Raw genomic sequence first — 144,179 nt, 5'->3', positions numbered from 1 at the left:
TGTGATTCATGGTAGATAATATTGTTATATTATAGTGATTTGTGAACGTCCACTAACATAGCACTCCTATGACTATTAGTGGTATTGTGGATACTGGATAGAGCACATTTATATAAACCAGTGAAGTCGCTTTGTTTTTAAGGCTTCGAGTGTACATCATCATTAAGTAGATAAATGTAATATTTGTGTTAAATTTGATTACGAAAATAAATAATTATAAAACAAAAAAAAAATGATTATGAGTAAAAATAACTAATTGTCTGTGGATGTGAAAATATTTTTCAATATACTTGTATAATATATAACTACATAATATGTAATTGCTTATTTATTTATTTATAAGTATTAAGATAAATTGAACTAGTTCTTAGTAAAATCATCGAATATATTATATTATTTTAAAAAGCTATTATGGGTATTAGTCAATACCAACGTATATTATGACATACGTATAGAATATGGGGTGAATGGTATCGTGGTATAAATAGCTTAAAATTAGGCTAAATATTTTAAAAATGTTATTGTATACAAAAAATAATATATTTAATGGTCAAACGTTTTTAATCTCAATATTAATATGATTTTTAAGTACAATAAATAAAAAAAAATTGATAAATGAAATATTCTTAATTGTTGTCTGAACATCTGATTTTTAAAATTTTCATCATTTTAACATTAAGGTGTAAAATAAAAAGGGTTTGTATTTTTTTTTATATATTTTTGAAAAGGAACTGTGCATTACATTTCCATGCCTTTTAATTTAACAATATCAGTTTTAATAATAAAAATAAAATGGTTAAAAAATTGGAAAATACAATATATCTGTTAGTACCTAAATTACTAAAATAGAGAAGTAAAGTGTTTTGAAAATTATATCGTTTCTAAAATATACTAAAATGAATACATAAAACACAATATTTAGTGAAAAATGAAAATATCTACAGTTATTCATTTTTAAATTAAACATAATTTTAAAAGTAATATAAATCGCTCTGCTTTAAAATACCTAATATAAAAAATATTATTTTTTTTTCAAGTATGGAATATTGCAATATAGAAGACATTATGCAATTTGTTACGTTCAAATTTAATTAATATTTTAAACAATTGAAATAGAAACTTTACTGTTGATAGAATATTAGTGTGAAAAATAATAAATCTGAAGAACAAAATATTCTATTGTAATTTTACAATTTAAATTGCGCTTTTTCGGTTTTTCATTAATTATTCATATTATAAGTATAAACATTTCAATTTTCTAATACATTTTTATCGGTTGTTTTGTTCATTATACATTGTTGTTCTGTAAGCATACATATTATATACACTACAAGGTAAAACAATAATAAACAAAAACATGTTAGGTTAGTGGATAGGACTCTGCCGTACATTATATGTCGAGTAAACTACTGTGAATCTGGAGGTACAGCGTCAGTAACGATGGTATCCGAACTCACGATTAGAGGTGATAAGTAGAATTTGTCCGTTAATTTCTTGATAACCGACGTGACGGTGCCATTTGTCTCGGTGTACGTACAACCATAGCAGAACAGACTCCTGTCGGTCCTCCGGAGACAACTCCACAAGATTTTCTGGACCACGTGATACGGTCGTGCGAGGTCCGAGTCTCCGTCATTCATTGGTCGCCGCCGCCATCAAGTCCACGACATTGCAAGGATCGCATTAGAAGTCCGCCGTAGTCGTACCGTCACCACCAGTCGGTCACGATTGTCTCGCGACCACAACCCTATGTCCAGAGCACTGCACTCGACCGTCCGGGATCGGTTGTGGTAACGTGAAAATGGATAATCGGTGACCATATCAGTTCAACTCTAACGAACGCCATAGATTCCTTTTTTCATCCTCCGGGGGTTTTTTTATTCATTCGTCCAGTCACAGTAATTTTTAAGTGGGTATTTTCGTTATTGTTTTTGGTTAATTTTTACATAGTTGTTCATTGTTATGAAATTTACTTTTGTTATATTTATTATGTTATAATATGAATATAATTTTTTGTGTACACAAAAAAAACTTTATTTTTCATTTAATCATTTAGGTATTATTCATATTGCATGTACCTACATATTTTATTGTTTGAGTTAAAATGGTTTATATACTGAACAAAAAACCTGAAGATCCATCGCTCTACTGTACAATACTTTTCGAGTGTAGTAACACAATTCCCCTATATATATATATTACTTATATTTAATTAGTAGCTATAATAATATATGTATATATTCATTCCATAATATAGTATAAAAAAAAGTTAAAGTTAATATAATATAATTATATAATATTAAATTGCTAGCCTACATCACCAAGTGATAATGTTTTTTTTTTTGAATACCTTTAAACATTTATTTTATTTTTAATATCATAAAAGGTCGATATTTTTTTCCTCAAATATCGCATTTATTATACTATTATAATAATTTATGTAACTCATAATTTAATAACATGTTTATAGAAAGTGTAAATATTTCAAAATAGCAAAAATATCTCCATATCTAGTAGGTATTAATAATAGATAATAACTTAAAATAAATAAAATTCATAGTTATATAATATACATAAAAGTTCTCACAAATAACGTTTTTAAATTATAACACAATAATAATGTCTTTATTTATCGTTTACAGAAGACATTTTGTTAAAACTTGAAATGTCTATAAAAATAATTTTGCATAGGTATGTATTTTTAATATTTTTATAGATGTATAAGAATAACATTTGTAGAATTTTGTACTACGTTTTAAAAATTTGACCTAACGAATATAATATATATATTTTTTTTTTTGACAACTATAAAAAAACAAACTAAAAAATTGACAATTTCTCATGCTTATATAAAAAAATATAGTGACTTAAACTGAAAAGTAAATAACTCCACATCATGATAAAATCGATAAATGCATTGATCTGCTCAGAATTTAAAATTTGAATAATTTAAATAAAAAATGAAATCCTTATTAATCATGGGCTTGAAGTGTTGGCCATCCTACTTCTACCAGTTCTTATATAAAATCAAAAATAATTATATATAAATTATATATATTATATTACAGTTAAAGTTTTGAATCATTTAGTTTATGAAATAATTAGATAATTTATAAAATAACTAAAACATGTATATAATGTATATAAATATAATTTATACTTAAATCAGTTATTTTATACATTCTCTAGCATCACTTCGTTAATGTGTTAAATTGTACAAAATACCATGTACAATATCTTTATTTTATTGTCTAGTATAATAATAAATCAGATAAGACTGACGTCCTTGTTGTTGACGACTAAAATGTCCATGTACGTTTATCGTGTTATTATAAGATTATCGTTATACATGAATTATTATCAAGATTGTCAATAAAATCGGTAAGGTTTAAAGTTTAGTAATAGTTGTACAGTCTCATGTGTTTACCATTAGTTTGTCTGTCTCAACATTAACATTTTAAGTAACTATTTATATATAGTTCACAGTGAATTAGAATAAATTAGATTTAAAGGATGAAAAGTTTTATATAAGTGTTAAAAATTGTTTATTTAAACAAATAGTGCAATTTTAACAAAAAAAAAAATATAATATGTAAGTTTTATGATATAGCTGTTAAAAAACAACGAAAATAACAAATAAATCTCCTAAAGATCATTAGTAAAAAAAAGAAAAGAACAATACGATATTGTAAAAATATACAGCATTAAATTTATTAAATTTACCTTACTCATAAGTAGTCAAAAATGAAAATGTAAAATTGTATATTATGATTTGAAGACATTTTTGACATGAAAATTATATTTCTATAGGACACGGTGGTACAGAGATCGCATGTGATGAAGCAATACTTGGATTTGTGTATACCTTACCGCAGCGGAAAAAAGGAAGCTATTACTGTAAAACCAATGGTGTTTAAAGATTTTAACAGCCGATGCCAAATTTATTTAATTGTTTTAACTAACTCGGAGCAAAGGATAAATCTGTTTTAGTTTATCAGAAATAATCTGACCAAATTGTATGTTTTAAGACATTTGAAATTTAAAAGATCTGAACAGATTGCGTATGTACTTTTGGATATTTTTTGTTTATTTGGTGCTTCCCGAGTAATCAAATCAGATATATCGACCAAGAATTTTGTTAGCTGTAGAAGTTGTTTCAAATGAAAGTATTAGGTACGTTAAGACCTGCGGTCACTGCAGATAACTATAGTCAGGGTATTTTTTTATGTTCACTTGTTCTAAAAAATGTGATACAAAGCGGTGTGTTTACAAAAAAAAGAGGTATTATATAACTTTAAATGTCATAATAGACTCGCGTGTACAAATAAATAATGTAATTTTAATTAATTCCGTTTAAAACAAATACAATATTTAAATATATTTTAAATTTAAAACATAATATAATATAATATAAAATATATTTTAAACGGATATCAAACTAAAATTGTATAGAATAACTAGATAATAAATATTATATGAAATAAGTAGTTAAAGTATAATACATTTTCAATATAGGTATTTAAATGTATTATTTCATAATTTTGCTAACATTTGTAGATGATTCATGAGCTACGTAGTTTTACATAAAATAACTGAATTCAAGACTTTAGTTGTAACGTATTAATAATAATTATTTTTTATGTTTTACTGTAATAATAAGAAACTAATTTAAACAATTCTTTACTTATAATTTTTCCGGATACTTTGAATGTATATTAGTTAGCTATATTTAATTTTGTATATATATATGTAACTTTTTCCGCCGTGTAGGAACTTACATATTGTGTCTATGTTAAAATAAGGAACCTAAAATATAAGTAGCGCAATTGGTATACTGACCTAAAGTACAAATATTGTTTTAGGCGCTCAACTGGTCTATGCCCAAAAAAAGTCCAATTTTAATTTTAAAAACATATTTGAATTCCTTATTCTATTTTATAGGTTTTGTAGGAAATGGATTTTCGATTTTTTGTATTGTTTAAATTATTATAGTAACAAAATAATTATATTTATATAAATTTTTTTTTCTAAATTCATCTTAATTTAGTGTTACTAAAAAAAAAAAATAATATCCATTTCCTACAAAATCTAGAAAAGTAAATAAGGATTCAATTATGTTTTCAGAATTAAAATCGGACTTTTTTTACTGCGTAAATTTTTCTTTTGCTTATTGGTCTAAATTCACGAAAAAACGACGAAAAAACGATCCGCTTTTAACAGCCTTAACTATATGTACTACATAGGCAGATCAGGAATAGTTAGGCATTTTATGTTTATTACTTCCTTACTTCCTACGATCACTGTGTAATGTATAAAACAATAAAGATTATTATGCTCTATAAATCACCGACGAACGTGGTCACTTTGTCATTCGTTGTTGTTATTTTTATTATTATTATTGCTTGATGCACAGATAGCTGCAACAGATTGTAGCCACACTTGGCAAAATCGCATTATTTTTAAGTACATTTTAAAGCAGTTGATATTAAATCGAATAGAAAAAAACATAAAAAAAAAGTTAATTTGAACGTTTTCAGTAGAAATGTTTAAAAGCACGGAGTTGTGGTGCAGAAGGTACACGTAGTGTAACACAATATATATATATAGGTATATAATGGTGTGTGTGTGTGCTCGTGTGTAAGTGTTTAAAATTCAAGAAGAATAAAGTATTAAAAGAGCAAAGTTAGTTGGGAGTTGTAAATGTTAAGAATACCTACAAAAGAGAAAAAAATAATAAAACGCCCGAAAATACCTACGACTTTGTATATTATATCCTATAACATAATTACCGGAACCGTTAAAGTAAGTTCAGTCTCGACATTTCAATTCTTAACTGATGGTGCCAAAATGTTTATTGGTCATTTTTAAATCATTACCAGGCATATTGTTTTAGTTTATAGTACTATATATTATATTATAATCTATAAAAGGTAAATATAAAATATAAACAACTATAGGAATGCAATATATTTTTAGAATTTTAAATTATGCCGTCTAAATGGGAAATTATTACCTTGTAATTTTTTAATTTTTTCTCAACGGTTTAGACTTTTAGTTTATATTCTGTGGTTATAGTTTGTACAAACTACAACATAGTATCATGGATAAAATTATTTTTTTATTATTAATAGTTTTTTATAGTATATAGTATTATAGTTATTAGGTATATCGTTTGATTTTCCATTGGTAGTTGGTAATTTGTTTAAACATAATAAAAATGTATTTGAAAAATAAAATAGGCGGTAAAGTGGCTACCACTCTGTTATATAGTAGATATTGAGTGGGTCTTTGTGATGGATGTGTTCAATTTAAATTCAATGTTAAGTATATCATTGTATACAAAAAGATTCTGTGTAGAGACAGATTATCATTTAGTACATTTTGTGTTATATTTTTTTTTGATATATTTTTTTTTTTAAATTAATTTATACTACTTAATTAACTACTTTAAATATTTAATTTAATTTTTATTAGTAATAGTGTAATACAGTAGATTTAATTATTTTTTTTACGAAAACATTGCATTTGAAAATATCATTATAATATGTTAAAAAAATGTGCGTAAAAGTTAGGTTATGCCCACACAAATAAAGTAGTTGGTTTCAGTATGAATTACTGAGATATATAGTTTGCATTTATAGTTATAAATATTGTGCATTTGATGCTGTTTTGTAGCTACAAAAACAATTTTAAATTTTTATGATTTTTACAAATTTTCTCAACATTTTATATAATTATAAAAATATACTGTGTTTAGGTATTTTAATTATTTTTACATATCTATAAGAACAACTGATGTGGATCTGGCATTAAATTTCCACTTGATGAAAATTGTTTTTGCTCTCTCTGCTTCTTAAGAAAAGTTATGGGCATTTTTTTGCTTTTGACCTCATGAAGTACCTACCAACCAGATTAAATTTTAATAACTCACAAATTTAAAAACCAAAGCCTTTTTGCAGTCTCAAAAGGTGATGACAAAAAAAAAACATTCCATTGTAAAATCATTCATCCCTCCACTCAAATTTAAAATTCCATGATTAGCAATGCGTTTATTCTGCATAATTGCTGTATTATAATCACAGAAAATAAGAGAACCGAGTAAATATATTAATATTAATACGATAATGGGGTGAACTCTATTGCCCTTTTGTTGCATCTATACAGTAGGATAATATTTAAGATTTTTGTTCTTTTATGTATTAAATTATAATGAAATAGTTTTGTAAAAACAAACACTAAAAGTAATTAAAACAAATGATTATAAATTAATTTTTTTTATCTATTTGTAAGTGTGGACGGTATGGTGATCATCTGTTGCAGTAATGGTGAAAACTCTCTTTATATTCCACAGTTCCATACTATGCTTTCAGAAAATACTATATTGCACTTGCTCATTGACAACAAACACATTCAGGCACAATGTGATTATGTCACGAGTATGCACAAAATACATTAATTGTATAGGTATTAAGTTAAAAGCATTATATTTTCGACTTTAAATACGAAATAATATTATACAATTAGTAGTACTATAAGCTGGTTTTCTGGTTAAATACGACGGGTTTAGGTTAGCCTTAGCAAAGACAGCCTACGTGAGTACGTGAGTATTACGAAATAGTAGACTAATAATGGAATTTTTCTCTAAGTACATCAAGAATTTAATCGAATTTAATATAATACACAAAGACATAACGTTGAATATAATATATTATTAATAAACTCACTATTAGAAACAAAAATGTAATTACTACAGGCACGTGTCAAAGTGAGTGTTTCCGGGTAAAATGTTTATAAGTTTCAATTTTCTTATTAAACGTTTCGATTTCGTTTATTTTAACTTCAGTTTTTTTTTCTGTAAAAGCTCAGACGTTTTGTTTTGACGTTGGATTTCTCAAACGAGAGTTTTATAAACACTAAAGTATGTCCAATCTCCAACGATTCTACAGCTTTAAAAATTGCGGAATTTTAATAAGACAAGCCAATACTTTGCATTCAAACTCATTGACGTTTAACACAAAACCAATAATACCTATTAAAAGTTGGTTAGGTTAGGTAATTGGGTATAATGTTTTATTGCTGAAATATGTCGGCCAACGTTAGGTTAGGACCAAATTATTGCGATTGTATATATTTTGTATATCAATTGTTTAGAAAGCTAGTAACGTAACACGAGAATAAGAGATAATGATAGGGAACACCATGAAGCCTTTAAGGTATATTATATTAAATATGATATTATTTAGTTTTTAATATCCTTATAAGGTATTCATGGGCGTACTATCATATTTTTTTTTCTCGCGAAGGAGAAGGAGTCATATTATTTTGTCTAGAATACACACGTACAAAAAGATCTTTAAATACAAAACAATATGCATATTATAATGAATAAATTAGAAAAAATATGAAAAAAAAAATGAAATGTATTGCGGAACAATCAAACCAAACAAAACGTCATCGCATACATTTTAAAATTTCCTGTATAAATATCTGCCTTTTTCGCTGTTTCTAAACTGATCGTCTCGTACCCATGGTGCACTATATAACCAAATATTATTAAAACCTGTGCAGTGGCCGCGAGATTAGGTCGTGATTCTGATCGCATACACGGTCGCATAACCACTCGTCGTATTGTTACGAGTGTTACGACGTATCTTTTTCACCGTGAAAACAAAAACGATGACGCGCGCCAATGTGAATATATATGATTTATTTTGTCGGAATATTCTATCCTTTTTTACGACGCAATATTATATCGTTTGTATGTATAATATAGATACGCAGGCACTCGTTCGATCGCCGTCGTGTACGTATCGCATCCGCATACATCGCGCGGGCTATGTCGTTTGATAAATCGTACCGAAAATGATGCTGGTACACGCACCTCCCCCCCAACACACACGCACACACACACACTGTTCACAACATAAGCTCACGGGACCGCAATTTGTTTGCCCGTACACGGTATACACGTCGGAAAATCTTTTTGTTTATTCGTTTTTCCCACACGCACACACACACACACATAATATATATACTCAGGCGCCGGTGCAAACACACTAATGTAATATCCCACACGCGCGGGTATTTGTCTACGCGAGATGCGGCGTCGGACCCGCATCGTTACGGCGTGTGTAATGCGCACAGATTTAACAAAATTAAGAGCCCGGCACGGTGATCATTCGTCTGCTCAAACACACACACACGTGACGTGTGTGCACGAGAGTCGTGTTGTAAGTATAGTCGCCGTGCGAGACAAACCTCGCGCAGCATCCGTACAAGCGCTCGCCGCCGTCTACAACCGTATAAAGCCGTCGTCGAATATTCGTAAACGTGCCGTTTTCGTGTGCATTATTATAAATCCGACGAACCGTGGGCCCACCACAAAAGACGCTCTGCCGCGTGAAAGGATTGCGGCGCACGCCTTTGCCAGATCCATACTGCTATGCTCAGATAATAATTGCGATCGCGCGAGCACACGACGTATTATAATATATAATATTGCGCGTATTTGCGTACGACTACCATTATACACGTGTATACATCACAATACGTAAATAGTGCGTTCGCTCGTTCACGCCCGACACCCCGTCCAAACTACACATCTCGCTGAAGTATGACAGTAATATCGTAATAAAAGAGATGAATAAAGTGTTGCGAAAGAGCGAACGCGATATATAAATCGCCACGACACCATAATACGATATCCGCTGCGGGTTGTAGACGACGAACGGTCGAGACGCATAGTGAGAGCGTGAGAGAGAACCTTTGAACCTAACCGAGAGTCGACCGTCGAAATGCACTGTTTTTGCCTTTGAAGGGCGGTGGACTGCCTGATGGACGAGGCTGTTGTCAGTCGTGGTACCTACGCTGCAGTGATCGTATATTTTGTGTTTGTTCTCGATTAGATCAGATTTCACACACCGGCATGAGATGGTCGTCTGAGTATTTTCAAAGTCTGCGGAGAAAACCAGAAAATACGCTTTTAAGTCACGTCGCTATTATATTTCATAAAGACCCGATCAGAATTATTATGCGTATTATACAGGTTCGTTTCTGACAAATAACATACAAAATAACATTATCTTTACAATATATTATAATATATTTTAATACATTATATCGCGTCTGTGCGGATATTGTAGTAATAACGTTTAATATTTAACACTATATAATAGGATGGCGTGTATACAAATATCGACGAGTTTATAAAGTTTATTGGTCGTCAATGTCACCGTAATCATATTAGGTGTATAATAATATAAGGTGCACGACACTGTACGTCCATTGGGAATATTGATAAAATTATAATATTTTAGCGAAAAGGGTCCATAAAGGTTAGCGTCGCCCACAGGTAAACCGGGATGACAATATATAATATCGGTTTATAATATTATTTTAGTACATTTAACAATCAGTACCTCTAAAAACCAATAATTTATTGGAATACCTATGTTTTAACTTTTAACTGGTTGGATGTACTATAACTAATACAATTTTCGTACACGCCTACTGTTAAGTCACAAATTAAATGACTAAACGTTAGTTTGGTTATATCTACTTGGAATATAGGTAATTAATCAAAAGTTAAATTTGATGTGCGGTGGTTGTGGTTCTGTAGTTAATGATTTCTATACACTTTTCTGATTAATTTAGAACGAATCAGTATATGTTACTTTTTGGTTAGTAATCTACGTTTTATTAATATTTTAAACATTGACATGCCATTATAATATTAAAGTACCTACCTAATCAAATATTGTTCGAGTACGTTTATACGGTTTGTATTTATACTAATAACCGAAACGCTTATTGTTTTATAAAATAATTTAATAGCCTTAAAACAACATTCAATAAAATGACTTTGTTTAATTTAAAGTGTTAAATATAATTATCAAGCTTTTGTTTATATAAAATACTAATAATCCATGTGTGAAAAAAAGTTTAATTTTCATGAAAATTTGGTCAATATAGATAGTTACATAGTACATGAATTTTATAATTGTTTATGATAATATGGCTAGAAAGAAGGTAAAATTTATCGTATTCATGTAAAATTAAAGGTATTTGTATCCGTAAACATTAATGCCAACAAAATAGGTGAAAGGTACAGACTCATTTGTAATAAATTAATAATATTAATTATGTTTTATCTATTAAAACACATACATAATGATAGCGCCGTATGATATATAGCGGAAATAAATTGCCTGATAAATGAGCGACATAGTCTTATGATTTTGAAACTATTTCCCTGTATTATGTTTATAATTTATATATAATTATATAAATATAGGTATATTATATTATATAAATTTATATATATTTATATATATAATATTTTACATGAAATGTACTCAAGAAAAAGTAAATTATACATGATATGTACCTAAATATTGTAAAATGTTTTGTAATACGCCTGTCACTTTATTTTATATTTTCCAATTATTCTTATTTTAAATAAAAGTTTCATTGAATTCTTAACCTAAGTGTTAAAAGTGTTAATATTATAACATATTATTATTTTCTATCTTACGAAATCTAACACGAGATTAGTGAGTTTATCTTTAACAAATTAATGCTGATTTTTCTTTTAATATAATGCAAATATAAGTCATATATAGGTCATATAAGTAAAAGTATAATAACATAATAGTATAGTCGTATAAGTGCAATAAATTTTTATATGGGTTCAAAGAAAGTTGCGGAAAAAGCAGGGTTTTATTAAAATAAAAACAAAAATACTCTGATAAATCTTTAGGGTCATTTTTAAAAGGTAAATTTTAAAAAAAAAGCTAGTATAAGTTAACCATAACTTAAACCTATATAATGTTTCATACATTACAATATAAGCATTAAACATAACTCACTACACATAAAATAATGGAAAATTATCGTAAAAAATGTATGGATAATGGATACATAATATATAATATATATATATATATTCGGTGAATAAACTAAACAACCAAACTACTGCTCTACAAAAAATGTTCTTATTGCCAACTGTTTATACGTTTGTCAATTTATTGTTAATTTTATAATGGTAAAAATATAAAATAATTTAATACTTTAAAATTATATACTCGTAATTTTTAAAAAAACATCAATGACATTTTATAATGTAGAAATAAGAAATTATTTAAAACTTCAAAAAAGTAAATAATTTCTAAAAACATCAATGGACGACAATCTAATTTTCAAACAAAAAGTCCAAGACCCCAATAAAGCAATAAGAGAGTTTATTTTGGAAGAAATAGCAATAAGTTAATTATAATCCTATTTACTTTTCCCTCGTTTAAATATAAAGCTATTTTAAAATTCGTTTTTCTAAATTAGATTGTACTTATTCTCATCAAAAGAGAAATTAAAAGTGATTTGTTTTTAAATTTAGTTAACTTTAAGTCAACTTAATTAAATTTAAATAACGGTGACTTTTTTTTACTTTTATTTGTAATATTAAAATATATTTATTTTTAAAAATTATCAACTATTGGATTTTAAATTAAAATTAAACTTACATAAGATACTATTATTAATTTCAATTCATGTATTATCAGTTTTTCTTTAATTTAATATTATAATGATTTTTAATCTAAGTAAAGATAAAAAAAAATATATTTTATGTAGTATACATATATCTATAATACGGCTATACATAAATTTTTATACTAGTTTTACAGTTTAGTATTATAAGTATTTTTTATTTGATTTTTAATATTTAATAGAAACCGATAAAAGTAGAGCGGCTACATCACGCCCATAATTTATAGTGATTTCATGTTAAATTAAATCACAATTATTTTCTTTTTTAGATTCTAAGCAGAGCGATGAATGTACTATTTGAATTTATCATGATGTGCTAACAACTTCCCAATTAAAAAAAAATAAAGTTAAAATTATTAGGATTAGCTACCGACATGATATTCAAATGTAAACAATTTAATTTAATCTTTTTCAAAAAATTATAACAATAGATTAAAATGTTCACCAAATATTTGAATTATCATTTACATTATGAAATATAATTTTCAAAGTTCTTACATTTTTTTTTTAGTTTTTTTAGGTATCAACATTTTGGTTTTTTGTACACAGTGATGTATAATGAATTAAAATTTAACACACCTATAATAATTATGACTCACTTGACACCTGATGAACAGAAGAGAGGTACTAACTATTACCTACCTTTTTATATTGTTACATTTTATTGTGTTTAAATTTCTTTTTTTTTTTACTTTTATTCTTTATTTTATAAAATATAATTTTAAAACACTTATTGTCAGACAAATAATAATTAAATTGGATATAAAAGGTGATGCATAACAATGATTTTACCAACAATAATATTAAATGTTTTATTTTTTGTTTAGTGTGATACATTAGTACAACGCACTGTCAATTATTAATAGATTTAGTATTCAAGTTTATGTAAGAAGTAAGAATGATTACTTATATTATTTGTTTACTTAATATTATTCATTCCCGAGAGGAAAGTTATTTATTTTGTGTAATTCTATCTGTGAATATAATTTTATTATTTATCCATCATTAATATTTTATGATTTATTTTGTATTTATTTATTATTTATTTTTCTTAGTTTACTGTGTTATTATTGTTGAATTTGTTTAGGCGTAACGCGTGAATTAAATGGTAATTTACACATAATAATAACGTAGTTTAGTTTGTATTACATCACGTAACATTTTTTTTAGAATTAATAGTAGAGTAAGAAGTAAGATATTATATGTATATGTATATTTTCAATAGTTAAAAGTATTGTAAATTTTAAACAAGTTTTGATCATAATCATTTTTATATTTTTTTTTATTAAATATGTATTTATGGTATTATGTAAATTGATTATTTATACAATAATCAATATTTATTATTTTTATAATCAAGCTTGGCATTACAAATAATTTATTTATCACGATATCATAATTATATCGACGTTTTTATAATAGGTAAATTCGACATTGGTATATTATATTAATCATTACCTAACGACACAACATAAATATTGATATCACACTTATAATATTATGATTTGATTGATATTAAAGTGTAATAATTTGCACTATACTCGTATACGATATTATATTTTATACTTATAACTAACAAAAAATCATTTCTTTTTGTTCAGGAAATTCAAAAACATATTTTCAATAATGATCATTAAAATTCCGTAAATCGTAAATTTTTGAAAATCGAGTTATGATTTTTTTTTTTTTTTTAAACTTTATACTACAATTTTTATTTCGATGATTATACAATAGTGAGTAACATTAAGGGAACAATATTAAATAGAAGTTATCAATAAAAAAAAAAAAGAGGAAAATAAAAGGTTAAATTAAAAAAAACCTGTATGGTTAAAAATATATAATATGATATTTTTTTGGATATTTTTTCGTGTAAAAACCGGATAGTGATAGGATGGTTAAAGATATGTTTCTATACCAAATACAAAGCAAGAAGGAGGGAGTATCTAGTGTTTAAGCCATAGATTCGTTTTGCAAATCTCAAGGTGGTGGATAAAGTCATAGCATGGAATTTTGAAATTCGGAGGACATCTGAGGGATGCCAAGGATTTTACTAGTTTGTCAGCGAATTCATTTCAAGTCATCATTTATCTTTGTACTTGATGAATTTTGAAATTTTTCATGAGAATTTCATAATGTTTTAATTGTCTTATAAATTTTATAGTAATGAATAATGTGCTAAGATTCACTAATAGAATAAAATGATTTATAGGTTTTTAATTGACATTAAAATAATGTTATTAATTTTATGACACAAAATGTTTAATACACTACGTTATTCGTCACAACTTCACAAATATTAAGAACACTTATGTTTTTCTTAAAGAAAAATCAGTTACTAGTACTTATATATTTTGTACTCGTATGTCCAGTTATTTAGTTACAATATATTATGTTTTACAAGGCGTGTCATGTAGGCAAAAACTTTTCTCGTAATACGCTAAATAAAATTATTTTTTTTATAGTTTTATAATTAGGTTAGTTTTGCAGATACGTGCATAATGTAATTTTCTTTAGGATATAGATTTATACTATTACAGGTATCTATATTAAAAAGTTATAGTAAGTTGTGATTTTTTTTTACTTTGATATATTATTATGACGAGTGTACTTGGTCATTGGGTGTAGGTTATTTAACGGTTGTGTTAATTTGAATTCAATTATAAATCATAAGATACGATGTCTGTCAAACAATGCTTATCAAAATGTATGGATAAAATAATAAAAAAATAAAAAATCTCAAATACCAATAAATATCTTAAAACTAAATCATGTACCTATAGAAAAAATAATCTACGTTTATTAATTTTCAATCCATACAACAAAAAACTAAGTCCATTTTTTTCGCATTTATCTAGTTTTACGTAAATATTATTTTAAAAATGAATGGGAATTTTCTACTTTTGATCTATATTTAATTATTCATTATAATTAATCATCTGAATAAAATGTTGTTTAATTGTTTCTCTTAATTATTATTTTTAATGAACGGTATTAATGGCGTACTAAATATTTTTACTATAACTGGTTGAACACAATTGTTTTACATATGTAACATAATAAATAAATATGATAAATAATATAATGGCTATGACATTTACATTATAGTATAATAATTATTTCAGAAAAAAAAACACAGCGTACGTTTTTAATATAACTGTAATAGTATAAAATATATACATCCTAAAGAAATTCACATTAAGCATATGAGATCTGCAAACTTTACTTATGACAATAAAATAATGAAAAATAATTTTATTTAGCGTATTGTGTGAAAAGTTTTTGCCTATATGACACGCCTTGTAAAACATTATATTGTGTAACTAAATAACCGGAAATAATACTAAAAAAAGGGTAGTCAAGTGGGTAACGCTATATGCTATACAGTATAGGTATAAAGTGGACCTCGGACACAGAGTAGGTCACTATAATCATTATAGTGTCCAGTATCATACGGGTCATTAAAACATAAACCACCTTTTTCACCATCCACTGGAAAATATATTCCAGGCTGACAAATCATCTTTGTTCAGAATCGTTATTCGTATACAATGATACCTACCATTGCATTCAAATTTAATTCTATGTCCGAGGTCCGCTCGATATCTACTGTACAGCAGAGCGTTATCCATTTTACCACACTTTTTTTTTTTTTTAAATTAATTTTTACTATATGAATAATAATAATTTTGTCATAGATGCAACTTAAATTGGTTTTCATACTTTTGAAAATATAAGTCTAAATCTGACTGTATTATAGTATTTTAGTTTATACTGGCCGCAAATATGTTTGGTTTTTATTCCTCTATTAGATCGCTATCAAAATTTGTTCAGACAATATTTATTTTATTGGTATACTCAATATTTGTACACAAATAACTTTATTTTTCGTTTATCCAATTTATATGGGAATTGGAAGTATACTAGTAATTTTCAATTTTTTCGTAACTATTATCATAGGCATAGTATGAGAATTTAGTGTTTTCAGTTTGAATTACAGCTTTTAGAATTATCTATTATAGTATATTATAATAGTATATGTATTATATAGAAATCGATAAATAGTTTTATATTTTTTGTCAAGTTCATGCTGATTTTCACCCATTTTTTTTTTTTTTTTTGACCATTTAAAAATTATACTAAGATAAATATAATTAAATGAAAAGTCATAACATCAATTTTAAATGTGTTACAATATATAATATTATATATATATATATTTGTTTTTTTTTCCAAAAATGTAACCTAGTTACACAATAAACAAAGTTATATTTATAATGGCAACAAAACATTATTTGCAATAAATATTTATTCTATTCCAGAACGTTGTAGAGGTAACACAATTTATTCTTGTTTGCTGCTTATATTGAATCTTATATAGAGAATATTATGTCACTTATTGAGAAATCGAAATCATTTCTGTACGTTCAGAATCGCCGGGAAAATGTAGGAAACGTCAAACAAATGGACCATCACATCATTGTGTCACTGAGTGTGCTGTTACATTCAAATCGTCATTGAATGTTAATTCCACGTAATCACCTACTATTTTTACTATTTTATATTTTGAACTAAGTAGTAAGACGATATACGGTTTAAAAACTTTTGAAATATTCATGTTTTCAATCGATTCAAATCTACACGTTGTTGAAAAATAACACACTTTTTGATCAATAATACTAAACAGAATCATATTTTTTTAAATAAATACTTTTAATATCCATTGTATAAATGTTCTCAGAATTCTCACAAACAATATTAAAACATCTCGAAGTGACCAGGATTTTGGAGAACGTATTGCCAAAATGCAAAACGTATCATCCAAATCCAAAACGCCTCGAGATTTTAAAATATTTGGGAACGGTCTGTTGAGTGTTATAGCAGAGGATTAAATAACAATAAATTGATAAAAATGTGTTTCGTTGTTAACAGATTTGAACGTTATAACACATAATACCTCACGACCGGTTACTACGAAAAAGCCGTGTATCTCAGCGGTAGCTATAGAAGATTGTCATCCAAGTCGAATCGCCAAAGACTGACATGGCAAATCTAGAGATGAAATCCTGTACATTACAATCAAAGAAATTGACATCTGTAGGCCAATCGTTCACTCAGAATATTAATCTACCGACGAACTAAAGTTAACTTGAACGTTAGTTCGACAGTGTACTATTAGATAACTATTGTCAGTGAACGATTTGCCCCACAAACGTTATATGAATATGGTCTTTCTTCCGAATGCATCTCACGGTATACTGTAAGATGAATATTCTGAGAGAACGATTTATCACACATATCACTGGTATGGCTTATTTCCTGTTTCGAATTCTGCTATATAAAATAAGTAAACCAATTTTAATATTTTATATTATAACCAATATATTATGTATTTTTTTGGATTACTACTTTTAATATTTCTAGAGTATTCTGTTTGTTATAACTTATTGATACAGCCAATTTTACATTTTATTGAACTAATGTTATCTATTCCGTGGTAGTGGTATATTTTACTGTAATATCGTCTATCACGATACTACACTGCCTTGGTAGATTTCTAAAAAATGAACTCACCAATAATTATTTCGACTCGGTCAGCTGGGAAACTGTAGTAGAAAAATGTATATTTTATCTAAATTTTTTGATAAAAAATACTTTTTAAATAGTTATTTGAAGAAGCAGCTCACCGGGAAAACTCGCGAATTCCCGGATTTCCGGTGGCCCAATTCACCGCTGCTCCTATCACAATTGAAAACTATTGTATTTAAATACATTATCAAAGTAAGAACTACTATTATAATTTTATAATTTAAGCTAGTCTTACATATTAAGATTACTAAAGCTACTACTAAAGTATACTAAAGTTATATAATTATAATAGTATGTTTAAATTATTTGTCTTTAGCGTTATATTTTAGCAATAATACCTCCAAAGTAGCGTACTGTAATTACCTTTCAAAAGTCAAGCACTTTTTGGATCGCTTCCATCAACAACAATGCGAGATGTTGAGTGGCTGCTATTATTATTGATTTTTACAGGAGTGTAACTGTCGGTGAACGAGATAATTTTTTATGATATTTTTTAACATAAAAATAAAATAAATATTGTTTAATTTATAATAGTTTACAAATATATTATCATTTCCAGGGATCATTTGGTGAATAATGCGGTATAAATACGTATTCACTTTTCATGACATGGAGTGTTCACTGCAGTTGAACACCATGTCTGGTTTCTTCTTCTTCTTATTATTATTATTTTGCGATCACTGTGCTGTTCTTGATAACGCTGCTATCACAATATTTTTTATTGACCATAGTTTTTAGATCCTCGTTTAGCATATAATTGCATTATCATTTTTATTTTTTATTTTTATATTATTGTATTTTTCTTAAAAAAACGCTTTCAGTGGAAGCAAATTTTCCAGAAGATTTTCTACGTGTATATGTGTCACTGAAAGTTTTTGTTTTTACATTTTTGTGATCAATGTCAATAACAGTTTATACACTTTAGTAAAAAATATCGACAAACAATCAAGTGTCACTAATGGGTCACAGTTAGTTTTATTAACTTTTCAAAAATTCAAGAATCTCTTATGTCAATGAATAGCTAAAACAAATAAAACAAATAATAATAATGAAAAATATAAAAAAAATAATAAAAAAATGTTATATTTTAAATTCTAACTTTAGGTACATGTAAGGTATTTTACTTGCAATCAAAAATGTTATCATGCATAATTTAAAAAAGTTGAACATTTCAAAATATACAGAATATAACTATTCTTCTTTTTCAATGTCTCCATTTCTCTTTTACGTATGCACCGTAAAAAGTCAAGTCTTGTTGGAACGAAGTTCCTTATCACTTTTTAGCGAGGGGGCCTAGCCGAGAATAATTGTAATGAGTTATGAAAAACCGTAAGATAAAGATCGATAACTAGTTATTAATTTTTAGTGTTTGCAAAGATCGTATGTCTAGTGTACCAAAAAGATTGGATATTAATTATTTTTACAATTTCCTGAATTAATATCTATTTGAAAAAATCATGAATTATATTTATATTGGTAACAGTTAACAAGTTAAGTTAATAATTATATTATGATAATATAAATACTTAATTATTATTATAATATTATTAAGCCATCAGAGAAAAACGTATAGCATAATAAGAAAATTATTATTAATGTGTGTTATTTTCATATAAAAAAAACTATGGAGACTGGATAGTGATGCGAGTGACAGTGATTTGAAACAAATACAGGTCAACAAAACGTAAGGAACATTTTTTTGTAATATACGAAAATAATAAAGAATAAATATTAGAACCTAGAAAAGAATATAAATAATATTTAATATAATATATTTTATTTTTTATTTTTCATTATTCTTCATTTGAAAATTAGAGAAGAATTATGATAAAGTTTCACTTATTTTGGCAGGAGACTTTAATATTACTTTTCAAAAACAAAAATCTGAAATATTAAAACAGTTTCTCTATGATAAATTTGGTTTACATATGAACCATTATAACCATATAACCCATCACAATCTACAACAAGACATAATACTATTATTTACGTTGTTTTTTCTAGATATTGCAAAATATCAAGTGACAATTGAACAAATCTTACTGTAGTTACTATAGACCTATAATTTCAATGATTTAATATGATTGAATGTTTTAAAAACAAGTAAATGAGAAATGAGAAATGAGAGCCTGTCACTTTAATGATTAATTATGCCAAACGCGCATAAGAAAGGGACTTCGTTCCAAACGCGTGTCCCGCGACACGTTCACTTTTTTTTATATATATATTGTTGGTCTTGGGCTATAACGTCTATCTAAATGTGCCTTGATCGTCCTAACGGACGTTTTCTGTTTATTTGGTAAATAACTAAAGCTTCTTTTATTACTTTTCCATACGCTGCACAATATAATAGTAGTAGTTTTTGACTTTTTTTCTTCTCATAAGTTTGCGACTATGCCTTAGGTATATAATATTGAACCGTAAAATATCTACGAACATGGTACTGTTGCCAGCCAAGCAATGTCGCAATCAGTCCATCGACGGCGAAGTCTGTCTATAATTTTCAAGAGGCATTTGCCGTCTACCAGGTTGTTTGTGTCGTTAAGTAATGGATCAATTCGTCTCCGATATTGTGAGTTTAGACGGAACCGGCAACCAAAGATCTCTGGCGCACACGTAGTAATTACCGCAGAGGCTGTACGTCTACTGTTTTGGATTTACTACACCGAAAACACCGTGAGTTGTAGGGTCGTTTTAGAATGGTCACCGACATTACGGCTGGCGTTCCGACAGGTCTTATTTTATATTTAATTAATTATGTATAAGGTTTTATTTTTTATCGTTTTGATAGCAGCCACGTTTATCACTGTTAGCTGTGTATTTTTTTATTTGGTAATAAATATTTTTCGATAAGTAACTATTACCGAAGTAGTGGCATAATGTCACGATTTATTTTACACGACTAGACAAACAGTTAGTTTATGTATACCAATAAAATGTATTGACTTGAATCTGATTTAGGTTTAAATAACTGCATATTATATTATCATTATAAACGATGGAAATTAAAGTAAAGTCTGAAGGTCAATATTATTCTAAATAGTGGTCAAGGTCATAAATAATCATTTACTATAGTCAGTATACGTACAATGTACATATTTAGATTATAATATATAATAACTGCACTATTATTATGAATCATAAACAAGCATGTATCTCCAATGATAGCGAAACAAAATTATTCTGTTAACCATATTCACTTATTTTTATAGTTAATACATTTTTACGCCGTCCTCAAAAGTCTTACGGGCATAATAATTTGTTTATCAGGATAAACTTGAGAACTTATACCTTGATAACTAAGATGAAAAATGTATAATGTGCTAGAAATAGAATCATAATAATTTGAATGTCTTAAGAATATAATATTGTCGAAGAAAAAGAAATGTATCGATATTTTATTATTATAGAATTATCAATTATTTTTTTTTTTCAATAAATGTTACAATATTTTTCATTGGGTCAAAAAGTTAAAAATATAATACAAGATTCTTTATTATTTAGTTGTTTATTTACCAATTGTAGAAATATCAAAACAAGTATTCACAATATTGTTTTATAAGTGTCAATTTTGACAAAACTTATCAAAATCATAAACATTTTCAAAAACTATTTGATTGTTAGAAATTCATTTTTTTTCTTGCAGAAAAATAAATTTACCGGGAAATAAACTAACCGGGAACATTACTTCTTTTTTAAATTATTTTTATTAAGTCTCGGAAACGATAACCATTTGTTTTTAAATCAAAAATACATAAATAACTTAATTTTAGATTTTTTTTTTTTTGTTTTAAAATATAAACTTCCTACATTAATTTATACATTTTTGTGATGTTGATTAAGATTATCAGTTGTTGTGTTATAACTTATTTATTAAAAAAAATAACAGTAGATGCCTACTTTGCACTTCCACCAAATTTTTATTGGCTGATTTCCTATACTACATAATACAATTTTTCAAAATATTTTGAGTATTTTTGCAAACATTGGAATTTTATTTTATTTTTTTTTTTTGGGGGGGGGGGATTTTTTTTTATCTATAAATTCAGATAAGAATATTTTCATTAAGCAAGAATGCTTGAAAATATAATACTAGGTTTGTCATAATTTTTTTTTTTAATATTATAACAATAAAAGATATATACATAGACATAATTAGTATTAATAAGTACCTAATTGAAATTAACGTTTTAAGAAAATCCATCAAAATCATAAAAAGATAAATTCATTTAATAACATATAGTTAAAATAATTTTAAATTATATAAATAATAACATAAGTTTATAAGATTTTTCATTAGTAATTCATACTAAGTATAGCGAAAAATTATAAAAATAAAAAGCGTAGCAAATATGTGAGATAATTTTGCGCTAGAGTGAAATTTACGGCTTAAGTCTATGTAATATTTCTGTAAATTGCATACGGTAAAATTGATGGTCTTTGATGAGATTTTCCCCTCACTTGGACTCGGACGATTACCTCGATGAAAAATGATAATGGACTGTGAACATAAGTGTACATTCTACTCATGATCATATTTTTACCGTTTAAAAAAATAATAAAATTTTTATGTTTAAATTTTTTACGGTTGTAGTATAAAGGTTTTATGTTTTGTTTTAATTACGGCTAAAATGTATAAATACAATTGTATTAATTTGTAGACTTAAATAGAATATATAATGCGTTGACAATAATTCATTAGATATAACTTAAGCTTAAACGTTTATGACTTAGCATATATTTTTCGCGTAAACAGAATTATACCAGAGCATCATACAAATTTGATTCATGAAATCTAGATTACAAATATGCAAACTTACTTTGGATATTTTACATTTTTAAGTATAATATAAATGCGTATATTTATTATTTTCAGATGAAATAGCATGTATTTTTAAACATTAAGTATAATATTAAATATTTTCCAAATAATTTAAATTATCATCGTTATTGTATTTATAAGTAAGACCTACAGGCAATTATAGTCATTTGGAGAATAGATTAACCAGCGGCGCTGTGAGTTTTACCTACAAGTGTGAAATTAAGATATTATAATACATTTAAATTTTGCTTATAAGTTGTTGGAACCGCAGAAAATTAGCAGTAGATATTTTTATTGCAATTCAATATTTAATTGTGTTTGTAATTGCAGTTCGCATGTGCTACGCTGCACTTAAACAATTTCTCTAATTCACATTATATTTTATGTATATATATATATACATATATATATATTATATATGCCTAACATAATATCAAATAATTCGTTAAGTCGTTTTGTGAAATAGTTTGGGGATTATATATTTAGTAAAATATTATTTTGCGAATTCTGTGAAGATAAATCATTTGCAACTAAACGTTTTTTAGTAACGCAGTAAATGAAAACTGCAAAGCATGATCATGCATTAAATCAAAGAAAAAGACGTGAAGGGTGTACAACTCAATCGTTATTAACTGAAAATATAAACAAGAAAAGTGATTTTAATTTCGAACTTACTGAAGCTTTACTTTTTGCTAATATTCCACTCTACAAGGTAATTAATAATCTTAGATTAAAAAAATTCTTAGAAAACTATACATCTAAAAATAAACCCAACGAATCGACTTCGAGGAAAAAATAATGTAGACTGTATTTTATCAACGAACTTTAACTAAAATACAAGCCGAGATCTTTAACCATAATATTCGGGTCTCAATCGATGAGAACGTGGATGTCAAAGGGCGCTATGTAACCAATGTTATTGTGAGCGTAGGTACTTGATTCTGAAGTACTTGGCAAAGTTATACTATAGTTAATTGTGAAAATCTAGAAAAAACAAACAGTAAAACAATAGCTCAAAATTTAAAAAAAAAAAAGATGAATTTAATTTTCCCTCAAGGAGTAGAATACAATAATGTTTTGTTGCTAAAAAAAAATAAAAAAAAATAGTTAAATAAAATAGTAAAATAATAAATAAAAAAAATATATATATAAAAAATAAAAAAATAAAATAAAAGTATAAAATATATATGCTATTATTAATAGTTTTAATAATATAACATTATAATAGTTAATGATGCTGCGACGTACATAGTTAAAGACTGGATCAGTGATTCAAATATTTTACCCAAAGATGGTTTATGTAACTTGACTCGCTCATGCTTTACACTCAGGAGTTGAGAAAATGTATGAGCATTTTGCGTTGGTTGACAAACTTATATTGTCTGTCATAAAAATCTTCCTTAAACGCCTAGCTGGAATACAAATATTTTAAGACTATATAAGCACTTTACTCATTTAAACATTAAAAACGTATAACTTTTAAATTGTTCATCAAAAATTCAATTTTTATAGAAGTACTCCAAATAATATTATACTTTTGACTAAGAAATACAATTTTTCATTAAGAAAGTAAAAAAGTTGTCAAAATATAGTTTTATTAGAAAGAAATTATTTTTAACGATTAAATATTATTTTAAAAATATTGAGATTTTTTTAAAATAATAATTGATAAATGTAGGTATCATAAAGTATATATTTTTTAATTAAAATTTTTTTTTGCTCTGATTATTTGTTAAGTTTTTTTTAATCTAATATTCTAAAAGTCGATTGTTAAAGGTCATATTATGTTAATTTACAAGATTCCGGTATTTTAAAAAAACTAAATAAAATACAGGTTCTGAGATAATTTTTTCAATGATATAATGTTTTATTTTTGTTATTAAAAAAAAAAAACAAACAATTTCATAATACATATAAATTATGTGCTTATACCTACTTTTTGAGACTACACAAAATACGGTATTCTACATTTTTATTTTAGAAAAGTGTATATTTTAGTAAGATTTAAATTAGAAAATTGTATTGCATGTATTAAACAAATAAGTATGAAAATGTTTAATATTGATATTAACTGAAGTTAACCTTAATACCTTAATTTTATATTATTATATATTACAGACTATACAATTAATCATAGGTTATTTTAACGTTAATAATAAAGATAAAATAATTTTGAATTGTATGCAGTTTTTACTGAAGCTCAAAAATCTGGCATGGTTATAACTTAGAAGTATTAAATTATAATATTTACATTTTTACAGACTACACCTTGCTCTTTGATTTTTAAAAAAAATTTCGTTTGTATAACGCATTTTTACGAAAATATATTAAAATTATAATTTTTTTTTTTTTTATAGATTTTCAAAACAAAGATAATTACTACCGTTTTTTGGGGATCTTAGATATTATGTATAATATGTTTCGTATTGCGATAGGTAATATTATACAAATAATGAAAATGGACATCTTACCGTTTACCTTCTTGTATGGAACATTGCTAAATTCCATTATATTATATCATAATAAAAAAATCACCAAAATATATTTGTTTAAAAATAACTATTTTATAAATGCAATTAGGTATTTATCAGTGAATCCATGTATCATACCTAATATTATTATGCATACATATATCCATTTAAGTTATACTATATACAATATCACAGGATTCAATTTTTTACAAATGGATAATTTATTTTTATGCTTTTTTTAATTTATAGTTTAAGATATTACAACTTACAAAGTTATTTGTCTTATTGTTTTCATCATGATGTATTAAATTAATTATAGTAAATTAAACTTGGCTTTTAAATTTTAATTATTATTAAATTGTGAAAAATTTGAATAAAAAATATGTACTTACTACTTGTTTTCAAATTTTAAAAACCACCAATCAAATGTCGAGGTTAAGTTGTAATATTTTGCAAAATACAGTATAATATTACCTAGTACTAGTACCCATACTCAGTTTCTAAGTATACATAATTTTAAATCGTTTAGTACTTGTTGATTAAACTGTTTTTAATAAAATAGTTTTTATTAAATTGGATTACATTTAGATTTTAACATTTTTTTTATTTTATTTTTTATTAAGCTATTGAATATTTTTTTATTGCTTCAATCATCTAGTAATTGTATTGATATTTATTATTACGTCAAATATATTGTATTGCACGAGTCTACGCACTCAGTAAATTAGTACCCAAAACTTGTGGTTTGGATGTTTTGTGACTATACTTCTAACATCTTTTTTTTTTAGTGTTTTTTTTTTCAATGCATTATTAGAATTATTCCCACCAACATAATAAAAACCTATAATTACGCATTCAATAATTGGTTTATTGTTTTTTTTTTTTATATCCAAAAATGTTCTAAGCTAAATATTTAAACTATATTTTTTAAATGGTGTTTAAATTAAAAAACAATAATTTATTAACATTTAATTATGATTTTGATTGTTAATTCATGAAAACATTTTTCGTTATACTATTTTTATATAATATATAAAATATACACCTTATTTTAAGTATATACCATTCATGTATTAAACAAGTTACACAAGATAAAATTCGTATTATATCTATAAAACATAATAATATATAATTACACATTTAAAATATATGTATAACACGTAGGTTAATACTAGATTAATATTAATTAATAGTTAGAGTTGTTACATAACACAGTATGAAATAATAAGTAGGTAACCTCTAATAATAACACAATTTGAATTTTACAAATATTTAAAAATATTTACATAATATTATTATTACTTATTCCTCGAAAAGAAATTTATTTATGTTCAATTAAAAAAATAAATGTCCATCAGAAGTTAATGTTTCAATTAAATTATTTAATGATTATCTAGTTAATTCTATAACTTATTATTAAGCTAACTTTTATTTCTAATATTGTTTTAAATAATTTGAATTATTATGATGCACTAACATTGAATATTAAACTAATAAGTATTAACATTCTAAGTGAGCTGGAATGAAGATTTCTTATAACCATGTATTATAATACACTTTTGGTTCAATAATTTTCAATGTTTATAAATCAAAATGTTGAAAGCAAAATGCTTAAAAATGCTAAGACCTCAAGGTTAATCATTTTACTTATTCAAATATTTTATACAACAATATACAGCATCAAAGTTAGCTGTTAAATAATAAAATAATATTATTATTTCATTGTTCTATATTATTCAATATATAACAATTTTTATAGCTTTTAAATTTCGATATTAAAGTGATACGAAAAATATTTATGTTTATAGATTATACACATCTTTTTCGATCAAATTAAATGTAACAGAAGAAAAAAAATCCCGATTGTCGATAAAATAGTTACCATTATTCAAGGACACCAAGATACTGTATTTTCCAGATGCAAAAATTCCACTTTTTTTTTACATTCTCCATACATTATCGGCAATGTAGATGCTCACGTAAACCTCCAATGTTTGAAGTATAGTTTATTTATAAACAGTCTGTAGTCGATATAAGTTATCTACAACCAAGAATTTTCGATTGGATTTATTTTAATGTTTAAAAAAAAAATATTGTGAATATATATATATTGATTTACGTTATCTTACCTATTATAATTTCTTGAAATTACCTACTTCAAAAATAAAATATAATCTTAAGAACAACAAAACAAAATATGATTGACGAAGAAATCCAATACGATGTAAAAGTGATAAATGCATTTAAGAGATATGGAGAACATAATGTTTTCAATGGTTTGAACATGAATGTGTCGTCAGGTTCTATGTAAGTTATTATTATTTGAATAATAATTATTAAATTAGTTTTGATTAATTTAATAGTTTATTAGATGCGTAATTATATCCAATAACTATGCTTAGGTATTATTATTTTAGATTTTGAGAGATGCTATGAATGTATTGATTGTATGTTGTTTTTTACTTGTCTGTTAACTCTTTTTGAAGCAATAAGAACACTTTTTTAAAAATGGTGGTGGTTTCTGGTAAAAAATGTTATCTAGTTAGTACTAAAAAGTTCAATGATTTATATATATTTGGAAAAAAATTGAATTTTTTTTTTTTGATGGGGGGGAGGGGGCGTCACTTAAAAACAAATAACTGCAGATCTTTTAAATATGCATTAAATGTTTATACTTTATATTATTGTTTTTTATTTGTTTTAAATTTAGAATTTCGATAAAACTCATGAAAATTGTGAAAATTAACAAATTATTTTGCAGTTAATACAGTAAAGTTATTTAGTATTTTTTTTTGTTTTTAAGCTAAATATATAAAAAAAAAAATTATCGGAAAGATAAATCAATTTTATGAGCATTTGAAATTAAAATGTATAGGAAATTGTATCTACCTGTAAAATAATTATTTTCCCTTCTTCACATCTGTTTATAAATTATATTATTATTTTCATTATACGATAACATTTTTAAAATATTTTAACTTTTTTTGAGCTATTTATAGGTTAGGTGATCAATTTTCAAATTTATTTTGTTTTTTTTAAATTGCTGTTAAAAATTTATTTATTGAGTCAACATTTTGAAAAATTTAATACAAGAACTCATTCAAGTTGCTCTTATACTTATAAAAATACATAGCTACAACTTTTTTTCAGGATTTTTGTCGAAGTTGTCAACATTTTTAACAATTTTGTAGTTAATGAAAACTTTTATTTTTATATCCAAGTTAACGTATCTAATATCTTCAATATTTTTAAATACCAATAATAATATTATATAGTTTTTTAAATTCGCAAAACTTTTTCGATCAACAATAATGAAAAAAATAAAATCAAAAATAGCATGTCTTGTGACTTTTGGTATTTTTTTTTTTTTAAATTGCTGTTAAAAATTTATTTATTGAGTCAACATTTTGAAAAATTTAATACAAGAACTCATTCAAGTTGCTCTTATACTTATAAAAATACATAGCTACAACTTTTTTTCAGGATTTTTGTCGAAGTTGTCAACATTTTTAACAATTTTGTAGTTAATGAAAACTTTTATTTTTATATCCAAGTTAACGTATCTAATATCTTCAATATTTTTAAATACCAATAATAATATTATATAGTTTTTTAAATTCGCAAAACTTTTTCGATCAACAATAATGAAAAAAATAAAATCAAAAATAGCATGTCTTGTGACTTTTGGTATTTTTTTTTTTATTATTATTTCAGGTAGATAAAATTACACGGAGCTTTATACTCAATTTTAAAATTTTAATATCAATAACTTCTAAAAAATATCACGATTTTTAATTTTTAATAATTTTTATTAGCATATTATAAAAAATAACTTAAGTTACAAAATATTAAATTTTAGAGGATTTTGACTAAATGAATTGAAAATATTAATTTTTTTAATCATAAATTTCTTTTACCCATAAATAAATTAAAAACAAAAAAAAATATTTTTAAATCTTTTTAATACATATAAGATCTTGATATAAATATTTAGTAAACATTTAAAGTATCTATATTTATTCGTTTTTAAATTATTCCTAATACAAAAATAAACAAAATAAAATAAAAACGATTTTATCGAAAAAATGTTATGTGTAAAAACACTAATGCACAAAATAAAATACCCAATCGATAATTGTCAGTAGAATTAGAGTATTCACTGCTTATCAACTCTTGAAGAGTAATTTATTTAAAGCTATTTTTACCTTGATCGGTATAATAGATTAATATTTTAACGCAAATAAACAGGTGTCGTAATCATTTGGTTTTATTAATACATTATAATATAAAATAACAAATCAAGTAGATACGCATTATATTTCATTGAAATTAAATTAATATGTTTGTTGGAAGAAAAAAACACTTATATATTTATTAAGTTAAGTTTAAGTCTAGAAAAATAAGTCTTGGAATGATGGAGTTGTTACTATAATTATATTAATTATATCGTAACCATATTAAACGATGAACCTAGATGCAAATTATTAAATTGTGTGATAATCATAACGAAATACAAATATTAATAATATAACTATCAACTAAGAAATACATATTCGTATTTCGATTTTTGAATTAACATTTTTTAGTTTAATAGTTTTAATCCAAAGGTAACTTTTTTAAAGTTTTCTATTCAATGGTTTTAGTAGAAATTTATTTTTAATTTACTAAAAATATCATCTAAAAATTAAACTTATATGTCTTGAAGAATATTCAAACATGTGCCAACTTTTACATGAATATTTATAATATTATGACTACTATTTATTGCTAAATATTCGTAGAAAAAAATAATGGAAAAATATTTTACCTTATTGATTAAACTTGTTATTTCATACACAAACGCAAACATTAGTAAAATTAAGATATTCTTGACATTTAACACGAGGTATAAATACTCAATATAAAATTATTATAGTGTGTTATTGAAGGAATTATAATAATCTCCATTATTTTTTTCAATTAGTTACATATTTTCTGAAACACATTCTTTTTTCAAAATGTTTTACTTTTATTATTGATTAAATTTTATTTATATTTTGTAAATCTGTTTGATAGTATTTAGTTGTATTTGATAAAAATGTATAAACACAACATTAGAGTACGATGATTAAAATTCAATGGAAAATAAAATTTAAGTTTCCATAAAAGTAATTCAGGTATATTCGATCAAATATTTTATATTTTAGACACTTGCAAATTTTAAAAACACACTAACAGGATCGTAATATTAAAATAGTTTTATTAACATATTATGTGCTGTAAAATTTTGAACACTAGGAGAACAAAATCAAAAGTAATATCTCCACCATGTTTTGAATCTGTATCCTCCGTCAGTTAGAAAAAAGGTTTCCCGTAATATCTACTCAAAGCCAAGACAGTAATATGAATAAAATATTATCTTTTGTATAGGTATTTAATAAAATAATTCCATCTACGATAAAAACGGGAGGTATATCTCAGCACGCTTATTTTCTTCGGGGCTCAGTTGTCCTTGAACATTATTACATTTGGAATTAAATTTTAACCATGAGTATTTGAGATAATAATTGAGGTAACCTCGAGATTTTGAATTGTTTACATTAAGTGATCTATAATCTTTTTATAATAACAACCTGTAATATATACACTATAGCACTATTCAACTATAGATTAATCGTTTATGTTTATTGAAATTCTAAAAAAATATATCGGACACTTTAGTTTTGTAGGTATATAAATACAAGTAAATTTGAATTCTGAGTGGAGCTGTTTTTTTTTTTTTTTGTTTGTTTGTTTGTTTGTTTATTCTTTCTGGTAGCAAAGGAAATCTAGTCAACATTTTTGGAGATCAAAATTAAAAATTTCAAGTAGGTAATTATCCAAATAATCAAGAAAAACAAAAAAAAAAAAAAAAATCGAAATGGGAATTTTTATTTAGCTCTTCTTAACCTAAGGCACTTGAAATTCACAGGACATTTTTATTATTATTTTCTACATATGGTATAATTGTACAGATATTTTGAATATTTTAAAATTATTTAGGTATAGACATTTAATATTTAGAATTTTTGATTTTTTTTCTATAAATATTGATGGAATTTATTTGTTATTAGACAGAACTTCAAAAACCTTATAAGTTAGCACAATAGCTATTGAAAAATATTAAAATATATAATCGTATTTTTTACAATGTTTGTCAATGTCGTGAAAATTTATAAATTAATTTTAAGTTAAAAATGTGTTGGTTGTTCAATTGGTATAATTATTACTACATTTTAATATTTTATACAACTAAACAATTTTCCTGATAATTAATTTATACTGGAGCCAAAAAATATAAGATATGAAAACATAATTTTTTAACACAATTTTAAGTTAAAATTTAGTCAAAATTAAACATCTAAACAAAGAATAATGATTTTAATTGTTCAAGTATTATTCAAAATTATTTTTTGCCGGGACTTAAATATTCTAGGTATAGTGTTTTATCTTTTGTACACAATAGTATTTCAAAAATATTTAGAAGGATTTTATGCTATTGCCTATAATTATTATACTACGTACCTATTCATACCATTCTACGGTAGGTCGGTATCGAATCAAGGTTGATAATAATAATATAATATGATTAAAATATATAGTACTGTAATCACTAAATAATATAAATACAATGTTAAAAAAAAATAATTTCACGAACAAGATCATTACCTACTAGTAAAATGAATAACTTTAATAGTAACATAGATATCATAAAATATACTTGGTAATATAAGCTGAAAGTCCGTTAGGTCACTCAGGATTATTTTTTGTACGCAACGTCTTATCATTGAATCAAATTAAAAATATATACTGCAGCGACTAACTTAATAACAAGGTACTGTACAGAAGAGCGGTCAACTACTTTCACCCTTTTTAATGTTTAATGAAATAGTAATAAAATTATTATTTTAATTTTTTTTTTTTTTTTTTAACAGCTATGGTCTTTTGGGCCCGAGTGGTTGTGGTAAATCGACACTTCTTCAATGTTTAATAGGAATAATGGAATTGGATTCAGGACGAATTGACTTAAAAGCAGAAAATTTAAAAGATGTTGGATATATGCCTCAAGTAAGTATTGAATTTTAAGCACTGATTTTTTATTGATTTTTTTACACTTATGATTTTGAAGAATTTATGTTTGGAAAGCACATTGACCATAAAAGAAACATTTGAATATTATGGAACAATTTATAACATGGATAAAAAGAACATCGATACTAAAATAGATGAGCTCGATACATTTCTACAGTTACCGAATTTGAATAGTTTGATTAAAGATATAAGGTACGATAATAATATACTCTATGCGGTATGTTTAAAACGCTTTTAATATAGCATTGGCGTATTTATGCTATTATGATATTTTTATTTTGTTATAAATATTGTTTAAAAAATAAAATAATCTTATCAAATATAATCTAGGAATCAAATTATTAAACTTGTCTTAATGTCAATGTTAAACTAGTTTTGGTTTTAATTGCTATGTAAATTCTTATAATTAGACGTTTTCAGTAATTTTATTGAAGTGGGATATAAAAATTAAGTTAACCATGATGTCAATAGCTCTCACAACCCCACAATAATAACATAATATAAAAAAAACTATATTAAATTGCAATAGCATGTTATTTAATATGATGAATTTATTTATTTAAATATATATTTATATAAAAGCATATTATAATAGCGCATTTATGTCGTTATTTTGGAAGTTTGCTATCTACAATATACATCCAGTTTAATCAGCTACATACCTTTGTTATTAATTAAAATAATAGCGATTTGAATAATCAATCCAAGGTCGAATGTAACACATTTTGTATTTTATATATTATGTTTAAAAATGAATTTCGTTAAAAAATAATTTGAATAATTAATATTAAATACCTGAATAATAATATAATAAATAATGTTTTATAAGTATAAGTCGTATCAAATCTTAATATGTTATTAATTTTTCCAAAATATGTAGGTATTAAAAAAATTTTAACAATTTAAAAAACTAGTTTTAATTATCGAGTAACTTAAAAAATAAATGATATGAAAAAAAAATAAAAGTACTGAATAAAAAAACAAACGACAAAATAAACAACTATCACTAAAATATTAGACCTCAGTTACCATAATATGTCATAATACCTATCCATAAACTGCAGTATTTACAGTGTTTGGAACAATCACTAAAAAGTGAACATTCACGTATGTTAAAAAAAAAAAACGCGTTCATCACACATTTGGTGTTATGGCGATAAGTGATAACCATGACAATGTAACATAATTTTTTATCAAGTAATATGTTCACAAATTTGATAATAGTTTATAATCTAGATATAGATCTAGAATCATACATTCGTGTTACAAGATTATAATCTAAATATCCAATATTATTAAGTATTATAGATAATATTCCTATATTTGTTTTTTTTATAAAACGAATGTTGAATGAACGAAAAATATCGTTCATGTTCATATAATAATTGAACTCTTTCAAATTTCCTTCGAAAGAACGAGTTCTTTCCTAACATTAAGTATAGTTATATCAAAAAGTATTACCTATCTTTTCTTATTTATTGGAAGGTTCTATATTATAAATTTAAACTATTTGGTGTTATAAAAAATGCTAAGTGGTCCATTCCATGGAATATCCATACTTATGATTTTAATGTTATTTGCTTACACTATTGTTTATGTTTGTTCAAGAAAAGTAGTTTTTGTGAATTGCATTGTTTATAATGTTTAGGTACAATATACTTAGAACTTATTTTATAGTTTTATTGATATTATTAAAATGTCATAATATTATGGTCATTTAGGTTCCTACTGTATTTTCCAGTTTAAATAATGTCCTTTCTTATAAATAATACTGTAGAATAGAAATTCGAATTAATTAAAAATTTTAATTTATAACCTCATGATTCCATACTTACCTGTTATATTGTTTTAATTATTACTTACTTCAATAAATATTAAAACTTAATATTTATGTATTGTTATTATAAAGCTTTTATTTTACGAAACTAAAGGGCATATAGTTTCAATTTTAGAGCAAAATAATCGTATTTGTATGTTGAACACCTTGAAAGTGATGATTTGCATAATATGAAAAAAAATTGATTTACTTACTATAGTTCGTTATTTTCACAATATCATAAATACAATACGGTATAATATTATTGTTATATGCTGATTTACCTGTTTAATTAAAAATAAATAAATAACTAATTAGGGTATGGCGGGACACCTAACTAGTAAATTATTTTTTAATAAATTAATAAGTGTGTTGCAGTAAGTTATATACTGAGTAATAATATACATAAAACAAGTTATGAACCAGTTAGTACAACTAGTATTTGTTTTTTTTTTTTGTGTATATTATATGTACATACATATTATTATAGTCACTTTTTGTTTGAGACAAGTAACATATTTTGTATAAAAGATCAAAAAAAAATCTATAACCACTGGGTTCTTATTGTATAAACAAAACAAATAATCATGAACCATATTATTTAATTATTCTAATGATATAAGATATAATGTAATTTGCTTAATTTTTTCATTTTTTCTAGTGGTGGCCAAAGTAGAAGAGTATCTCTTGGTGTTTGCCTATTGCATAATCCTAAGCTTATTATACTGGATGAGCCTACAGTTGGAATTGATCCTTTATTAAGACAAGAGTACCTAACTCATTGAACTACAAATAAGTCCAATTTAATATTAATATTTTAAAATATTTTATAGAATTTGGAATGGACTTACAACGATGGTTGAAAAACATCGGAAAACAATCATAATAACTACTCATTATATTGAAGAAGCCAACTTAGCTAATTGCGTAAGTCCATATTTTTGTAAATTATTTTATATTTATATACTTGCGAAGTTTCTAATATTCAATTTAAATTTGTAAATACCAAACCCATATTAAATAAGACTAGGTATAATTGTAAACAACAGTACAATTACTACAATCTAGTTTGAACATCAAAATATTAAAGACAACGTTTGGTTTATGTTGAAATATTTTTTGTTAACATGGGTTTTATCAAAATAATATTTTTATATGCACATTTTAAGATGGTTACATTTGACCTAATCATTTTACATGAAACAAGCTGAACCCGTGCACTTCGTCGCCATTAAAATGAAAACTCTATAATATGATTCGAATTTTGATTTATTTGTTATTTAATATTCAGTTTAACGGTGTTCAAAACTTAGGCATTTTCATTGACTATTTTGATTCTCAAAAAACTTGTGCAAGCACCACTTTAAAATGCAAATTTTGCAAAATGCTTTCTTATTGCACACTAAATTTGTGGTAGGCTTGTACGAATGTACCGGGTAAGTTGCAAGAATTGATCTATCATTGTTCACACTCCACGTTCATCAGTCAGTGAATTAGTCAAGTAATAATATTATAGTCATTCTACTTGACGTTGCCCGTGAGACTCTCTTATGATTATACGAGCAGTACATTATCAGGTAGGAAATTCACCCGGGGTGGATTTCGGACCCCACGAGATGTGTACGTAAGTTTATAATTTCTAAAATTTTTAACCCTCAAGTTTCAAAGTTATATATCATTTTTTTTTTATACGGTAGATAAAATACAATAATGTGCCATCTCGTGGTTTTTATATTGTTGCCTGTTGGTAAAACAATAAAACTTGGTATAACATGTTATTATGTTAGTCTATTGCTGTGATTTTGAGATTTACGGTGGACATTGACTTATTTCACTAATTCTTATTTTTATTTTTATGGTTTTGACAAAATATAACAACAGGTCAACAACTATTGTATGAAATTTTAACCAATAGTGACCTTACAATAAACAAAAGTATAGTTTATTCTCTAGCTGAACAGTGACGCCATTGTTGTTGTTTTTTTACATCCAGATTTCGTACTTTCCTGGTGGATTTTCCTAAAATTGTAGTACATAAGAATCTTCTCCTACGACCAACAGGAGCTAATCATCAGTGAAAAATGTTACGAAAACGGGGAAAATAAAATAATAATAATAAATTGTTACCATGGTTACCAAAAATAAAATAATAATGATAATAATAATCAGTACTTTTAGTTTATTTTTTTTTGTGCACTTAAGAGGCCATAACTCCGGAATCACTTATCGCACAGTGTACAAACTTCACAGAAACCATCTACATATCAATCTTAATATGCCCTGAAATTTATCGAAATTGGTTTGGTGGATCTTGAGTTATAAAGTTTATTCAAAATATACACTTATTTATGTATATATAGATACTTAACTTAATGCTATAGCAAATCATTCCACAATTAATATGTAGATATATATTTAATCAGCTAATAATATAATAGTTTGTTTAAAAATAGGATAGGTACACGGTACATTTTGTGATCTACGGTCGTCTCCGTGTAACAAATATATGATATAGTAAATTTTAGTTCAGAAGAAAAATTTATCTCTAGTATTTTTTACAATAAGTTAGTGAAATATTATATTATCCAACTGAAAATCAAAAACATTACCTATATAGGTATATGTGTTTGTTCGTTGATTTAATTTGTAGAGAGTGATGATCATTTTTATAAATATTTTAATATATTACATAATATTCATACCTTACATTTAAATTAAAATACCCAACACATAAGCACAAATTATTACGCTCAGATTATAAAGTTTGATTATAGATCAATTAACTTTAATATATTCAACGCTAACAACATAGAATTGTTTATTTCGTATAAAAAATTGGTATGTTTTATGTCTGTAAAATGGTATGAATATAAATGGCACTGTTTTACTAGTTGTTACCCACGTGCTCCGTGCACGTGGATAGTGGTTTGCAAATAATTGCGGAGCTATTTCTTTGTCTTATAGTTATTTTGATCATAAAATACTATAAAGTGTATGCATACACTTTGTACTTACCTATGCCTACGTAAAATAATAATAATTTAAGGTATTTATAAATTCTCATAAATATACTTATAGAGATAATAAAAACAATTTTTTTCTCACATTAATATCATTATTCTTACACCCGGAAAATATATTATATAATAATATCATTATGTCGTTAAATAATTAATAACAATAATAATGATTATTAAACAACACTTGGCATGACATTGGCAGCGAGCTATTGAATACTATACTACTTTGTATTATTATTGGATGCGTTTTAACTTTTAATGTATCTAAACTACTCGAGTCTCGAGATTAAGTACGTTACGTCAGTCGTAGTTAGAACGCAGTGATCTATACTTCAAACTATGCAGGACCGTTCAAAACACCGACACGTTTTCACATCTTATATACTAAGACAATAATAATTTATCGATACATCGTCGATTCTATGTACACATTCTGAGGTGGGTCGTGGGTAATTGCTTAACCGTAGGTACGTTTTAAACAATTATTTTAATAGGTATATTATAATACAAATTACATACCTATACGTCGAAATGTAAATTTTACAGGGGGAACACATAGATAATATGTTTCGTTTTCACTCCAAATAGTTTGTTTAGATAAAAATAATATATTTCTGTAAAAATCTGAAAATGTAAAAATATTGGTTATGTTCTCAAACAAAAGTGGTACTGAAACTTCCAGAAAACTGTCAGGTATAACAGTAAAAAATTTGGTGACGATACGTTGAAAGCTATAGATTTGTACACGTGATGAAAAAATCGGGGCTTGCTTTTATAGTGTAGATTAAAGTACACAATATATACATATGCCCAGTTATTCAAAATAATAATAAAACAGTTAGGTAGTTTAAAACAAATCTAAGTATGATTATAGGCTCTAAGAATAATTATAATTTACTAATCAGAAACTAAAATTGCAATATTTAGTTGCACTATATATATTATCTTATAGATTTTAGACAATAATGTATAATTAAATGATATTTAATAATAAAATAACTCTGAATTAGGTAATATTATTGCTCAATATGAACCATGAGGGATCAGTACTTCAGTAGTCTTTGTAAAAAATATTAACTAGATTGAATCGTATAACTACACTTAATCAGCTAAAATATAAATTACGACAGATAACAGTTAAACATATAATACAAATAGCTATGAAATTATAATTTAGTATAGCAGTGTGTCTTGAAATTATAGAAATGTGATAAATCCATAACACAAAGTATAACTTATATAACTTATATACCTAAATGATTAAAATAAAAAAAAACTTAGTTTTTTATTTATTTTTTTTTTTAATTACTGTTGTAGATTGGTTTAATGAGAAATGGAGTGCTGGTAGAAGAAGGATCTCCTCAAGAAATTATTTTTAAATATGAAGCAGATTCGTTAGAATCGGCTTTTTTAACGCTATGCTCTCATCAAGATTCGAATTTAGCACCAAAAGTATTTGATATAAATATTAATTATTTTTTTATAATTTATCAATTGTATGTATTTAATGAAAATCTTATTTTTTTTTGAATTTACATCGTATACAAATCGTCTATTTTTAAAGAGTTTGATGATGGCTAATACAAACTGTACGAACCATATACAAACTTTTACGTTATTACATACATCTTTCTGAAAAAGTTTTTGGTAACTAATTTGGATTTGTCAATGATTTTGACTTACATCGTATTTTTTAAATTTTTTACTTTAATAGTAGACATTTCAAAATTCAAAAGATACTTTAATTGTTTTATAATTTTAAATAATATTATTCAGGAAAAATTCGGATAAATTTGATGTAAAATAAAGTAAATAAGAAATTAAAATATAATATGTTTAACATTTTTATCAAACTATGAAATAACTTGCTAAAATTGACATAAAATCAGTATTTTTTATGTAAAATAAATTATCAGTTCTAATAATATATGAGAAGTCTCCTACGAGAAACTATTTATACATTTGTAAAAAAAAATACTATGTTCTATGGTTTTTATATTTATTAGTTAGCAAACAGCATGTATAAGTCAAAATTGCATACATTGAAAAGTATAAATATTAACGTTACTATTTCAAATTGTATGCAATTTAATCTTTTTTATTTTTACATTTTACATCAAACTGTTTAAAAAATAGTTATACAGCTTGTGTTGTTTAGATTCTTCCTAAAGATGTTAAAAAAACGCATAACATCGAATCAAACAATTTATTTAAAAATGGAAAAACCATAGATTCCATAAGAATTAAAGCTTTGCTGAAAAAGAATGTTCATGTATTATGTCGTGATTACTGGTAAACGTAATTTAAGTATAATTTAGTTTGAATGTAAATAGTATTGTAAATTTATATATTCAAATATTTTATAGGTTATTGTTTACCTTGATGGTTCTTCCATTCTTTCAAACATGCATTTTTTCTTCTGGCGTCGGTGTAAATTTTAAAGGAATGGAAATAGCAATACAAAATGATGAAATTAGTTTAAATGATTGCAAACACATTTCTAATTTCAATGGATGTATTTTTAATAATGATACAACTCAATTAATGAGTTGTATTGCTGTACAATATCTTACATCACTCGATTATACACTGGTAAGTAGAAAACAAGATATTAAATAGGAGTTAAATATTTTCTGCAACCTTTATAATAAGCTAATCTGGTTCTAGTGTTTAAATAAACAGGTTATTTTCTTGACGTTTAAGTAATAACCATAACTATGTTCTATTTGAAACATATTTAGACACATTGAATTGCTGGGTAGGTTTTTTAAGGATAAAATCCTAATATTTACTATATAATTATTTAGGTTGAAGTGAAAAATCGTCATGCTGGAGAAATTTTTGTGGACAATTACAAGTTTTTAGCATTTATACATTTTCCAAAGAGCTTTACACAAGAATTAACCAAATTTATTGACACTCCTAATGAATATGATACACAAGCGCTGTCTTATATGCACTTTGCCAAACATAGTATGTACTTTTATATACAATTTTTATATTTTTATTTTGCATTATAGTTTATTGTATTATTGGTTGTAAACATAACTTGTAAATTTAGATTTATTGTTTAAAAATCAAATAATTTTGGATGTAACAAATGCAATGCGCTCTTTGATATACAACACTTTGAATAGTTGCTCCAATAATCCAAAAGTAGCTGGTTTACCTATGGTAAGTCGATCATTAATTTAAAATTCAAAATATGCTTTTACCATAAAATATTTTGTATGATGCTTAGTTCGTGTCTAAAATGGCTACATTGTTTATTTATTAATATTAAAGCACAGTGTACGCCAAGTAGACATCTTAAAGTCATATTAAAAATAATATGTCTTGTTTAGTCTTTTTAATTTTATTTTTATTTACGTGATAATTAGTTTAAGTAAAATATATGATATAATTATTGTTTATATAATATTATATTATTTATATTCGTAAATCGTAATTGTATACAAAGAACGGCTTTGATACCGAATTTTATAATACTGTGACTTATTATTTCAAAGAATAATGACACATGTAACTTTGAAGCACATTTTTTACCAAAAATATAAACATACTTATATTTTATTTACTGGCAATTTTGCTTAACGAAATCATTGTAAGACCTATAGAGAGTAAGTACTCTCTAAAATTTAAATTAAAAATAAATATATAATTTTTGAATGACCAAGAGTCATAATAATCCATAATTGAATTTCAGAAAAATATTAATAATTAGGGTTAGGCATTTGATTTTGATTGAAACAAAACCATTACAGAATTATGGTGTTCTAACTATTTTATTTTGACATATATTTGCTAAAATGTATATATATATATAGTTATAGTATGTGCTTATATGTATTTACTTTTTTTTTGTGTCGCTTATATGTATTTTGTCAAAAGCTATTTGACAACCATAAAATAAAATAAATAATAGATTATTATTTTTTTTTAGGAATTCAATGCATTATATGGAAAAGAAGTGAAAGTTCACGTTCACAGTACAGCAGCAGTTTTTCTAGCAATGTAAATAAAACTAATATTATTGATTAATTTTATAATTTTCCATACTAAAAGACAATTATTTACTCATATAATATTTTACGTTAAATGAAATTTATGAATATTAGTAAACAATTATGTAGAAATCGATTTCCATATAATGTTTTCAAGAACATTTTTCTGAAATTTTACATGTTTTATGTTTTTATATATTTTATAAAAAAAAAAATGGCATGTAACTCTTTAAAAAATTATTAGATACTATCTGAAAACATTGAAGAAAACAACAAACATCTATAGTTATTGAGAGAACTAAAAATTGTTCTGGTTTATTTTTTAAACGTAATAACTTCTTTAATGAAGTGGTTCACAAAAAGTTCTACTCTGGTATCTTTATAACTCACTATTTAATGTTTATTGTTTTTAAATAAACTATAAATATAATTTTTATCATTCCTTAAAAATATTTTACTTGCTGAATATAAAATTTAACAATGGCATGTATATTGTATATATAAAAAAACATGTATAAAATATGTATATTATTGGTATTAATGCTATTTTTCCAGCCAATTTAAATAATAAACAGTTAAAAATGATCAGGCTTATAGTTATAAGTGTTGTTTATTAATTTGATACATATTTGATAGACAATTACCTAAATTAAATAAACATTAACGCAAGCTTTTAAAATTAAATTATGTGCATTATCTATATACTGATATGTAATATTTTTTATTATATATTATAATATTTTATTTTTTTATGTAATTAATTAAAGATTACAATTATACAAATACTTGTTATATATAAGTTCCATTTAAAAATTCCAAAAATAGTTAAAGATATAAATACATTTATGTACATTTAAAGTTATAATATTTATATATTTATCAGTTAATTTATATATATATTATATATTTTTTTTTAGGGGAGCATTTTATTTTAGTAGTATTTATTCAGTGAGCACTATGCTTTCAGAAAGAATGGATGGAATCTTAAGTCGATCGATGTTTGCAGGTAATTTAATAACATTTCAGCATCAAAAATAGTTACAATTTCAATTTTCAAACGAATTTTGTTTCAGGCGTTACAATATTGGAATTGCTTATTTCAATGTTTTGTATTTCGAATTTTTTAATTTTGATTCATTCGGGTATAGCTGTTATTATTGCATACGTATTTTTTTCGAATCCCATTCTCATATCCAGCGGTCTATTAATGTATGCTATGTTGATAATAATTATGTCATGGATAGGATTTCTATTTGGTAAGTGTAATATGTAATTAAACTATTTTTTTTTACAGATATTTATTAAGAATACAAATTGTATTATTAAATCTGTGAAAAAAATTTACAGTAGGCATTAATTTGGTAAAATATTACAAATACAAAAATACATATAACACATATTATATACTATCTAGATTTCCCCTAGTAATCGATCCATAATATGTAATCATAATTTTTAAAACATCTATAATTTAATATATTTTCTGGTCATTACTCATTAGAGAATGTTATATCAAGTTACGTTTACGTTTCCCATTTTAAAATACTTTTGCTTATTATTACTGGATTGGAATAATTTAACAACAAAAACTAACATTCAATAATATATACCGAAACCTTGATAACTCAAATCAATTGGGGGCGAAAAATGAATTCGAACTATCGAAAATTTGAGAGGTTCGAGTTATTGAGGTTTTACTATAGGTATATATTTATATATTTTTTTTTGCGGTAAATATAGGTTTACTTGCCGCTGGAATAACCCCAACTAAAGCTGGTGGCGTTCATATTATGAATGGATGGGCTCTATCTCAGATGTTATTATCGGGTAAGAATCAAATCTTGTTGTCATTACGAAGTAATAAAAAAATCTAAATAGTATTATTTCTACTACACATAGGTGGAGTATGGCCAATTGATGGACAGTTACCCTTATTAAGATCAGTATCTGAGTTACTTCCTATGAGGTTAGCCGGAAAGACAATGAACGACATAACATTGAAAGGTTGGACGTTGGGTCATCCATCGGTCATAAAGGGTACCTTGGCGACGTTTGGACATGCCATATTATTAATATTGGTTTTAATTGTTCTAAGTAAAATAAAAAAGAATATGTGGGTTATACACAAATAAGAGCTTTAGACTTCAGCAAATATTTGTCATATTTGTTCTTAAGGTATTCATTATTTACTATTACTTAAGTTACTTTCTAATTCATTTATTATTAGTATTAGCTAATAATTAATTCGTAAAAAGTTCCACAGTATACTGAATAAGATGTTGGAAGACAATAGTTGTGTGTGTGTGTGATTTAATCAGCTATTAAATCGACTCTTAAATTGTGTTACTTTTGTTATTTGTATATATAATTCAAGTATAATAAACGCAAACATGTTTAATTTTTTCAAATTGCAATATTATATTTGTTTGACATATTTAAATATCATCTTCGTTCTCAATACCAACTATAAAAACAGAATTCCCTGATAGTATCTATCTATGAATTTTATCTATCTATTTCATTTTCTTTCTCGTAATAAAATCAAATAAGTTGTGTTAATAGTTTTAAAATAAATTACTTATGTAAGTATATAGATATATCATAAAAAATACTTAGTAATGTAGCTTGCATTCGTTCAGAATCGGTTTTTAGTGCTCATGATTTATCAGTGAATTTAAATTTAGGCCAAACTTTACTATATTATTCACTTATTTATGAGATACAATAGACATGCAATATAAGTACTAATTGTACAGCATTATAAATTTAACGATTACTTACTTTTCTGTAATTTACTTTTTTTTATTCATTCGAAAAATATAATCAATAATTATTGTTTTTCTACGACTCTAGTTCTTAATAATACTTTTTGTAATGTTAAGTATTTTTGTTTTTAATTTGACAAAAAATAATTTGAAAACAAATACTTTAAAAATGCCATTATAAATTGAAATATTTTGACTAAACAAAAATTTTTTATAAAGTTCAGTTAATTTGAAATAAACAATAAGGTTTTATACTTAACAGTTGAGCATGGAAACATAACATAAAATCATTTGATTGATGGATTACGGACCTGCTTGTTCTAAAGATGTTTATATTTTTTGAATAGATGATTCTTACTAATAATTTATGTTAGTAACCAGTCGTTTATTCTACAATTTTAAAAATACAGAACATGAACACTATTGTTGTTTGTGTAATTGTGTTAATTTATTGTTTTATTAATTTACTAGGGACCGATGAAACTCAATCAAAGGGTTTTGAAAGCCACCTTCGGCGCCTTAGAGTTGGCCAAGTGAAAATTGGTTGGCTTGGTTGGTGAGGTTTGGGTGTAAATGTTGTGAACCGTACAATAAAATATATGAATAAATCGATAGCCACGTCTGAGAATATAGCAGTTATCATCCGGTGTAAAAGTGTATGCTTGGCATCCTTTTTTTTGTATGCAAAAATATAACTAAAATGGCAGTTGAGTGTCTAGCTATCAATCATGACATAATATAAATCGATAGTTGATACCAAGCTGGACAATCCAACGTTTACAAAAATCGTTTTGTAGTTACTCCTCGATTGTGGTCAGTTTAAAATACTATAGAAAAACAGCGGTGGATTGTATTTACGGGAGGCACAGGCAACAATTTTCTCATTTTCAGCTCCGAGTGAGAAACTAGAGAACTGCTTACGGTTTTATAATATACCTAACTAAGAATTCAACTTCTGGTAATAATATTATAAAATATAAGATGTTACACTGTTTCTATAGATAATAATAGAGAATTGTTACTACCGATCTCAAAATATTGAGTAGTGTCACAATAAACTTTTGAAGTGTCTTAGTTACTCTAAACTATCTATTTAATATCATACTGTAAATTGTCTCTTTTGATAGATTCTATTATATTTCATATTATTAAATAGTGGTGGTCTTGTGGTTATGCTAACTAGGAGATTGAATTGTAATTCAAATGGGCTGTCTTTTGAAGGCTTTTAAATCCGTTTATATATATAGGTATATTAAACCTTTAGACTTAGTTAAATGGTAATAATGAAATATTAATAACGATAGTAGTACAATAATTATAAAAATTACTTATATTTTTAAATCTATTAAAGTAGTTAATATTGTATTATATGTACATAATTTAATTTATTTCTCAATTGGCAATAAATTATTACTTAAGAGTTATTTTTAGAAATTGTAATTCAATTGATAGAGTTTATTTTGAATGTACTGTGTACTCGAATTTGTGACAATCTAGTTTTTAGTAATTATTGTCTATAGTCGTTGCGCCGGCTCTACTACTAGAGTGTATGTATCCATAATTTTCTCAATATAAATGTGTACATTATTCTCATTATTAATTTCAATAATACCATTATCATAACTATTTTTTTCGTGTAGTAACTGCACTTGTAGTTAATTTCTTGAAAAAAATAAAACCATTGATTATAAAATACCATACTATTTATAACCAATGATAAAACTTAACATATCCAAAAATAATTATATACTATTATTAATTATTGTATTATCATTATAAGACGTAATTGCGGCTTCGTCATCATCTCGTTTCGCTTGCAAAATACATCTGAAAATAAAACTTCGTTTCACTGATTGTTTTTGAAGTGTCTACGTACGCAATAAACGGCGACCCGAAGATTTTTTTCCCATTTTATTTTTTGAACATGAACCAAATAGTGTTATTGTTATAATACATCCTCTCCACGATCCTCCGTTTACCACCGTCAATCCGATATTATTTTTCAATAAAAATACCGTCGGTGGTATTATATTCTCTTTGTGTTCTTTTTATTATTATTTTTTTTTTTTGGCTTTCCCTAAGTAGGAGTATACAATCTCTCAAGAAAAACGATACGACGAGGAGAGTGTGTGGAAAAAAAGTTGTAAGAACAACGCTTTTATACGATTTTATAGCCATAAATGTCGGCGGGGGTAGAGAAACAACCGGTGTGCCGTGCCAAGATAGGAGGTCGCGTGTCGTGCTCGGTTCGCTGACAACTAAGCGTTTATATAGCTTTCGGATACTCGTTTGCGATACGGCCAGGGGAAAACAAAAATAACAAATATCTGGACGGCCTAATGGTTAACTTGGCAATGATATCCGTCTTCCGTTGTTTTCGAATGAAGAAAAAAATATATTACAAAATGTGTATAAATACTCACAGGTACAATATATATATATATGTATTATACTTACAAAGGTACGTGGCATTTTTTTTTCTTTTAATTCGCTTTCCGATGGCTCTCAGTCGTGATCGCATACAAAGGTTTACACGCCACGGTGGCGGATGAGAGTCGTTGGAAACATTTCACGCAAGGATCCACAAACGACGAGATAAGTATTACATCTCGATACATCGAGTTGAACGTTTCTTAAAAAAAAAAGAAAGAAAAAGCTCGCAAATATCACACGATCTGCGATAAAAGGTATAGTATTATATTACAAGTATGCGCATTAGACAAATAATTCGAAGTCAATGTAAAAATAAATTGTTCCGCTTCGACTTGTTACAGAAATTATTATAATAAATATTACAATAAGTATTGAAACTATATTATTAATATCGTTATTAGATATCATGCGGCAGTTATAATGTACATTATTATTGTACATTATTTATACATATGATGCATTTATGTAGCTTCAGCTTGAACCATATCTTGAAGACAACTTATACATTTGCTTAAACGTTTCATGTACGTTTTTCTTTTTCCTATGAATTACTATTATTACCCGCATCATAATTATATTCATTTAAAAAATCGATTTAATCGTACTGTGTATATTATCATGGATACGGGGCTTATAGAAACATTAATCAAAATGAAATGCTAAAAAGAACTATACAATTTAGTAATAATCTAGAATCGTTTTAAAATTAAATTGTATTGTAAAAAAGAAAGACACAAAATTCAATTCTAACTAAACAGTAATAACTTTGTTGCTCATGAAAATATAATGTCAATTATTTCAAATGATCGAAACGATGCTAATGAAACAGAGGCTATTATATTTAAACCTCTTATCAACTGTAATATACTAATCCGACTCTGTACAAAATATATCTATGAGATTGGATGGTGTATCGAAACGTACATTTTGTAATGATATTATATTTAAACGTTATTAGTAGCCATCATAGTAGGTATTACATTAGGTACTGGTTTTATTTTTGATAAAATGATAAATATTATAATATAAAAAAATATAATATGTTCGTAAATAATATTAAGTGGTTTTTATAATAATTATCTCTCGTACTTAAATTTACTGACGAAAAAATAAGTAAATTATTATTCAGTTTGTATTGAAAAAATATACAATTACTGCAATTATTATTAAAGATATATATTAATTATTGATTTTAAGCTTTTCATTCTACTAATCTATTAACGCGTATTTGAAGTAGGCTAAGTAATACTATAATATTTGTGATTTAGTTTTTGTAAAAATTAATTCGACATACCGTATCATCAAAATAAAAATTAACTATTAGGCTAACACTGCTAATACCGCTTGGAGACGACTATCCGTATATAACAAGATATATTCGTTAGATCCGTAGGAAGAAAATCTGGCTTCGTGGAGTTAGCCGCCCGATGTGAAAATGTTTACTCCAAATTTTATCAAAAATTGTAGGTCATTTGTAAGTTTGTGTAAAAGCAAATTGGAAATTTATGAGTTCAGCCGTTTTTAATTATACACAAAAGTTTAAATCACGAATAACTTCTGCGAAACGTGGCCACCGTTTCATCTTTTCAAAGTTTTCGACTGTGCCAAATTGTCCTGCGCTACTCGTAAGTATTTCGTAATACGCACGAATTTAAAATTTGTAAGTCAGAGTTCAAAAATCTATATAATAAATCACACACCGGCGTATCCATAATCCATAGGTAGATGTTATACCTCGTATTATGATTACCTATAACTGCTATAATAACTATTACAATATTTTAAGGACTGGACGGGATTTCGTGTATACAAATACGGTTTCGTTTCGGGCGCAATGCATCCGGTTTACAAGCGTGGTTCACAAACAACGTACGGCTTATATCCGCTGCAATAGTTTCGCGTACATAATAATAATGATGATGATGATGATGATGATGATAATAATAATACAAACAACGAAAACACACCACTCCCGTGTAATAGTTTAGTGTACGGTAGGTAAGTACAACGTTTTAAACGCGTAATAACAATATAATGTACCCAAACGACCGAGTGTATTATATACTAAATATACCCGACCGCAGCCGTCTGCTATATCCACCGCTCGCCAGTTCGTCCTTACGTGGTCGTATAATAATAATGATAATAATGATAGTAATGATAATGATGATAATAATAATAATATACAATAAAAACGCAGCGGCGGCGATGGTCGCGGATTTCATCGATTTTTACTGTGGAGAACTCATTGCGCGCGTATTTTCGTATAATTACACCGCTCCTGTTTGTTATAATTAAACTCTCCGCTCACGGACTTGAATAAAATTTTGAACGCCGATTTGTATCATTATACTGCGCCCGCGGTTTAATCAATCTTAATAGTTACGCCGCGAGACGTGTTTACATTAATTGTATTATGTTGAATTATATCATTATCGACGAAGACGTTAGATCAGAAAAAAAAATGTTACACATTTAAAATAAAAATACATCCTCCTCCGTCTATTATAATAATAGCGACTTGGCCGTTGTTTTGGTCATCCGGGTAAATCATAGTATCGCTTAACAGTCATTTTCTGCTTTGCGATACAAATTAATAGTTTAAAATACTTTTTATTCATTATAATTATTATTTTTTTTTTTCGAAAACATGTATTAATGACAAAAAAAAAAAACAATAACAGTCTCATAATCTTCTCGATACATCACGATCGCAGAGACGGGAGATACAGTACACGGAGCTGAGGCACTATCAATAATATTGGTATAAGTAAATAATAAAATAGGTATCACAAACCCTATAGATTTTTTCGTTGTGATTGAAAACCTTCATATGAAAACATAATATAACATACGTACACGGATAAACGAATGCGTAGAAAATCAATAAAATCAATAGTTTAAATCAAATAACTAAATATATAAGTGTAACTTTGAAGTTAAGCTCTGTATGCGTTGTTTCTTTTCTTTATTCTTTGAATAACACTGTATCATGTTCGCGCTCGCGTATAAAGAGTTTATCCCTTTGAACTTTACTTGGAAACGAAATAATATTAAAAAAAAAAAAAACAAAACAAAAAGCAAACAAAACTGAATGTTCAACACGATAACGAAATCTGCAACCAACGCGTAAAATATTTGTGTTTTCTGAAAATTTCTGATCGCATTATTCATATCTGGACTATCGCTTAGGGCGTTCAGGTCGTTTGGCGTGCGGTCAACTTTTTATCCATCATATTTTGTATTCTATGGTATAATCGACGGTGTTCTACAGTTTTATTAGAATGCATTTAATAAAAATAAATTGAAATGTATATAGTTATCGATGCATCTCTAGACTATTAATTATTATTGTGTTATAGATAAAAAATAACTCGGCAACTACAGTTTCGAATACACTGAAAAGATTAACCTTATAATTTTTTTTTTTCGATAGAAGTGAGGGTGGTTAAATCACAAATTTTGAATAGGTAAAACCCTAATTGACTAATTGTACGATTCAAATGTCTACACTGCGGAGTCGTGTGTATTAAATTTTCCAACGAACAGTAGAATGTAAATGGGTGTTTAAAAGACAACGTTCTGTAATTAAAAAAAAAAAAAAGAAAAAGAAAAATCGTTAATAAAGTAATTTAATTTTTAACGGTTTCCTTCCGACGAAACAAAAGTCATTATACTATATACTGCGAATAATAATAATCGTAAACATGCCGCGCCGTTGCGACTCGTGACACTATACAACACCGCCGCAGCCAATGAGTGCTGCTAATGATTTACGACAGATGCTTGCTTTGTTCACGAAACACGCCTAACCTGTCTCGGCGACTAAAGCGTAAAAGCGCCAGCACAGAAACATATTATACTTTAACTACAAGATATAGCTGGATAATCCGACATTTTCAGAATTCGAGTGATATGAAACATTTTTATTTTTTTGTGACTCGGTTGAAAAACTTCGCGAGTCTTGAAATGTTACCGTAATTTTATAAAAGCATTCGATGGTTTCCACGAAAATCTAGAAAATAACGCCTTCGAAAATATTGAATTAAAAAAAAAAAAAAAAAAAGTAAGTAAATAAACGAAAATCACAGTTTTTTGACAAATATCCATCGCCCTACGATTTCTACGGACTCGACGATTTATCAACGTAATAGTCACTCACGAACCTGTATTATTATTTAAGTGGCACGACCGACCCAAACTACGATGCCATCAGCCCTTATTATTTTCCATCGGTTTCCAACGTTTCAAAAGCTTTTGTGCATTATTTTTTTTTCGGCCCAACTGACCGAAATTCTATTCCAACACGTGTCCTTGCAGATGTATTTTTTCTGTCTAGGACATCTGAGAGAACCACAACTGCGTGGTATTCATTAACTGAAAACTTCTTCTTCTTCTTCAGTAGGTACGATTTTACTTAAGGCATTATAGGTTCATATATTTATTGATTTAATTTTCTCGAAAAAATCATTGTGGCATCTACTAGAACACGTATAATTTATACATCTTCACTTCCCCATCTAGAAATGGTGAACTGTTTTTATGCAAAAGTCAAGTTTTATGCCATAACAATACATATTGCTGCAAACAAAAACATTCCACAATGCAGTCCATGTTGAGCGTTACCTACGTATAAATGCGCAACATTCTGCTGTGGCGTTATGTGTATGTTTATTTGATGAGTTAAAAGCTTTGGTTGTTCTACAAAATGTTCATTTTAAATATATTCAAGAATATAATATTTCAAGTATAAAAACTGGATAAGTATTTCTACTGTATAGTAGATTTCGAATAACTTCTATGTTTCGCTTAATGTGTCTGGCTATATGAAGAATGATTTAGTTGATTTAACACTTAAGAAAAACACAATAAACACAAATATTTTCTACCACTGAATTGGTCATTCTTACATAGCTGTTATAATATTATTGTAGGTATTAAAAAAAATTGCATATTATTTCTCTTTTATTTTATTTTGCTTTATTCGCATTAAAACAAATAAATAAATACACGTATGCATAATTAATAAACCTTGTGACGAAAATGTTTATAATTACCTTAGTAAAAATGGATTTACATCAAGTGGTTGTTGAATTTTAGCATTAAACAATCTGAAATTAAAATTTAACATTTATAGCTATCTTTATTAAATTTCAGAGGTATAAAAAGATCTATGAAATATTATATTTATTATTTAAATTTAGATTTAACAATTAGCTTACATTTTAAACCTCTCTTTTTATGAATTAAAAGATAAACATATATATTATGTAATAATAATAATGTTACAAAGTATTATTTTACCATAATAATAATCAATAATCATTAGTTTGTTTATTAAAACTAAAATCAAACATAACTTAACAGTTAACATAATGTATTTACAATAATATATTGATACGTAGGTACGTCATAAACTCTTGGTTGTATGTATATAAACTTAAACGATCTGCAGTTGATGTCTGACACTCCGGTTCAAGTATAATTTCAATTTATAATTGTTAATTCATAATATGATTAAAAACTAGATAATAAGTAACAATATACACCATCATAGCTTACTACGTTGTATTTTTTTTTTTTTTTTTTAATACATAATAATATATTTATATACATTGATTAAATATACTAAATTAATATATTAATAATATTTTATATTATTAATTTTATTTATTATTTTATTTAGTATATTTAATCAATGGCATATAGTATATAATATTATATTGAACTTCTTGATTTATAACTCACAGGGCTAGACCGAGCTATAGACCGAGGGCTAGCAACGATAGACCAAAAGTATTTGAAAAAGACTTATTACGCGACTAAACTTTCCAATAAATTATATAATTCTGAAACTATACTCAACAATCCACACATTTATGCACTATTATTTAATATAATTTAAACAACATTAATTAATAATTCTAAATTATTTACAACGAAAGTTTATTTATAAGTTAAAATAATATTTTATTGAGTCATAATTCTTACACGGCATCATAAAAATATGTTACCTATGTTAACTATTATGTTATTGTATTACGTATTTGTTATTTATAAGTTGTATTACATAAAATTCGACTTTCAGATTCATAAAACTCCGGTTAATGTATTGGTTATTTAATGATGAATGTTTTTGTCTACCAATAATAATTTTATTAACATTTTTTTTTATACTTGAAACTTAAATATGTTATGGGTATACCTAAGATTACTCATAAGTCATAAGTATTCATTTCTAAAATTTAAAACCACATACATCTTTTATAAAATATTGACGAAAATTGGGATCAAATCATTTAATAATCAAACAAATTATTATGTATAATATCGTTTTTAACCATTTTATTTTAACTCAAAAAAATTTTGTACATAGATAAATGTATATAATTGATTTATTTTAATAAAATTTAATTACTTATGAAAATGTTTTAAATTTCTTAATACTGTGCAATCAAAATATTTTCAAAAGCGTTAATAATTTTAAAAATTATAAAAATTACTGTAAATTACTAATTGTAAATTGTAATATAAAACATTTAAGATAGCATTTGAAAATATATAGACTGATATACCACCATCGCTCTGATCTATATTTAATATACAATAATGAATCGTTGAACACAATTTTAGCATGCTCAATAACAAGGTACACATAACATATACTATATGCTACTAAACAATAACAAACACTGGCGTATTACACACGAAAATATGGTCTAATACACTCTTATAGGCTTTTTTGTGAAAATAATTTTCTATACATGTAAAAACAAAAATATGAAAATATTTTTAACCAACAAACTGTTTTTAAATTACAAATTAAATATCTAAAAAATACGTCATTAGGAAATTGTTGATATTTGTCGTAAATTGATTAAGTTTACAAACGTTACAAGTGATTATTGTAAGACATGAAAACCATTTTCAATTCTTCACTTTGGATCCAATTGTATAATACCTATTTGTATAATAATATTATGTTTATTCATACAGCGGTATAAAATAAATTAGTAGTTACAATAATTATTCATGGCTATGAACATCTATAATAACTATTTATAGGTATTTCGAATTCGATCGTTTATCCATTTGTTAGAGTGAGATTTCAAATTGATATTCTCCTTGCCTTTATATTAAGTTAAATTATATAATTTGCGATATAAATTCAATATTCATAATAACTTATTGGATTCTCATATAATAAATCGAAATGGAATATTCATAGTTTCATACATACTTATACCTAGTTGGAAGCTTAACATTTATAAAGGAAATATAATTATCCGGAAAGATATAAAATTTCCCTATTAATAAGAGGCTTCTGTAGTTTGAAAGCTTTCAGTTTAATAGAGACTTTGCCATATACAATACAATAATATTATTGTCATTCATTTTAATATATTTTTATCAATTTACTTATTGAAAACTTATTTTAATTACATTTTGTTTATAGCATGTTTCTTTAATTGAAAATCTTGGACGTAGAAAATACAATTTTCATTTTAAAAATTAATAGGACAAATACATTTTAAATTAATATTATACCATGGAATATATGGTTTTTTTTATGCAAAAAAAAATAATCTTTTATGATATCTAAAATTGTCAATTTTAGATTTAATTCAATGTTAATTTATAACTTTGTAATTAATACAAGAAACTCTTACTGGTGTTTGATCATCGTCTTCAATAAAATTACTAAAATAATTTTCATTTTTTTTTTTAACTATTTAGTTATGTTCCAATCAGTCTACTTCATTTTAGATTCTGAGCGGAGCGATGAATATATTGATTTTATAATGTTGTGTTTTTTTTTTATGTCTGTGTACACGAGAACATGTCGAAATAATGCTTCGATTTTCAACTTCAATAGCTTTTCTGATTCGAAAATGAATCTACTTAGTGCATTGGGGAGGTCATTTCTAGAAATTTTCCAATAGTTTTCAAAACCACAAGGAAAAACCAAAAAAAATATGGAAAAACGGGAATTTTTACGTAAAACCAGTTTTCGACCAAATCGATTTTTTTATATGGTTGTAATTCATTGTAAATACTTGAAATTTTCATCAAATGTTTATGTTAGTGTTATATACATACTGTTAAATTTTTAAAAAATTTTGACTTTTTTTGAGTTATTTATAGACCACTGAAATTTTCGATTTTCATGAGAATTTTTTTTGAAGTGTCGATAAAAAAATTTTGGATAGCCGAAAAATTTTGATAATTTAATACAAGGTTCTTTAGGAATTTTTCTTATTGAAATTAAAAAAAATTAAAAATCGTTAGTCACAATTTTTTTTTATAAGCGTTTATATTTCAAATTTTTACAAAATCTGTCAAAAACGCGAAAATTTTCAAGTAATTTTGAAATTGAAAAATCATAAAATTGTTTGTGTTAATAACTTAGGATTAAAAATACAACATTAAGTTTTCCATAAGTTTTTATCAAGTAGTTATAGAGAAAACTCGAAGCATCATTATAGGAAAAATTTTAAGTATATTTAAATTTTAAATTTTTACAAAATAGCGTAACGATAATGATTTATCTTCAAATGATTTTAAATATTTGTTATTATTCAAAAAGTATAAAAGTATAAGTCGTAGATACTTGAAAATTTTACCAGTTATGTAGATTGGCATTTTCTTTACATGATTTAATTTTAAAAATATTTCGACATTTTTTTAGTTATTTATAGACAACTGAAATTTTCAATTTTTCTGAAAATTTTTTTTTGAAGTGTTGATAAAAATTTTCTGGCCCAATCAAAATACTTGAAAATTTAATACAAAGTTCCTCATAAGTTATTCTTATAGTGATTAAAAATTTTTAAGAATACATAGGCACAATTTTTTTTTATTAGCATTTGAAGTTAAAATATTGATAACAATTCGTCAAAACCATGAATATTTGCAAATTATTTTGTAGGTATAATTCATAAAAATGTTTGTAGAAGTAGCTAAGAGTTGAAAATTCAATACAAAATTTTCCATAAGTTTAGCTTATAATAATTTTAAAAGAACTTAAATTCTGGTGTATTCAGGGCATTAAAACATAAACCACCTTTTTCACCAACCATTCGAAATGATATCCTAGGCTGATAAATCATCTTCGTTCAAAATCGTTTTTCGTATACAATGATACCTATCATTGGATCAAATTTAACACCCCTATAATATATAATAAAATATATAATAATGATCCATACGGCACCCAATGTACAGCAGAACGGTACCCATTTACCCGATTTTTTATAATTATAAGTTTTCAGAAATACAGGAAAAAAAAACAAAATAAACATCTACTTTGTCTGCCATGCACATTTTATCCTAACAACCAACCATGGTAAGTAATAACAAAAACAAAACATTTCGGTTCTAGACAGATGCACCATGCACATAATAAGAAACGATTAGTGTACATATATTGCGAGCCATGATGAAACTCGCATCAATGTAGGTGCTCAGTAAAAAGGTCAGAGTGAAATAGTATTAAGCCTATTAATATTTTTCTACAATTCAGTAAAAACACCTAATGAGCAGAAAATGAACGGTAAAAGCATTTTGACATAAAAGAAAAACGTGTCAACGTATAAGGAGATAGAAGATTAAAAAAAACTCTCAACGAAAAAAATCTCGACCGGAAGCTTTTGAAATAAAACTGTCTAATAACATCTTCCAAGTAAAGCAATGGATTTTTTGAATCTAATAAAAAAGATTCGTTAAGTATTTTCACTGTCGGTCTTGGATTTCAATTGAGTTTAAGGTAGTGAAAAAATAAAATTCCAAAGCATATTATACAACATAGGTAAGTATTTGCCATCCCCAATAGTTAAGGAAAAAAATAATTTTCACTATTAGATTAAAGAATTTGTTTTTTTTTTTGTAGATATTTCTAGTTTAATAAAATATAATTTCACCAGTATATAAATTCGTAAATTAATGTAAAAAATTGTGTAGCATATAATTTTTAATTGAATATTTTGTGATTTCGAGAAGTAATTTAAAATTTAGTGCTCAAATTATTCACACAAACACTGTTTAGGTGTTCAAAAATTACAACATTTATTTAATTTTCCAATGTGCATTGTAATATAATCATTTTTAGTAATAGCTAGATATAAACTAAACTATATTGATAAACAGAACAACTGCGCATTATTATTGATGTTATTAAAATTAAAGATGAATTAAACAAAATTATCAATATCAAATAATATTGTAAAATTTACTTTTTTTTTGAAATTACATACAGTTTTTGATAAATAATATTGAGATTTAAGTTCCTATAAATACATTAGATTATATCATTAGTAATTTCTTATAAAAAATTGTGAATCGAATAAATTTAATCAACGATAATATTTTAATCAAACTATCAAAGTATCTAGGTAATTGTTAATTTACAAATATTATAAAAATCCTTAATAAATACTTAAAATATTTTTATATCATCGCTTCGTTGTTAAACTATATGTACCATCTAAACAATATTCTATCCAGATTACAGAAAAGATGATTTAAAAAAATTTTAATTCTAAATATTTAAACAAAATATTTTTTGATTAGTTAATATTATCACTTAAATAGGTAACGAACAATTTATACATAATATGATTAATTGAAAACCTAAAAAAAGCATAATATATAAACTGTATACTCATGAATGATTTGAGGTATAAAATAATTAATTTTTACATTATTCAGTGTCAGAACAAGTGTCTGAGTCTTCATGACATAAAAAATGTATGTTAAAATAATTTAATAAATTATATAGTCATTGTTGAATTGTGTTAGATTACAGTAAATTGATTATGAGTTGGTTTTTGTCAATAAATTGGTTAATCCACATGATATCAATGTTTCCTAGACCAGCATTGTTGTGCTTAATCACGTAATTGATAACATATTCAAGTCATCAAAGCATCCGTAATATTTTCAGTTCATAGAAAAGAAGAATTAAGGAATTGAGTTTTAGAAAACCACCAAAAGGTATATTTTTGATTGAATATTTATTATTTTTATTTTTATTTTTTATTATACCTATTTTTAGGAGTCTTACGTACTTCATTTGCTTTCTGGCTGTGAGAAATCAACAATTACCCAAGCAACTGCCAGTGAAGCGAAAATTAATTTTATAGACCTGGATGATATGCCATTTATCGATAAACCATGATTATGGAGAAAGCCAAGAATTATTTAGGGCTTTGTTCAGTTTGGCTCAAAAGCTTTAGCTTTGCAATATATTTATTGATGGAATTGGTAATTTTATTATTTAATAAACTATTTAATATTACTTTGGTTATTAAAAAGTATCTATATAACATTTATTAAACACTATTACTAAGCGATTTCATTATAATTAATAAGTTTTGTCTTAACCAATCGGTAATCGCACCATAGTCAAAACATCTGCACTTCTTTATATCATTAATAAAACATAAATTTTTGTATTTTCAATCGTTGATATTCAATACATTTTTTAAATATATTACTGAAAATGTTTTAATAATATTCATATTTCTTAAACAATAACATAATAAAAAAATATTTTGAATTTGTATACAGAAAAATGATTTGAATCAATTGTTTAATAATTTTTCCCACATAAAAAGATTGTAACATTATCTAAAGTTTTAAAAACCGAATTTCAGGGATAAAAATTCAAATGTCTTATTCGTGATGAAAAATGTGTATTATTTTGATTTAAGGTTCGATATGATGACTGTTAAAATGTTGACAAAAGTTCGTTAAGATGACCATTACAATTGTCTCTATAATCGAACACAGCAGATATTACAAAGCGTAGTCAGTATTCAATTAAGTAGAAACAATATACAATAATATAATAAAATACGAAAAGAAACAAAATCGTTTTTTTTTACAGTGATTCTTAACAACTATGGAATAGTAACTATAGACCGTGATATGTTATTTTAAACGTAACGGACCAAATAGAGACCTTACTCACACGATCATACGAGTACCTAGCTCAGTCACCAGTGAACGGGTTAAGTGAAAACAAGAAAAGTCGAACAAGTCACGCTGTTTGTCTCCCAGAATAGTCGTTACGTAAAATCAGCATCATTAGAACTTTTCAGTACATTTGTACTGTACTTACTGTATACAAGTAAACTTACTATATTATTATACCCCTCTGCGGATTAAGTGAAAATAAGAGCTGAATATTATATTTACAAACATATTATTAGAGTCGTTTAATTTTTTATTACTAAAGTTGCAAATGATCGCTAATATGTTTTACCGAAATAACAGATAATGGATTGTAATGCTATTGATTGAAGTTCATTCAGTCCTGTGTGAAAGCCATAACGGGCACTAAATAAAACTCCATATATATACTGCGCGAAACGGATACTTACAAATGAATAATGTCGGCATACGCTGAACAAAATATACAATTCCAATTTATTTCACACCGACCCACTGCGTCTAGCCCCTTATCGTGGACTTCAAAAATTAAATATAGTGACTCGAAAGTTTACAAAAACACTACAGCGACGGTTAAGTATCGAGTGTGCCGTATAATAAATTCGGAAAACAATAATAAAAATAATCAATTAACTGTCGTAAACATTATTTATTTCCCATACGTATTCGGAAATAATAGTTAAAATAATAATAATAATAATAATAGAAGTTTGTTGCAACGACTTTACTCGATGTATAGGTAAACTATGTTAACACGCTGCAAAATCACGGGTCATGGCAGCAATAGTCGTTTACACGAAAAACTCGATAAATAATAACGTTTGTGTGCGCCGAGTGTACTTTGTCGTTTTACCACGCCGCGTAATGGTTTCCAAACACAAAATATCGCGTACACCTGGCAATAATAATTATTATTACTACTATTTCACAGATTTGGCACAAGTCACTTTATGGCGAAGAAGTGAGAGAAAGATGATTTGGTGACATTAATGATATATGAAAAGCACTGAAACCATAATATTATATTATTACACGAATATATATATATATATATATATATATGTATACATAACACAAAGGATTTTCTTGTCAAAAAATAAAAATCCCAAAACCTTCACGTTAATGGCGGCAACAACGACTCGAACCCTGGTGTGACTCGTAATGAGGATCGACCGCGGCGTTATACCGTACACGAAGGTTGTCAAGCTCGACGTGCGTCGAGATGAGAAACGAGAAAAAATAAAATCTCACCGAAGTGTTTTCCCAACACAACTATTATGGTAGGCATCAGTAGGTAGGTACCTATGGTAAAATCTGTGGTCCGAAAGGTTGAAACCACAGCCTAATAATTGTACAAGGTCCTGCAGGATTTGTCGAACGACGCCGTTCATACTTGATATTTTCTGACTAGGTAATACTATTTCCCTCGTTTATTCATTATTTTTATTATTATCATCATCATCATTATTGTTACTGAGTTTTATATTTAAATATATAATTGTCCGTATATAAAACGTACGATGTTAGTTGGCTTAAAATATTATTTCTCGTTATACGCGTAATAATAATAACAATAATGATATTAAATAAAACTCAGTTATGATGGTAAAAATAAAAAACAAAATAATACGTACTCTACGATATGACTTGGGAATAAATTACTCTGAGAACAATAATAACATGTTAATCAAATTACGACTTTCAACTTTATGAACTTACCAAGCTACTTTTTTTTTCTGTTGACTTTTCAAATAGTTTATATTACATTATACACATAAATATATATAAATGAACGTACTGCAATTACATAAATTTCTATTAAATTCTGTCGATAGAGCATATTTCTGACAATATAACAAAACAAAATATATTCTATATATAAATATAATGTTCTTTAAATGAATCAAGTTCAGGTGCACAATTGAAGCTATATTTTCTGTACAATTCTTTTCACCATATTTTTAAACTATTGTTGGTTCCCTTTACCCCTATCATATAGTATTTCTAGGTTACTTCCACACAGTAAAAACTATGGAGTTTTTATTTATTTTTATTACATTTTGGCGACTTCAAATACAAACTATACAATAAGATATATTATATCATACATCTTATTTTATTGTTTGGATTCGATTAACTTGTTCCGAACATTAGCACGAAAACGCTTTTGTTATGATACAATATTCTGTTCTCAGCAAATTATAATTAATTAAGTCGAATTTGTTTCCTCAAATGAATTTCTTAGTTACACCCAATATTTGACTGATGATTATGAATTGAAAATCAGATATTCAGTTTAACTGTGAAAACAATAATACCTACTGAGATCATTTATATAAATGATGATTTTTTCGTTATTTTAGGATAATATTGAAAATTTGATTTATTTAAATCGACATTGCTGAATCTATTAGTTAAGCTGTTACAATGTTACATCAAAGTTAATATTGTAATTTTTATTAGTAGTTAAATATATAGCTCATTTCACATTTTAAAATCTATTACTTTATTTAAATTGTCAAGTAAGCAAAATAATCATAGTGCCAATATATTTTAACACGTAACACTTTTTTTTCCAGAAAATTGAAATGAGAATTTTGTTTTTGTAATTATTATTTAAGATTAATAATAATTACAGTTTTAAATAAGAAATAATGTTGCTAAGACTTTGCAAAATTAATTATTCTTCCATAAGTTCATAATTTTAATTATGTTTAATAAAAATATGGTACATAACACGTTCAAAAACTGTTGAAAATATACAATGTACACGGTACAAGTTAGGATTATTTATTAGAATTTGGAAAATTAACTAGAATCAATTTAATTTTAATTAAAAAAAAAAAAGTTTAACATATTATAGCGTTTATTAACAATTTATTATACCTACTAGTTTATCATAACATATACATATAGATTTATAATTACAACGAAAACTATTTCTATATTTTAATAAATTAAATTCAAACTTATATACTATTACATACGTAGTTTATATTATATAACAGTACTATATATTTTACTTAAAAGTTGTTTTTTTAAAAATTCAGTCAATTTAATTTATGGTCGTAGAGCTATATTAGGCTTAATACTGGTCCAATATTCATATTCATATTTTTCATACTAAATAAATAATATTTTGATTGCAAATCTAATCATTTCGATTGGTATTCAGTACCTACAGCTATTATAGTTTTAAATTTATTTATTAATGTATTGGTTATTTATTCCAATAAAATTACAATAAATACTTGAAAATAAAAGACTAACCAACTAATTACTTTAATGAATTTCCAGAGAAAATGGTATTTTAAAGTTTTTAACAGAAGTGAACTTTTTCTTTGTTAAACTTAAACCGAACGCTATAAAATCCATTACATTTTATTGCTTGAAAAACGAAGATATGTTGATATTCAATTCAATATTATTGAAAATTCATTAAAATATATTAAACAATAAATTATTATACATTTCATTTTTTCAATTATTATTTAAAATTTAAGTATAGATACTCATACAACAGCACGAAGTATTTTAAATCTATTCTAATGATTATAAAATATTAATATAATTGTTTGTTGTATTTTTTTTTTTTTTTTTTGTATAATCTAAACAATAAAACACTAATCATTATAAAATAAAATTACATTAAATATAATATATTTATATTTATAGTGAAAAACAGTTGCACAATATATAATAATACATAATATATTTTCAATCATCAATAACAATACATTTCATCTAGTTATATTATGTACGCTTAAATAATATAAAATAATTAACTATAGTAACATAGAAAAAATGTATATGGATGATAAATAACAATTTAAAAAAAAAATCATTTGATATAATATATTATTTGGACAAAAGTCTACCAATACGTCATATAAATAGAAATGCTATTTAGTATTTTAGTTGTTATCCATTTTACATGCGGTTTTTAATTTCTTCCTTGGGATATCACTATTAACTTAAGACATATAGCAACTCTACAGCAATTAGAGTGTATCACTTTACGTAATATGTATATTATTGTAAACAAACAATTTTATCACACTAAATTCGATTTCTTTTTCAGCAATTACATGGTTTTCATTTAAAAACAAAAAAAAAACAAAATAAATGCACTGAAATAATATCGTATTATGTACATTGTACAGCACGCTTATAAGTGGTGTATCAACTTTTATAACGTGTGTATCGTGTAACAATATCCAACCACCTTGACCACAAACTCATAATGACATTGTATAACATGGCTAGTGTTTACCGTTAATAATATAGCCAATCAATTGACCCGAATTTCAGAAAACTAAAATACAATTTCCACTTAACGCACAGCAGAAAATTGTGTACTGATAGTGAAACTCGTAAATAGTTTTGTCGATAATAAACAATATAGTAAATTCGTTTTATTACCCGGCGGCGGTGGTATAGCAGTGGTTTAATAAAAACATATAATATATATTTTCATCCGTCTGTGGGCCCCATTCATTATGATAGTATATAGGGAATAATATGATATTATAAATATTATACGTAGGTATAGGTACTTATAATCGTTCGACAGACCTTGATGGAGTGGATGAATTACGGGTGAAACCGACTCCGCCTATTTATGGCGATTATTTTGTCATAATGCAGAATATTTCTACGGTGCAAGAGCACATATATACACAGATATTATCATATATTATATATATATATATATATAAGTTTTGTTGAGTGTGTGCGCGTCTGCGTGCTCTTATACCTATACATGGATCGTTCGGTCGACTGAAGGTTATGCTTTTGCGGTTGGGTTGTATATAATTTTCATCGTAATTCACCCCTCCCCCCACATACACACACACGCACCAAACTCGTGCATTACACAACTAACACACGTTTCGGGGGGTGTATGATATGTGTGCATATTGTGCGCCGGGTACAGTGTGTTACTGCAACGGAACGCGGTAAACGTGTGGGGTGGTATATTATAGGTATATACATTACAGTGTACGAGTGTTGTATGGGTGCGTAGTGATCGGTGGCGAGGGGACCGGACGAGCGAGAGAGAGAATTATACGGATGCTGTTACGGCAGTAGAAAAGTCCCTTTTCTTCGATGAAATATATAAAATATTGACTTTTCCAACAAACCGCAACGAAAATGATGGCGACGGAGGTGTGCAATACGGAAAAGGGTAAGACCGAGTCCGAAAAAAAAAAAGGAACACGGCTACAGCGAGAAAGACAGAGACTGCAGAGAAAGAGTCGGAGGGAGACGGGGAGTTTGAAAGAGAATATTATCTTCCGCCCAAACGATGATAAACGAAAACGCCACAGCACACAATGGCAACTGACTTTTGCTTTTTTCCCCTCTACCACCTGCACCGCCACACATGGTTCTAATGCTGTTTGTTTTTCCGTAGAGATCTTTATTTTAGTTTATCTCTCACTCAGTCTCTCTCTCTCTCTCTCTTTCTTATTTCTCTTTTCTTTCTTTCCTTCCTACCAAAAACCTTTTATTTACTTATCGCGGATTGAATCGCCGATTTCCGTAAGATACAAATGAAAGTCTCATCTCACCGTGGACTATAAGTGTTAAGCTCATTTTTACTGGCAAAACTTTATTTTTGGCTCACGGCGTATTTTCTTTATATTTCTCTCTTCCCGTAAAATACCTTTGGATTTGCACGTGCATCGTGTCCGCTCTCATTGTCCACTCAACGACTGTTGCTATAGGTCACGGAGATGACCTAGACCAGAGATATTTATTTCAATTTTTTTTTCTCTATTGGTTTTCAAACTATTTTATTTTTCGTAACACTATAAAAAAAAAAAACAGTAATTTTCAAGTGCGCTTAGCGTGTCTAAAAATGTCCATATTATAATGACGACAGTGGAACTACGACGTGCACTTATTACGAATCTTGTGTGACATGGAGACATATTAGATTAAACCCAAATCGCATGCTTAATGTCAAAACGTATATAGATATAGACCCGGGTTGACACACGGGGACATCTGGAGAATAGTTTTATATTTCTGTAAAAGATTTCGGAATCTCAATCATGCATTTCTCTGTGGTTAAAAAAAATGGATGAGTCAAGTTTCTTTTCTGTTCTATATGTAAAACCTAATAATCTTATAGCTTTTGAAACTTTTCATATTAATCTACTTGGAATAGTAGCGTAACCCCAATCGTATCCTTAACACGTGAGCTGTGTCCCATGCGGTTACATGATAAAATAAAGTATCGATATATGTAATTTTATTCTTATTTAAATCGTGAAACTCCACGCGATTGACTGCTAAGAATTTTAAAGATACATTTTTGACATTCTTAGATGTAATATGATTATTTTGATACCATACTATCAGATTTTCAGGTAAAATAATAACAATAATAAATAACTATTATAAAGGTACTATAAAAAAAAAACTTCTAGAATAATAATAGGGTAAAATCATTTCAAATATCTAAAAGTTTCAAATAGTAATTTTATATAACCAGAGCCGAATTTACCGGTAGTGTAGGTGTACACGCTGTCAAACTAAATTAAGAACCATTTTATTTAAAGGTTCACTATAGATTTTAACATACTCAAGTATACCTAGTCCTCACTATTATTTAGTTTATCATAAATTTAAAAAATAATTAAACATTTTTAATGCACGATTAACCATTTTAATAAAATAAATAATTATGACTATCAGATATAGTATAATTTTAGTAGAAATATTATTATAACGTATATATTACTATATTACTATATTATTATAAAATACAAAATATTTCCTAGATTCTAGAATTCTAGATAATACATATTATATTGTATTATACACATTATCATTATGGCACTTTGTTACTTAATAAATCCAATGTAGATGTTAAATTATCGTACGATTTTATAAATAAATAAAATATCGGTAATGCAATTAGTGCATAGATTTTACGCTATAAATAATAAGGGGTGTTTTTTAAAACCCTATACATTTTTTAATAACACAGTATTTTTATACTCAGGGTTTTTTACAAGTCTATAATAACAATTATTTTAGAAATAATTTAGTAAAAATATTATCAAATTTACGTGAGTAAACGTATACATTCTATATTATGTAGTTGCCAATTATAAAATATAATATTTTGACGAAAATATCGTAAATGTTGAGCTATAATATATATTTTTTTTATTAGAAGCTAATAAAATAAAAAATATAAAATTATATACAATAATAAAATAAATTGAAAAATTTATATTCAAAAAATGTCATACTAGCTATTACCAAAAACATAAACTACATTTTATTTATAACGGAAATCAAATCATTATTTATCGATTTAATGTCAAATTTTTTTTTTTTCATAGGCTCCATTTTAGAATATAAGTATAAAAGTTTTGAAAATGTGTCAAAACCTCTAAAATCATTTATTTAAAAGACTGTAGGAAACATCTAGTATAGTAAATAAATATTTTTAAAGCATAGAAACCAATATATTGGATGAACAAAGTTAGAAGTACTATTTTATAAATTTGGCCATAGATGACACTAACCCTATAAGTTGACAAATTGTAGACTACAAAACATAACATTTGTATCGTGTTTTCAACAGTATTTAATTACCAGATATTTCAAGTATTTCTATAAAATCTTAGATAACTAAGTACTTTATTAACCTTTCCGTAACTTCCGTTAAAACTTGCGAGCACAAATAAATATTTAGAATAGTAAATAGTAAAGCGACACAATAAAAATGATAAAAACAATATTATGGTATCAATAATTTACACTTATATATTTTATAAAGGAAATAAATACAATAAGTTATAACAAAAATAAATATTTATAAAAGTAAGTCAATTAAATATTTTCAATATTTAACAGTTCAATATTTTTTTTTTTTTTTACTCAAAATTATCATTTACATAATATAATTTCATTAGAAATCAATGATGTTTGGATAAACTAAAATGTAAATCATTATGATTAAGAGTATAATTCCAAATATCTGCCATAATAGTACATGATACTATATAGTTTGGCATATATGTAGGATAGAATGTTTTGAATGTTTTGAATGATTTAAATTAATTAACTGCTTTTGCTATCAAAATTAAAAATAAATAAATAAATAACTTTTTTTTGTATTCAGGTCGGTTGTAAATAGAACATCGGTGTCAAATAAACTAGCCGTTGTCTGTCTGTACACAATTATGACAAGAAATATGTTCAAATATACATAATACAACCAATTCGTATTGTCATATTATTTTCTCAAAATCCATAGATCTTTGTTTATTCTGCTAGTGATGAATATGGCGATAATCATAATACTTGACCAGCCAAATATGGACAACAGTCCCATGTATACAGGTTCGGTGTCAAAGGACCAGCCTTTAGCGGTTACGGCCAGCAAAGCCCTTACAGGTCCAGTCAATGGAAACAGAGGACCAGTTAATCTCAGTAGATAATGTGCACCTTCCAAGGGCCAAATCAATCCTGTTTTCAAAAAAATTGCCATTAGATTAATATTTTGTAATTTAAATATTCTAATATAATACACTAATTTATTAAGTAAATAATGCCGAATTCGCATATTGGATTAATAGAGTTTTGTATTCTACCGCTATAAACAGTGAGATATTAATGTATTAAATTATAGATAATAAATAGTTAAAAGACTTTACCACAAGTGAAAGACATCATTAGGTTACTGCCAGTGCCTAGGTACGTAGCGAATATGAAATCTTTGCAAATGGCACCAATTAGGAAACCTATATAATTCAACAAACATTTTTATAATCGATAATATCGCAATTGTACCTATAATAAGTTCCAAAAAAAAATAATATAATATATATTATATTAATACTGATAATTAAAAACAATAAATAGTTGTTTGATCGAAAAAATATTAAACGCAGTACATCATTTTAATTGATGTACCATGCGTCATAAATTACAACTGTTTATAGTTTTCGATGATTTTAATGTGTCGACTTACCGAAAATCATTCCTTCTACTCCTATGAGTATGAGTATAAGAACCGTGAGAAAATGATCTCCTAAATAAGGATTGTCAAAGTATATGTACATCACATACATGGATATGGCCGTTTGCATAACGTGTATCGTCATTTGCATTATGACCGTAGACACTAAAACTTCAGTGAATTTAATACCTGTAATAAACATGGCCAATTATTAAAATATATTTTAATGGTTTGACAATCATTATCTAAGCCCTAAGGTGTGATGAACGGACAATAATTATATGGTTTATTTGATTTTCGTTCTAGGGTTTTTTATGGTCCACCCCGATTTCGCTATTTATTATTTATATTGTTTTATATTGTTTACCTGCAAAAGAGCATGTTTACGATTCGGGATTATAATTGGATGTTTCCCAATATCGACATGCGTAACCACACTGCCCCGTGGGGAAATATACGGGCAAAAAAATATTACATTCGCATATTGAATTTGTAATTTAAAAATATATGTATAATAAAGATATACTCACCAGAAACCATCATCCTTTCCATCATGCCCTCTTTTTTCTCTGTTAAAATCAAACCCGCTGTCAACAGTACCGGCAAATAGTAACAACATCTGTCGAAACAAATCGTATCTGAAGTTTAATCATTTGTATCACAATACATATGACACTTTATCCCGTCACCATGTACAAACAAAATCGTCATTATACCATTTCAGAATGACAATAATGCACTCATTCCTCCCCGCCAGAGGACCCCATTACACGGATGCGGAATGCGAGTGCAAGAGAAACGATATTATTATTTTGAAGGCATCTAAGTCACAAACACTATATGCTCGTATATTATATTATGTTAATATAACGTTTAATAGGATGTTGCGTATTTTCCGTCAACAAATTCCCTCCACTCGTAAACTCGCTGCTGTATTATTACCCTTTCCTATCTGATTACTCGATCCTAAACACTTACTCCATAATCCCTCGTCTCCCTTTCTCTTTACCACCCGCGAACGACTTTTGATCAATTTTCTAACAGAAGACACAGCGCACAGTCGCCTATTTGCATTTACCTTATACGTCAATCACTAATGACTAACCAAAAACAATATATGAATGCCAGTTTTACTCGGTTAGATTTTGCGATTTAAAGTTGATAGAATAAATACAAAGTGCCATGAACCGATAAGAGCAAAAATACTGTTTATATAAATAAAAGTAACGCGAGATCATTTATACTGAAGTACACTGAAAGTTAACGGTGCAAGACAAACGATCAAAAATCAAAGTTGATATATTCGAATATTCACAGAAATCTACATAAAAAAAAAAATGTGTATTTTTGACTCATTTATGGTTTCCTGACAACTACATAGCTTTTATATGCATTTACAAAATTAAGAAATGCCAATAGTGAAAATGCTACTATCAGATATCAAAATACAAATGATTTTTGTTTTAAAATTTAAACTAAGAACTAAAAAGTTTTATTTTTAATTGGTTATTTTAAAATACCATTGAGTTTCTACAAAAAAAAAAAAAAAAAAAATAGTAATAAATAAAATATAATGTTCTTACAGCTTTTATAATATTATGTTTTTAAATATATATAATGTAAATACATTATTTCTGTTGTTTAAAAAGTTAATAAGTCTTTACTAACTAGCTAAGAAATACTAATGAGCAATGCCATAAAATATATAATAATATTCATAATATATAAACTAAATTAAAAACAAATATGTTTGATTGTCATAAATTAGTTAGGTATTTAAATTTAAATATATAATAAACTCGTAATATTTAAATTAACTATAAACGTATTAAGTACTATTATGTTTAGCATGAAACTATAAAACCTTATTAAATAGCATAATTTGAGACATTGCAAATACCTATAATTATTATTTTTAGTTTAATGCAGAAAAATATTGTATCTACAACATTTAGGAAATGTTTATCTGATAAATATAATTATCACATCGTATGTACCTTACGCTGTAAGATTTTTAACAGAAGAATTCCAACATTCTCATTCTTTTATGTATTCTCATAATCTATTTAAGTTGTTCTGAACTTTCGTATTAACAGATTTTAATACCAAACTCTTTGGAAATTTTCCTTTGTTCCGATGTTTTCAAGACTGAACGATAATATTTAATTTAATTAAAATTGCATTATCAAAAATAAAACAATTATAGTAGGTACGAAAATCATATCCTTTTGTTTTTATTTGTTATCTTAAAACAAAACTAAAATTTTCAAGTTTAAATATTATATGTTATATAAGTATTATTATTATAAATATTATTCTACAATATTGTATTAATGTATTAATATACTTACAGGCACAATATGGCTGCCGAAGCATAGTGAATGAAAGTTGTATTTACCGAGCCATATACTGGTTCTCTAAACTATAATAATAAAAGTACATTGATAATTAAATTTTCATTTTTTCCGTGAATACTATTATAAATATACAAACCGATATAGGAGTGTTCCCAACTTTAGAACTAACGTTACATTTGTTCAATGCTACACCCAAGTACTCTTGCATACCAAAAATAACGTTTGCTTTTACCATATTTCCAATGTATTGATCTACGATTAAAACAAAACACATGAATAAACGTTAAAGATCTTCCCGATATTTGAATTAATACTGATTTTGTATCAATTTTTTTATAGTATTTTATTTGTCAAACTTTAATATTTATTTGAAGAGATTTTAAAATTAAAATGAAATTAGTGGCTTTTTAAAAAAATATCTACAAATGTTTATTTATTATTTTTGAATACCTATAAGTGTTCAAATATTTTTCATTTCAACAGTATTTGCTTGTAACTAAAATACAGTTATTACTCCCAATTTCTAATTTAAGTTTTATGTATTTTAAACTTTATTTTTGGTAATGTGCTTTTAACATGGAAACTTTCAATCACTTACCAGACAAGTCTATCCAAGCCTGTACTGTACTTAGTTCTACGTCTAAGTCTGAAGTCCTAGAGGCGTTTACGAAACGTACAGCCATTGATGTTGTATAATTAGTAGGGAAATATAATAAACCCCAAGCGTCATTCCTCTTTACAGCTTTTAGAGCGGTATCGACATCGTTGTAATGTAACTGCAAAGGAAAAAAATATTAAAATGCATACAAAAAAAAAAAAAAATGTTTTCTTATGTTTTTACTTACATAGTACACTTATACTTAAATATCATTAAATTCATAATAATGAAAAATAACATTTCTAAGAAATATAATATAAATTAAATAATAATGAATACATAAAAATTAATATAATTGAATAATTTTTTATTTTCTACGTATTGATAATTTGATTTTTAATATAGTTCTTATGATTTTAAAACCAGAAAATAATATTAAAATTAAAATGAAAATAAATAAAAATACATATTATATACATAATATTTAGATTAAATTATTACTGAGCAAGTGTTGAGTTGAGCTCAACATATTGATATATTTTTTATAGATATTGAATTGTTTTTTTATGATTTTTAAAATAAAAAAATCAGCAATTCAAATGTTATGTTGTATCCATATAAGAACACAAATCTTATATTGTGAATTTCAGAATAAAGTTTAAGACATTGGATAGAAATGGTAGTCCTTGAATGAATTCCATTGAGACCACACGTGGCTTAACGTTGTTAACCAAATATGATTTAAAAAAAAAAATGAAAAAAAACAGAATATTTGTTACAAATATTTTTATATCATTCCATTATATTTATTATGCATAACACAAAGTAATGGTATTTAATATATACCTTTTCAACTATAAGCATATTTTAAGTTAGTTTATTAAAAAATATTATACATTTATCACGCCGGGGTTATTCAAATTTATATACATAACAAAAACGGTTAGGATTATGATATTATAAGTATCTACGTAATTATTGTACCTACCTAACTTTTAATCCTTAAAATGTTATTTTACATTACATTTGTAATGAAAATTTGAATGTCCCATATATGCTTACATTTATAAATACGTATAGTTTATATATACGAGTGTGTGTAAAATACTTTAAAACAAGAAAATATTTCAGTTTTTAAACCCTTTTTAATACTTAAGTTTGTAAAAATATTAATAGAATAATAGTAGGAAGTTGCACTCAAGTAAGTAGTAAAAAAAAAATTTAAAAAACCTCAATCTAGTAAAAATGAAAAATTTGTCGAGTTTTTACTTTTTTAATTCGTTATACTTACAATATTCATTGATTTAGTTTTCATTTGTTCAACATATGCACAACTCATCATTACATCTTGAGGATTATCGAGGAAACATCCTTTGTAGTATTCGGGTTTACATTCCCCTGATTGTCTTTGCTGGATTTCTTCATTCACAACTGCAATGTACAGCCCTTTCGGATCATGACCAATTGCAAGGTTAAAAAAATAAGTTTGCACTAAAGGCAGTAGAAATAGAAAAACTAAAAACCTAAAATTAAAATATAGGTACATGTTTATATTTTTAAATAATAAAAATTACATTAATACATTTTTTGATAAGATAATTTTTTCATGTAAAAATATCATAACTGTTTACGATTATTTCTTTTAATATAGTGCTTATTACTACTAAAAATAACACCCATAATATTCAATACTATTTTATTGATAGGTATTCAAAAACACGATCATTATATAATGTGATATTTAATTTTTTTTTAAAATTACTACGTTAATGTATTAATCAAAAATATACATAATGTTTAATTACCTATACATTTTTCATTAATTTTTTTTTTTTTTACTTACGACTTTTGCTGCCAAAGCAACGATACATTTTTGTACAAGAGACAATTCATTCGGTTTAATCGGAAAAACCCGTCATTTAATTTTAATTTAGTGTTGGATTTTTTGGAAGATAACTTTTTGTATGAATCATCAATCTGAAAGCCAATAACCAAAATGTGAATATTAGTCGTGTTCTATCTATTATATGATTAGTTAATAGTTAAATACATATAAATATTCAATTAAAGGCACCTGAGTATTGGAAGATGTTTCTTGTTTATAACTTAACGACAAGAAGGCTTCTTCTAAAGAAGCTGTATTGCATCGTGCCATTAAAGTTTCTGGTGAATCTTCAGCCAATAAAATTCCCCCTCTCATCATTCCAATCTTAAATTAACAAAAATTTATTAAATTATTATTATTATTGAATAGCCAATTATATAACTGTATAGACTCACTGTATGAGCTTGTCTCGCTTCTTCAATGTAATGTGTCGTAATGATTATTGTTTTTTCTTCCTCAGCAAAGGACACCAAATGGTTCCAAATACTGTAATTTTATATTGAGATTTATTTATAAATCATCTAAAATATTTTTTGTACACTATACCTATGACTTAGAACTGGATCTAATCCAACAGTAGGTTCATCTAATATTAATATATTTGGATTATGCAATAGAGCAACTCCTAATGATACTCTTCTTTGTTGTCCACCACTAAAAAAAAAAAAAAAAAAAAAAAAAATTAGAAATGAAAATACTCATTACAACAACTAAAATCGATTATAGAAATTGAATGAACATTAAAAAAAAAAAACAAGTAAAATCTGTAAAATTTAGATAAAATACTATTGTGCAAACGTATGTGTACAACGTAAGACACTAAAAATGTCTAAAAGTATAAATGTCCAAAAAGCTAAATATGTACATATTAAATAGTGGTTATTTAACAGCCATCATAATTATAATTGCCTTTATATAGGAGGCTGTAATATAATTATATAGTACATATTATTATTTGAACTTTTGTTAATCTCAAATTTTTTATATTGTTTTATTTTTTACTATGTAATTGTCAAGCTATCATAGTTTATACTAGTGGCTTTTAAAATAAAAAAAAAAATAGTGGTTAAAAACCAATATTTTATTGAAAAATAAATAAACCTTTTTAATCGTTATCGTTTTTTAAACTATTACTTTTTTTTTAACGAGAGCATGCATTTTTAATTCATTAGCTCAAAGCAGAATATTTTTTAAATTACTTACTTAGGTATATAAATCAAATTTTAGATAAATAGTTTAAAAGATAAGTATTTAAGCTCCATAAGTTTTGGTGAGTAGGAGTACCACATATAATGTTAGTCTACTTCTCTACTAATAACTTAACTTTAAATACTTAAAAGTTTATAATATAATATAAACTACATTTACCTATAAGATTTGATTTTTATTGATCAAAAAAATTCAAGTAATACCTATTCTGCTTTGAAATATTAAAAAGTTTAAAAATTATAAGGAATAAAAAAATTTAAAAATAATATTTTTAGAGAAATTATGTTTTTCAACAACTTAATATTATGTGAAATAAGAATATATTTTAAAAAATTTAATAATTATTTAAATAAAGAATGACTTGCATTAAATGGATCACCTTGTAAATATTATATAATATTTTATTGTGACATTCAATTTTAGAAAACAAATTTTATAGAAATTACCAACTTCTCAATATGAAAATGGATCAAATTATTATCTTCTTCTTTGTATTATTATAATAGTTAATATATATAAGTCATAATAAAATAATTTTTTTCGGTACTGAGTTTTTTTCATTTTATAATTTTTAATGATAATATTTACCTAAGTGTTTCAATTAATCTATTATCAGATGGAAGTTCCAATAGTAACGTTAATTCTTTAGTTCTTTTTGCGATTTCTTCTTTACTCATGTTAAGCATACCACCATAGAATTTATAAGTTTGTGCTATTGTTAAATGTTCATGTAAATTCAAATCCTGAAATAACAAAAATTTCCACAAGATTAATAGGATAGTGTACAAAATGTATTACGTATTTTCTCACAGAAATACAGGCAATAGCCGTTATCTTTTTGACTGTGGAAAAGTACACATAAATGATTTAACGTCAGTGTATTATTTCAGTACAAACATTTAGACACAATATAGTATACAATCTGCATACATTTATCGAAATCGTTTACATTTATTCTGTTAAATGAACTAAAATTGAATATCTAGTTGAATAGATAGGGATAATATTCAGTTGTTCTGCACTTCATATTATGCATATACGAAGAAAATCAGATCGAAGTTACTAAACAATAGCTTAACTCGGGCGCAATTATTACTCTCTGGAGTCGTCTTATAGGCATTAATTTTCGTCTAATCTGATTTTCTATTCTGAATAAATTGATATAATATTAAGTAACAGGTAAGTCCATGACTTTAACTCAAACATATAATATAATAGTGTTAAACTGATGTCCTTAGAATAGCATATTAAATTAAGGTTAACAAGATCGGGTTGAAAAAAAAATATTATATTATACATAGTAAAAATTAAATATAGAAAATATTATATGCTGGATTAAATCGGTATTTTCTTTGTGTTCGCTATCTAGAACATTTATTCACACCGAATATATCAATCGAAACTAACAAAAATTGTGCGGGTTTTTGATCCCTAATGTTGCACTTGAATTTTCAATGATAAACATAAAACTGACCCGTTAGACATTTATGGGTACCCAACAATATCCGTTTTAACAATAGCCATATACGGTCCTCATGATATATCTCTTATTTTTTTTATCACCCATTGAATATGATTTAAAAAAAATTAATGTACTGAATTTCTTACTTGTGGCATATATCCGATATCTTCTCTTTTAAGTGCTTTTACCATTATTTCACCAGAGTCCAGTTCGCTTCTACCGACTATACAGCTTAAAAGTGTTGTTTTACCACATCCACTAGGTCCCAAAAGTCCATAACTGAAAATAACGTAAAAATGCAAAATATATTATTTATTTATTTATTTATAACAGTAATTGTAATATTATTTTGAAAAGTAGAAATTACAAAAACAAATTACTACAAAATATGTGTACCCAAATATGTTTCAACTGTTTCAAGAACCATTTTGACAATAGAATAATACATTTATAAATTTATCACCAACATCATATTATTTAGTTTAAGTAAAGTGACCTTAAGGAATACTAAAAAAATTATCAATGTTAAAACATACGTTATAATATTGTCTTTATTTAAACAGAATAAAAATCGCATACAATTTTTGATTTTATTTCAATTTTAGTTTAACCCTTATTATAATAATTAATTAGGTAAAAATGTTTTTAAAAAACAACAACAATTTGATAGTCATACGAAAGCTCACGAGCACTGTTATTTTGATAAAATAGTTTTATTAATTACACAATTATACATTTGGATATTATGAGAAACATAAATATTTAAAACATTATAAAATATTTAAATTATTTAAAATACTTTAAAAATTATTAATGTTATTTCGTGATAGCTAAATTAATCCACTTACATTTTAAGTTAAGTTAAATATAACATAACACGTGAACTTAAAATATCACTTGGGTATTACCTTTATGTTCAATTAAAGTTAATTATAATGTATAATATAGTATATATTAATTAAAGATTAATTTTTAAAAGAATTTATCAAACTTAATATTAACCAGAAAGTCATAGATCATTTTTATAAATAATTGTATACGTAGAATTTTAATATAGATAAATTTAATATTCAATTTAGTTAATTTAATTAATAACATATATTTAAAATATAAATATAAACTTTGTATTTACTTAATATGTTACTATAAAAAAAAATCCTATATTAATTTAGTTGTTTATAGCACTTTTTATAATATTTGCAGCATAATAATTAAAAACCGTATATTTTTAATATTTTTAACACACACATACTTTGGTAATTTTAATGTGTATTTAAACATATAATTCACTATTTTATTTGCTTGGGTACTTACAGTATTTTAAAAGAATTATAAATATTAAAACATTTGTCAAAAACCATTGCGTTTCTCGTTGATTTTTTTTTTTTTTTTAGTAAAATATCACATATTATTTTATAGCCATTTAAATTTATCAGCTTTAAAAATTAAATTAAATTATTCTATGTATATATAATGCATATCATAGTTATATTAATATGTGCAATCATAATGCAAAGTGTATGTTGTAGTCGGATTTAATCCAACCAAAAATTATACCAATTTGTATAAAATGTACTACTTATTTATTTATGGCATGTTTCTAGATAAAGTGTATATTATTATCTATGCGAGTTAAATTTTATTTCATAATTTTACATAATTCAAGTTTGTATGGAGTTTTAAGTTCCGATTCTAGAGCAGAGTTTAAATTAAGAGCGGTTGCTTGATTATATTTCTATTTGAAAAAAAGATTTTTTTTCTAGGGATTTTTGCGCATATTTCTTAGATATATTAAATGGGTTTTTCAAATCTTCGTGTTCGTTCGTGTATAGAATTCTAATACTCTAAGTGACAAGATTGGTTAGATCGCTTAACCGACAGAGTCCTCTTCAGAGTAGGAAAAATATATGTATACTATTGACAAGAGAAAATAGTGGTAGGTATGCACTTATATATAGTTACATCCTAAGTTAATATTTATACAGTGTGATTCACCAATATGTCTTTTTTTATCCTTTAATAATAGATTTGTTAACTTCTGATTTTCGAAATTTATAAGTACGCCATATTTTCAAATACGTATAAATTTTTTTATATTATTTAAAAAGTATTTATGATGACGCAAACATTTTTTTTTTTTTTTATGAGAGACCCTATTTCTTATTCTTAATATTTTGTAAAATAAGTTACTTTAAAAAAAAAAAAAAAATGAATGTAAATAAATCAAAATTTGAAAGAATAGTATAGATTCTGTTCCATTCATATTCTAAATTATTTATTTTATTATTAATTAGTTCATATAAAATACTTATATATTTTATGTTACTTAGCATATTATTATAATTATCGATAACGTGTATCTGTCATATTAATTAATATGTATTTTCATAGAACTGTTTAAAATATAGTAAACTATAACTAGTTGAAAATTAACGTAGTGAGCAGTCTATTTATTCATTTTATCAATTTGTTAATAATATATTAAGGATTAGCGTCCTTAATACGTTTAGTTTTAGTCGTATGATGATAACGGATAACCAATGGTCTATGATCTACGTAGTTGATTTTTGTAAATCAATAATTGTATTATTGAGTTAAATAGATAATTCTATTATATAATTTATTATTATTATTATTTTATGAAGTAAATTCACATTAAACGTACAAAGTATATTATATTTTTGACACTAGTCCTATTAACTTGAATATAAAATTAAATTTAGACAACGTAATCTTAACATTAATGCATATAAGATACATTTTTTAAATTATAATATTTACTATACCTTATTTTATTAAGTCTAATACTAATCAAAATATTTTGCTACGTTTAAAAAAATAATAAAATATCGTGACATTTAAATATAATTGTACCAAATTAGTTATTCGCAAATTATTTTAACAAGTATTATGATATTTATAAAGTTTCAATATTTTGCATTTTATATCTAATATTATTATATTACATAATGGATATTGCAATTTTAACTTGACATTATATGTATTTACTTCAAAATAATACATGTTGTATTACCAGTTGTACATTTTATTACGTATTTTTTTTAATATTATAATTTTATCAAATGAATTAATACCGTCTAGTTATAAGGAATAAGCTAGGCTATACATCTACACATCCGTATATTTTTGTACTTGTTCTACAATAACAGGAAATTAAAAAAAAAAAAAACCGGAATTTATTAAGTAGTATCCTGACGGTCACGCGAAAGTGTCTGTCATTCAAAGTATAAATAAAACAATATTTAATTTACTAGATTTATATTTCAATGCCCAGTAATAGCATTAAACTAGAAGTGTGAGTTACATTAATCTACAAATACTAAACATTATGCTGTAAATTTTTAATTGGAAATATATTATAATAATATTCACCATCTTCAATTTTTTTTGTTAGTTACAAAAAAAAAAAAATCTGTTTATATATAATACATACATATTAAACTCTCGTTATAATGTAATTGTCTTACATGTCATGAAAAAGAAAGAATCGTTATATTTTTCAAAGTCTTATCAGCATTTTTATATTTCTTTACATTTATATGTCTTGAGCATAACATATATAGAATTATAAATATTATTTAATGCTAGAATATAAAGTATAATACATTATGTAGGTATACTAAATAGAATTTTTTTAATATTTTAATTAGAAATTCACGTAAAATTCAATTGATATTTATTTTTTTTTAATTTTCGTCATCCTTTCTAAATTAAACATCCATTAGTATAACACCCAATATAGTGTAAAAATAATTTATGTGTACATAATAATAATATTTGGAATACATACCTATAATAATTGGTTATATTTTATCATTGACTGAATTTAATATATCGATAACTAAGCACTTTTAATGTACGTTTAACAAGTATAAAATAATTTTCGTTCAACGATTATAATTTTAAAAAGAATATATTATCATGTTTATACTTTACATATTTCGTAACAGAGTAGTTCTGCAATTATACCAAACTAAATTTCTTGACTATGTATCCCCATATTTTTAAAATAAATTCATAATTATTGTTTAAGTAGTAATTTTATTTTGTTGTATTTTAAACCTGTATCATAATTTTATTTTTCATATTTTCAATCTTGACAATATATTTGAAAAACTTATTATTTTTTTTTAACAATACTTCTATTCATAATTCAATATATTTTTAATTAGACAAATATAACATATACGTATTAGGTACTCCAATTCCGTTAGATATACCTAGGAATTATTCATCAATTAAAATAATTTTCAAATATATAAGAAAAACAGTATAATGTCATTCGCATATTCTTAATTTTTATTAGTTAATAAATTAATTCAATTCATAAGATTTAAAATAGCGGTTGCAAATTAAAATAACGAAAAATTAATAATATTAGTTACTAGAAAATGAAATAAAAAAAATAGTAATTGAATTGATTTTTTGGCAAAAATTTAAAATTATAATAAGTTAAAATAATTAAAATAGATTAAAAAATGAATTTAATATTTACTTTACGAATCACTTATTATATGTGTGTATAATATATATAGAGAGATTTGGTGTTTAAGTTATACGGTACAAATAAAAAAGTAAAAAGTTTTAAGATTTAGTGTATACCATTTTTTATATATATAATAAAATACCCATTAACCGGAAGAAAATTGGTTTTTAGAGGATGCGACTATTAAGGACGAAATGTAATTATTATATATAATATTATAATGTAGGAAAATCGAATGATGTTTTTACATCCAAGGAAATTCACTTTGCTCCATTGCGCGTGGGGATGACTTTACGGTGACACGGAAAATTGGTATATACCCGCCAGCCATCCGGCCATCGAAAACTCCATTTGCCGTTCGTTAACTTTTCCGAATACTTTCTATACAATTTATACACGGCCGTCATCCTAACCTATATTTAGGTGCTATATAATATACAATGATGGGTATAATAATGTATGATTTTTATTACTTTTTCCCACGTTTTTAATGGCATTTGTATTCTTACCTATTATTTTGTATCGTGTTGATACAAATGGAATTATATGCCGACGTTGAACAATCGATATGCATGTGATCGATGACATAATAATATATTTAAAACTGTTCATATGAATCATATTGTAGCCTAAGCTTAAAAACTTATAGTTACCATGATATAGTTTTAAATGTATTATTTTAATAGATATCGACAATCGTCAAAAATAAATTCTTTTCCATCTACGCTACTAGCAATACGATTCATCAAGTTCTATACTCCATTTCATGTTATCTTTTAATATTGTGACTCTCTAAAAATTTTGATTTTGGAATTTCAAATAAATTTTAACAATTATATTGTTTTATGACATTTAAGGAATAGGTACAGCATGAGCTAAAGTGATAGTACGACGTTTATTTTTATATGTAAGTTGTTAATCAGATAGCTTAATTTTAAAAATATCAATCAATCTAAATTAAAATTTTACAGATGATTTCTGAATAATAAAATTGTAAATATCAAAGATAATTTTATGTTCTTCATAATAATAGGCTTAATAGAAATATTATAGCTCTACACTTTAAACGCAATAAAAAACCCAATTATTTGAATGACAAAATTGATATTAAACACTGTATCTATAAATTTCAAAAATTAGAATTGAATCTATACTATAAAAGCAAGTTCCGAATTTTTGTCACACATACAAATCCACACCATTCAACGTACCGTTACCAAATTTTTTATTGTTATACCTGACAGTTTGCTGGAGGTTTTAGTACCACTTTTGTCAGGGAACATGTCCACTATTTTGATATTTTCAGATTTTTACAGAAATTTGTTATTTTTATCTAAACACACTATTCGGTGTGAAAACTAACCATATCTACGCGTTCCTAAAGTAACACTAGTAACAGTATATTATGTACCTTTATTCCATTTATTTCAAAAAGGGAACATAATAAAAAACACAAAATAAGTTTTGTGTATCTCTTGTAAAATTTGAATTTCGACTTACCTATATGTATTATATAGGTATAACAATTATTAAGGCTTGGATTTTAAAGTATAATGAGCAACTAAAAAGCAAAAAAGAAGTATATTTATTTTTTAAAAAAGCAAAAAAAAAACATGACCAAAAATTAACACTAGGTAACTAGTTTTTAAAATGAAAAAAAAAATTGAAAAATTAATTTAAATTAAAAAAAAAATAACTACCATGTATTTCCCTTGATATAGGTACAGTAGTGAAACTATATTGTCTAACGGAATGTTTTTATATATACAAAACGACTCACTAGATCCACTGAATTTATCGGTACATACTTCATACAAGAAGTTTCAAATTAAAACACTTAATCTTACATTTTTAAATGATCGATATCGATGTTATAATATAGTCGTACTAGCCGTATAGGTACTGCAAGCTATAATAAATAGATCGATAATCCACACGTTTAATATATTTAATAAACAAACCGATTACGTAAACAATAATAATAAAATTTTATAACCATTTAGTTCACATTTTGGGTTTTTACGTTTCTTATCAATTCAATTTTTTTTTATTACTGTAGTAGACAGCTACTAATTATTATATAATTATTAAAGAATGAAATGAGAATTTAAAATAATGTGTTTGATGAAAATTTTGAATTTTTAAGAGCAATTAAATCATGTGATCCAAAAAACAGTTTAATAGCAGTGACACTGACACAGTGTTGTGTGGAAGGAGTTTTTATCGATTCCGCCGTTTCAATATCAATTTCGCCTAATTTTTTTTGTATATTGATGCCGCCGGCTACTGTTTATTAAATAATAACTGATGTATCATATTAAAAAAATTTTTTTAATTAACAGTCATACTCAGCTTACCGTATTTTTTTTATTTATTTTTTTTTTTTTTATAAAAACAATTCAAACATTGTCGTTCACGACGAAAAATATAACACAATTATACAAATTATATCATGGCAAAAAAAGATATTAAATACAATGTAAAATTTTTTAAAATTATAAAATTATATAATTCAAATAGATATCTACAGTGATTGGTTTTTACAAATTATTTTATTTTACAATTAAAATTTTTAGAATAAATGATTTACTTTTTAGAATATTGGTGCCAGTCTTACAAAAGTTAATCTATTAATTTGTTTATTTAAATAATCGCTCGGTTGATTCGATAGTCGATGGAATATGTAAAAAAATTTGGCGTAATCAATATAGGGGCAATCGATAGATTTCTTACAGATAAAAAGGTCATTTGACATTTCGGCGCAATTATAATAATACTATTGTTAATTATGTGCAAACACGAATCGTATTTTGATACACGCATAATGACGCAATGATGAGTGTAAGTTTTGAATCTTTATACAATATTATTATATTTATTGAAAAAATCGTGAGAAATTCTGTAATACAAATACGAGTTTTAAATTATATGTTTTTTTTTTTTTTTTTTATCTAGATAATTATTATTCTATCTTTGTATTAATTCTATTGAATAGTCGCGCACGTGTTTCCCGCGAGATGAACCGTGCTCAACTACACTGACCACCGCTGACAATATAATATTTCGTTCTCAACAAATACGCACACGCCGACAGCCGGACAGCTGATCGAATATATGAACTTGAATTATTAATATATTTATATATAATATTGTGTAAACGTGAATAATCGCGTAGGCATTTATTATAGTTATTCTTCTTTTGCGTTAACGTCGCCAACTGCGCATCATAAATTATCCCAGTTGCTTACTTAGATATATATTTATATTGTGTAGGTATATTATACAAATAACTAAGCTAACTATTAAAGTATCTATTCTATACTAATTAATTAATAATACGTGATACATTTACATTGATAGTACCTACGTTAATGAAGATTATTTTTATCCATTCCAATCTGAAGTGTTCGAAAATTCTTATAAAAAGTATTGCTAATGTTAGAGTTTATCAAATCGATAGACTCCAACGGATCAAAAAAACTAAGTTTTATTCGATTAACAAGCACACCATGTATTCTACGTTTTTTTGCCAAAACTCTAGAGATTTTATCTATATATTTTATAACAAAGCATTATGTTTAGCTGAAATTATGTTTATTTTGGAACAAACAATTAATTTTTGGTACTTCCATTTCTATTTCATGGTGAAAAAATCAATAAATATAATCAATACAAAACAGGTTTTTTAAATGATTTATTTTAAACTAAATAAAACAAACTATACTTTATTGATATACATCTTAATGGCATTGATATGTCTATTACTCTATTATTTTTTTTATGGGCAATAAAATGATTTGATAATTTATAGAACAGTAAGATATATTGTCCAAAATTGTTAAATAATATATATTTTTATGTTCAATCGATTATTTTAAGAACCCCCGCTTTATTTTATGTACCTGTTAGTGGGAAAATTATATCCATTACTTACCAGTAAACCATTTATACTACTTTCATGTAACTCTTTACTTATGTTTTATTTTCATTATAATAATTTAACCATGATAAACAACAAGATATAAATAATATATTTCACAGTTCATATAGTTTAAAGTGCACTTTTAAATACTAAATAATAATATATAATTATACTTAATTACCTTTGCGTTTAGTATTAAAATATTATATTTTAAGCATAATGTTCAACTATGTATTCCAATAGTATGGCGCATTGTTATATTTTTACTATATATTTTACCCCTAATACGTTATTAAAATAAATAAATATATTTTATATAAATAAAAAAATATGAGTCATAACTGTAAGTATTTAGTTAAAAAATGTTTCATGTAAAATATTGTGTACATTTCAAATAATTAAATTAACAAAATTCAAAAGTCCTATACTTTTTATTAATTTAAATCAATTCTCACAAATCATAAAATGTTTATTTTTGTTTTATTATTACTACGATAATTACGAGGTTTTTATGATATAATACTGGAATATCTAAGCATACAAAATATTAATAAAAAAAAATCTATAATAGTATATTATCAAAACAAAAAATATTGTTGTTCAAAATATATTTTCATTGCAGTTGTACATCAGAGAGTTCAATTTAAAATAAATATTGATCTTAACTAGTCTTATGGAGCTCATTTTACCGATGTTTACGATGTACATATCGTAATTGACAATAAAAAATATTGTCAAATGCAAGTTTAATCGAAATGTCAGTAGAAAATGAAAAAAACAAATATTTAATCAGATTGTCTGTGGTGAGATGAAAATAATTGGATAAGTGAAAAATATCCAAGGAGTTCTCTCTAAGCGATTGATGTTGTACCGATCGGAAAAATTCTTTGTAAAATAGGTATCTACCTACTCGTTTTTTCGGTGTATAAAATTACACGACATTAAATTAGGCCACATTCACTGATATAATAATGATAGAAACCCACAGAAGTCATTAAACACACCACAAAAAGTAGATAGTTATAATGCATCATAATTACATCAATTGATATGTATATTAATTAATGTTTATGTCTATCCGCGATAAAATAAAAATTTCATTACTACAACAGTGGTCTTAAATTTAACGTTAGAAAACCCTACCAATGTGATCCACAATAAAAATGTATTACAACTGATAGTTATCAATTATCATTCCAATACCTAATTTATTTTCATGTTTTGTAAATGTATATAATTATACTTAATGTTCATTAAAATGGACACATTTTTCTACTTTCAATAATACATCATCTATGTAAGTATATCATATTTTGAAATTACATCTGCTTAATGCCCGTACAAACTTCAAAGGTATTTTAATTTTATTTCGTATGACAAAGTTATTTATAGTTATACGAGATAATAAACGGAAAAAGAAATACAATAATGTTTAAATACACTATCAGTAAAAATTTTGTATATTTAAATAGACATTGAGCTTCAGAAAGGGTAAAATAAACTATCCAAAATTGTAAGTGTCAAGTTGATGCAACTATATTTTATCTATCAATTCACCTAATATTATTTGATATCCATTGGTTTCGTTTTACATTCATCATATTATTATCATACAGTCATATTATCGTCATTGGACAAGTAAAAATAAAGGTCATCAAAAATCATTTTTCCGTGAACTTAGATGTATAAATCTAAATATGTATATAGTCCTTGATAATAATATAATATTTTATATAGGTTTAAAATTATATCACTGCTAGGTATTAATTAGTGCAGAACACGAGTGCAAAATTGTTGCACATAATTCGTGTTGTTATATTTGTGGATTTATTTGCTAAACAATTTTGGTAGTACATGCTTTATACAAAAAAAATCGTGACGCAATAATAAATCATAAATTGTAATTTCTCGACCTTCGTAGGCTTATAATAACAATACAATAGGCATTTTTAAATTCTCGAAACTTTGAAATTAGGCTTCTTTTTTTTGTAAAAAGCTGTCTGCAGAAGCGCATTTGAATGGTTGAGATAAACGGATAAATCCAATATCATTATTATCACGATAGGGCTGATGCTTCGTTTTAAAAACGACAACGATAACTCATGCACTATCTAGCGGTTTAGTTTGGATTCGATGTCAAAAATACTTACATTTTACCCTTCGGCACGGTCATGTTCAAACCCCTGAACACCACGTTGTTCTTGTCGTACGCCTTTACGGCGTCCCTGATCATGATTGCCACCTCTTCGGTTTTCGGCTGTGGTCGAGTCGCCGACGGTCCCAACGCAATGTCCTCCATGGCGATCGGGTGTTGGTGATTATCGATATTCCTGATTTCCGCGCCGCCTGCAACACGCGATGACAATAGTATTGTTGTTGTTATCGTTTTTACTGTTTTATTATAAACTAATAAATATTGGCATACGCGGTCGAAACTAATAAAATGTTCGGCACAGACGTCGTGCGTGCACGCGAACTCGCACTCAAATTATATGTAATATGTATTGTGTGCGCGCTGCAAAAACGCGGTCCGGACTCCGGAGGGTCGTCGAAACCGCAAACGACGACGACGACGACGATTACGATGAGTCCGAACGTGTTTGTCAGCTATATCCGCGGAGGAGAACTGGTCGGATACCTAACATGTTATTTTAGAGGTCACCGAAAAAATAAAATGCACATACTTGTAGGTACTGGTAGGTACACAGAGCGCCGCTGCTTCCTATATATATATTATATTATATTATTTAATATATTATTATGACAATTATACCTATACACGATATTCGAACGGCGGTAGACACGCGTGATATCAACTATATATCACCTACTCCAAATGTTGACACGTTGTTTATAGTCACATTGTTTTTAATACGGTCGACCTCGCCAAACGAGCTGGCATTATGCTGCACATTACGTATTATTATTATGAGTACCTACGTGTGTATTCTATCGTGAAAAAAACCACAGAGAATATTGCCCACACCGTTAATCGCAACGACGTCGAGACCTCACAAAATGATTTGTCAGGTACGAGATCGACGAGCTGAATATTTTTAAGACAGGTCTGTAATTATAATTACCTACATCACTGCGGAATCGACGCAACCGATGACGCTGTGGATTTATTTTAAGTCTCCGACAAATTATATGGGCATTACTCGCGCTGTATTCGGTGGGTGGAGGCAAGAACTCGATGTAAGTGTGTAAATGTGCGTCAAACAAACAACCGTTTCACTTACCAAACACGCCACTCAAATATAAATCGGGGATAGGTGATAAACGGGATATGTTTACAAGTTACACAATAGTATTATATCAATCCTTAATGTCGTTAATTTTTAATTAATTTGAAATGTAATAAAAACAAAATATAGAGGCGCGAGTTCTTAACTATTGTGAGTACGTATACCATATTATACTCGTATTATATTATATCTGTGGTCGCAACTTTTCGGTTTGCCAAAAGCATACGAAACACTTATCATTATTAAATAACTTAATTTAATTAGAAAATGTGTCATTTTCTCGACATTACTAGTTGTTTTTTTTTCTAAAAATAAATTACGAATTACAAAAGATCGTTTTTATAAATTATTATTTAAAACGATCAAAACAATTTATTATGATTAAAAAAACTTGAACAATGACGTATAGATTTTACGACACTGTAATTTATAATAAAGAAAAACTTATTAGTTTGGTTCCAGCCTTTATAAAAAAAAAAAAAAAAATCAAAGTTTTATTTTAAATATACATATGTAATTATTTAGTACAAAACATATTAATTATAAATTTAAAATGTTCTTAGTGTTCTTACATATTATAAGTTAAGATTAAATAACTTAATATTGTTATACCTACTAAAAATCTAGAATAAATACCTAAAACATATTTACCCAACATTAATTTTATTTATTATGCCTCTTGATTTAAATATTAGTTAGTATATGCTTTTTAGGTATATTAAATATTATACAAACATAAATTATAATAAATTAAACTAAACAATAGTAATTATACAATAACTAACTAATAGTATAGTAAGGTAATGCATTATTATTTTGTTGGTTTAATTCATATTTATATTAAAGAAGCGTAATAATCTTATTTTATGCAATCATCATCATCATAATTTAAAATTATGTGTATATCTTTATTTATTGAAATTATTATTTAATTATAATAAACAAAATATTTATAAAAAAACTGAGTAATAATAATAATTTCAACATTAATGATATCAGTATTTAGTACGTCTTAACATAATTTATACTAATATTTATATACGCTCCTAATTTCGAAAAATTGACACGAATTATTAGTTTTTAATTTTATTCTAATATTATCTAAGTACAGTTATTACCACTAGTTTAAGTATCAACGAATTTGTGTATTTACATGTAATTTATAGTATAAATGTAGAATTCATTCAATATGACCTCCAACGGTCCGGAAACACTACAAGTAACGCTCACCTGTATAAATCTAGTCATAATGTTATTAAATATGTACGTAATTAGTGATACTTACTTAATTAGTATTACCCACAATATTATTTTATCACACCATTATATTTTATTATACATAAATATATCACGGGAATATAAAATTGGTAGTTATAAAAAGTCAGGCTGGTTAATTAAAGCATGTTTTACAGTCTAACATTAATTAATTTTTTTAGATCCTAATGAATGTATTTAAATAAACAAATAACAGTTAGTAACGCCAATTTGTTGTATAAATTTAAAAAATAACAAGAAAAACATAAATAGTTAAGTATTATTTAATTTTAATATAATGTTATCGTGAGCTATAAAAATTAAAATACTACTACTGAGATTCGTGCATATTAATTATTAATACACATTAAAGTTGTGTATGTACAGACCAAAATAATAAATCAATATCAGTAAATTCCTGGATAGTAATAAAATTAAAATAATAAAAGTGACACGAATAAAGAAAATCATCATTGATATTACTTAGGATAGGTAGTTATTTTTTTTTTCATTGTAAAATCAGCTTAAAGTATTAGATCTCTACTGTTTTAATATAATATAGGTTATAAATAAAGTAGGTTATACACGCAGAGTTGTAGGTAATATTGTTAACAAAATAATACAATGATAAAGGTGGTATTATTATTAAACGGAAATAGTAGACGATCGAAAAAATTTAATAATATTAATAATAAGAGTAGGTTTAATAAAGGGCTAATGATGGATTGACTTAAATTCTTCGAGAAATTTGGGTATTGCAGTATTTTTTGGTTGAACTTATGATGATAAATTAGCTGTGATATTATTGTCGTATGATTTTTTTATAATATTATTGTTTAGGGATGGGAGTAAAGTACTCAGATGTTCAACTTCAAAAGTAAGAGTTACCAATTATTGTGTCTGACCACTTTATGTTATATTATACTAATAGGGCTGGTGGTATGTTTTGGTATTATATGTGTACCAAAAATCGGAACAGTCGGTCGTAATCCAGTAAATTAAATAATTAGATATATCATAAAACCCAAAATAATAACAAAAATAACTATAGGTAATTAATCATTTTTACAAATAAATATTTAAATTATTATGCCATAATTGCATGTATTTTTAACTGCGCTTGTCTTTAATAATATTTAATACTTATATAGTTATATGTCCTGAATAGTAAAAGTGATTAAAAACTTTTAAAAACTTAGTATGACATTTCAAATTATCAGAGGTACTTAATTATTATTTTTAGTTAAAATTATAGTACCTATATAATATAATAGAACTATAATTTTAAAATACCAAATAATTAAAGATGTTGACAACTAATATCAAGGAAAATACCGAATTATGGAATAAAAATTTTAAACACCGTAGGTAAGTACCGGTTTACCGTTGAATATTAGTTTTAACATAAATACCGGTAATTATATTTCGATTCCATTAGACCTAAGATTTAAGATGTGGTTATAAAAATACTTAAAACATAAAAAGGAAAATATACGATTACAATTATAATAAATGTATTTGCGTTCAATTTATTTATTATTCTCATATTACAATGAAAGTTTTAAAGTATTATATGATATTATAATTATGTTTTATACTCATAACAATAAATAATTTAAAAGGTACCTCGTCGATTTTCTTTTGAGACGATAGGTGATATTTATTAAATAAAAATAGCAGTATTTATTATATTGGAAGTCAGAGGATTTTAATAGGGATGTGTTTTTTTCAAAATTCGTTTTTTAAATGTAGAGCTTTGTAAACAGGAATATCTATTCATTAAATTCAAGTTTTTTAGGGTTAAATGACTTATGTTATATTGTCAGGTATAAGTTATTCAGTTGAATATTGATTCAAAGTACCGTATTAGTTTTAAATGTAAAAAATTTATAAATAACCCCATAACTGCATATCATATTTTATGTATACTTAATAAAAGATAATGTATAAATTATTATATATGTATATATTTTTTTTGAACGATTGAATTTCAATTAGATGTTAGTAACCGGACTTTTTATAATTATTCCGTTACTTTTATAATATGTTTTATGGTACTTATTAGCTTTTAAGTTTACCTTTTAGTTTCCAGATGAAACATCTCTTCTGCCACTAAATAAATAGTATCTAATAATAATATCCTTTAAAAATTTAAAAATGTAGGTATAATTTTTAAATATTCGCAAGGAGAACTTGTTAATACATCAAAAAATATAGCTCTATTTGTGGTACTTAGTTTTATTATTACAAGGGCAAATACAATTAATCTATTTTGTTTTATAATACTAATTTATGTGATTCAGATGATTGTAATCAATTACCAATTTCTTAATTTACTAAGTACAAATATGTATACTGTCTAATTAGAAAATGTAATAAAAAAACCCGTTTTTATTATTGAACTTAATATAAAATATAATTTTAATTTACTGCAAAATAATATTATGTAGTATATGAATTTTAAATTATAATAACTACATTCCATTTAATTTTTCAAGACAAATATTTGTATAATTAAATAATGGTACCTAGTTATACATAAATATGTATATTTATAAATCTTAAAGTAAATTTTTATATTTTTATATGCCTCTACTGTAAGTTATTATTAATTCTAAGGAATCTACCAATTACATTACAATTGAACAAAATGCACAAAAAACATAATAATATGTATACCTACTCCTTAGACCATAACTATTGTTCAATATAATTAAGTACCATTATTGATTACTGTCTAATTATAAAACCAAAAAGATAAATGTTTCATCTTTTTTGTTATTTACACCAGATAGTTAGGCAAGGTTATCCAACTGGTAACCATTTTTATATTTATTTATTTGTAATAATTTATTATGTTGTTACCAATCGTAATTGATAAAATAATAAGTATACATATCAAATTTTTACCAATCAAAAATAAATATTATCTCATATTAATTTAGAATAAGAAAAATATACCTATAGTATAATAAACTATGAAGAAAATAAATGTTATATCTAAATATTTTTCACCAGTGCTGTTGTAAAAGTCTACAGTAATAATAACCATTTGTTCGTAATAATTTCACTTAGTGCATTGTCGTTTTATTTTACGAACAGGCAAAGGTATTAATAAAATAACACAATAAGCGCGTATTTTGCTGTCTTGTCTTAAAATAATAGAAAAATAATACAATATTTTTTCACTGAATTGTTTATACTCAGTGGTGGTTAACGAGACAAATAAAAACTTAGGCAAGTAATATGTCAACACTTCGTAATAGCTGTTATTTGTATAATATTATTATATGTGGTGTGTATACTGGTCGTAGTTAAATGATGAAACGTCGTATACTGCATCGGACAGCACATGAAAAGAGAATTTTTAATATTCGGTTAGCTAACGTGACTGTTGCAAAATGCAGCGACCGAAATGGCGAAGATTTATGTGCCGACATTTTAAAGGGTTTTAAGGGTTACACAATGCCTTTCAGTTAGGGAAAGAGTGGCATAGGAAAAAAGACCAACCAACAAAAATTATTCACTTTTTTCAACAACAACAAAAAAGGCAGATAAACTGACACGATATTAAAAAAAATCTGAGCAACTAAGTATGTAGGTATATGGTATACATATTTTATATTTTTATCCTCGGATTTTAGACGGTAGATTTGGGTGTCATAAGGTTTTACATGACATGTTAAGGTTAATATTTTCGTTCTATAACCTCAATTTATATTGTTTTTATTTTATATTGAGCTTGACTGATACTTTTTTCGTTTGAAAAGTTAAAACTTTATAGGTACAAAAAAAATATATATACATTTTATGCCTTAAATAAATAAATAGAATATTTGATAAATTATTTAGTAAATTACTAATGATAACTCAATACTTGCATCAATTTTTAAATTTTCTCAGTGATGGTCATGATACAGGCATTAAACAGAATTAAATAAGTTTAACAATAATATTTAGTATTTAAATTATTGAAATAGTATTACCATCATCACTATACGAAAAATACGTAAAATGTGTTTATAGATAGGAAATGTGATATATTATTTATAATTCATTTCTCATCATATTATAATACTCATGAAATATTTTATTTTATTAAAATGGATAAAAACTAAGCTGTCAAAATGCACTTAATGCAGTAAATAGTATTTAGTCTTATGTATTCTAAATTTAATATTTAAAATAAAGTTGATCAAGTTTAATTCTTTGGACTACACTACTACTGGAGATAGGTAGCTTATATAGATTGTCACGATAGTGAATTTATTGAGTTAAAAATAATAAAAAAATATTACGAACAAATCTCAGTTTAGTGTTTTACAATTTTTGCAAACTGTTGTTGCTACTGAAACTACATTCAATCAGATTCACTCAAAAGGTAAATAACGAAAATAAAACCACATACCATTATTATTGAACCAAAATATCAGCCTTACCGATCAAATCCTAAAATTGTTTTGCTGTTTTATTTCAAGCGAAGTGTTTCTTTTAACAAACAAAAAATATTACCGTAAAATATAAAACTTTAAAATCATATAACACATACATTTAATATATCATCATATACGTACAATATATATGTATTATAAAACCTATTTACAATTTTTAAAATACGCACATTTGAGTTAAAATTAATCGAATAATCTTTAAACATATTAGTTCATTGAACATTTTTCGTTTACTAACCAACAGAAGAACAAAGCATACAACTGAAAAATGTAATTATTCCCAACAAAGATTACATAACGAATAATACCTTGTGTGATGACCATGAAAGTTTAACGGAGAAAGATAATAATTAAATCAAAATATATCGTTGAAAGAATCTTACCAACGCGGCGGTATTTTTTTCTTTTTTTTTTTTTTAACTAAATTGATATAATTATGCGCATCGTAATAACTCGGTGTTTACCTACAAAGCCAAAGTTACACGTGGTTTACGTGCAACCTATCCGCGAAAAGTTTTTACCTAAATGCTTTAGCGCTCTTCGTATAATTACTGTTATTATCATCGTCAAACAAAACATTATGTACGTAACCATTTTCTGTCAAATATTAATTAATATACCTATGTATACGAGTACGTACCCTAGTATGCACGCTACTACGAATATTTAATATCATATTATATGATATAAGAGGAGAGTAAAAGTGAATATTTCCAACGAAATATTATCATTAAAACACGCACAGTGATAATAATAACAACAGCAGCAAACACGATATGAAAAAGGTCAAATACCTACCTTTCTCGGTGCAATGAATCGAAAAACGAAACGACCACGGTTTCAGGAATTCGTCCTTGGAAGAGAAGTTATGACGGATTTTTTTTCGTTATTGCCCCGTCCGACGGTACTGACGAGTCGGTATAAAATATAAAACGATATAATATCGATACGCGTAACACTATCAATAACGATAATTATTAATAAGATTTGCGATGTTTATAACGATTTATCGGCGTCGGTGTCCAAGTAGAGAACGATTATTACGGCGTCGGCGAACAGCGCATTTCGAGTTAACATTCGTCGGACGGCGAGATATATGGTTTGTCGGATATTTTCAATACGACGATATAACTATAATACGGTCGCGGCAGCAAACGCCGTCGTCGTGCAGGTGTGATAAATACTATATTATAAAAACACTATTATCTCGTCGGCCGCCGTACGATTTGTATAATAATATTATTGTTTTTATTGTTATCGTCGTGGCCCCGGACACGTGGCGACGCGGTGACAACGACGATGGCATGTAACAGATTCTACCTCGTATTATGACGCGTTTAAGTATAATATTATAATATTATAGCGTTGAGGGAATTTACTCTGCGCGCGTGCGATTTACAGCCGTGCGGCGTGTTGTAAGGATACGAACGGTTCCGGAGACGGACTGAACAGACGGCTGCTGCAGTGACCGCGGGCCGATGGATGCTGTGCAGTCAGGTTAATAATTGCACACGCCGAGGCGGGAGAGGGACCACGAGCTTGGCCTGCGACAGCCACCGGCGAAGGATTGTCGACGACCTTTACGCCCGCCGACCCGCGACAAAAAAAATAAAATAAAATAAATAAAAAGTCAGTAATATTATTCGATATAATATACACGTTATGTTGTAGTAACAAAAACTGGTTTTGTTATTTCTTACCGGTTTCTGTACACGTACAATGATCTCGCGCATGTGTTACAGCCGTGGAGAGCAGCGAGTTCCTCGTTGTGATAATACCTAATCCAATCGATTTAATATATAAATTGCTACACAACACTATGCTTGTGCGTGTGTGTGTGTGTGTAATGATATTGAACTGTCGAGCTGTATATACCGGAAACGGAAAATACGTCTCCGTCGAACCCACGCGACCGTCAAACCAGGAAAGTGAATACAGTTCTATAAAACATTACGATTTGTTCGTCATCATAAAGCCGTGAATAACTTCGGAAATCGATCACCAACATCAAAAATACGTGTTCGTATCATGAGCGTGTTCACGAGGTTCGGAGGGCCGATGGTGTCATTTAATTCCCCACCCCCTTTTGAATTTTTTTGCATAATGATTTCTCATATTTTATTGTAAAAATAAAAATTCATGTTTTCGATAAATATTATGATGTAGTAATGAAAGTCCGAGGTTTACCGCCATCACGGCGAGTGATTTACGTCAAGATTTTATTAATAACAATTATAATAACACACATACTATGTGAATTCCTCTTACACCTCCCCTCAAAATAAAAGTAAAAGTCGAGTACGTCACCGCTGACAAATATTTTAGGATTACGCTGAATTTTATTCGATTCGCTTATAATTTTCCCGACCGTTATTTTACGTAAAAAGCTGCACAGTGCGCTGGAAAAGAATAAATTCGCAAGCGGGCGCCTATATGAACGATTATTTATTTTATTCTATTGAGAGGTATCGATCGTAATGCTGTGTATATCTGTTGGATTTACGGCCTTCGAAGCGCCGCCATCTCCGCGGGAAATGATAAATTACCGCGGTGGCTCAACGACGGATATTAAAACTATTATTATACCTAGGCTTACAATTCGGAATAATTGATCCGACCGATTTCAATCCGATACTGATTTCCAGACAAATCCGGTATATAAACGAACACCTGATAAGCCATTCAACATTTATAATAATACGATGTGGTTAGATTTGAGTAATCGTACTGTATAATATTATTTACCTACACATCTGAAACATTTACTATTTTCTCACATTTACAAATGGATTAGATTTACTTTGCAGGAGTAAGTAATACATTTTACACTTTAATTTTTCGTGATTATAATAATAATAATATCGAACGATTTATAAAATTTGTTTTTATTTTCGAACTGTGTGCCGTTAGTTATAAATAATTTTTCTTCTAAACGCATAATGTAGATATTAAATAGATTATTTCAATATTAATTTACTAAAAAATGTATAAATTCAAACGTAGAATAGATATTTGTATTAGTTTTTTTTAATTCAAAAATATTATTCGTGAGCGGTGACTTTAAATTTGTTTGTATATTTTATTTATTCAATAATATTTTCAATAAATTTAGATTATTAATAAAAGTTTAGTTATTGCCTGTATTTCAAAGACTCATAAATGAATAACAATAATAGATTATATAAATAATAAATATGAGAATAAAATGCTATCATAATAATTGAATATTATAAATGCAATGTTTTCCGCAAAACTTAATTCCATTTTCCTTATTATTTATAGCAAAATAAATTACTTCAATAGCAATTTAAATATATAATTAAAATATATACTTAGTATTATAGTCTGACAGACTGTCTTTGCTCAGAATTGTTTTTCGTTTACAACGATTCATCATTAAATTCAAATTTAACTCATACATTACAGTAGCTTACTCATTAATTAACTTAATGTCGAGATACACTCGACACCTAATAGCGGTATAGTTACCTACTTTACCTTTTTTTATTTATTTTTTTTTTTTATTGATATTGATATATTTATATGACCACTTGGAGGTACCTAAATAATAAATTACTAGTAAAGTTTTAATTTTTACAATGATTACTACTGAGCGATATATATTATTGCAATAAAAGGATGAGTACCTACATAAAATAATTATTTTGGGTTCTCTATTCAATATATACATCCTTTTCAACGTTACTTATTATGTCCTAATTGTTGTAATTATTATTAATAAATCAAAGTTGACCGTTGAGTCATTATAAATAATAAATACTATAAAAATGGGGAATTTTAAAAAATTCGTTGTCATATTATAAATTATAATCAAGGTTATATAGACAAAAGTAGTTTTGTAATTTCATGTATGTTTATTTCAAACATGTGATTAAGTACGAAAAATTAATAATATGTTTGACAATTATGACTCACGAACCTATATGACTTTTAGGTCCTAAAATATAAAGCAAGTAGAGTTAAAAATTAATCTTATTATATTTTATTTATCATGTTTTAATTGTCCTTAAAGGAATCATGTAAAGCAAATCTAATTAGATAGACATTATTTAATGGTTAGTTCATTTTGTTGCAAATAAATAAAACATATTATTTTACTTTAAATATAATATATTATTTTAGAATATTATTCTTTTATCATTGTATCTACCTAACCTAACCATTGGTAAAGATTTAAAAGACTTCATACCCGCATGAGTTGCCTCCATCTCATATACCAACGACATAGCAAATCGACCTAAAAACCCTACGTAGGACCATAATTTAAATTTTAAATCTTATAAAAGGTCAATTTACTCTAATGTCAAAACTAACAGAACACTGTTGAAACTGGTTAACGAAAATTTGCTATGTCGTATACGTGTGTAAGACGTATGTGACAACACATGCTGGTACGAAGTCCTCTTAAGCTTTTAATTCAAACGTATGTAAAATCTGGTCTTCCGTTGAAAATTATATTAAATAGGCATCTACATCTTAGTACTTATGTTAAATATGATGGCCAATGCTAGTAATGACAATGTACTGATCTGGACAAAAGCGAAACGTTCCTGACCAAGTCACCACCGACCGAATTTAAAATATACAACTGTCAAACATTCAAACCAGTATGATATATTTTATTCGTAATGAGGTATAATAATGATATAGCGACGCTGATATATTATAATATTATATCAATTGTAAATCATATACAATCTGTAAGTTCCATACCTTATGTCACAGAGATTCCAAACCTGAGTGCCACGAACATTATTTAGAATTCCGCGAAATTATTTGAAATATATTTTTATAATATTATTCATACAATAATAATAAAAAATAAAAATATATAGTTAATTTTCAATATAAAAATGTATTTTATGAAATATAATATGTGTATATACTATATATCAACAATATGTCACTTCTTTTTTTTATACCTACTTATGCAATGATAAATAAAACCAAAGTAGTCTATAGGGTGCCTCCGGATTTTTAGAAAATGACTAAGGGTGCCGTGAGTCCAAAAAGGTTTGGAACCTCTGTATTATTATATGGCTGTATCAATGGCCAAATGTTAAATCCTACACGGATAACCTTTTTACCTGAATCATCATTAAATGTAAACTCCAACCCTAATAACCTTTTTAAATTTTTACCTGAAAATCAAAGATACTGTAATCTCCTACACAGACATTTTTCCCTGTAAAAAATAAGGTAATATCACTAAAATTCACGATTTTGAATTTGAAAAGCTTAAAAAGCTAAAAATGATCATAACTTGAAAATAATAAATATACATGACATAAAAACTCATTTATTCGTGAACATTTTGAAAGATGTACATACGAAAACATATATTAAAATTAGAAGCAATGATATAACACAACGCAGAAAGACAAAAACAATTTCAAAATATCAATTTATACTTTCTCAAAAAAATAAATATATACAAGGAAAAATTTCACGTTTAGAGTTTATCTCCAAAGTATGCTACAAAAATAAACGTAAATAATAAATTATGAATATTATTTTATTATTTTTTAAGCTTTATTGATTATGAATGTTTTATTATGTTTTTTAAACAATTTTTGTTTTATGTATTAATATATTGCAAGACTGATATTTTTTTTACAGCAATACGAGCGATGTTAATTTTTATTTTATCCATAATTAATTACTAATAAATACAAAGTATAATTCTTTTATTGCTTTGCTAAGCTTAAATCGGATGCAAGGCCCTTATAAAAATAGACTAATTTTATTTAGATAAATTGTATATTTTATAAACAATTTTTTTTATTCAATCCAAGAAAAAAAATAGTTATATCGCCGATAACTATTATTTATGATTTTTTATTTATATACTTATAGGGACTGGTGAAATTTGATAGCGGTTGTTTGGAAGGCCCCTTCGTTTACGAATGTGAAGTTGGGGGACCAAAGCTAGAGGACTATTTTCTGGGACAAATAATGATAAAAGAAACGTTGAATGCAAGATTGCATTTCATTATATTTCAGGGGACCGACATTTATTATAGAAGTCTAATGTACTGCAGAACACGGTGCTTTATTCCTATTATTTCTGTAGGTATTTATACTTTATTTTAAAAGTTTATTCCCTCAGATAACTAATAAAAAAAATAAATGTTATTGATGCAATAAATTCATAATAATATTACAAATTAATACAGTACCTTATAAGTATTAAAATTGTTCAGTAAGAAAAAATTAAATAGACATTGAATTTAATTATTATAATTTTAATACTTTATAAGTTGTGAAATAATCAACTATAAATAAACTATATTACGAGTTATGACGAATATGTAATATGTATCTGTATTTTATCATTGAATTGGTGCACAAAATGCATAATTTAAATATCGATATTTGATTTATAAATGTATAATGTATAATATAATTACATTAGATACACGTGATCACGTAGATTTTGGGCACGTAGCGTTGTATGGAGTATTATAAAAGCCATTAAAAGTTAAGACTCTTATTATTTTTTTTTTTTTGTTTTTGATCATTAAAAATATGAGTTTTTTCTTTTACTTGGTATAAAGGTAAAATTGTTTTCTTAATAATTCAATTTTATTCTTTAACTAAATGTTTTTGATCGGTATTAATCAATGAAATAATGACTTATTGATTTCAAATGACTGATCAAATTTAACGGCTTAATGCAATATAATCCTTTAATTGTAATTCTGGGAATGATTTTGAAGAACCATTATTGAACTGTATAATGGTAATTTTAGCAGTAAATATTAGTTATTTTAAAAAGTATTAAATAGATTTTTTTAAACTATTTTTGTAACCATATTTTATTTTCATGTTTTTTGTTTTTTTTTTTGCTTTTTAAAAAAATAAATATACTTCTTTTTTGCTTTTTTAAAACAATTGAGAACTTTTTAGAAAGCTTATTATGCTTTAAAATCCGAGCCCTACTCATTAGGTATTCATTGGGTATTTATGAGTGACTCGTGTGTGGCATGTCAAATTAACTTCTTCTTTTTTATAAGATTTTTTTGTATTTTTTCAGCTCTTGGTTGTTAGCTTAATTTTATTTAACTTAGTTTCTAGTCTTTTCTATTAGTTTAACCATTTTGTTCCGATTTCTATGTTTATTGATCTAAGAGTGTTTTCATAGATAGGTACTGTATTTTAAGTTTGTTTCTATTAATTCATTATTTGGTGTACATTTCGTCAATTTTCAAACTTTTGTTGATACATTTTTAATTTTATAATTCGAAGCAAAATATTTTTCTGAAAATGCCAATACATTAAACTCGAACTTCAAACCGGTACTTAATTGTTAATTGTTTATAAATTTATTAGTTATTAATATTCAAAAATTTAATAATACCCATAAGATATCTACCCCATAAAATTTTAGTCAATTACACATAATATTAAATAATTCTAACTTATCTACTTATTGGTCAAAATTTGATTATTATAAATTTAAATTTAAAAAATATAATATTTAACATTTATGGTGTCATTATGATGTATAATAAATCGTTTTTATTTACCTCTTTCCTGTATAAAAAATAACCTTTTAAGCCATTAAAGTAAAATCTAATTTTTCTTTCAAATAAAAAATAATTGATTCATACTAATATTCTAACTATAAAAACTCACCCAAATGACTAAATCAAAATTCAGCTATATGCAAAGGCTTGGTGGCTACTGCAGATGATAGGAATTGGTGCCTATAATAGATATTTGACATCAAAGAATGCAAAATTATATTATAATATTTTCGTCCTTCGACCAAATTGTATTCGTACTATATTTTAAAAATAAAAGTATTATCTTTAATACTTTACGCTCTGATATAAATTGTCACGTACTCACGTTTAAAGTGACTTGACTATATTATATACATTATAATTAAAGTTGTGTATTATTTTAGCTTAACTTTTATATTTGAATAAATTGTTCTTGAAGATTTAAAAATTTCTGAATCAGACAAATAATTAGAAGAGAAAAATATTTTTAATTTAAATAAAAATCTAAATACTATTTACCTTAATTATTCTATAAAAAAAAAAAAAACATTTAACCACAATACGTAAATATTATTAATCAGTATTATTGTTTTTCGTATTTACTGTATTAAATGTCTAGACTAATAAAAATAATTATCCATAACCTTTATTTGTATCGTGATTATTAGCATAAAACAATATTACTTTACATAAATTGCAATGCATACGAATATATTAATTTAGAATGTTCTTATTTATCAATAATCTAATATCCACGTTTGGTCCAAGACTTTTTACCATGTAGTAGTTATAGGAACGTTATTGTTTCATTATTACGACAACAAGTTGTTGTCATAATTATTGTTCACATAAATATATGCTACTGTAATGCATAACTATGTGTATATATTTCATAATAGTAACATAATAGTTTTTGGTCATTAGTTGCAATCTAGTGGCCATGAATCCGTCTATTGCGGTCTGGTCTTTTCTTAAAGATTTTTAGTCTTAATGATTTTTTTCTTTCTTTAGGAAATTAATTGGATTTTGTCAATCATAAAGATACGTCCTTTTTATTTCATTAAACTAAGTATTTTTATTACGTCAGACTAAAATTATTGGCTATTAGCAATCTATAAGTGACTATATAATAATTATTCTTTTTCATATCATTATATATTTCGTACCTATTCTTTCATTCGTTTTTTAAACGTATATTTTGATAAATTATCATTTTTACATACCCATATGTTCTGTTGATGAACTAATAATTATCTGGTTTAATATATTGTACAAATTTGTAATAATAATTTATTTAACAATAATTCACCATTTTTTGTTAAATTAAATAAAAAATATATTTGTCAATATTTAAGGTTTAATGGTAAGTTAATAAGTGATAATATTTATTTTTTTAATTATTCTTTTTGTATATTTGTAATTTATCCTTTTGTACAGTTAATTAAAAAAAAAAACATGTTTTTAGAATCGTCTTTACATTGATATATTATTTTCATTTACTTACATTAGAGTATTGATAAGAATTTATATGAGTTACGTTAATTAACTATTAAATTCAATATTATTTAATTAACTTCCTTCAATACTTGCATAATTTGAAAAAAAAACTAAAGTTAATAACTATTCGAGGAAATTTGACTTTTCTGTAAATTAAGTAAGCCCGGGAATCACAAAAATTCGTTGGAAATCAGGTATTAAACCTTTCACGTGAAAATAAAATTACCATACAATTCTATAAAAACTAATTTTCTATCTAAATTTCTTTTAAATTTTTTGCATTAATTTCTGCACCCTTGATTTCCATCCTCGCCATAGTACTACACAAAAGTTATACATCCCAATCAGTTTAACATATTCATTACAGTGACCTACTTTGATGAAGTACACTCGACACCTACTACACAGCAAAGCGTTACCTAATTTCCCGCTTTAAAAAATATATAATAGTTTTGAGAGAAAATATTTAAGTGGAAATGAGGTTTGCATAGTGTATAATGAATGCATCATCATTAAATAATTAATCCTTGATAAGTTGTGACTTGTCTGTTTAGTAGTAATTATATTAGAGTTAGAAAGACTTGTTCTAACCAACTCATACATATATTTACATATATATATATATTGTCTACCCAACCTTGAGAATAGTTAATTTATCATTGAATATTATTATATTTTAAATAAAATAAATAAAATATAATCTGTTTTGTAAAGTATATGCAAGAATTTTAATATAATTGTTTACTTTTTAATATTGTTTTTTCATCTTTTGTTTTTACCGCAATTTTGTATTCAGAAAAAAATCGTTTTTATTCAAACATAGATTTTAAGTAATTATCATAAAAATATTTTAGTATTTAATTAATAAAATTATATAGTTATACTCGTATTTTTTTAAGTATAATCGTGTAACGAGATACACATAATATCTAATAAAAAAAAAAAATCTTATGGTATATAATGATTATAAATATAAAGTTACCAATTTGGAATTCACTGAAAAATATATTTTTTCCTTTTTTAAAATTCAAAGTTTTCAACTACTACTATTGTATAACGGAATAACACGGATACATTTATTATTAGCCCTAGTAATATAAATATTAGTATTAAAAAAAAACACGTTTAGTGTGGAAGGATTGCGTGTTTTTTTGCCCTCTAAATCAAAAAATGATACTACATTTCTATATAATATTGTACAGAGTCGGAACTGATTTTCATCATAAACTGGTTTTAGCACTGTATATTCTCGCCATGTTCATAAAATGCATTACTTTTAAATTATATTATATTAATATTGTTACCAAACTACTATAATATGTATTATAGTGACTAGATATAAAATTTAAAAAAAAACTACATTTTAAAACTTTGCTCTTCTATCATAAAAAAAAACCTTCCCTTGAAATAATTTGTCAATGTGTATTGTATATTTCTATGCGTTTATTTTACTTATTATCTATATAAATCGTCTTTTTATCTAATTATTCTATTAGGTACATATATTTCTGTTACCAACTATAAAAACTAATTATTTGAAATTATAATTTTTTCGTTTCTTTATGATGAAAAAACATTGAGAATATAAGAAATAGCCACACGAATAAAAAAAAAAAAAAAATAATAATAATAATAAAAAAAATAAAAGTATAAGAAATATTCTAATGTTTAATTTTTAAGAAAATAAAATTTGTTCCTACATGTTTAACTTAAATAACATTTGAAAATGTATTATTTTAAAATATTGTATAAAAATTTAAAAACTACATTTACTGTTTGTTAATTGTTAGTCTGTGATACAACAGATATCTTTTAATGTGATTTACAAATTGAAATAACCATATAATACATATTCATTTATGACTGATTAGCAATGTTCTTTGCTATAATTTAATTATATTATTATGTTGATTGATGCAACCATTATATAATATTTAACCGTGGTTTATACTAAAGTGGCAAAATACTATCTTGTGTTAATATTCATTAGGTTGATTTATAAAATATTAATGAATATTCAAATTATAAAAAATCATTAATATGTATTAGTCCGTTATATTTTTTAAAAATGAGTACAATTTCATGTATTTCACATTATTGTTATGCATCAAAAATGTGTTTGTCTGGTCACCATAATTATAGGTGTTAAAAAACAGCAACAATACTTTAATATTAAGATAATATTAGTAAAATAAACAGTTTTCATCTAAACACCAGTTGTTACTTGTTGTAATCGCTGATTAAATTTTGGTTTTCTAGTCACCATAGTTGTAATAATAGTCAATTTTTCGATGACAATCATATTTTATAATGGAAAGATTCGTTATTTCTTCTAATTTCTCGTCCCGATAATAGTTTCTGCAGATATACCTATGAAATGTGTTTCATGATTAATAGCACTAAACTCGAGATTAAACTAAGTACGTTTTTTTTTGCAGTTGACTGCACATCTTGAATAATAGGTACTAGCATAGTAATAAATGTAACAATGAATCGTATAGTTACCGTCTTACCGAATATTCTTTTATAGGTACTGAAACTGAGTGTGTATACTGGCGATAGCAATTTACGTCACCTACAATCGCTACAGGTAAATTAAATTATGAAACTATAAAAATGGCATTTGGTGACACTTAAACTGCGTTCTAAATATATAAATTTATTAATGAATATAAATATATAAATTTATCAATGAGTATTGAATGATATATATGAATCAGGTTCTGTCTTATCTAAATCGCCCCTAAACGAATGAAAATATTTAAACTAATTGAGACGAACATTTTATGCTGATGAATAACAATATTCATAAATATACAGTTATTTTCAACTTTTTCAATATACTTTTTGAATTAAACTAAGAGTACTGTATTTTTTTTTTTGTTTTGATTTAACCATTTTTCACAATATTATTATACTTCTCAGATAACTCGAATTTATCAGTAGGTAATGGAAGTATTGTTCAAATTGGACTGTATATTTTTTTTTTCAAAACTTTCAGCTGTTCTCTATTCAATTTATACGAAAGACTATAAAAAAAATATTTTAAATGTTATACCTGACTAAATGTCATTCATGGACGTTTACTGATACGTTTTTAGGGATTGTTTGTGTGATCCGTTCACAATCATAAAACGACCCACGGCGAGTAGGTACGATTATAATATAAATGATATTATATAATAATTATAATGCGCTAGGTTTTGACAAACGCACATTATAATCACGAGAGTTGTACGTATTATTGTTGTTTCGCAACGACATAACAATAATATATTACGATACGTAACATTATATTATTATTATCATTATACTCGAAAACCTTTGTAGTTTGTTAACGGTCGGACCGGACACCCGATTTGTGCCAGGATGAATGAATTCCCGTTTTGTACCTTATACAACACCACCTACTGATCAGCCATTCACAACTGTACGTTTTGCGAGACGAGGACGGTTGCGGCCCGTACGCTATACAACTATAATACTACAACAGCAGCCGCTCTATATATACATCGTCCACTATACAAACTGCACCAATATTGCTATTGTTATCGTCATTATGATATTCTACAAGTATTCGCGGTAAGTTGAAACGAGAATAAGTGTCGATGGTATGGACGAACGGACGGCGAGAGAGGGCGTTTGATTAGGGAAACTGTAACATACCTCATCGTGAATATGATAATATACAGTATACATATATTATATAGTATATATATATATAGTACATATTATAACACACGTGTATACATATTACTTTTTATTTTGTTCTAAAATTTACGCGAGCTAGACTAAAGTCGAAGTACGCTCTGTGGGCCCTGGTAAATAAACTTTCAAAATAATATGTATATGTATATTATTTTGATACGGATGGCGCATTGTGTTGTACTCGGTTAAGCACTCACAGGACTGCGAAACGTATGTGTATTGTATTTACTCGCGTAAGCCTTTAGCTATAATATGCCCATATAATATGTGTACTTATATTATAAGTTTAGCGACTGCGATTGGCCCAAGGATATGGTACGTTTTTGGTGACTTGTAATTTCTCGCATATCGTTTCGATTTCTCTAATTAATTAGGTACACGTCAATACCACGATAATAAGCCGAGAACTTAAGTATTTCGAAGACGTTATTATTATAATATCATGATCTATAATAACGAATAAAGCCGTTATACTAGGTGTATGGTAATTACTAATTATGTTACTTAACTACCCACTGATGGATCGCATTCGAAATTCGTTACGTTTATAGTTGTATTCGTCGTCAAACATAATTATTTTAATTTCGAATAATTTATCATTTTTTTTTTTTTTTTACATTAAAGCAGTTAAATTAAAATCTTATGAGTTAATATATTACTTAATTTTAAGTATGTATTTATAATTTATTTTTCAATTATTATTTTGAAATCAAACCGATTACTCGGCTTCACTGAGAATTCTCGTGTGGAGGCCAAGGAGTTAAAATAAAAATTTTAATACAAAATATTTTTAACTAAAATACACACTTTGAGTTAAAAATCAATAACTAAATTACACTAGTGTATTAGTATAAGAAATATTTAACAATTAATATACTTATTCTATTTTTTTTTTTTCATATTCACATCGTAATTTAGTGAGATACATATTTTTTAAACAAGGATAAAGACATTTTGTCTATCTTACGAGGCATCAAAATGAGTATTTGAGTATTACAAAACTATATTAAATTTAAAACTGTTTGCAGTTTTTATTTAAATAAACTGTGTAATATATTTTAAATTGAGAATATTTGATTGTGGTTCAACCATCTGTCACCATTCAATTGAAATTAATTTCTATTAATCCTTTTTAGATGTCGGTTTTAAACTATAATAATATATTGATGTAATAATAAGAAGATAAGATTGTATAAACTATAAATAGATAGTCTAAGTGCTTACTTACAATATACTAAACAGTAAATTAACTTATAATTGACGAAACTAGTATTGTTGTTAAATAAATAATGGGAATCTTTTTATTTGGTATTTATATATTTAAAAATAATATATATTTTTGGCTTTTGCTGTATCGCGCTGTGTTTTTATTACATTTTGATAACTTTGAAATATAGGGACACATTGCACATCTCCCGTCTCCAACTAGTCGTTAACAAAAAAAAAAAAGCCTAAAAACTTTAAGGTTGATATTAAAAAAAAAAAACAATTTTGTTTTTATTAAATTCAACTCAAAGCGTCTGTTGACACATAAACGTATATATTATTATTTACTCCGTGCGTGTCGATAACAGGGCTGTTCTATCGATCAATGTCGTGGTAGTTGCACACAATTGCATTACTATTTATAGCGGATAGCATGTTTTAGAAATCAACACAAGCACAGTTACTTCAAAATATTGTTATAGAAGATGTTATATGTATTTACATATTCTTATTTTATTCATCAGATATCGATACTTATCGGTTAGTACCTTATTGGTACTTATCATTACCGATGTCAATAAAACTGTAATGGTCACAACTTTTAAGTTTTGTGTGTAACGCACGCAACATCATAATATTAAGTTGAAAATCAATCACAACACAACAAAAAAGAAAGTATGTAATATTTATATTAATAAGAAAAAAATCTAATTTAATTTGGCTATATTATGTATATTTACTCTAGTTCTAGTTTAAAAGTTTTAGACTTTTAGTACAAGTACATTTATATATTTTAATAACTTTATCTTATATACATAATACTAAGCAAGTCCTAACTTTCACCTAAATTGTTTTTTGTAAATTAATAGTTATTTTGCATTTTACAATATAAGTGACCTGGTAGTACGTGGGTAGGGCCATTACCCATTTTATAAAGCGATGTGATGAGTATATTGTTTTTATAATAATTTGTTAATATGTGACTATTTTAGAAATACATTTTTGTAAGTATTCATCTATTTGATGAAGTGAAATGCTTGTTGCTTAAGGGATATAATTCTAAGTATTTTTTTTTAAACAACCAAGCAAATCTAAGAAACAAAATAGGAAAAATGGAATTATTTAGGTATAAGCAATGCGAATTTTAGGCAAAATCGATGTCGCTACTTTATGTAAATTAAAAATTAATAGGTAACTAAAATAAGTAAAAATTTCCATAAAATATTTATATTAGTATTGTCTAGATATGTCATAGTTTTAAAAATATTGTCTCTTTATGTGAAATGTTCGTCTATTTTTAGGTATATTTGGATTTACAAGTAGGTAAATTAATGAAATGTTTTAACTCATAAATTAATCTGCACATTTTTTTTTTTTTTTTTTATAAGCGTTGAAAGAATTTTTGAAACGTGTTTATTTGTTATTTTGTTAAAATTCAAAATTTAATAAATGGAAAGAGAATTGAAACTTTTTGCCATCACGTATGTCAGTATTTTCTATACATGTTAACAATTTCAAAATATTTAAACATATTTATTTATATTATGGTTTTATTTATTAAACCTTTGTATTATAAAGTTTATAATATAAGATTTAAAATTCATCAGTATTGATTTATAAGTTAATAATAATTACCTATTAAACAATAAACAATATACATGCGATGTTTTCTGCGAATGCATTAGTTAAACATACCGCATCTTATTACTAGTATAGTAATTTTGATATAAATTATAAATTAATTACAAAACACATTATAGATATAGAAGCTTACATATTATTTTCCTTACATTAATATTTTTCTTTTATCAATATTCAAATTTACCACACCTATCACCCATTAAACTATAATATACGCCTATGCCCTATACTCTATGACGAAAATACTTGACATTTGAAAAATACAGCATAAAGTGACTTCTTTAGTTATTTTTTATTTATATTAAATGCAAGTAACAACGCGATATCATAACATTTGATGTATATTGCATGTAATAGTATAGTGTATTTATACTATATGATAATAATAACAAAAAAAAAAAAAAAAATGTTTAAGACAAAACATATTAAGGTACTGAAAGGGTTAAGTTATCGATACCAGTCGTTTCAATCGCTCTAGAACTGCCACTCAGTAAAGCCTAGTGATATGTAATTGCTAAATATTATCTTAATATAAATTAATAACCTATTCACTTAATGATTGAATTTTAATATTTACCCTGTACATTTTAATGAATATCTAACTTTTTTAAAACAATTTAGTTAATTGAAAATAACGTAAATTGTGAGGACCATAATTTTGTCGTACTAGCTTCGATAAACAGTGGTCCAACGGGTTACAGTAGAATTATCCATTTGATCTTTTACTGTCATTTCACAATGCGCTGTAGGTACATAAAATATTCATAAGCTACCCTGTCAATTAATATAGTCCACTGAACACTTACATAATATATATATATATTTAATACAAACGTGAAAATCTATATACCTACATATACTATATACGAACACAATTTAGTTGTTAATTACCAAATATTATTTTAATTCAATCGCAAAACTTTAATCACGTCGTAATAATATAAATAATATAAATATTTAAATAATAAATTTCAATTAAAATGAATTTCATAACACATATAAAGTACTATTACATGTATTTAATTGATTACAACAGTCAGAAAGTCGTACGGATACTGTGAAATGTTTTAAATTAAAATGTACCTAAAATCTTTAGGCGAAATGCTAATACGAGTATAGCCAAAAAGCTAAATCAACCTACTAAATAAGAGATCGAATATTCAAATGAGGACTATAAAATTATTCCTAAACGTGACGTCGGATTAGCCATTACGGTTTCCATAATATTTCTTTCAAGTAAAATTCTCTCTTTATATAATACATATATATTTATATCCTGAATACTTATTGTAAATCTTTCAAATTTGTAGGCTTTTTTCAGTTTATTTTAATAAGATGAGAAAATTTGAAAAACAATTTTCCTCATAATTATTATTAAAAATACATTGTCATATTTTTTTTGACTACTTAAAACTTTTTAAAAATAGTTACTTTTTTAAAGTGTAAAAGCTTAAAAATTATTTCATAGTTATTAAAAATATATTACCTATATTTTACCTATGTTTTCAATTTTTTTTTTACAATCAATTAAAAAAAAAATTGTAGTATAATTGTATAAGCAGTAAAACAAAACACACCAAAAAAAAAAAAAAATTAGTAATTAATAGTTGAGTTGCTCACATTAAAAAATATGTTAAAATTGAAATATTTTTGCATTAAAACATTTCAGATAAAATTATTAGAGGAAAAATATTTCCTAAATATAAAAAAATTGTTTAACCTAAATTGATGTAGAAAATTGAATTATTTTTAGTTTTTACTGCTCCAAAACGCAATAACATGCTTACAAAAAAAAAAAAAAAACATACATCTTATTGCAAAGCTGGGCATTAACGAGTTAAAAAGTTGAAGTTATTTTTAACTAAGTAGCTTCTAACTTAACAAGTTAATTTATGTAATTAATAAAATAATTACATACATTTTTTAAAAATAGTAAGACTCCCACTACATATTTTATTTTTTAAAGATATGATAATTAATTGTACTTGAAAAAAGAAAAGTAACTTATTTTTAGCTAAGTTAAGTTACTTGTTTTTCAAATTAACTTTTAACTTCTAACGAGTTAAATAAATAAAAAAAGTAACTTTTAACTTACGTTTGTCTACATTAACTTAACTTAACGAGATAAAATAATTGGTTAACTTGCTATAAGTTTTGCATCTTTGTAAGATAAATGCATTTATTGTCCCTTTCGGAATTAAAAAAATAAGACTATTATTAAAATTATATGTATAGAATAATCATGTTTTAATTATTTTAATTTGTTTACACGCAATATAGAAATTAATGAATTTACAGCCTGGAAGTTTTCATTGTTAAATTTTATACGTAATATTTTATCCTTAAATTTGTTTTTTTTTGTATGCGTATACAACTTACAATCAGTTATAATTTGTACACAGAATATTATTTTAAATCGTTTTAACAATTGTTTATTATTATTATAATTATTATCATGTTAAAAAAGCCGAAAATTGCCAATTCTGTAAATTTCTATAAAAGTAGATGGCCTGCATCTAGGAATGTCTATTATATAAAAAAAAATAAAAGTTATAGTTTAAAAAAAAAATATATTGAATTAAAATCACAAATATAGATTTTTGATCTATGAAAGAAAAAATGTGAATTTATATGATTGCCAGATATGAATAAATATGAATTTTAGATTCAAATTTACTATCTGCGAATGCTTTATTTGTATTTGTGAATACCGCAGATTCATACCTATATAGATTCGTGTCTATCTTTCGAAATCATAACATTTATTTATATGTTTATAATTAAATTAATAACTCTAACCATATTAAAATTTGAATAAAATTTCAGTTGCTTAAACAACTGGTTGATTTTTTATTGAACTACTTGAAAATAGTTGTTAAACGCTTAAGTAAAATTGGCATTAGTTTGGTTTTAATATTTATGAGATAAATTGTTAAATTTCAAGAACATACACAATTGCCATTATATATCGATATTAATATTTAAATGATTCGATTTTGAAGCAATTTCTTTCTCCGCGTTATGAATTTAACATAGGTAGGTACTATGGTTATGTAAAACGTATTTAAATGCACTACTGATGAGGATATAGATAACTTCGTAGAATATGAATTGCAGGTTTCTACAGTTCTTTTGTGTCACCTTCTTTATTTTTCCTATTTTTAGACAAGTGATGTTAATAAATTACCATGTATGAATTTATAATTATTTATTTATTAATTTAATACGATATAATATACTATTAATATGATAATAACAGTAATTTAATATGAAAACAGAATCCTATTACTTAAATAATTGAATTCACTTATTACTAAATAATATGTAAATAAACATTTGAAATAATATTATGGGTATTGTATTACTATTTATTTTACATCAATGATTCCTAAATTTTTTGTCTTTACTGCTGGCCACTTGTAAAAATAAAAAAAATTGACAGTCACCCCTTCCGAATTTCTACGACTGGTGTACTTGGCCAATATTCAGTGCTAGTGTTGACTATTGCCATACCGTCGGATCGGCATACTTGTACAATTATTTGTTACTGATTCCGTTCCCACAGATTGTCGGTAAATGTGGTATAAGTCAAAGAAACGGACAATATTACTTGTATTACTTGTCAAGTATTGCCAGTCGTGTGAACACCGTAATCGTGCACAGATCAAATGTACAAAAAGTTCTTTTTAAAGAAAAAATACTTACGCATATTATATTAATATTATTAACACTATATTATATTATAGACAAATAAAACTGTAGAAAATATTTAAGTTTATTATTCAATCTAGATGTTGAGTATTGGTATTCGTATCTGTTAGTTCAGTACAACGTAAGTCTGTTTTAAATTATTGTTTATTACAATCAATTTAAAATTAAGGATAAATCTCTTCACTGGAAAAACAATTATAAACAGAGCTCAGTTAAGTATAGTTTATAGCACGTTTTCAAAATGTTAAGTGCTCATAAATATGGTTTATGAGTAAATATTTTCATAATATATATTGAATAAGTACCTATGGATATAATACAGAACCATAGTAAATAGTAATATTATATGAATAACTTTGTACTAAAATGTCAAGTCTTAATACCTTTAACTACAAATTATGCTGTATAGCGTAGAGTACCTCTACATAATGTTGCGTTATAAATTTTTTTTTTACCTTAAAATGATTTTGTTTTATATTATATTTGAACTAATTTTGTAAATTTAATTACAACCATATGTCAATTTAATACAAAATTCATTATAAAATATTTAAAAGTCGTTTCCGTATATCCATATGTGGAATACTAACATTATCGTCTTTCAATAATTTCCATCTAAATCCACCTTGTCATTTAAAACGGGAAAGGTATACCGGCGTTTCAAAATTTAAACTAGTCACTGAAGTTCTATCAACGGACGTTAATCATCACCAATTATGATTATTAGTTTTTAAAATTACATATTATTATGCTTATTGTACGTTATTTTTTTATATAGATTGTATGTTTATCTTTTCTAATAAATAAAAATCATAAATATAATGCTAATTTAATAATATAATGATACAAATAATTGATATATTATAGGAAACTTGACCTTAAAGACTTACATTATTTATTTAGAAATAAGTATAGGTACTTATTTGTAAACATAATAATATGTATTTAATATTTATAAATAATGAAAAAAGTGTATACAATCTGCTATATAATTAATATTATAATAAAATATAATGTTTCAACAGAATAACATACGTTTTACAGAATATTATATTATTATAATAATATTATCAGTATTTTTGTCACATAATATTTGCATTACAATATTGGCAAGTTATTCAAGGTCAAAATAAAAACAAACGCAGACAACAGTAATTTAAAGTGTATACCAAATAGGTAACCTACCTATGTTATACCATGTATTGAAATATAAGAAGTATATGAATGGCAACTACTATTTATTTTTATTCCAACCATAATCACAGGTTTTAATTGTTTTTTTTTTAGCTATGACTCATATTATATACTATTACATACAAGTACCTGACAAAATATCAAAATTATTGTTATAAGTACTAAATAGGTAGTTAGATTAAAAATATTATAATATACTTTTTTCCAATAAAATATTATATTATGCAAACAATTAAAATTGTTTTAAATTTGTTTTGTTTACTTGTGTTGAAATAAAGATTTCTCAACGGTTAATAGCTATTATTCATTATTCATATTATTATATTTTTCATAAAAATAATTAAATATTTAATTTGTTTTTTTTTTTTTTACATTGAGAAATAATATTTTTATGTTGAAAATTTAATTTTACTGTTTTTGATCAACCTTGTCAGTTAAGAAAAACTCCCATTGTTTAAATGATATTTGCGAGATTTATTTTAAAATAAAATTTAATTTTGTCCCAAATAAGATTTTTTTATATCTTTTGCTAATAATCTTCATTTTGTAATTTTATGGCGAATAAACTGTGTTCATACCGTAACAAATATACAAAGGTAACAGTATGTTGACCTATAATGTATTGTTCAACAATAATCAGCAACAGAAGGATATTTACACAAAAATAAATATAATATTTCCCCAATGTATCATGATAATTATGAAAATTCACAGTACAATAAATCGAATATAAAAATCGGTAGTGCGATTTTTAATGTGAATACGCCAAGAAAAGCAATAAATTCGTGCACAAAAATGTCGACTAATTATGTTGGGAGATAATTCGTATTCAACTCTGTTTAAAAAATCTTTACGTGATACATATAGATAAAATCTGTGTTGATACAGATTTTTTATCACTGATAAAATTTAGTTTTATTTTATGAATTTTAAATAACAATATATTTTTAATAAATTATTAATATGCCAACGCCCAACATGAAGTAACATTAATGATATTACTAAATATGTTACATTATGCTATCGAGCCAAAATATTAATTATAAGCTATTAAACAAGCTAAACATTAATTACATTAGTATAAACTATTTAGAAATATTGATTATATGTAAATATATATAAAAAAAAATAAGGACTTAGTTAAACTTAATAAATAGAGTTAAGTCTTATCGAATCATATACTATAAGATAATCTGATATGTTGTGTAATTAATCGGTTAACAGTATACATCAAAGTACCTACATGTTTTTTTTTTTTTTTTTTATAGCTTTTATTTTACAGACTATGACAGCTTAACAATTATATTACAAAACAAAGTACATGTTAATAATTGTTATACATTTTTCATTAATTTATATAATTTATAACTTACAAACTATAATGAAAATGTCTAGTAGGTATTACGTTTAATTAACTTTAAAATAATTGCTATTTTTATTTATTTTATTTTTTTTGAGTTTTATCAGCAAGTAGAATATCATCTGTGTAAATAATATTCTTACAAATTTTGTTGTAATATTTTATAAAATTAAGTTTCAATAAGAATTGTAAAGCTAGTGTTACTATACTAACTATGAAGAGTAATTTTCAAATGGTTATTGATTAATTTAAGGTTAGAAACTAATTACCATAGGTACTGAAATTTGATTGGACGAATAATTTTATAAGTCTAAAAAATTAAGGTAAAAAGAATGTTACACGAGTTAACTTTTAATAATGAAAAATTTAAAAATGTAATAAGTTTTTTATACATAATTTATTTAATGTTTTGCACTCAATAATACATCGGTAAATATTATCATTTTTTTTTTTTACAAATACTTAAGCACGGAAACTCACAAAATTGGACATATCCCGAAATATCAACTTTTATTATCATTTTTAAATATTGTAGATGAGAATATGTATGCAAATTATTTAAAAAAAAGGGTAACTATAATTGTTGGTGAATTTTGTGCACATCATTATTGCGCAGTATTAAATATTTAACTACATATTCATAACTGTATTTCTTAGTATTATCGCTTTAATACTTGTAGTTTAGTACCGTCCACTTAGTTCTACATTTTCAGTGTATAAACTACAGAGTAGGTAGAAAATACAAAATTTAATTGATATAAGGTTCTTTTAATAATTTTTAAATAACAAATTGCAATTTGGTTCAAATTTTTGTTTTTAGCATTTATATTGGTTCTTTATAAATATTTAAGATTTTATTCTGCTTATTTTATTTTTAGTTTTTATCTTTATAATATTGTTTCGCTAATAGTCAGAATAAACCTATTTTATTTTGTTATTTTTCCAAAACGTCATTTTATTATTTTTATACTAACATTTTAACTTCTGCAGATAACAAAATCATTTGTCGGTCGATCATTTTTTTATACATTATTATTTTTATTTTAGCGTCATGTTTTTATCTTTTGAGTGCTACATAAATTCTATTCGTACACAAGTTGTTTCTGAGTATTTTTTATCCAAAATAAATATACTGAAATTTATAGATTTTGATTCTTTGTTCATTTTGGATGTATGTAATGTATGCAGAGTAAAAAGTAGGAAACATTCAGTATCTTGTTTAAATAGCTAAATTAATTCACATAAAATGAAACGTATTTATACTAAAATAATTTAAGTTTAAGAAACATAATTTTAGTAACTCATTAAATAATTACTTATCTTATCACTTTTTGCCCGAGAAAATAGTCCTCTAGCTTTGGTCCCCCAACTTCACACCCGTAATCAAAAGTGGCTTCCAAACAACCGCGATCGAATTTCACCGGTCACTATTATATTAATAAAAAAATCACAAATAATAGTTATCGGCGCTATAACTATTTTGTTTTCTGGTTTGAATAAAATATACAATTTATCTAAATAAAATTAGTCCATTTTAAACTAGTTTGTAAGTTTGTCCGTAAAAATATGATGAATCAAGTAATTGAATGGCCATTATAATTTTGGAACGGCTTTAACATGGTCGATACCCTGAAGTCAAGCGATACGCCGAATGGTACTAAGATTGAAAAATTTAAAGACGCAGCTGACGATATTTATAATCATCTTAAAAATGTATGCCCGATAAAAGTTTCTTAAAATTGGAATAGATGCCGCAGTCACTTGTTTCATCAGCCATAATAGATATTTTCTTAATTTTTAAACTCAATAGGTACTAATTGTCTTGTCTTATAATATTATAAGAATTAACCTAACCCCGAGATTCAGGTGTGTTGTGATTGGTTATCTATCGGTTGTTGACTATCGACTTTTTTTTTATAGTTTTAAGCGCTGGTACTATATACTACCATGACGTACGGTGGTAATATAAACTATGGTAATATATTTTTATTTAGATTTCAGTTATCCGAGGACAGACGTATTATTACTGAAAATGAAATTTCTACGAGTATTATACTAGAGGAAATAGGTGATGAAATGCTGGATAGTAGAATTAGAATGAAAGCAATGCAAAGTGAAATGTTGGCTAGTAGAAATAGAATGGAGGTGATGGAAACTGAAATGTTAGCTACAATAAATAGGTTGACGGCAATGAAAGTGAAATTTTTATCAGGGCCTTGCACCCGATTTAAGCCCGGCAAAGTAATAAAAAAATTAGCCTATGTATTTCTTAGTAATTAATTATGGACAACATTTGATGTTTGTAGAATCTATTAAGAGAGTATTGGACCATATTTTGGAAATTTCTCGAGTCATATTTCTGGATTCTTCAAGACTATATAGTATATATTGCATTATAATTAGAGTATACCTAGTCATTGAACAAGTCACTTTAATACATGTTTAAAATTTGATTCCAATAATAGATCATTGCATATGAAAAATGATTCTGAGAGATGAAGGTCTATTAGAATATATAACATAGTAGGTACCTATTTCTAATTACCTACATTCATTGTAGGTCTTCTCGACATTTATTTTATTACAATTAATATGGTTTAAGGTGATCATTTCAATTTTTCTCTGTTTGTTTTCCATAATCAGTTATAAAAAAAAGTAATAGACATTTTTTATCTTAACTCACACAAAGTAGGTACCAATTATATTTACTTTCCTACCAACATTTAAGTACTTCTAATGCTATAAAAAATACAGATGGATACAAAAATAATAACACATAATTATTATTGTCATCATAGTAAAATCAATACTTTCGTCTTTCCACTCAGATTTAAAACTGATTTAGACAGAATATATTTCAAATGTTAGATAGAACTAATACAGATATAATAATTATTAAGCATGATTAACAATAACAATAATAAAATAATATAATAATAAAAATGTACATTAATATTACTAAACCATTATTTTTAAGGTAACCTAAGTACCTATAATAAACAATAAGTTTTTTTTCACGTTATAATTAATAGTATATAAATTACAATACATAAATATAATATTCATACTTAAAATTATAAATAATCACGAAGAGACTTAGTTTTAAGGAGTAGTGACTAGGCAAATCATCATTAATGTCTAGCTAATATTGTACACATCAATTATGTATAATAATAATAGTATAGTACCTATTGCACAATAAATTAATTCATTAAATTAATTCATTTAAATAAAAAGAGTGCTAACATAATATATTATATTAATTAATAATCTTTATGTTCAAGTTCATGTCATCAAAAAAATCAATTTTTAATATATTTTATCAAAAAATATTTACATACCTAATATTAAAAACATTTGAAATAATTTGAAATAATTACAAAATTACAAAGAATACGACATCAAAAACAAAAAAAAAAAACTTGTCAATAGCACTTAATGTCAAAGCACTATTCAACAATAATAAAAATATTTGATGTACTTAATTTTGTTGCATTTTGTATTTATTACTTACATTAAAATTAATTTTAATTAAATCTGGTCATAAAAATAAATAATTTAAATTATTTATAGATCTCAATAATGATAATTAAAAAAAAAAAAAAAAAAAAAATAGTAAAATATAATTGTAATTTGTAATCGTATAATTGTACTTCATGCGTTATAAAATAAAAAATAATAAAAATTTGTTTTACATTTACATAATCATAATACTTAACAAGACAACAGTTTCACAACTTTAACACTAAATAAACAAATAACTCAATGTTTACAATTTAATCATAGAATGTAATAAGTATAAATAGTTATATAATATTTTACTTTCATTAATTAAATTTATAAACAGGTACAATTTTTTTCATGGCTCTTGAATTCAACAATACAAACACTATCGAATATAACATGTCCATCACTTAAAAATTAAAGAAGATTACAAATACAGATAAATAATAATGCAATTATATTATATTATTCAGTATAAAATACTTATAAGTAAAGTTGTTATACAATAATTTCAATTAAATATCTGTAAGTGCTTACATTGGCAAAAATTTCTAGATTCATGATACACTCTGCTGTAACTTTCATCACTTGTCTGTGAGCTAAATTCATATTCATAGCAAATAACCAAGTCTTTTTAAATTTTAAACCCATTTCAATGCAATTACTACTGTACAATACAAAATTCAACGCAGATTTTTATCAATAAAAATTGTCAACATTTCAATCAGATATTTTACAAAGGAAATAAGTAGATGATCTGATATCGTATAATTTATTTTATTGTTTACCGCGGTTTCTATATCATTGAATCTGTAACAATACATGAATGGTTGAACATTTAATGACAAAAAACCAAAGAATGCTTTTAAAACAGATCTGGATATAATTGAAAAACCCATAAGATGCGTCTAAGTAAAAATAAAAAGCGAGTAAGTGGATACGCTCTACTGTACATAAGTTGGCGTGTGGATCACTATTATAATTTATAGGAGTATAAATTTGAATCCATTGATAGGTATATTCATTATATACGAAAAACGATTCTGAACAGAGATGATTTGTCAGCCTAGAATATAATTTCTCGTGGTTAGTGGAAAAGGTGGTTTATGTTTTAATGGTCTGAATACACCAAAATTTAAGTTCTTTTATAATTATCGTAGGCCAAACTTATAGAAAATCTTGTATTAAATTTTCAACTCTTAGCTACCTACTTATACAAAATTTTTTATGAATTGTACCAAAAATTGTGCCTATGTAAGTTTTGAATCATTATAAGACTAACTTATGAGAAACGTTGTATTACATTTTCATGTATTTTAATTTAGCCAAATTTTATCGATATTTATATATAAAAAAAAGAACTAAACAAAAACAAATATTTCAATTGTCTATAAATAGCATTAAAATCAGCGAAATATTTTCAAAATTAATTATGTATAAAGAAAATGCCAATCTAAATAACTGGTGAAATTTGTGTAAATTTGGTGTACGTGCGTACACATGTACGTGTGTACGAGTGTATGTAATATTACATATTTAATACATGTAGCTATTATTTCTTGTAATGAAAATAATAAATTTGTCAAATTATATTTAATAACCAATAACCATCATTGTGCATGTAGTAAAATCTATTTTGAAAAAATATCAAAAATTATAATAGCAGTATTATAGACGCTACATAACTATATATTTTAATTAACGTATTTTACTTGTGTGAAATGCTTTTAATACAATATTTTGCACTATTTTTATAATTTTTTAAAAGTATCTTATATATCTTTAATCAGTTTGTCATAACAATCTAATACACTGATATTGTCAATTTTCATGATAACAATTTTTTCTGCACGAATTTGACATCACATTATTCGATGACACCAAAATATTAAATAATGAAAATGTATTGAAACTATTTTCATATAAAAATATATTATTTCAAATTTGTAAGCTCCTAACGCCTAAAATGAATAAATTTCTATGACAATAATAATACACCATATTTATTGCAGAGAAATATAGATAATAATATCTACTATTTAAGGGTTAGATGATTAAATTGTGGAATTTAAGTTTTCTTGCTTTTCAAACTATTCGTATCGTCCAAAGTCTGTTCAAAAATTCAACCCTAAATATTAATAATACACATTAATAACAATTTACCAGGCACGTATCCGTGGCATGCCGCGTCAGCGACCGGAAGGGGTCTCTGTGTGGTCGATGGTCGCGTAACTGGCCGACAAGGTGTGTGGAACTTGGCGTTGAACGTGATACACATAGTCAACACGTAGCTACCGAACGTCAACCAACTGATCACAGTATTTAATGTCTCATCGATTATCCACGATGGTTCCAATTCCGTTGCAAAGGTAACCACTCTCATCGTTGTCGTTGTCGTTAACTATCAGTTTTTACGACGATATCTACAAAGTATAAATTATAATATGACGTTTCGTATGTACTATAAACATTATGATATTATAACATAAATACATAATATAATATTAAGTAGTATGGGGATACGCAATACTAAAATATAGATATAAAATACATGTTATGGGTGGTTTAGCGTGTAAGTCATTAACATAGGTAAGGCCCAAGAGGACTCTTGCAACACAATATTATTGTGACGGTCGCTCACTGAGAGACGAATAACGTTAAGATTTTTAATAGTGCATTTTAGGTATGTTTGTTTTAATGTAATAAACGTGTTTCCGACCATAACAGCCGTGTTATACTTTACATTGCGATCGTTTTACGTTCAACCTTTGAGGACTGATCCAAGCTGAGGTATCAGTATAATTTGAGTCGTTATAATGACGTATTTTATGAAAGGGTATAGTGTACATGAAATATAACATATACCTATGTATAAACACTGCTGTAAGAGATTGTGAAACTAAAAGGGTGTATGTTACCATTTTATAGTTCAAAAGTTAATCACAGGGTGATCTTTTTTATCAAACAACACTCATTATTTCTTAAAGTATTGACTTTTTTCAACATTTTTGTTTTCAAAATTTAAGATCCATACTGTTCTAGAATTGTAGAACTTTTCCTTATTTTCACCCTTTTATTTATTAGGTAAACCACTATCAACTTTTGATTTTTAAATGACAACCTACACTTAAAATTTCATAAATTAATTGGTTATTTTTTTTATGAATTATCACATTCAAATTTTCATTTTTCGTTAATCCATTTATGAGATAACTTTTCAAAGTTGGGTATTTTTAGGAAGTGTTTATTGAGTGTAAAAGTGTTATAAATCGTCAGTAGATAATAAGTAATAATTAATAATATTAGTCAAATCAATTATAATTATCAGTAACAGGTACAAATATTATCACCACTCTCCACTACACCGTGGGGTCGACGATATCGAATTAATTAGGTTGTATAGGTTTAGCTACTGTCAACAAAAAAACAATAAAAATACATATACATTGATATAATACAATTTATGGAACTAAAAACAGTATTCTACATTGGTAAATAAATACTGAGCGTCGAACTAAACATCAGCGTTCAACGTAATAATATAATATAGATATTCGAAATTTAGCGAAAAACTAAGCAAAAACAATAGAATCAATCAGCGTCCGCAATCCTAATCGCCTTTCATAATCACACGAACCGGATCTGTGAACAAATCGTATACTTACGGTTTTCAAAAGACGTGAACTACGCGGATATGAAAATAATGGATTGGAAATACTCAGAAAAAATCTTAAAATCCTGTAAAAAGTGAAACGTTCTACAAAAAAGCACGTCATCAACGCGAAGAGAACAATTCGTTTTGAAAAATTGCGTTATCAACGTCGGAAAAACTGTTTGTTTTGATAACAGCGGTCGGCGGGTGGGGCGTAAACAATTTGATTTTTTCATTGGTAGGTAATTCACTATAGACTATACCTAGCGGCGTATGTAGCGAATAATGCCACGTAGATTAGTTTCTATTTATTTTTTATAATTAAGGTTTTCGTCGCTACACTCCGCCTTGTTGTTGGATCAGTGGACCACGATTTTTATAAACTTACTCATATCGTTACCACGTATGTTTTTTTTTTAAATTTGTTTTTTATCCTTTTGCTATGTGCTTTAACCATCGCGACAGGCCTACTGCGGTTTTTCATCATTACTTAGGACCACTGTCGTAGCCGCGTAAATTGGCTCCCCGCTGAGGATTCAGTCTGGTTAACGAGTAAGGACAATGGGTGACCAAAGGTTAGCCAGCAAGTGGAAACAGTTGGCGCGGCTCGTCACGGAGCTAACGCTGGCCAACGGCGACCAGCCATTACTCCAGGACCAGGTAAGGGCGGCAATCTATTACTGAGGCTGGATTGACCAGGCGGCTGACATCCTGCGAACACTAGAGCACGAACCGGGACAGAGCCTTCCGGTGTTACCGTCCCGCCCGCCACTGTCCCCACCGTTGCCAGCACGGCAACGACGAGTGAGACCAGCACCGCGTCGACCGGGGAGCCTACACAGGTACCCGAGACGTTAGAGACAAATCCGGTGCCGGTAGCAAAGAAAATATCGAGGGGGTTGATTAACTGAAAATAGAAGTTTAAAAAGATAAAAGAGAAGAGGAAGGCTAAGAAGGCTTTGGTAAGCCACCGACGCTGGCTAGCCAAACGCTACCCAAAGCGGACAACTGCGACACCCACCGTAGTGATAGAGGCGGACCCGCCATCAATCGAGGACGCTACACTAGCCTGGAGTAGCTGAGCCAGGATGCGGATTCAGTGGAGACCACCGAAGACATCTGGCTATAGTCGCCCCAGGTCTGTCGCTGTCCCCGAGAACATTGTAAGTGAATACGGATAATAAGGCAAGCCTATCTTCAGACTCGGAAAGAGATAGTCAAAAATCGATTTTAAATAAAAAAAAATCCAGTTTTTTCATTATTTTTATAATTATTTTTTTTTCATTACTCAAAAGTTAAAACAATAACATTAAACCATTGATTTAAAGACAACCAAGTATACAACACAATAAAAAAATATATTTAAATATTCAAATTATTTAAGTGCAAGTTAATTCATATTTGAAAATCTTAAATTATCACAGGCTCGGCTGACTATTTTAAGGGGTACTGTATAGGCAATTTATCTTCAATATCTTGTTAATATTAGGTATAGGTTATGTAATAAAAAATGTAAATGTATTTTATAAAACGTACTTATCAACCACACACATTATATTTATTATAATAATAAGGATACAATTAATAATGACCAAACTTTTTATTAAAAATCGTATCATCAATGGATTTGATAAAAGGTTAATTGTTAATGTTAACATGTTTATTAATTGAATGAAAAAGTTTTTACATATTATATTTTGTCTATTACTTTTGTTGAAAAAAAATAAAACGCTTACAAGAGAAATGAGATATATTAATGTTATAACTAAATTTGAATCGCTGAATCACTGATTATTTGAAATAGTATCACAGGCTTAACGATGTCAAAAAAAATCATTATACTTCCTATATGAACGGTTGCAGAAAAAAAGAAATAATCATTATTGTACATGAATAAGATTACAAAAAATAAAATATAGTATTACATAATTAGCTATATTGAATTAGAACATTCAAAAAATGATTTAGCATTCAGTTGCTTTGATGTACAATACTATTGTTCGTTTTTTCTAGGAAAATATTTTTTTTCAATGACGATACACACTTCTATTCAATGTATAATAAATAATATTCATAATAAAATAATCGTGTTATTAAAATTGTATTATAATATAACGAAAATAATATCACTTTTATTGTAATGAACTAAATAGGTACAAATAATTAAATAAATTGTGTAGGAACCGATATCGATATGATATTCGATATAAATATTATAGTCAACAGACGAAATAAATGGACCAATTTGACGAAACTATACCGGCAACGCATGCCAATAATTCGAGTAACTCTATGGGTTAACTATAATAATAATTTATGAAATTTATGGTATATTTCAACTGCTTAACTCTGAAAAACAATTGTCGATTGACTAGAACCCATCAATCTATCGCCTAGTCTTTTGCTTTAGTAAACTACAACCGATTTAAAAATATTTATAGTGATTGCTATAGTTTCTATCCCATGGTTTTATCCCAAATAACTCCTCTAGGTACATATACACTTAACTAACTTGTACTCGTGTGAAATTTTAATTATACAATATATTACACTCACATTATTATGTTTTGATTATATCGTATGTGGTTAATTAGTTCGTTATAACAATGCAATATATTACCACTTTGTATGATATGAATATCTAAAACAGTGATCAATAAATTGTATACATAAATAGAATAATAAATTTATTTGAAGTTGGATTGTTGTTTCACGCACACTTCAGTTTCTAAGACGATACATTTTTAATTTACCTTTAATATTATTTTTCTCGTAAAACCGGTAACATTATAGAAAAATTTAACGAAATGTTTAATAATCTTAGGTCGATCATAATAGCTTGTATATCAATATGTCCTCTTCCCTCTGCCTATCTAAATTAAATCGAATAAAACACCCTCTAATTGTCCTGGACACAGTTATAATGTGAATGAATCATAAAAAATATCAGTTAAAAAATGATTCTTACCGAAAACATAAGTATTAAAATATATTAAATTATGAATACGTCAGGCACGAACCCGCATCGGGCGGTGTCGGCGGTGACTGGTCGTGAGGGCCGATGGTCTCCCAACTTGCGGAGAAACTGAACGTTGTACGTGAAACACATCATAGTCAACAAGTAGCTGTTGAACAGCGATCAACTAAATAATAAAGTTAACAAAGCTCGCGATTACTTCGACGGCGTAGATGAACTGCCATACAGCCAGCGTGTTTTACCCGGTTACCGACATCTCGGTAACTAAATGTTGTAGACGGTAACCTGGTCACCGTCAGGTAGTCGCCTATCAGCGACGCCGGCCAACTGCGTGTTCTGCACAACGAACGACACCCACATGGACTTCGTGAACGCTTTTCCATAGTACCGGTTGCCCCTCGCTGGTGGGATTGAGTATTTGATGCAAACCGATCGCTTTGAAAGTTCTCATTGTCCGCGATAGTTGGGTCCCCCGAAGCCATAATTATTGTTATTGATACTTTTCGGCAACAGTCGTATATTGTTGTTATAGGAAAATTATATTATAATATTTTAATATTATTGTAGCAAGTATAAACTTGTGTTAATAATAATGAATTATTCATTAAACTATTTGCTTTGTAAATATAAAAAAATTATTTTTTGTCAGGTACCTACCAAGAAAAAATACTTACATTATATCATGTATATTGTTTTAATCTTGAGTATTCTTTGTTGTGTCTTCAACAAACAACATTCTATTTTTATGACTCTATGAAAAATGATAAGAAAATATTATTATATAGAAAATGTTTCTACTTCACAAAGACAATACAATTTTAAGTACATATATTAGGAGTTCAAATTATTATTTAAATGCTTAATAACAGTCGTAGAGTTATTGATTTTGTGATGATGTGTTTACATATTTAAATAGTCCAAGTTCATTTAAAAGGTATATATATATTATATTATATACTATGACTTCTAAATAAATGACAATTTATTTGAACGACTGACCTTTGTTATAATTATGTATGTGACTATAAAGTTATCATAATAATTACTAGTTATTAACTATAGTTAGCCATCAATATTATTAAGAACGGGTTGTGAATACTCCCCTGCCCGGTACGTTATTAGGTCGGGAACTTAATCTAAATTTCCATACATACAATTTGACATTCATTCACCACGTTTTATTTAAAGTGAGATAACAATATTAATATAATATGTTATGTACACCTACTTTCCAATTAAATATGATACTACAGTATTACTATAAATCCATTGACAGAGATGGTTTGAAAGCTATCGGTCGTAACAACGTCGCACAAAGTTCTGAGGTTAGTAGTAACAGTTAGCATTCGTATATCTTTAAAAACACGGTGTAAAATTTTGTAAAGTAACATAATTATAATATTATATTGAAACAAACATCAAATATTCATATATTGCCAATGTACATTGTACAACAAACAACTGGTTGGAAATCATTTGTGAGAACCATCCAGTGGCGGCACCAAGGCCGGGCCGTGTCCCGCCTTGAAATCATCTGACACACCCGTTGGCCTACCTTGAAATTTTGGTTTAAAAATAATTAACTTAATAGTTTAAACTCAAATTTTCTAGTATTTGTACATAAATAGCTTTAAAAACATACGTATATGCTGGAGTCTTGATTTCTTTAATCACACGCACACATATTTAACCCTGCATGTTGGGTTGTTAAGTTATTTACCTTTTATATTTTGTGCCATTCACGGAAAAAGTTTAAGCAGGAATATTATGATATAAATATATTTGATATATTTGTTAACAATTTTGAAGTTTTAGCATAGACTTGATAACTATATAGATATAGACATTTATCGTGTAGCGGATGGTGACTAGTAATATCATTAACTTTATTATCATTACATAATTTTACTCTTTAGTCACGTCGGTACTCACTTATTCAAAGGACTCTACACTGAAATATGTTGTCGAAGCTTGTAATTATCTTACAAACATACATGATACATTTGCATTTGGTAGACAGTATAGTTAGTATCGATTTGGTACGGTACGTTGTAATATTAAAGTGAAATGACCTATTATTAAGCATATAAAAACTGCATTGTTATTTGGTATTTTATGATATTTTAAAGCGAGTTATAAGCATTTTTTATATTTTAGTATTTTACAATTCATAACTGCTTTTAAAATTAAAATATTGTAAAAAACTTACGATAGGAAACAGATGATTTTCTTACCTATAAGCTTAATTAATTTTAATACTAATAAACTAACAACATGAGATCGTTTCTACAGTAAGAAAGTTTGCTAAATTTTAGTTTTGTAAGACGGAGACGGCACATACGAGTATGGTATAGAATAATTCTCCATTAATAACTATTTAATTAAAAAAAAAAAGTAATACTATGGAAGATTTTTGTAATGTGCAGGCTAATAAAAAAAAATAATTTTTTTCTGAGTTTCAAGTCTGACATTAAGCAACAGGTAACTTTATAATTTTCTATATTAGCTAAGTGTTTTATATTAGTTGGTACAATAACAATAATATTAAGAAATATAAATACTTCGTATCTCGGAATCGGTAAATTGTAATAGCAATATACACAAGAATAATATTGAAAAGTAGCTGATAAATAAACAAATATTGATTATAAATATCATTTTTAATAGTTCAGTATAAAATAGGAAAAACGATAAAATACATCTAAATAAAAAATATATATTTATTTACCTATTTCTAAAACATAATGAAAAAAATAAAACGCTTACCAGTGAAGTGAGAAATATTAATGTTAATACTGAATATAAACCACCGATTATTATTTGTAATAGTATCGCAGGCTTAATAACGTCAATCATACATCCTAATATCCTATGATTAAAAAAAGAAAATCATCATAGGTGTAATGGCTATGCATAAGAACACACACAAAATATAATATTATATGTATTATATAATTGGCTACATTGAAGTTGAACATAAAAAGATGACTTAGCATTCATCTACTTTGACGTAAACCTATTGTTCGTTTTTCTTATGAAACTGTATTTCGTCAATCAAGATAAACACTTCACCAATTATATACAATATAATAGGTAATATTCATAGTAAAATTTAAAAAATGTGTTATTATAATTTTGTTATGTAAAGAAAATAATATCACTTTTCTTGTGATAAACTTGAACAGAAATACAATTAATTCTATGGGATCCGATGACAACATATATTGACATTCAACACTCAACAGATGAAATAGGTGAGCCAATTTGACGAGGATACATCGTTAACGTGTAATTATAATCCGAGGTACTGGATGGGTTAACTATAATTTTAATTTGTGAAATTTATGACATATTTTGACTTAATTCTGATAAATAATTGACTGAAGTCTATCGATACATCTACTGCTCTTTCACTTCAGTACACCATAACTAAATTAAAAATCTTATTTACAATGTTTAGTATAGTTGCTACCCAGTGATTATCACCAAGTTAAATATATATTTAACTAACTACTTATATTTAAATTTTCAACATTTTAATTATACAATATGTTATTATACTCACTTTAAATTATTTTTGATTATTTTGTACCTATGTAATTAATTAGTTCATTTTAACAATTTAATACATCATAATTTTGTATGATATATTGATATGAACATCTAGAACAAAATTATATACCTACTCTACATAAATAGAATAGTAAATTTGTTTAGTAGTTGCATTAGGTATAACTGGGAATCTTATAAATAAAATTTTATGAATTTTTTTTTTTGTTTGATAAAATAAAGATTCCCAGGTTAGTTACAAAATATTATAAATTGGATTCAAACGTATACGAATGAGATTAATTAATTTCAAACTGTTTAAAATTGAGCTGACATTAATGACACTGGTAGTTGAAAATAACTAAACAATAATATATTGTAGTTTTACACACATAAAAGAGGTCGGTGTACCCGAAAGACTCATTCGGATTATCCGAGACTGCATTTCGCCTCTAAGGTTGACGGTAGGCAACTTTACATGCACGCCTGACTGCTGGGATAAGCAACTTTTTAGAACGGTAGTAAGTTCTCAATCGGGGTGACATGTCAACTAAGAGTGACATGGGCCTAGCTTAGGGGTGACACGAAATATGAACGAGAAAAGAAAAATAAATAAATTTTTGCGAAAAAAATTGTATTATTATATTCATATTAATATCACGTTTTGAACGTTTTTTTTTCTGTGTACTGTATTTTTTATTATTTTTTTTTTATAATAGAATAATTTTTAAATATACAGCTAAGATTGCTTATTATTTTGAAGTTAGGGTGATGCAGTGTTTGATTCTAGTGGTTAACGGTGACAAGAATAAAAAAGGTTGAGAATTATTGTTTTAGAAGTACGACGAAGACGCAACAGCATGGGAATAAAAGTACAGAATGAGGTGACGATTGGTACAATTTATTTTATGGGAACGGAGGATAATGCAAATACAATAATATTAATATTAAAACTAGCTTGATCTACTTAAATGTATGGCATATGAATCGGCGTCTTCAATCACAAAACTCTCGGTGACCAGGGCGCCTCTCTTACACCCCCTTAGGATGCTGGTAGACTTATATGGATTGCTTGGCAAAAGTTCAGAAAGCAGGTGCAGATTCAATATAATGGTTGGTGTTAAGGAGTTAAAACCGCAACATTCACAACACAGTTTGAGTATGACGTAAACAAATATTTTTTTTTCATAATAGTAATCGGAAGTGTATAGTGCACTAACGATAAACTACCAAGAACATTATAAAAATTATGAGCGCCTTAGTCTGGAACTACACACAGTGTATTCCGCCCTCGCTTCCGCGGTGTTTTTTTTCGTACAAGACTTATCCGACAAGCATATTCAGTCACGTAGGTATACCTATATAATAATGTTTTAAAATAAGCGGTAAAGCTCATTAAACGCAGCATTTTCTGTCACCAGTTTAGTCTATACTAATTAAAAACAGTGTAAAATTAGGATAATGCGCAGTGTTATTATGTCGACGTTCATTCACTAACACACAAGTCCATCGGAGTTTTCCTGCACGGATGAAAATGCGACATATACATCCGTCGTTTATATATATTCTGATATAAAACAATGAATAATGAATTTGACGGAAAACGCCTTTTATAATAAAAATAACAAAAAGAAAAAACCTTAATAATTAATAATGCCATTGACTGCACAATGTAACTTGAAATACAACAAGTGAATATTTTACATAAAATGATAATTAATAAATATCCTAAAGAAAATATAATATAAATATGAAAAATGCACAATAATAATAATAAGTTATAGGAGATCGAGGTAGAGTGTACATAATATGAATATAATACCCACAGGAATCGTTATGGTTCATTAGCACATCGTTATGATAATAATTAATAGTACTTATATTTATACTATTAAATAATATATATAAGTGAGAAGTTTTTTCGGAGCCAACAACGGCGAATTGACTACAATGTAAATACAAGCGATTAACCTTCTGGCTGCAGTTAAATAAATCAAGCTGATATAGATGTTTAAATTTTGAACAAGAATCAATTTTTCAATCATTTTCAAACGGTTTTTATTCCTCAAAAGTCTGTTCATACCTCACCATTTCTAAAAAATGTATAACAATAAATAATTCACCAAGTACGTAACCTAACCTAACCTAACCTAACCTTTTATTATCAATTCGTCCATATTTTGTGTAATAAAATTTTTCGAGAATCCTTAAAATGCAGCACGATATTCACATAGCTATTATGATGGTAGAGTTACAAAATCGCCATCAAGATCATCGTTATCATAATCTGTTTCATTACTGCAGGCCATGATATCTTTGATTATAATATCTTCATCCGTTACAATTTCTGACGTTGTGAGCTCCTTATCAATCTGGATATAGCCCTCGTTTATGTCATTAATAATTAACCTAAATAAACTAACCTAACCTATCCTTTTGTCTCTATGTAATGTCGGTAATCATAACACCACTCAGAGCACTGTGATCGGTGGTAATACCAATTGTATATTTTTAGAAATGAGTAAATTCTTATATCTTATAATATTATTATCAACATTTTATTAAATTAATTTAATTATATATTGATACCAACATCAATTTTTCATTTTGGCCAAATCAAGGTAATAACATTAAACCATTAAATGAAAGCTACTCAAGTATAATAAATAAATACATCTTGTATACAACATAATTATAAAATACATGTACTAAGTAATTGTCATTACTTACATGTAAATGCATCCATACTCAAAAATCTTAAACATAATTTAATGTATACAATAACTGAAATTAATAATGTAATTTAAATAATCATGTAATATTTTACTAACTTTTTAACATTTATATTTGGATTCATAAACCGGTACAATTCATTTCCCGGCTCTAGAATTTAATAGTACAGATACAATGGAGTATGTAATGTTCATCATCTGAAAATTAACAGTTGACAATTTAATATTGCATTTTTAACAAGTTTATTCTAACAAAAAGTGATTAAGTGGGTACCACTCTGATATACATTAGGTGCCGTGTGGATCACTATTATATATTATAGCCTATAGGAGTATTAAATTTGAATCCAATGATAGGTATCATTGGATACAAAAAACAATTCTGAACGGAGATGATTTGTCAGCCTAGAATATAATTTTCCGTGGTTGGTGAAAAAGGTAGTTTATGTTTTAATCGCCTTTAAAAAATTTAAGTTCTTTTATAATTATTGTAAGCCAAACTTATGGAAAATCTTGTGTTAAATTTTCAACTCTTAGCTACTTATACAAAACATTTTATAAATTTTACCTACAAAATAATTTGCAAATATTCATGATTTTGACGAATTTTTGTCAATATTTGAACTTCAAATCCTAATAAAAAAAAAAAAATCGTGGCTATGTATTCTTAAAATTTTTAAATCATTATAAGACTTTGTATTTAATTTTCAAGGATTTTGACCTAGCCAAAATTTTTTTATCGATAGTTATAAATAAAAAACGAATACTCAAATGACTATAAATAGCATTAAAATAAGCGAAATATTTTGAAAATAAAATCATGTAAAAAAAATAACAATCTAAATAACTAATGAAATTTTCAAGTATCTTACTTTTTGAATAATAACAAATATTTTAAGTCGTTTGAGGATAAACCGTTACCGTTACCCAATTTCGTAAAAATTTAAAATTTTAACGCACTTAAAATTTTTTCTATATCAACTACAAAATGACTTTGACATACTTCGTAAACATTTTAACTATAAACGCTTATAAAAAAAAATGATGACTTACAATTTTTGATTTTTTTTTTTAATTATAATAAGAAAAACTCATAAGGAATCTTGTATTAAATGTTCATGTTTTTTTGGCCAGCCAATATTTTTTTATCAACATTTCAAAAAAAAGGTCTCAAAAAAATCGAAAATTTCAGTGGTTTAAAAATATCTCAAAAAAGTCAAAATATTTTGAAAATTTTACTGTGATTAGTTTTTGAGTTACAACCAAATAAAAAAATCGATTTGGTCGAAAATTGGTTTTGCATAAAATTCCCGTTTTTTCGTCACTTTTTTTTGTTTTTCTCAATTTTTTTGAAAACTGTTTGAAAATTCTATCTTTTTACCTCTATAATGCATCGAGAATATTCACTTTTCCATCGAAAACCTCCCCTGAAGTTGGAAATTGAAACATTATTTCGACAAGTTGTGCTGTTCACAGACACAAAAAAAAACACACACACATCCATCATTTTAAAATCAATAATACATTCATCACTTCGTTCAGAATCTAAAATATCAGTTACATTTTTTGCGCTTAAATGAAAGATTGAATAAAAATAAAATAAATAATAACGCAAAAATACATTATATTGTTTAAAATACTTTAAAACGGTGAACTACTATAATAGGTATTATCAGCTAAGTAATATAAGTAAGTTCATACCTTTGCAAACAATTCTAGATTTATGATAGACCTTGGTATCACCTTCATAACTCGCCTGTGAGCCGAATTCATGTTCATGGCCAATAATAGAGTCTTTTTAAATTTTAAATCCATTGCAGTCCAATTACTACTGTACAATCCAAAATTCACCGCACTTTTCTACCAATAAAAATCGTAACATTTCGATTAAATATATTATAAACAAAATATATAGATGATCTCATATCATATCATGTTATATATTTTTTGTTTACCTCGGTTTCAATATGATTGAATACATAACAGTATAAGTATAACTGAAAATTTAATACCAAAAAACCAAAAAATGCTTTTGAAACAGGTATGGATATAATTGAAAACCCCATAAGATACGTCTTAATAAAAATAAAAATAAATAAACATTTAAAAATGTATTTATGTATATATGAAAAATTTTTCTTGGGAAAACTAAAACGCTTACCAGTGAAGTGAGAAATGTTAAGGTTATTACTGTATATGAACCACCAATAATTTGGAACAGTATCACAGGCTTAATGACTTCAAAAAATTCATCATATTTCCTAGATGTATGGTTGAAGTATAAAAATAATTAATCACAGTTATTAATGTTTGTGATGAGAATAATAAATTCGTCAAATTGCATTTAAAAACCAACATTGTATTGTAGTAAAGTATATTTTTAAACCATACTAAATTTTGTTATGTGTGCTCTTATAAAACGTTGATGAAACAATATTTTGTACTCACTTAATTATTCTTTGATTATCTAGTAAGTGGTTGATCAGTTCATCATAACAATTCAATGTATTATTGTTACCAGTTTTTATGAAATTATCATCTAAAATATTAAATAAATCCATAAACTATGTTTAGATCAATAATTTGTTTAGCTATTAGATTGCCAGTTCACTTATACTTAAACCTCTGACACAATATATTTTCCAACTAACACTAACTTTTTTTTAGTAGTGCCTAATGTAAATTGTTTCGAAAAATTAAGAATATTCATTATGATTTGTAACTATTTTTAATACAATCTATTGAATTTATTTTTTTTCACCACTATCAAATAGTTCTTGTATTATCATCTGTAATATGTAGAAAATCTGGCGATTTTTCTGCACGAATTTGACATCATATTATCATTTAATAAAACTACAGTTCTGTACATGATAGTTTACAGTTGATGGATACAGTTTTAAAAATATTAAATAATAACAAAAAATCAGATAAGAAATATTTTAGTTTTTAATCACGGCCAAATTTACCTATTGGGAGATAAGAAATATAAGTTTATTTTTATTTATGTTTCTAATAAATTATTTTCCAAGTATGATTACATAACAGTGTTTGTAAATATTTAGAATATATCATCATTTTTAATTTTTATATGAGTGTTTAAATTCAAATTTTCAAATTTCTACACTTTGAGTTAGTATATACAATCAATTATAACAGTAATAATACACCACGTTGTACTCTAAAATTATAATATATTAATAAGAACGTGTTTAAACTTAAATTTGTTCTGTGTCTTGTTCAAACCTTTTTTCCAATTCAAAAACCCTAAAAATTAAAATAAATTTAGTTTCAACTTACAAATTAATAAATGATGGTGGGCTAATATGCTGACTTTGTCAATGGATAATAATTAAATACAAATTAACAACGATAATATTGTAAAAGCGTTAAAAACAAAAAAATCCACAGTTTTACGATCGAATCAATTTTTGTAATTACATTTAATGGTCTTAAACTTAAACAGTCTGTAGTTTTCAAAATCTTGTTCGGACATCCATCGTTAATTAATATTAATAACAATTACAATTCACCAAGTAGGTACCTGTGTACGTACCCGAGGCGTGTGCCGTCAGTGATCGAAAGGTATCTAGGTGTCCGATGGTCGCGTAACTGGCCGACAAGGTGCGGAAATGAGCTTTGAACGTGAAGCACATGGTCAACACGTAGCTGTCGAACAGCAACCAAGTGTTAACGTTAAAAAAGCACACTGTCATTTCGATGGCGTAGGTGAGCGCCCAGACGGTCGTCGTGTTGTACACTGTGGCCGACACCGGTAACCAATAATTGTAGATGGTAACCCGGTAATGGGAGACGGTACCGTCCGCGTTGGTCAACGGCAGGAACTCGCCGATCGCCGACAGCGGGTTTAGCATCCAGAAGAAGCACGTGACGTAACTGAACACGGTAAAAGTGCGGACTAAGGTGGACAGCGCCGCTCGGGCCCGGCGCACCGTACGCTGGTCACGGGATCCGCAGGACGTGAACTCGTACCGGGCCGCTTCCAGGCCGTCGCGCAGCCTGTCCACGTTCGCCATTAATACGTACGCCTTGGCCAGGCTTAGAAAGCTGTTGACCACCACCGTGGTCGTGAACGCGAACCGCTGTAGGTCGTTGACCGCGTAGTAAAGGCCGACCAACTGCGTGATCTGCACGACGATTGACATCCATATGCACGCCAAGATCGCTATCCTGTAGTACCTGTTGCTACCGTGGGTGGGATTGAGAATTTGATGCAAGCAGATCGCTTTGAACAGCCTATTGTCTACGATGGTCGACTCTTCTTCCGACGGTGATGCCGTAGCCATAATTGCAGATTGATGTTTCGAAAACGGTTCCTGAGAACGTATGTATATGTAAATTAATATAATATGCTGTGTAATATATTATTTCTTCCGGTGTTTGCTTTTATAAAACAAAAAAAAAAAAAAACTAATATATTCGTGTCAAAAATAATTTGAAATTTTCAAATTTCATGTTTTATAATGTACGACATATTTTCTACTTCTTTTCGGACTTCCTCTTTGATTATTTGACCTTTTGGGTATGAGCTCAAGTGCAATTTTTAAGTACACTCAAGACAAGTATTCACAACATTGTTATTACAGAAAGCTATAATTTTGATTCTTTTACCAAAGAAAGAACACTCATTATTTCAAAATCAATTAACGTTTTTAATATTTTTCCTGCATAATTTCCAGTGAAAATGAGACTTTATTTTTTCAACGTTACTTTTTTAAAAAACAACATAGATTAGTTTAGATTCTGAGCAGATTGATAAATGTATTGATTTTACAATGATTTGTATGTTTCTTATGTGTTTGTATACGCGATATGTAATTGATGCTTAGACTTTTAAAGTGATTTGGGATAAAAAAAAAAGGATCTAGTTTATTCTTTAAAGATGTTAAAATTATATTAACGTGCATTTTTACGCAAAACAAACTTTTGACTAAATTGATTTATTTAATTTGTTATAATTCAAAAACGAAATAACCACAAGAATTAGAAATTTTCACCAATTGGCAATTACTTTGAATTTTTTGAGTTTTTTATAGACAATTGAAATTCTTTTATTTATTTTTTATATAAATATTGATAATAACAGTTGAACAAGTAAAAATTCCTGAAATATAGCACAAGATATCTAATAATTAATGATTAATTTCCTATATAAAAATGAGAAAAATGTATAGCCACGATAAAACATTATTTTTTTTTTTAGTGTTTTAATTTAGAATGTTGTCAACATTTTTATAGTTTAATATAATGTATATTATTTATATATTTTAAGAGATATCAATAATATTAATTAATACAAAATTTAAAATTCTAATATTAATATTTTTTGCGAGAAAATAACCCCAACGTAAAAATCAAATATTATACATATTATTATATATAATATTATTATTTTACTGAATAAACTTACTCATAATTTTTAGTTCTATCCCCTGATGAAATCCTTCCTCATATCGTTCATTATTATTAAAATGTTTGTATTATAATACATTTTATATCCTTATCTGGCTATACTCGTATAAGCATAGATAGTTATTTTACAAATAAAAAAAAAAAAGTAAAATTATTTTTAACTCATAATTATATTGTTTGTATAGTACATATAAAAACTATTTTATTATAATGTATAGGGACAAAAAAACTTACTTTTTATCGTGTATTTTGTATTTTGTTTCAGTATAGTCATTAACACACAACAATCTGCTTTTAAGACTCTATGAGAAATGATATTGAAGTATATTGAAATAGTCTCTACTCCATCTTTGAAACAATAATTTAAGTATATATTAAGAGTTATAATTATTATTTAAAATCCTTAATTGCAGCTCAAGAGTTATTAGTCTTACGATGGTGTATTTACATATTTAGTATCGCCGAAGTCTGTACATAAGGTATACAATATACAAACGATGGCTTTTGAACACGTCATGCAATGTTATTCTAAGGGCTCGACTTTATTATAGTTATAATACGACTGAAATTATTATCATTATTACTTATTATTAATTAAATATAATTAGCCATCAATATTGGTCATGTTTGATGAGTAAATAGTTCCCGATTAGGGTGGATATTTAGTCAGAGACTATCTAATTTCCATACGTTTAATTTGACATATAAGCGTCACAGTTTATTTACACTGAAATAATATTAATACGTTTTATATATACGATTTTCAGTTAAACATAATACCACAGTAATTTCGTAAAACACGCGATTGTCTTTTCTGAATGATTATTGTAAAATTTAGCAAATACCTAATATTACATATAAAATTTTTAATCCATATAACATAACTGCTCAATTTTTAAGTCCATCGCATCCATTGAAAATAAATATTATTTTATTTTCAATTAATCGAACGACAAAATTGTTTAAAAAGTATATTATATAATAATAGAATGATATTATATTATACACGAATAAGGGAAAATACAATTTTCAGTGTGATATATTTTAAAGAGGTGTAGGCGTGTAACCTTATATACTATACTTAGTAGATAACCATTAAGAAATTTCAAAAGTTGATTGTAAGCTCGCTCAAAGTATTGAGGTCAATCATAACACCACTTGAAACAACACTCCTCAAAAACAGTGTAAAATCTAATTTTTTAATTATTATCAGAAGTCTAATTAATAAATATAATTGTACATTTAAACAAACAATAATTGTTTAACTTTTTGCTTCTGTATAATAAATTAATGGTTGGCACGCAACATGAATTATTAGAGAAAATCATCCATTTCAATATAATCATCTGCAATATTTTTAAAAATTGTAATTTTTTGGTTGAAGTATACTATAGCCTTTTATGATTAGTATAATTTTATTTTTTACAAACAAAGATTTTAAATTTAAAAGAATCAATAAAATTAATAAGTTGTAGTCAATTGAGTACTATAAGTACTTAATTTATATGTTGTAGGATCTAAAAAATTGTATGCACTTTATTACAATCATTGTTAAGTAGTAATTTATTAATAGGATATATAAATATATATTTAATCAATCATATGTGAAAACATATGATAAAAATATTAATAAAAATATATCTACCACTTTTTATGATAATTTTTTTTGTATGTTTGCCTAATTGGTGAAATACACCAATACATAATGAGGTGAGGTAAGTCCCAATTATTTTAAATATTTTCTAGATAGGTATAGTATATATTGACAAAACATCTTTTATAGTTATAAGGATTTTATTGAAAATTTTAAATAATATAAATAATATGTAATTTATGATCTCAGTATAAGGTATAACATATATTAAATATTTACACTAACGCTGGTCAAGTAAGAAAAAATTCTAAATAACAGAATTATTAATAAAAAAACTACGTATAAACTATTGAACTTTACAAAAGAAACAATTTTTTGTTTTGCCATGGCCTATTCATTTTTTATTCTCAATAAGTGTAAATTTATTCCTAGTTTATAATGTAATAATATTTAAAAGCTTTATAAGACTATATGCATTTTAAATTAACTAATGAATAAATGTCAAATAAAAATTTAACTATTGAAATGAACACTATACTTTTTTATACTTTTTCTAACTAACAAGCAATAAAATACAGTTTCCTTATAAAATATCAAAATATTTTATAACACAAAAATATTACATAATATACATTAAATTGTACTCATAAATATTATTTTACTATTATAAAAATATTTAAATATTTAAAAATTAAGCACTGTATTTATTTTTTAAATTCTTAAAACTAACTAGCGATAAAGTATTTTAAAATCACAGTTTAATAAATAAATAAAAATTGACTCAACGTCTTAAGTATTGATAAATATATACATTTTTTTCTATTTATTAATAAAAAAATATTTTCATACTTAATATTCTTTCACTACTTTGTGCTCTAAGTATTATTTTATTATTAATTAATTACTAAATCAAAATAAAACCAATAATAAGTTATATACAAGTAGACACAAATATAACTAGCTTATGAGTTTATAACTCATAAAAAGCAACAAAACTATATTCAATTTCAAACTTTAGAACATTTCTTAAACAATTTAAAAATAATCTGATTGAAAATATTCATACAAAAATATTAAAATTGTAATAAATTGAAAACATAGTAGAGAATTAATTAAAAATTTCATAAGAGAAAAATAAATGCAATAATTAGTAATTAATAACTATTGGTTTTAAAATCATGGTTTTATTTTTGTTAATAACAATACAATATAATATATGGAAATAAAAGTTAGCAAATATATATCCATGAAATACATCGATTATTAATTAATCCACTAAAAATTAAATATAGAAAATTGTTCGTTATTTTAATTATAATTCTCCAATTATGGTCAAAAAAATTATAATAAATTACAAACGTGAGTTAGGTTTTGATGAATATTGTTAATTTTATAAGATTATAAGTTAATTTTTAAAAAACAAAATAACTGTAAAATATTCTAAAATCAATTATAAAATACAAACTTAAATATTTGATGATAAATCTAACATACAAAATAAATGATATTTAAATAATAATATCATAATATTTTTTGTAAGATATATTATTACACTTGAATCAATAAGAAAAATTCATTAATTACGTATATAAATAATAGTACCTATTTAATATTTGTTCTAACTTTTGAGACTCATGGGTTACCAGCCATTACTATATTGATATTTAATGATTAAATTTTCATATATATTTCAAAACTAATACAAAAAATAAGAACTTAACAGATAAATTTAATTTAATATAAAATGTATTTAAAGATGTGCAGTACAAATATATTTTTATTATTTTACAATACAAAATTTCGATATTTATAACCTTAGCTTAAAATTAATTCTTTATCTCATTAGTTTATCACAAATAATTATTACGGTTTTAATAGTAATCAAGATTATAGATACTCATATTTCATATACATGAAATAATCATTTGTCGAATTTAAGATTTAAAATATAGTCAAAATCAATTATCAATATTTAGGAATTTTATAGCATTGAAATCTGAATAGCAAACAATGTATAACAGACAACAAAAAACAAAATTGTTTTTAAATATATAGGTATTTACTATTAGGCTATTTTTCAAATAAAAATCACTTTTTTATACTTATATAGGTATTATATTTTTAAAATAATGTGTTAATTTGTTTTTTATTCGATGATTTATTTCAATTATATAGAATATTTAAAATGTATACTACTAGATCCATTTAATTATTTTGTATGATAAAGAATATACATTATAAGGGCTTTAATTATTATTACAGGTTATTCCGTTTATTATAATACAGATAATAGAAAAAAATATATATACGCACCTACTGCAAGGATTTCAGTTTTGATTTAAGTGATGTTAAGTAACTGATGAAAATTGGATCGATCCGAGACGATTCATGTTTAACAAACGTTGTTCAGAACTTATATAATTAACATAAGTGCAATGTAGTTAGTATGTTAATTAAGTTTATAAATAAATTTCAACTCAAATAATAAAATATATTTTAATAAAAATTTCTTAGAATAAAAACCTTAAATTAAGTTTTTCCATAAACAATATACACACATTTATATATATATATATATATATATATATATGTGTGTGTGTGTGTGTATTAAATGTTTTCATTTTTTTGTTTAGTGTGTAACAGTAAAATTCATATTACAATATATTTTTTTAAATAATTGGTATATTAAGTATTAATAAATATTGTCAATAATATATATATACATTTTACATACTAGTTAATAGTTAAACTTTTTTTTTAAATTTGTTTTTTAATTCAGTGTATACATAGTTAACTAATAATATTATACAGTTATTATATATAAATTGATAGTTTAATCGAAAAAAACGTAAAGAATATTTCATTAGTGACCAAAATAGTGTAGGTACCTACTGGCCAAAAACGGACATTCTAAAATGGTCAAAAAGAGAAAGTTTCATTTTGACCGAAAATTGTCCCACCCTAAATATCGACATCGGACGTAATTAGTATACCTATTATTTGTTAAATATTATCGGTACGCAATTCGTTTGCTAAAAAAATAATCTAACACAAAAAAAAACTTAACAAATAATGTAATACATATTATCTTAAATTTGTTTTATGTTTATCATGATTTACGTTTAAAATTATTTGTTCCTGGAGTTATAGCTGTACCATTTTAAAAGATATATTTCGTACGGTTTGCAGTTTCTGATACAACTCGTGATTTACATTTATTACAATCCAATGATGATCTGTCAAATTTAGTAGACATTTATGCAACTGGTTTATTTTCTTTCATAATATGAGAAGTACTGAAGATGGTTTGCATTGTTCTTTCATTTCTGCTGTAATTAATATGCATTTATTTGGTTTATCAAATGATTTATTTCGTAGCCATTATTTTAAAAAACGGATTTTGATTGTAAATCTCTGAACATGAAATTTTTAATGCGTTTTTTAAGACTCAATAGCTCTGATGACATGTACTAAATCACTAGCATTAATAATCTGGTAATTTTGTTGACAAACAAACGGACATTAGTTACAAAGAAATTTAACGGTAATTATTTCATTAGAAATTTTATAGATTTTTTTTATTGTTTTATGACCAATCGTTATGAATCTGAAAAACCACGCGCTAAAGCGATATGGTGACATTGATGATATGTTGACTGATTGTTGGTACAATACATTTTATAAAGTCTATGGAATTATATAAATCCGGATATACGCCAAAATGTCAATGATTACAAACGGTTCATCGATTTTGAATGATGGTAAATATTGGCAAATGAAAATAATAATGACAACAACAACGTCTATTCTCTATAAACGCCCACGATCAAAGTGAATGTTTTTAAACGTCAATATCATTAGAGATGATTCGATAATAACATTTTTATATAATAAATGAAAATTTGATCGATAATAGATTATAATAGAAGTACCTACTATGTAAATTTGCTTGTTTCTTTTTTAAATAATACTTATTATTATAATATAATAATATAATATATCATCATATGGTTTCATGACTGTATGAGTTTCGCTACCACTGTCAATACTCTCCAAATTTCATAATCCCGGACTAACTCTTTAACTCTTTCCAGTTTGTAATTGCAAGTCTTCCTATTTCTAGTTCTAATAAAACAAAATAATAAATTTAATTTCAAAAAAAAAAAAAAAAATATATATATATATTATTATATACTCAAAACAGACAATAAAAACATATTTAATTATATGGAACAAAAATACATAATAATTGCAAATAATCTGAAAATAAATAATCCATCTTTAATTATATCTCACAGAAATGAAATATCAACCAATAGAAGCATAAATTTAATATCCAATATTATTATAATAGTATCAAATTATTTGATATCGAAAAATATAATTATATACCTTTTATAATTCCGTTTTCGATTTTTCCTATTTGAAATTATATAAATAATACATTTTTTTGTGTATTTATTTTGAAATCACACGATTTGTATTACGTTGATATTGCCACCACCACTTTTTCAATTATAGTAACGTCGATAAATTCATTGCATCACACTAAAAACTTTGTTAAAAAAAAAAAAATCGAAAAAAACATAGGTATTTTGTAATTTTTAAACCAAAGTATATACACATTTATTTATTGAAAGATGATTATATAACAAATATCAGCTGTTTATTATACCCTAAACAAATAAAACAATGCATTTTATTATAATATTATTATTTATTTATTTATTTTTTTTTTTTTTGAAACATACAGCAAATTATACAATAATATACTTATTAAGATTTTATTAAGATAGAATAAATTATAAAATTATGTTGTAATATTAAAGATGATCTACGTTATTTTATATTTCTATTGACTAACTATATTGTATTTCCGATTATAAATAGAATTAAACAGTTTGTTATTGAAAATAAATATTTTTAAACGTTATTTAAAAAAAAAAATGTGCAATTTGCTTGGAAATGATAATAAATAAATGATGTTATACCATTATAATGTCATTCCATCGAATTGTTCACGTATATCAGTATATTAGAATTTTTTTTTCACACGAAATATATAAATCGTTAAATTTTTTAATGTAACGATTTAAAATACACAAATTTATATTTTATCAATGATAATTTATAAACAATAAATTTATTATAATTAATTATATTTTTCATAAAATATTAAATTTAATCATCTAATAGGTACTTGTAAATAGTATAAAATAAATTTTGTCGGTATTATATCAATAATTGTAAAATCTACAACATTTCCATTTCTCGATTTCGTTCCCAAAACTCCACTTTTATTATAAATATTATCTTTACTCCTCTAGTCACCGTCATATTCCTACAATATTTCTTCTTCACTCCGTCACAGGACAGAAATTGTCACGTGCGAGCCTACCTCTATATTTATATATTTATAGGTACTCTTTTAATCTAGTGTTTTAACTTAATCTTAAGATTTTTTATCAGTGAATTATTTGTATATCAAGATATAGTTTTTCTGAAGTCATATTATTTCATTTTATATTTTAAAAAAAATAAACTTATAACTTGAATGATTCATTATTTATCTTAAGATTAATACAGAAAATTGAACTAAAATCGAATTTATCAAAAACAATATACTGTAAATGTCTCTATTTTGTTTCACTTCTATCTCACATTTAAAGAAATAAATGTAATACGAAAAAAATATGTCTACAGTAATACAGTAGTTACTAAGTATTCAACATTTTTAATCGACGATGATGTACAATTTTCAAAGTAGTAATTTTGACAACTAGAAAATAATAAGTTGACTAACAAATACAACAATAAAAAGCCCGCAACATTTAAAATAAAATTATATAATACTTTGATTAAACCACTTAGCTTAGGCTCTAAAATAACAAGGCTCAATCTAAAATAAAATTTGAATAAAATGATAAAACATTAACATTTTTTTTAAATTAAGTAAAAATATTCTATGTTTTTTCACATAATTTCACGAAAAACAAAATAATTGGTAAACATTTCAATATTGCAGTAGGGTTAAGAATTAAGTTAAGAGTAAAACAAAAATTATAATAATAAAAAAATAAAACATTTTTTTTTCAATGATTTGAGCATAATAAAAAAATTAAATAACATTTTTGTAGTTAATGTAGGTACATCAATTATTATTTAAATCTATAATATTGTAAAATGAATAACAAAAATATATAGTACATATTGTATGATGTGAGTTTAGATATTTTTCTCCTGTATTTAATTCATTGTGGTAAATAATATGTGCCTATAGAATTCAATATATTTGTGTCTATTTATAATTCAATTTAATGATCTTATCGGTATCTGAATAATCAAATAAAACAAACACAATATCTTAATTCAGGCCAATAATACATAATATAATATATATATATATATTTATTCCAATTTAAAAAAATTGTTTTGTTTTCAATATTATAAATTAACAATATACACATTCTATAGTTATACTTCGTTATATA

At 25.8% G+C, this 144,179-nt stretch overlaps 3 protein-coding genes and 3 long non-coding RNA genes across 11 annotated transcripts; 3 read left to right on the top strand and 3 right to left on the bottom strand.

Annotated features, from left to right (window-relative positions):
* The first annotated feature begins 27,424 nt into the window (after nucleotides 1–27,424).
* On the top strand, nucleotides 27,425–43,780 carry LOC114132273 (ABC transporter G family member 23-like). 2 transcript variants are annotated; one of them, XM_027997684.2, is made up of 15 exons: nucleotides 27,425–27,729; nucleotides 32,376–32,508; nucleotides 32,587–32,724; nucleotides 35,010–35,117; nucleotides 35,182–35,275; nucleotides 38,686–38,820; nucleotides 39,527–39,660; nucleotides 39,735–39,960; nucleotides 40,176–40,341; nucleotides 40,430–40,542; nucleotides 41,312–41,382; nucleotides 42,290–42,378; nucleotides 42,446–42,628; nucleotides 43,113–43,199; nucleotides 43,272–43,780. In XM_027997684.2, the coding sequence occupies exons 2-15, from the start codon at nucleotides 32,489–32,491 to the stop codon at nucleotides 43,502–43,504; spliced, it is 1,797 nt and encodes a 598-aa protein (XP_027853485.2). In that variant the 5' UTR covers nucleotides 27,425–27,729; nucleotides 32,376–32,488; the 3' UTR covers nucleotides 43,505–43,780. The 2 variants fall into 2 exon arrangements, with proteins under 2 accessions (XP_027853485.2, XP_027853484.2); XM_027997683.2 differs by having other exon boundaries at nucleotides 32,570–32,724.
* A 12,177-nt stretch (nucleotides 43,781–55,957) lies between these two features.
* LOC126548924 (uncharacterized) lies at nucleotides 55,958–59,466 on the top strand. The gene is made up of 5 exons (XR_007603039.1): nucleotides 55,958–56,378; nucleotides 57,441–57,562; nucleotides 57,624–57,832; nucleotides 58,282–58,378; nucleotides 58,458–59,466. It is a non-coding gene; the product is annotated as an uncharacterized LOC126548924 (long non-coding RNA).
* Nucleotides 59,467–66,292: 6,826 nt separating this feature from the next.
* On the bottom strand, nucleotides 66,293–93,884 carry LOC114132266 (ABC transporter G family member 23-like). Of its 3 annotated transcripts, none has more exons than XM_027997674.2 (16): nucleotides 93,200–93,884; nucleotides 85,599–85,794; nucleotides 75,166–75,298; nucleotides 74,146–74,300; nucleotides 72,895–73,002; nucleotides 72,744–72,834; nucleotides 72,538–72,672; nucleotides 72,307–72,440; nucleotides 71,755–71,986; nucleotides 70,464–70,641; nucleotides 70,002–70,117; nucleotides 69,860–69,930; nucleotides 68,039–68,127; nucleotides 67,521–67,697; nucleotides 67,204–67,290; nucleotides 66,293–67,015 (listed from the first exon to the last, which is right to left on the bottom strand). In XM_027997674.2, exons 2-16 carry the CDS (start codon nucleotides 85,745–85,747, stop codon nucleotides 66,783–66,785), a joined length of 2,088 nt encoding a protein of 695 aa, XP_027853475.1. In that variant the 5' UTR covers nucleotides 85,748–85,794; nucleotides 93,200–93,884; the 3' UTR covers nucleotides 66,293–66,782. The 3 variants fall into 3 exon arrangements, with proteins under 3 accessions (XP_027853475.1, XP_050064803.1, XP_027853476.1); XM_050208846.1 differs by lacking the exon at nucleotides 93,200–93,884 and adding an exon at nucleotides 92,390–92,425; XM_027997675.2 differs by lacking the exon at nucleotides 93,200–93,884 and adding an exon at nucleotides 85,874–86,080.
* Nucleotides 93,885–99,604: 5,720 nt separating this feature from the next.
* Nucleotides 99,605–105,107, top strand: LOC126549266 (uncharacterized). Its single transcript, XR_007603415.1, has 3 exons — nucleotides 99,605–99,720; nucleotides 103,958–104,017; nucleotides 104,758–105,107. It is a non-coding gene; the product is annotated as an uncharacterized LOC126549266 (long non-coding RNA).
* A 13,066-nt stretch (nucleotides 105,108–118,173) lies between these two features.
* LOC126549208 (uncharacterized) lies at nucleotides 118,174–125,826 on the bottom strand. Of its 3 annotated transcripts, XR_007603352.1 has the most exons (5): nucleotides 125,609–125,826; nucleotides 125,055–125,131; nucleotides 124,372–124,879; nucleotides 119,915–120,174; nucleotides 118,174–118,561 (listed from the first exon to the last, which is right to left on the bottom strand). It is a non-coding gene; the product is annotated as an uncharacterized LOC126549208 (long non-coding RNA). The 3 variants fall into 3 exon arrangements; XR_007603350.1 differs by having other exon boundaries at nucleotides 124,372–125,131; XR_007603351.1 differs by having other exon boundaries at nucleotides 124,424–125,131.
* Nucleotides 125,827–130,675: 4,849 nt separating this feature from the next.
* Nucleotides 130,676–136,755, bottom strand: LOC114132271 (uncharacterized). Its single transcript, XM_050210883.1, has 7 exons — nucleotides 136,329–136,755; nucleotides 134,206–134,998; nucleotides 133,110–133,200; nucleotides 132,823–132,922; nucleotides 132,617–132,736; nucleotides 132,363–132,521; nucleotides 130,676–130,859 (listed from the first exon to the last, which is right to left on the bottom strand). Exons 2-7 carry the CDS (start codon nucleotides 134,966–134,968, stop codon nucleotides 130,800–130,802), a joined length of 1,293 nt encoding a protein of 430 aa, XP_050066840.1. The 5' UTR covers nucleotides 134,969–134,998; nucleotides 136,329–136,755; the 3' UTR covers nucleotides 130,676–130,799.
* Nucleotides 136,756–144,179: the final 7,424 nt, after the last annotated feature.

The sequence above is a fragment of the Aphis gossypii genome, chromosome 1 (genome assembly GCF_020184175.1).
Source record: "Aphis gossypii isolate Hap1 chromosome 1, ASM2018417v2, whole genome shotgun sequence".
Classification (NCBI taxonomy): domain Eukaryota; kingdom Metazoa; phylum Arthropoda; class Insecta; order Hemiptera; family Aphididae; genus Aphis; species Aphis gossypii.
Note: the sequence above shows the minus strand (reverse complement) of the source record. Positions and strands in the feature narration are given on the sequence as shown.

What these genes read in the sequence shown, in the direction of transcription:
- LOC114132266 (XM_027997674.2), bottom strand. Translation starts at nt 85,747, where the DNA reads ATGGAGGACATTGCGTTGGGACCGTCGGCGACTCGACCACAGCCGAAA. An exon ending in AAACATCTTCCAATACTCAG is followed by an intron (nt 72,441 to 72,537) that starts GTGCCTTTAATT and finishes ATTGGCTTTCAG; the next exon opens with ATTGATGATTCATACAAAAA. An exon ending in AATGATGTCTTTCACTTGTG is followed by an intron (nt 67,016 to 67,203) that starts GTAAAGTCTTTT and finishes TTTTGAAAACAG; the next exon opens with GATTGATTTGGCCCTTGGAA.
- LOC114132271 (XM_050210883.1), bottom strand. Translation starts at nt 134,968, where the DNA reads ATGGCTACGGCATCACCGTCGGAAGAAGAGTCGACCATCGTAGACAAT. An exon ending in GATAATCAAAGAATAATTAA is followed by an intron (nt 132,923 to 133,109) that starts GTGAGTACAAAA and finishes CCATACATCTAG; the next exon opens with GAAATATGATGAATTTTTTG. An exon ending in ATCTAGAATTGTTTGCAAAG is followed by an intron (nt 130,860 to 132,362) that starts GTATGAACTTAC and finishes GTTAATTTTCAG; the next exon opens with ATGATGAACATTACATACTC.
- LOC114132273 (XM_027997683.2), top strand. Translation starts at nt 27,620, where the DNA reads ATGATTGACGAAGAAATCCAATACGATGTAAAAGTGATAAATGCATTT. An exon ending in ATTCGAATTTAGCACCAAAA is followed by an intron (nt 38,821 to 39,526) that starts GTATTTGATATA and finishes TGTGTTGTTTAG; the next exon opens with ATTCTTCCTAAAGATGTTAA. An exon ending in ATCTCAGATGTTATTATCGG is followed by an intron (nt 43,200 to 43,271) that starts GTAAGAATCAAA and finishes TACTACACATAG; the next exon opens with GTGGAGTATGGCCAATTGAT.